The 115,684-nt window shown below is 53.9% G+C and overlaps 3 protein-coding genes across 10 annotated transcripts; all 3 read right to left on the reverse strand.

Annotated features, from left to right (window-relative positions):
• Positions 1–10,368: 10,368 nt before the first annotated feature.
• On the reverse strand, positions 10,369–39,207 carry MYO1C (myosin IC). Of its 5 annotated transcripts, none has more exons than XM_039475743.2 (32): positions 38,936–39,207; positions 31,168–31,323; positions 30,944–31,059; positions 30,204–30,402; positions 29,822–29,902; positions 28,053–28,232; positions 27,875–27,973; positions 27,267–27,380; positions 27,050–27,121; positions 26,076–26,195; positions 25,877–25,959; positions 25,551–25,656; positions 25,378–25,458; positions 25,006–25,097; positions 22,215–22,309; positions 22,091–22,137; positions 21,892–21,972; positions 19,401–19,506; positions 19,139–19,256; positions 18,177–18,290; positions 18,029–18,105; positions 17,206–17,274; positions 17,027–17,111; positions 16,776–16,935; positions 15,796–15,879; positions 14,912–15,005; positions 14,762–14,817; positions 14,501–14,636; positions 14,355–14,425; positions 14,177–14,274; positions 13,691–13,790; positions 10,369–11,875 (listed from the first exon to the last, which is right to left on the reverse strand). In XM_039475743.2, the coding sequence occupies exons 1-32, from the start codon at positions 39,008–39,010 to the stop codon at positions 11,849–11,851; spliced, it is 3,192 nt and encodes a 1,063-aa protein (XP_039331677.1). In that variant the 5' UTR covers positions 39,011–39,207; the 3' UTR covers positions 10,369–11,848. The 5 variants fall into 5 exon arrangements, with proteins under 5 accessions (XP_039331677.1, XP_039331676.2, XP_039331679.1 ...); XM_039475742.2 differs by lacking the exon at positions 38,936–39,207 and adding an exon at positions 38,158–38,238; XM_039475745.2 differs by lacking the exon at positions 38,936–39,207 and adding an exon at positions 33,072–33,090.
• A 1,125-nt stretch (positions 39,208–40,332) lies between these two features.
• Positions 40,333–65,111, reverse strand: INPP5K (inositol polyphosphate-5-phosphatase K). 4 transcript variants are annotated; one of them, XM_074388341.1, is made up of 12 exons: positions 64,269–64,403; positions 61,309–61,416; positions 60,892–61,000; positions 56,419–56,535; positions 55,930–56,105; positions 55,287–55,398; positions 54,202–54,311; positions 44,142–44,328; positions 42,903–43,040; positions 42,603–42,686; positions 42,365–42,469; positions 40,805–41,206 (listed from the first exon to the last, which is right to left on the reverse strand). In XM_074388341.1, exons 1-12 carry the CDS (start codon positions 64,310–64,312, stop codon positions 40,820–40,822), a joined length of 1,677 nt encoding a protein of 558 aa, XP_074244442.1. In that variant the 5' UTR covers positions 64,313–64,403; the 3' UTR covers positions 40,805–40,819. The 4 variants fall into 4 exon arrangements, with proteins under 4 accessions (XP_074244441.1, XP_074244442.1, XP_039331681.1 ...); XM_039475747.2 differs by having other exon boundaries at positions 41,009–42,187; XM_074388340.1 differs by lacking the exons at positions 60,892–61,000; positions 61,309–61,416 and having other exon boundaries at positions 40,333–41,206; positions 64,269–65,111.
• A 1,578-nt stretch (positions 65,112–66,689) lies between these two features.
• Positions 66,690–109,493, reverse strand: PITPNA (phosphatidylinositol transfer protein alpha). Its single transcript, XM_039475748.2, has 12 exons — positions 109,402–109,493; positions 105,759–105,789; positions 99,483–99,628; positions 96,805–96,896; positions 90,502–90,509; positions 88,120–88,194; positions 84,993–85,076; positions 82,435–82,512; positions 82,175–82,285; positions 81,254–81,376; positions 70,312–70,379; positions 66,690–69,259 (listed from the first exon to the last, which is right to left on the reverse strand). The coding sequence occupies exons 1-11, from the start codon at positions 109,419–109,421 to the stop codon at positions 70,335–70,337; spliced, it is 813 nt and encodes a 270-aa protein (XP_039331682.1). The 5' UTR covers positions 109,422–109,493; the 3' UTR covers positions 66,690–69,259; positions 70,312–70,334.
• Between the last annotated feature and the right edge of the window lie 6,191 nt (positions 109,494–115,684).

The raw sequence follows: 115,684 nt of genomic DNA on the forward strand, positions 1-115,684 counted from the left end.
ACCCAGGCTGGAGTGTCGTGGCCCAGTCTCTGCTCACTGCTACCTCTGCCTCCTGGGTTCAAGCGATTCTCCTGCCTCAGCCTTCCAAGGAGCTAGGACTACAGGCGCCCGCCACTACGCCCGGCTAATTTTTGAATTTTTAGCAGATATGGGTTTTCACTTTGTTGGCCAGGCTGTTCTCAAACTCCTAACCTCAGGTGATCCACCCGCCTCGGCCTCCCAGAGTGCTGAGATTACAGACGACAGCCATTGCGCCCGGCCACATCGGTCTGTTCCTGCGCATTCCCCTCGCTTCTCCGCAGGCCGCTGACGTTCTCGTTTTCATTGATTCATTCGGCACATTGTTACTGATACTCTGCCTGCACTGCGAGTGCAAAGGTGATGGAGGCCGGGCCCTGCCCTCCTCCAACTCACAGACCAGTGAGAGGAACCAGGAAACTGGATGACAACAGGATGACAAATGCTGACGAGCGCTAACATGGGAGACGGATATGGGCATAGAGCAGAGCCCCCAGTCCAGTCTATGGAGTAATCCAGGAAAGCTTCCCAGAGGAGGTGGCATGTGTTAACTGTTGAATGGCAAATGGGGAAGGACATTCAAAGCAAAGGGAGCCGAGTGTGCCAAGCCATGTGGAGTACAGAGTTCTCTCTTTTGAGGCCTTGGGATCACCTGCCCAGATAATTCCAAACACTAAATTGTGGCCAGGGGCATCTCCTACTCTCACTGCCATCATGGTCACCTCTGGACTGTGTTCCTGTGAGCAGCTTGCTCGTGGGTGCTTTTTTTTTTTTTTTTTTTTGAGACGGAGTTTCACTCTTGTTACCCAGGCTAGAGTGCAATGGCACGAGAGCTCACCGCAACCTCCACCTCCTGGGTTCAGGCAATTCTCCTGCCTCAGCCTCCTGAGTAGCTGGGACTACAGGCATGCGCCACCATGCGCAGCTAATTTTTGTATTTTTAGTAGACACGGGGTTTCACCATGTTGACCAGGATGGTCTAGATCTCTTGACCCTGTGATCCACCCGCCTCGGCCTCCCAAAGTGCTGGGATTATAGGTGTGAGCCACCGCGCCCAGCCTGGTGCTCTTTTTTTAGACAGAGTCTCACTCTGTTGCTCAGCCTGGAGGGCAGTGGCGTGATCTCGGCTCACTGTAACCTCTGCCTCCCGGGTTCAAGCGATTATTTTGCTTCAGCCTCCCCAGTAGCTGGGATTACAGGCACCCATCAACACGCCCGGCTAATTTTTGGATTTTTAGTAGGGATGGGGTTTCACCATCCTGGACAGGCTGGTATGGAACTCCTGACCTTGTGATCTGCCCTCCTTGGCCTCCCGAAGTGCTGGGATGACAGGCATGAGGCACCGCCCCGGCCAGCATTGCTGGTGCTCTTTTGTATGGCTGCCCCAGTTGCACGGCAAACAGCTCCCCCTGCGTTTTCTAAAATACAGATCTGCCTAGCGCCGTGGCTCACACCTGCAATCCCAGCACTTTGGAAGGTTGAATCGGCCGGATCACCTGAAGCCAGGAAGCAGAGGTTACAGTGAGCCAAGATCGCACCATTGCTCTCCAGCCTGTGTGACAGAGGGAGATAAGGTCTCAAAAAAAAAAAAAAGAAAAAAAGAAAAAGAAAAAAAAGACTGGGCGCGGTGGCTCACAACAGTAATCCCAGCTTTTTGGGAGGCTGAGGCGGGCGGATCACAAGCTCAGGAGTTTGAGACCATCCTGACCAACATGGGAAAACCCCATCTTCTCTACTAAAAATACAAAAATTATCCCGGTATGGTGGCAGGCACCTGTAATCCCAGCTACTTGGGAGGTTGAGGCAGGAGAAACAGTTGAACCAGGGAAGTGGAGGTTGTGGTGAGCCAAGATCACGTCACTGCACTCCAGCCTGGGCGACAGAGCGAGACTCTGTCTCAAAAGAGAGAGAGAGAGATGAGGTCTTACTATGGTGCCCAGATTGGACTCTGATTCCTGGGCTCCAGGGATCCTCTTTCCTCGGCCTTCTCAGTAGCTGGGATTACCGATGTGCTGCCTGCTGGTCCACAGTCTCACTTAACTGCTCCTGTGTGACTGCTGTGTTTCTTTTTCCCGGGATGCTCTTCTTCCCACTCTGGAGTCTCGAATTCAAATGTCATCCCTTTCTTCGCCAGCCCATCACACACGCCGGCTCCGAATCAGCAGCTGTATGTCCAAATTCTTCCCGTGACAGCTCTTACCTGTTCTGCTGTAATTTTTCATTGACAGTTCCATCTGTGTCCCATGCCACGGTTCCTTAAAGGCCAAGCAGCTAGTGTACGAGGTGAGCTGCCATTGACCCAGAGATGACTATCTAGCAGGCGTGGTGCTGACGGCCTGTGTATGGATCATCTCATTTAATCCTCTCAGCAACCTTATTTGACAAGTCTCCCCATCTTACAGAAGAGGAAACTGAAGTTCAGAGAGTTTAAGTAAATTGTCTGGAGATACACAGTGGCAGAGAGAGGAGCAAGGATTCCAGTCCTGGGAGGAGACACAACTATGGTCACTGTGCTACAGCCTCAAATTTCTGAGATAGGAATTGGGAGGAGGAGATGGCAGAAATCTGTCAGCTGTGGATTATGGTCTAATGAATAATGCAGCCCTTCTGCACTCACCTTACACACCCTCCAGCCTGCTCTGGGGAAGCGGGTGGGGGCTGGGAGGGACAAGGGCACCTTTCCTGGTGTAGGTGACTCATCATGACCCTGGCTTAGTCACAGCCTGGCAGCATGAGCCGGCAGCAGCAGTCATCCCACTGTGAATTCTGGCTGGCCTGTGAGCTCTGGACCTTACCCAGAGACGGCCTGTTCCAAAGCAGTACCTTTAAGATCCCTCCCTAGGGCACATGGAAATTATTTTTTCGAGAAGGACTCTTGCTGTGTTGCCCGGGCTGGAGTGCAGTGGCTTGATCTAGGCTCACCGCAACCTCTGCCTCCTGGGTTCAGGCGATTCTTCTGCCTTAGCCGCCCAAGTAGCTGGGCCTAGAGGAAAGCACCACCACGCCCGGCTAATTTTTTTAATTTATTTTTATTTTTTATTTTTATTTTATTTATTTTTTTAAGATGGGGTTTCACCATGTTGATCAGGCGGGTCTTGAACTCCCAACCTCAGGTGATCCGCCCGCCTTGGCCTACAAAATGCTTGGATTACAAGCATGAGCCACCACACCCGGCCTAATTTTTGTATTTTTAGTAAAGACGGGGTTTTACCATATTGGCTAGGCTGGTCTCGAACTCGTAACTTCCTGCTCTGCCCACCTGAGCCTCCCAAAGTGTTGGGATTATAGGCGTGAGCCACCGCACCCGGCCAGAAATTTTTTTTTTCTTTTTTTTGAGACGGAGTTTCGCTCTTGTTACCCAGGCTGGAGTGCAATGGCGCGATCTCGGCTCACCGCAACCTCCGCCTCCTGGGTTCAGGCAATTCTTCTGCCTCAGCCTCCCGAGTAGCTGGGATTACAGGCACACGCCACCATGCCCAGCTAATTTTTTGTATTTTTAGTAGAGACGGGGTTTCACCGTGTTGACCGGGATGGTCTCGATCTCTTGACCTCGTAATCCACCCACCTCGGCCTCCCAAAGTGCTGGGATTACAGGCTGAGCCACCGCGCCCGGCCTCTTTTTTTTTTTTTTTTAGACGGAGTTTCACTCTTGTTGCCCAGCCTGGAGTGCAATGGTACCATCCCGGCTCACCGCAACCTCCGCCTCCTGGGTTCAAGCAATTCTTCTGCCTCAGCCTCCTGAGTAGCTGGGATTACAGGCACGCGCCACCATGCCCAGCTAATTTTTTGTAGTTTTAGTAGAGACGGGGTTTTCACCATGTTGACCAGGATGGTCTAGATCTCTTGACCTCGTGATCCACCCGCCTCGGCCTCCCAAAGTGCTGGGATTACAGGCTTGAGCCACTGCGCCCGGCCCTGTATTTTTATTAGAGACGGGTTTCACCATGTTGGCCAGGTGGGTCTAGAACTCCTGACTTCAAATGGTCCACCCACCTCAGCCTCCCAAAGTGCTGGGATTACAGGCGTGAGTCACCATGCCTGGCCTAAAAAGACAATTATTTGTAGCAAGCAAAAATTGCTATTTAAAGAGACAACTGACAGTATCACCTTCCAAAATGCGTGTAAGAGAGAAAGAGAGAAGCTGGGTATGTGCAGGTACCATTTACGGTGGTGGGAAAATACATTTCAGCCCTGTTCTCATCCAGATATGGAAACAGGAAAGGTACAAAGTAGAGAGGGAAATGTCTAAGTGATTGACTATGAGAAAGGGGCATGCCAGTCACCTCAATGGGTAGCCTGTAGTTTTGCGGAGACAGGGACCAGTCGTCTTGAAATGTGCAAAGGAGGCCAGGCACGGTAGCTCACACCTGTAATCCCAGCACTTTGGGAGTCCGAGGTGAGAGGATCACCTGAGCTCAAGAGTTCGAGACCAGCCTGGCCAACATGGTGAAACCCATCTCTAGTAAAAATACAAAAATTAGCCGGGCATGGTGGCACACACCTGTAGTCCCAGCTACTTGGAAGGCTGAGGTTGGAGAATCACTTGAACCCGGAAGGCAGAGGTTGCAGCGAGTTGAGATCACACCACTGCACTCCAGCCTGGGCAACAGAGAGAGTCATAAGAAAAGAAAAAGGCAGAGCTCTCATATGCATTCCACTTTGCTAGAGAAAGGAATGTGTCCCAGTTATGAAGGGTGTAATTGCCCTTACCTCAATACCTATCTCATCTATCAGCTTCTTGGAGCCACTGTTACTACTGGTAGAGTGGACAAATTATTGTGGTGCTTTCATTTCTCCTTGGGAAAATTAGTCGCGGGGAGAGGCATCAACATTTAGGTGTGCAGACAGGAGCATGTGGAGCCCAGGGCGTCATACATTGCGTGGTCTCTCACATGTCACCTCACTGTTTGAGATCCTCTGCCGCAGGTTAGAAATCTAAGCTCCTCAGGCAGCTGTCCTGACACCGGGCTAAACCTTTCCTTGCCTCTAAGCCCCACATGCACTGTTCCCTCCACCCACAGCACGCCGCTCTCTGGAAAAGCAGCCATCTACTGGCACCATGGTTGCAGCCTGAAGCCTTCATTCTCTCTTTTTTTTTTTTTTTTTTTTTTGAGATGGAGTCTCGCTCTGTCGCCTAGGCTGGAGTGCAATGACACAATCTCGGCTCACTGCAGTCTCCACCTCCCAGGTTCAAGTGTCTCCTGCCTCTCAGCCTCACAAGTATCTGGGATTACAGATGCACGCCACCATGCCCCACTTTTTGTATTTTTATTCACCCCTCATCCCCCGCTTTTTTTTCTTTTTTCTTTTTTTCTTTTTTTTTTTGAGACGGAGTTTTCGCTCTTGTTACCCAGGCTGGAGTGCAATGGCACGATCTCGGCTCACCGCAACCTCCGCCTCCTGGGTTCAGGCAATTCTCCTGCCTCAGCCTCCCGAGTAGCTGGGATTACAGGCACGTGCCACCATGCCCAGCTAATTTTTTGTATTTTTAGTAGAGACGGGGTTTCACCATGTTGACCGGGATGGTCTTGATCTCTTGACCTCGTGATCCACCCGCCTCGGCCTCCCAAAGTGCTGGGATTACAGGCTTGAGCCACCGCGTCCGGCTTTTTTTTTTTTTTTTTTTTTTGAGACAGAGTCTCGCTCCGTTGCCAGGTGCCAGGCTGGAGTGCAGTGGCGCAATCTCAGCTCACTGCAACCTGTCTCCCGGGTTTAAGTGATTCTCCTGCCTCAGCCTCCCCAGTAGCTGGGGCTACAGGCGCACACCACCACACCCAGGTAGGTTTTGTATTTTTAGTAGTGACAGGTTTCTCCATGTTGGCCACGACGGTCTCGATCTCCTGACCTCATGATCCGCCCGCCTTGGCCTCCCAAAGTGCTCAGATTACAGGTGTGAGCCACCGTGCCCGGCCTCACTTTTGGATTTTTAAGTAGAGAGGGTGTTTCACCATGTTGGTCAGGCTGGTCTCGAAACCCTGACCTTGTGATCTGCCTACCTCAGCCTCCCAAAGTGCTGGGATTACAGGAGTGAGCCACTATGCCTGGCTATTTTTTCTTTTTTTTAAATTTTATTATTATTATTATTTTATTTTTATTTTTATTTTTTGAGACGGAGTTTCGCTCTTGTTACTCAGGCTGGAGTGCAATGGCGCGATCTCGGCTCACCGCAACCTCCGCCTCCTGGGTTCAGGCAATTTTCCTGCCTCAGCCTCCTAAGTATCTGGGATTACAGGCACGCGCCACCACGCCCAGCTAGTTTTTTGTATTTTTAGTAGAGACGGGGTTTCACCATGTTGACCAGGATGGTCTCGATCTCTCGACCTCGTGATCCACCCGCCTCGGCCTCCCAAAGTGCTGGGATTACAGGCTTGAGCCACCGCGCCCGGCCCTTATTATTAGTTTTTAAGACGGGGTTTCACCATATTGGTCAGGCTGGTCTTGAACTCCTGACCTCAGGTGATCTGCCCACATTGGCCTCCAAAGTGCTTGGATTATAGGCGTGAGCCACTGCGACTGGCCATAATTTTTTTTTCTTTTTTGAGACAGAGTCTTGCTCTTGTCGCCCAGGCTGGAGTGCAATGGTGTGATCTTGGCTCACTCCAACCTCTGTCTCCCGGGTTTAAGCGATTCTCCTGCCTCAGCCTCCTGAGTAGCTGGGATTACAGGTGCACACAATCACAACGAACTAATTTTTGTATTTTTAGTAGAGAGGGGGTTTTACTATGTTGGCCAGGCTGGTCTTGAACTCTTGGTCTCAGGTGATCCACCCGCCTCAGCCTTCCAAAGTGCTGGGATTACATGCATGAGTCATGGCGCCCGGGCTGCTCATTCTCTTTCTCGTGGAGGCGACACTGATTTCATTTTGGGGAGCCTGCTTCTCCCACTCTTGGTCCTGCTGGCTTCCAGTGAGGTTCACAGGGCTCTCTTGGGGGGCTGGCACTCCATCCAGGCCTGACCAATCAGAACCGGCCCTTCTCCCTCACTGTGGTGATTGGCTCAGGGCGGAGTACCTCCTTCAACTTGGTGCACTGAGAATCTGCTCTGAGACTTTCAAATTTTGGGAAAGAGACACTTCCTCTTTCTGCCTCCAATGCTGAACTGATGGAATAAAAGCCTGAAGCTGTGGGTGGCTGCTGCTGCCACCTCACCTCGTGGTGAGAATCTGCTTGGGAAAGGAGCCGCCCTAGAGGAGGCTGAGCCAAGCGACGGTTCCAGACACATTCTTTTTTTTTTTTTTTGAGACAGAGTTTCACTCTTGTTACCCAGGCTGGAGTGCAATGGCACAATCTCGGCTCACCGCAACCTCCGCCTCCTGGGTTCAGGTAATTCTCCTGCCTCAGCCTCCTGAGTAGCTGGGATTACAGGCACGTGCCACCATGCCCAGCTAATTTTTAGTATTTTTAGTAGAGACGGGGTTTCACCATGTTGACCAGGATGGTCTCGATCTCTTGACCTCGTGATCCACCCGCCTCGGCCTCCCAAAGTGCTGGGATTACAGGCTTGAGCCACCGTGCCCGGCCCAGACACATTCTTGACAACGTGTGAGCACCAGCAGCAGCCCTGCCCTGGGACTAAGGTGCCACTGCTAATAAATGCCTTTTTTTTTTCCCAAGCCACCGTTGTCACTAGCAACAGAATCTGACCAAGGAGTGGCCAGGCGCAGTGGCTCATGCCTGTAATCCCAGCACTTTGGGAGTCCGAGGCAGGAGGATCACCTCAGGTCAGGAGTAAGAGACCAGCCTGGCTAGCATGGTGAAACCCCATCTCTACTGAAAACACAAAAAATTAGCCAGGTGTGGTGGTGGGCGCCTGTAATCCCAGCTACTCAAAAGGCTGAGGCAGGAGAATTGCTTGAACCTGGGAGGCGGAGGTTGTAGTGAACTGAGATCTTGCGCCATTGCATTCTAGCCTAGGCAACAGACCAAGATTCCATCTAAAAAAAAAAAAAAAAAAAAAAATTTGAATGAGAGAACAATCCCCCGTTTTTGTTTTTGTTTTTTTTTGATGCGGAGTTGTGCTCCTGTTGCCCAGGCTGGAGTGCAATGGTGTGATCTCAGCTCACCGCAACCTCCGCCTCCTGAGTTAAAATGATTCTCCTGCTTCAGCCTCCCGAGTAGCTGGGATTACAAGCATGCACCACCACGCCTGTCTAATTTTTATATTTTTAGTAGAGGCGGGGTTTCGTCATGTTGACCAGGCTGATCTTGAACTCCCGACCTCAGGTGATCCGTCCACCTTGGCCTCCCAAAGTGCTGGGATTACAGGTGTGAGCCACTACGCTGGCCAGAACAAGTGAACAATCCTTTGGGACCCAGCTCCTATGTCTTCTCTAGGACATGTGTACAACCCCCACCTTCCCTGCCGTCTGCGCCCGTGTCATTAGCGTGCCCTTGCTACTGCACCACCTGCATGGGGGCCTTGTGCTGTCCACAGCTCTGCCCACCTGGCTGAGGACCATAGGGCCAGGTCTGCGTGTGATGCTGGTTTCTCCTCAGCCACACAGTCGATGGAGGCCTAAGTCTGGGTCCACAGTGCCCCTGCTGGCCACTCCCCTTCCCCAGGGTAGGGGCCCTGCCTCACTTCTTCTGAGGACAAGGCCAAAACAGCCACGCAGGCCGGGTGCAGCGGCTCACACCTGTAGCCCGAGCACTTTAGGAGGCCGAGGCACGAGGATCACCTGAGCCTAGGAATTCAAAACCAGCCTGGGCAACGTAGAAAGAAAAAAAAATTAGCCAGGCATGCTGGTGTGTGCCTGTAGTCCGAGCTACTTGGGAAGCTGAGGTGGGAAGATCACTTGAGCCCAGAAGATCAAGACTGCAGTGAGCACTCCAGCCCAAGTGACAGAGCAAGACCCTGTCTAAAAATAAACAAAAAATTTAGCTGTGGCCGGGCTCGGTGGCTCAAGCCTGTAATCCCAGCACTTTGGGAGGCTGAGGCGGGTGGATCACGAGGTCAAGAGATCGAGACCATCCTGGTCAACATGGTGAAACCCCGTCTCTACTAAAAATACAAAAAAATTAGCTGGGCATGGTGGCGTGTGCCTGTAATCCCAGCTACTCAGGAGGCTGAGGCAGGAGAATTGCCTGAACCCAGGAGGCGGAGGTTGCGGTGAGCCGAGATCGCGCCATTGCACTCCAGCCTGGGTAACAAGAGCGAAACTCCGTCTCAAAAAAAAAAAAAAAAAAAAAAAAATTTAGCTGTGGCTGGGCACCATGGCTCACAACTGTAACCTCAGCACTTTGGGAGGCCAAGGCAAGTGGATCACTTGAGGTCAGAAGTTCAAGACCAGCTTGATGGATATGGTGCAACCCCACCTCTACTAAAAATACAAAAATGGCTGGGCTTAGTGGCTCACACCTGTAATCCCAGCACTTTGGGAGGCCAAGGTGGGTAGATCACAAGGTCAGTTCAAGACCTGCCTGACCAACATGGTGAAACCCCATCTCTACTAAAGATACAAAAATTAGCTGGATGTGGTGGTGCATACCTGTAATCCTGGCTACTTGGGAGGCTGGGGCAGGAGAATCGCTTGAACCCGGGAGGCGGAGGTTGCGGTGAGCCAAAATCACACCACTGCACTCCAGCCTGGGCGACTTAGCAAGACTCCATCTCAAAAAGAAAAAAAAAAAATAAATTGGCCGGGCGCGGTGGCTCAAGCCTGTAGTCCCAGCACTTTGGGAGGCCGAGGCGGGTGGATCACGAGGTCAAGAGATCGAGACCATCCTGGTCAATATGGTGAAACCCCGTCTCTACTAAAAATACAAAAAAGTAGCTGGGCATGGTGGCACATGCCTGTAATCTGAGCTACTCAGGAGGCTGAGGCAGGAGAACTGCCTGAACCCAGGAGGCGGAGGTTGCAGTGAGCCGAGATTGCGCCATTGCACTGGCTGGCCTGGGTAACAAGAGCGAAACTCCGTCTCAAAAAAAAAAAAAAAAAAAAAATTAGCTGGGAGTGGTGGTAGAGGCCTGTAATCCCGGCTACTCATGAGGGTGAAACAGCAGAATTGTTTGAACCTGGAGGTGGAGGTTGCAGTGAGCTGAGATCACACCCTTGCACTTCAGCCTGGGCGACAGAGCGAAAACTCCCTCTCAAAAAAACAAATCAGTAAAATTAGCTGGGTGTGGTAGCGGGTGCTGTTAATCCCAGCTATCGGGAGGCTGAGGCAGGAGAACCACTTGAACCTGGGAGACGGAGGTTGCAGTGAGCCGAGATTGCGACACCGCACTCCAGCCTGGGTGACGAGACTGTCTCAAAAACAAAACAAAACAGAACATAACTCCCTGCAACCCAAGGCCCTCGGCCACCTCCCACAGGCCCTCTCTTTTCCTGATATTCACAGGGAGACCAGGTTGGCAAACACATATTGCTTTATTTAGTGTTTCTCTGGATTGCAGAAGTGTCAGCAGTGCGCTGAGACCCCCAAAGGGCAAAGAGGCAGCTGGGCAGCCCCCAGGCCTGAGGGCAGGGGTGGGGAGAAGCAGCAGAAAGAGGTGATGCCCCTGCCGCTCCTCCCACGGCCAGCCCCTTCCCTAGGCTCCCGTGCCAGGGAGGCGCCAGGAAAAGCCCTACATCCTTGAGTGGGGCCCAAGTGTGTGGGCAAGGTGTCTGCCATGCCAAGGCATGGACCCAGGCAGAAGCGCTCTTCCCACCTGGCAGCCCCCAGGGCTGAGGGCTGGTGAGGGAGCCAGATCCACTCTTAAGAGGAGACCTGTGTTTTACAGGCCCCCGTCCCTGGGAGAGGCAGAGGAGGCTGGCAGTCCTGGTTTTGCAGCGCCTGCTGTGTGACATGGGCAAGCCCTTCCCCTCTCCGCCTTCTGCTCTGAAACATCAGGGCTGGGCTTGATGATCTCAAGGGTCTTCGGACCTCTACGGTCTGAGACGTCTTTCCCCACTCCAGCACATCCTCAGAGCCCAATGATCATGACAGTGAAAGGGCATTCTTTTTTGTTTTTGAGACGGAGTCTCGCTCTGTCGTCCAGGCTGGAATGCAGTTGTGTGATCTCAGCTCACTGCATCCTCCACCTCCCGGGTTCAGGCAACTCTCCTGCCTCAGCCTCCTGAAAAGCTAGGATTACAGGTGCCCGCCACCATGCCTGGCTAGTTTTTGTATTTTTAGTAGAGATGTGGTTTCGCCACCTTGGCCAGGCTGGTCTCAAACTCCTGACCTCAGGTGATCCACCCACCTCGGCCTCCCAAAGCACTGGGGTTACAGGCAGGAGCCACCATGCCTAGCCTAAAAGGGCATTCTTTAGGCAGGAAGAAGGAGGCGGTCAAGGGTGGTCTCAGCCCCCAGGTGGAAGTCACAGTGGGCCGCACGAGGTACAGTGGGCAGGTAGGGGGATGGGCGGACAGATAGGCAAGGTGCCAAGGGAATGAGGAGGAGGGTGGCCTGGCCGGGGAAGAGGGCACCAGAGCCCAGCCCATCCCACTTCTCAGCCACATTCCCTGCCCTGCTGGAGTTAGGGAAAACACATCCAGCGTGTCCTGGGGTGGGAAATGGCTTTTTAAAAAATAGTTTCCTATAAAGCATCAAAACATCTTAGAGAAAACCTCAGCAAAAGTTCCCTTCTCTCAAATATTTGGCATCGGCAGTAGGGCTGGCACGGGTCGCTCTGACCCCGGCTTTGCCATTGCTGTTACCCGGCCTGGCCCACCCCCAGGGAGCTCCCGGCCCCTCTGCTCCCTCGGGAGAGGGCTGGGCAGAAGGCGGGAGTCTGCAGGGGGGCTTCGGGGTATCCCTGGGTCCCTGTCTGAAGTTCGAGTCTTTGGCAGCTGTGAGGGGAGGTAAGCGAAGCATTGGGGGTTGGGAGGGTCCGGCGGGTGCCTTTATCACCGGGAATTGAACCGTGGAGCGACCTGTGGGGGCAGAGAGAGACACTCAAGTGGTGAGGGGAGCACACGGTGGCGGGCCACGACTTTTTTTTTGAGATGGAAATCTCACTCTGGAGCCACCGTGCCTGGTGTGACTCTGTGTGTGTGTGTGTGTGTGTGTGTGTGTGTGTGTGTGTGTGTATGTGTGTAGTGGGGCCTCGCTATATTGCCCAGGCTGTGCGTGTGTGTGTGCGTAGTGGGGCCTTGCTATATTGCCCAGGTTGTGCGTGCGTGTGTGTGTGTGTGTGTGTGTAGTGGGGCCTCGCTATACTGTGTGTGCTGTGTGTGTGTGTGTGTGTGTGTGTGTGTGTGTAGTGGGGCCTCGCTATACTGTGTGTGCTCTGTGTGTGTGTGTGTAGTGGGGCCTCGCTATACTGTGTGTGCGTGTGTGTGTGTGTGCGTGTGTGTGTGTAGTGGGGCCTCGCTATATTGCCCAGGCTGCTGTGTGTGTGTGTGTGTGTGTGTGTGTAGTGGGGCCTCGCTATATTGCCCAGGCTGTGTGCTCTGTGTGTGTGTGTGTGTGTGTGTGTGTGTGTGTAGTGGGGCCCCGCTATACTGTGTGTGCTCTGTGTGTGTGCGCGTGTGTGTGTGTAGTGGGGCCTCGCTATATTGCCCAGGCTGCTGTGTGTGTGTGTGTGTGTGTGTGTGTGTGTGTGTGTGTAGTGGGGCCTCGCTATATTGCCCAGGCTGTGTGCTCTGTGTGCGTGTGTGTGTGTGTGTGTGTGTGTAGTGGGGCCTCGCTATACTGTGTGTGCTGTGTGTGTGTGTGTGTGTGTGTGTAGTAGGGCCTCGCTATACTGTGTGTGCTCTGTGTGTGTGTGCGTGTGTGTGTGTGTGTAGTGGGGCCTCGCTATATTGCCCAGGCTGGTCTTGAACTCCTGGGCTCAAGCTATTCTCCTGCTTTTGCCTCCCTAAGAGCTGGGATTACAGGCAGGAGCCACTGTGCCTGGCCCTGGCACTTAGGTGCATGGGTTCAGTGCAGTCAGGAGCGGGGGCGCCTAGTGGCCTCCAACCTGGAGACTCGAACCTGACTCCCAGAGGAATGCCCGCTGCCCTGATCACAGTGGGTTCTCCTCCCTCCTGGCACCCCCCAGTCATCCTGTATCTTCCCTGCATTGTTGCGCTGCCTTTTCTTTTTTTTTTTTTTTTTTGACAGGGTCTCGCTTTGTCACCCAGTCTGGAGTGCAGTGGTGAGATCTTGGCTCACTGCAGCCTCAACCTCCCAGGCTCAAATGATCCTCCCACCTCAGCCTCCTGAGCAACTAGGACTACAGGCACCCACCACCATGCCAGGCTTTTTTTTTTTTTTGAGATGGAGTCTCACCCTGTGGTCCAGGCTGGAGTGCAGTGGTGCCATCCTGGATCACTGTAATCTCCCCCTTCCAGGTTCAAGCAATTCTCCTGCCTCAGCCCCCACTAGCAGCTGGGATTATAGGCACCTGCCACCACACCCGGCTAATTTTTGTATTATTAGTAGAAATGGAGTTTCCCCATGTTGGTCAGGTTGGTCTCAAACTCCTGACCGCAGGTGATCTGCCCGCCTGGGCCTCCCTCGGTGCTGGGGTTACAGGCGGGAGCCACTGTGCTGCCCTGTCTGCCATCTTTGCAACTTTCCGCATCGAGGGGCTGGAACAGCCTCTCTCTCTGGCCCTCACGGGTGGGCTAGGGGATCGGGGAGGAGGTATGGTGCCCACTGGATTCAGGCCCATGGGTGAGACGCCCGGGTCTGCCAAGCCCAGAGCCGAGGAAGGCTTGGCCATTGCCGCCCGGGCCGAGAGCAGGAAAGCAGGCCCCACTCACCACAGCCAGGTGCCCGTTCTTGGCCTTGGTGATGGCCAGCTCGGAGCCCGGGGTGAAGTCGATGGTGCCATCCCTGCCGGGACCCCCTGCAAATGTGATACTGAGGGAAAAGGGTGGGTGAGGGTTTCTCACAGAGACGGACCCCAACCCCAAGGTGGACCTCATCCTGCCCCTGTGCGCCTGCATGGCCCCCTGCTGCCTCTGCCCTCCCATGTGCCCCCACATGGCCCTCTCCCTACCCCTGCCCTGACCCGTGTGCCCCCACAGCCCTCTCCTCGCCCCCGCCCTGTCCCCATGTGCCCCCACAGCCCTCTCCCTGCCCCCACCCTGTCCCGGCGTGCCCCCATAGCCCTGCCCCAGCCCTGCCCTGTCCCGGTGTGCCCCCACAGCCCTCTCCCTGCCCCCGCCCTGCCCCCGTGTGCCCACCTGGCCCCCTTGCCACCCCCGCCCTGCCCCAGGCGCCTACCTGGCCTCCTCACACCTCACCTGCCCTGGTTGATGTTGATGTTGTTCACTCGGTCAGCACTGAGGGCCGTCTTGGTCAGTGTCTCAATCACGTGGTCACTCTGCAGCACCACATCTCCCTGGGGGACCAGGTAGGAGGGGTCAGGCCCTGCCCAGAACTCGAGGACCCCCCACTTCTCCCTCATCCACAAAAGGGCACCTTTTGCTTATTGTCCTCACGATGTACGTGAAGCACAAACAGGTTGTCGCTCAGGCTGCTGACAGAGATTCCTGAGGGGGAAGGCAGAGGTCAGAGGTGGGGTGTCAGAGCAGAGCCCTCCCCCGCCGCCCTGGACTCTGGCTGACCGGTCAGGTTGGCGTAATCGATCCTCTGCTTGACTTTGGCATCCTCCACGATGACCACGGCGTTGGGTGTGAGTAAGAGCTGCCGTGCACGGGGCTTGTAACCCTTGCGGTCGTATTTCACGACAGGCACAGCGTACTGGGGACAGAGGCCAGGCTGAAGGGCTGGGCAGAAGCTTCCGCTGTTGCCCGTGCCCGGACCTGCCTCCAGCTCCCGGCGGCAGAATTGTGCTGCTGGACTGCGCACTGTGGGCCAGCTCTTACCTGAATGGGCTCAGAGCCCAGGGCCTGCAGCACTCTGGGGCTGATCTCGTCCGCACCTGCAACCCAGATGGCAGGGAGGGAAGTCAGAGGAGGTGATGGGGGACCAGGATGGCGAGGAAAGGCCGGAGTGCTGGGAAGCCAGGGGCTCACCAAGCCGAGTGCTGATGAAGAGCCTGGGCACGCTCTGAGGGTAATTATCCTTCTTGCCCTTGAAGATCTCACTAGCCACGGCCTTCTGCTGCAGCTGAGGAGGAGGCAGGGGAAGAGTGTCATAGTGGAGGGGGGTACCATCTTCGGGGGCAGGGCCAGCCTCAGGACCTGAGACAGGCTCCCTTACCCGCTCTCTGGTCCCAGCACCAGGAGGCTGAGCCCTGGTCCCCACACTCCCATCAACCCCCAACTTCTTACCCTCTGCTTCCACCAAGCACTCCCAGCAGCTGTCAGGCTGCGAAACTGGCTTTGGAAATGATTCCCCACCCCATCAGGCCCGGGTGCCCCTGAGATTCAGCTCCAGCCTGGGGTCTTGTAGGTTAACGTATCACTAATATTCAGGGTTATTGTAGGTTATCTAAGCTGGGTGGGTCCCTGAGCATCATCCAGTACTGAGTTGGCTAATTCAAGGCACATCCACCAATGGCTGTAACCAGGGCAGACATCATCAATCAATCCCAGTGAAGACACTGACTTTTCAACACAGGGTTCTGAGCTGTCTCTACCAATCAAGGGCAGTTGGCCCATGAGACAAAAACACCTCAAAGGTACTCCAGCCTCCACTTCCTACATGAGACCCAGCAGGGCCTGGCATCCAACTGAGGTTGCCAGCAGACTACGATAAATACAGCAGACCAGGGTAAATATGATAGACTGGGGTAAATACAGTAAACTGGGGTAAATACGGTAGACTGGGGTAAACACGGTAGACCGGGGTAAATATGGTAGACTGGGGAAAGTGCCCCTCCAGGCTGACACCCTTTGAGCGATGCCTGTGGCTCCCAACTCCACTTCGGTGTCCTCACCTAGCCCTGCTCTCCTACCTGCTGCTTCCACTCAGGGCTGATGCTCCGGCAGTATTTCCACACCATGTTCTTCACGCACAACTCCCGCAGAAGCTCTGAGGCCTGGGGGAAGAGTGGGGTCAGAGTTCCTGGACAGCACGGGCCTTTCTCTCTGAAGACATCAAAGTCATGCTACCCTGTCCTTCGGATAAGCAATGCCCCCTCCATCTGGATGATGCTTCCCTTCCTGAGTCCTCTCAAAAGACCTTACTCTTGCCCGCGTGCGGTGGCTCAGGCCTGTAATCCTAGCAATTTTGGAGGCCAAGGCGGGTGGCTCACAGGGTCAGGAGTTCAATGCCAGCCTGGCCAACATGGTGAAACCCCATCTCTACTAAAAATACAAAAAAAAAAAAAAAAATTAGCTGGGCGTGGTGGCAGGTGCCTGTAATCCCAGCTATGCAGGAAGCTGAGGCAGGAGAATCGCTTGAACCAGGGAGGCGGAGGTGGCAGCAAGCTGATGGGGCACTTGCAATCCAGCCTGGGCGACTAAGCGAGACTCCATCTCAACAAAAACAAACAAAAAAAGAGACCTTGGGTGGGGCGTAGTGGCTGACGCCTGTAATCCCAGCACTTTGGGAGGCCGAGGCGGGTGGATCACGAGGTCAAGAGATCGAGACCATCCTGGTCAACATACTGAAACCCCGTCTCTACTAAAAATACAAAAATTAGCTGGGCATGGTGGCACGTGCCTGTAATCCCAGCTACTCAGGAGGCTGAGGCGAATTGCCTGAACCCAGGAGGCGGAGGTTGCGGTGAGCCGAGATCGCGCCATTGCACTCCAGCCTGGGTAACAAGAGCGAAACTCCGTCTCAAACAAAAACAAAAACAAAAAAAGAGACCTTACTCTTCACTGCCCAGCTCGTCCGTGAGCCTCCCCGACCGATCCTTTGGCCCCAAGAAACCAGATCCTTCTGCTGTGTACTCTGAGGGCCCCTCACTTGGTGGGGGCATCCACAAACCTCTCGCAGGGCAGGTGGAGGCGTGGGCCAGGACGTGTCCAGGACATTCCGGGGCAGCTGCCGTCGCAGGCTTAGCAGAAAAGAGGTGCGCACGTGGTCCAGGAAGAAGGAGTTCTCGGGGCAGCGCGGAGCGTGGCGCAGGATGAAGCCTCGGATGAGCCTGGGTGGGGCCAGATGGGGCGGTGGTGAGGGGCCTGGTGCAACCCCCTCAGGCCCTGCTCTGCAGCCCCCACGTGCACCCTGGCGCTCACCGTCGGATGGTCTGCGCGGCCCACTTCCTCTTGGCTGCCTTCCTCCGGCCCAGCGTTCCACGCCACCATGACTGGATGCAGATGGCTGTGGAGAGGCACCAGATGGCTGACCTCCATCTTCTCACCACCGGATCCCACCCCAGACCCCGCCCCTCTCGAACACCCACGGGGCCACGAACCCGATCGCTTAGCCCTGAGGAATTTCTGCCGCCAGTGAAAGCCCCTCCAGGCAGCCTGGATCTTGGTGGCTGTGTTGGAAAAGAAAGGCAATTGGCCAGAGCACAGGGAGCCAGCAGGGAGCTGGGCGGAGTCTGCGCTCCAAGTGTGGCAAGACTGTGAGAAGGGAGGAAGCTGGAAGAGACGTGAAGGAGAATGAATGTGACTTCCCTATTCCCCAGAACAGACCCCAGTGTGTGTAGGGGGGTGTTCCTCTTTTTTTGTTTTTTGAGACAGAGTTCTCTCTGCAACCTCCGTCTCCTGGGTTCAAGCGATTCTCCTGCCTCAGTGTCTCAAGTAGCTGGGATTACAGGCATGCACCACCTTGCCTGGCCAACTTTTCTATTTTTAGTAGAGACGGGGTTTTGCCATGTTGGCCAGGCCAGTCTTGAACTCCTGACCTCAGGTGATCTGCCTGCCTCAGCCTCCCAAGGCGCTGGGATTACATGCATGAAGCACTGTGCCTCTGGCTTTTTCTTCTTCTTTTTTTTTTTTTTTTGAGATAGAGTCTTGCTCTGTTGCCCAGGCTATAGTACAGTGGTGCGATCTTGGGTCACTGCAACCTCTGCCTCCCGGATTCAAGCAATTCTCCTGCCTCAGCATCTCAAGTAGCTGAGATTACAGGTGTGAACCACCACAGCCAGCTAATTTTGTATTTTTAGTAGAGACAGGGTTTCTCCACGTTGGTCAGGCTGGTCTCAAACTCCTGATGATCCGCCTGCCTTGGCCTCTCAAAGTTCTGGGATTACAGGCATGAGCCACCACACCTGGCCGCCTCTCTCTTACCCAGGCTCTGCCGCCGGAGCTCCAGGGCATCCTCTGTGGCAAACAGGGTCTTGGGGAAGCGGATGAAGATCTTGGTCCTGGGAGAGCAGCAGTGATGAGCCCTGGGTTGCCACCCCTCCCCCGTCCACCAGGCACAGGCACCACTCACCTGCCCATCTTATACTCTTCTGGCTTGTAGCCCAGGTGCCGCACCAGCACAGCCACTCCATCCTGCGGCCGTCCTGCCCACGAGGGCCACGTCTCTGGGCACAGTGACTTGTATCTGGGGACAGGAAGAGGGGGAATGCACACAGCCCCACCCCAGGCAACAACCTGCTCTGGGGACCTGCTAGGTGCTCCCACAGACTCGTTCACAGATCGCAGGGGGCTCACTGGGTCACTGCCCCCATTTTCTTTTTTTTTCTTTTTTGAGATGGAGTCTCATTCTGCTGCCCAGGCTGGAGTGCAGTGGCGCTATCTCAGCTCACTGCAACCTCTGCCTCCTGGGTTCAAGCGATTCTCCTGCCTCATCCTCCTGAGCAGCTGGGATTATGAGCATGTGCCACCATGCCTATGTGTTTTTTTTTTTTTTTTCCTTTGTTCCCTGTGAAAAATTTTGTGTTTTTAGTAAAGACGGGGTTTCTCCATGCTGGTCAAGCTGGTCTCCAACTCTCGACCTCAGGTGATCTGCCTGCCTCAGCCTCCTAAAGTGCTGGGATGACAGGTGTGAGCCACCTCACCCTGCCATTCCCTGTTTTAAAGATGAGAAAACCATTGCCTACCCAAGGCCAGGAGACTAAAAGTGGCAGAGATGGAATTCACACCGATTGAAGCCCGGGCCCCAGCTCAGAACCACAAAGCTGCTCCACCCTTTTTGAGCTCCTTGGAAGCTGCCTACAAGGCTTGCTACCGTCGCTTCTGGTGCCGGCGCGTGGGTCAGACCTCAGGTACCCCAACCAGGTGCTCCTGCAGGGCACGGCCTAGGGGACCGGCCAGGTGTTCTTTCCACCAAAGGCTCCCGGTGCGAGTCCCACAGCGGCCCAGGGCCCCTCATCCACATTCTAAAATGGGGCCCAGGGGTTCCTTCCCTCCTGCGCCCCGCCCCCGGCGCCCAGCGGGACCCGTCCCGACCTTTGCAGGAAAGCTTCGTATTTGCGGCGATAGGCGAAGCCGGCTCTGCGCACGCGCAGGTTCTCCATCAGCCCCAGGTACTTCACCTGGTGCCGGATCAGCACCTCGTCAAAGCGGCCTGGGACGGGGTGGGGGGGCGGTCAGCGGGCTGGCGGAGGGGGAGGGGGTCAGCGGACTGGGGAGGGGGTGATCAGTGGCCGGCGCTGACTGCCTGTCGCCTGTAGGGGACGCTGGGCTAAAGTCCCCAGCGGGAGAGGCCTACCGGGCTGCTTGGCGTCGTTGGGCTTGATGCAGCGGACATAGGCCGGCTCCTTAGACTGCAGGATCTCCACCAGCTGCAGGAGGCTCATCTTGAACTGGGTGGCGACCTGGGAGGCCAGGAGGCAAGGAAGCTTGGCCAGAGCTGGGCTAAAGCTCATGACCCCAGCAGCGAGTACCCCACTCCCCCAGCTGCGGACCCAAGCGGCAGCCCCTAACTCCGCCTGGCCTTATTCCTCCCACCACACCTTCCATGCAGCAAAGGAAGGGGCCAGACTCCACCCGAGATCCCTCTGGCTGAGCAAGGGACCTCGGCTTACAGCCGCGCTCCAGCCTCACACTCCTGCTCAGGTCTCCCAGCAACCCCAGTGAGATGGCTCCCTTCTTTTTTTTCTAGAAATCCAGGGCTGCATTCCCAAACAGCGTGTCCCATGCTAGGCATTCGGCTGTGATCAGGGTAAACTGCTCTGCGGACCCGGAAGATCTCAGGCCAGGGGGAGAAACACTTAGCAAAGACCCACAACCCCGGGCGGCCGGTGAATAAACAGGTGTATCCCTGGGGGTTCTGAGAGCGCCAGAAAGGGACAACGCATCCAGTCCAAGGAGCAGGGAGCATCAGGAGAGTCTTCTGGACGTTACGGGATGAGGGGGAGGGCCGGCGCGGTGGCTCACGCCTGTAATCCCACCAGGAAGGAGCCAGAGCTGAGGGAAGTTGCTGAGAAGGACTCAAGCAAGATCCAGTGGCTGGATGAAGGAGGCAGGAGAGTAGAGAACCAGGGAGCCGGTCGCGGTGGCTCACGCCTGTCATCCCAGCACTGTGGGAGGCCAAGGTGGGCGAATCACCTGAGGTCAGGAGTTTGAGACCAGCCTGGCCAACATGGCAAAACTGTGTCTCTACAAAAATAGAAAAATTAGCCAGGCATGATGGCAGGTGCCTATAATCCCAGCTACTCGGGAGGCTGAGGCAGAAGAATCTCTTGAACCTGGGAGGTGGAGGTTGCAGTCAGCTGAGATCGCACCACTGCACTCCAGCCTGGGCAACAGAGCAAGACTCTGTCTCAAAAAAAAAAAAAAAAAAAAGGACCAGGATGACACCCAGGTTTCTGGCTTGGGCTACTGGTTGGAGAGTAATCCCTGTCCTGAGTTAAGGACAGAGAAGGAGGAAGTCTGGAGAAGAGACCAAGGGCCTGTCTGTTATAGAACAGTGGGGTCCAGGGTGCCTGAGGCCATGTGGGGAGAGAAGAGATACAGGATTCGCAGCTTGCTGGAAAGGCCTGGGCCGGAGGGGTGTGCAGGCATCCTCAGCAGGTAGACGCTAGCGCAAGGTGGATGTGGGCACTTTGGGAGATGGTGGGGTGGACAGCAGTGGCGGGCAGGGCCCCGGGAGCCAGACCGCGGGTGGCATGGCGCCTACATGCCCTCCCTGGTGAGCAGTCTGGCCCCCACCTCCCAGCCGACCAACAGACCCCACTCTGGCCTCCACCTCCCTGCAGACTGACCGACCCCGCTCTTCCTGGGGCTGCCCTGATCCTCTCCTTGCCAAGCCCAAACACAGCCCTCCGCCCCCAGCTCGCTGGAGCTCTCCCTGCCTCTGGCACCTTGGCCATGCCTGCCCTTCCCAGTCCCTCTCCTTGACGCCATCACTTTCCGGCGCAGCTCCTGACCTTTTCAAACTCTCTGATTGTCTGGGTTGGGCCCTCACTATAGGTTCATCTGACATGCTCAAGTGATAGCCAATGCTCCCTCCTCCAAGGAGCCTCCCAGCCCTCACCCCTTCCGCCCCCGAGGCCATCTGCTGTTCCTCTTCTAAGTTTGCAGAGCACCCTGTGCACGTGGCTGCAGGTGCACCCCCCTGTGCCTGGCAGCGTCTGCTATAAATGTCGGCTGAGTGGGTGGACATGAGAGTGCCCACACAGAGGCAGGTGTCAACATACGGACACCCACACGGAGACAGGAACACACACAGATTCCCCTCCAGGCACAGCCCCCCTGACTTAAGAGACAGAGCCCCACTACAGACACAGCACACGCAGAAGCAGACAGACAGGGTCGGGCGCCGAGGCTCACGCCTGTAATCCCAGCACTTTGGGAGGCCAAGGTGGGCGGATCACCTGAGGTCAGGAGATCAAGACCAGCCTGGCCAACATGGGGAAACCTTGTCTCTATTAAAAATATAAAAACTTAGCCAGGCGTGGTGGTGCGAGGCTGTAATCTCAGCTACTTGGGAGGCTGAGGCAGGAGAATCGCTTGAACCCAGGAGGCAGAGGTTGCAGTGAGCTGAGATTGTGCCATTGCACTCCAGCCTGGGTGACAGAGCGAGACTCAGCCTCAAAAAAAAAGAAAAAAAAAAGGGACAGGCAAAGAGGAACCTAGAAGCAGCCCCCTAGACACTCCCAGACGTGCACACAGGCACAGACACGGGCTCGCTCGCACGCATGCTGCCAGCTCCCAAGCTCGCTCAGCCCTCACCCACGCCCGGCCCCACCCCTCCTCACGGTCTCTGGCCGCTTCTTGTCACTGAGCTCGCTCCGGTCGAAGCACTGGCTCATAATGGGATTCTTCGAGCTGCACATGGTCTGTGTGGCAGAGCCGGGGTTCTTAGCAGGCTGGGGCACAGGGACAGGCCCCTGGACACAGGTGCAGAGCTGTGGGCGACCTCCCTCCTGCTCGGCCACCACCGCAGGTCCCCCTCACCTCCTTCAGGTTCCGGAAGAGAAGGTCATTGTTTTTGTCCAGAAACCCTGGGAGGGGAGAGCACGTGTAAGGTGAGACAGAGCCTCCCTGCGGCCCCCGTGGGGACCCAGCCCAGGATCCTCACCGGTCACGCTGTAGGTCACCTCCCCAGCGTAGTGCAGAAGGCGGAATTCCCCTCGGCCCAGAGATTTCCTGGTCCGCTGGTCAGCCAGCTTGTGCCTGGGGTGATGGGGAGGAAGCTGCAGGTGGCCGAGCTGCAGGAGGGACCTCGGGAGTGGGAGCCAGCCACCCAGCAAAGATAGGTGCACCCAGGGCTGGGTCGCAACCCCTGTGCCGTGTGGGAGGCCAGGCAGGGCCAGCAGCCTCCCCCAGCAGAGCTGACCACAGTGGGTCAGAGAGGGAGACGGCCTTGCCCAGGGCCAAAGAGCACCAGGACCAGGGCCTGGGCCTCCCGACCACCAGGGCTGCTGCCGGGAGGGAGATTCTTGCTGCTTCGGGCTCTGCTCGAAAGGGGGTGGGGAGCTGCCTGCTGCTTTTCAGAATGGAATCTGCCACCTGGAGAGAGTACTTAAGTCTGAGGCGTGTTTATACCCTTTGGTCCATTTACTACTTTTAAGAACTATTCCAAGGCCGGGCGCGGTGGCTCACGCCTGTAATCCCAGCACTTTGGAAGGCCAAGGTGGGTGGATCACGAGGTCAAGAGATCGAGACCATCCTGGTCAACATGGTGAAACCCCGTCTCTACTAAAAATACAAAAAAAAAGAAAATTAGCTGGGCATGGTGGCGCGTGCCCGTAATCCCAGCTACTCGGGAGGCTGAGGCAGGAGAACTGCCTGAACCCAGGAGGCGGAGGTTGCGGTGAGCTGAGATTGCATCCTTGCACTCCAGCCTGGGTAACAAGAGCGAAACTCCGTCTCAAAAAACAAAAACAAAAAGAACTATTCCAGGCAATTATCATAGAATTGTGGAGATGGGTGGTAGCCTTGAGATTCCAGCAGAAACCTGGGGTTGGCCGGGCCCCGAAAGGCCGGGGGGAAAGGGGAGTGTGTGGGTCAGAGCCGAGGCAGGAAGGGTTTTGAGGAAACTTTATGTTTGATGCTGCAGGAAAACACTCAGGATACAGCATCGCCCTGAGCCTTATACACAATAAGTTCCCGACTACAGAAAAAAACGTATAGAAAAAGGCCGGAGGGAAATGCCTGGCGCTGTTGACAGCCATGGACCACGGCCGACAGGCTCACGGGGCTTTTGCGAACATTCTAATGCTTCTCCAACGAGCAGGATCATTTTTATAACCAGAAACAAGTTTTCTATTATTTAATGAATCACACGGCCCCCAAACCAGCATAGATTGAGATACTCCCAGAAACAAGCTTTTCCCATTTTGAGACAGAGTCTCACTCTGCCACCCAGGCTGGTGTGCAGTGGTGCTATCTCAGCTCACTGCAACCTCTACCTCCTGGGTTCAAGTGATCCTCCTGCCTCAGTCTCCCAAGTACCTCGGATGACAGGTGCGCGCCACCACACCTGACCAGTTTTTGTACTTTTAGTAGAGATGGGGTTTCACTTATGTTGCCCAGTGAACTGATCTGAGGTGATCCGCCCGCCTTGGCCTCCCAAACTGCTGGGATTACAGGCGTGAGCCATCACACCTGGCCAGAAACAAGTCTAATATATTATTATGCAAAAAAAATAGTATGGCTTTGGCATTCAACAGCCTTGGGCCTGAGCCCAGCTCAGCAACCCAGATGAGAGATGACCTGGGGAAAGGACTTCCCCATGGAGTCTTGGTGAGATGCAGGAACAGCAGGACAGCTCCCCACAGAGCGGCTCAGGTGCGGCAATGAGGCACGCACGGAACGCCCGGCCGCGCTAGCCCCAGCCGCTGGTTCCTGTTTCTACCTCTCCCCACTTTAGGGGATTCCTTCAATAAAAAGCAATTTCCAAATAAGGAAGCTAAAAAAATCTCATCAAGTTTCATTCTCAAAAAAGAATAGGGAGGAAAGCAAGCTACCAGCGTCGTTTTTTTTGTTTGTTTGTTTGTTTTTTTGAGACGGCGTTTCACTCGTTACCCAGGCTGGAGTGCAATGGCGCGATCTTGGCTCACTGCAACCTCCGCCTCCTGGGTTCAAGCAATTCTCCTGCCTCAGCCTCCTGAGTAGCTGGGATTACAGGCACGCGCCACCATGCCCAGCTAATTTTTTGTATTTTTAGTAGAGACGGGGTTTCACCATGTTGACCAGGATGGTCTCAATCTCTTGACCTCGTGATCCACCCTTCTCAGCCTCCCAAAGTGCTGGGATTAAAGGCGTGAGCCACCACGCCAGTCCTTTTTTTTTTTGGAGACAGAGTTTTGTTCTCCTTGCCCAGGCTGGAGTGCCGTGGTGCGACCTTGACTCACTGCAACCTCTACCTCCTGGTTTCAGGTGATTCTCCTGCCTTAGCCTCTTGAGTAGCTGGGACTACAGGTGTGAGCTACCACACCCAGCTAATTTTTGTATTTTTAGTAGAGACAGGGTTTACGTTAGCCAGGCTGGTCTTCAACTCCTGACCTCAAAAAGATCCACCCTTTCGGCTTCCCAAAGTGCTGTGATGACAGGTGTGACCACGCGTCCAGCTGTCTTTTGCAGTTTTTGAGATGGGATCTCGCTCTGTGGCTGAGGCTGGAGGTGGATCGATCCTCGCTCTGCAGCCTCAAACTCAGGGCTCAAGGGAAGCTGTGGCCCCAGCCTCCTGTGCAGGTGAGACTCCAGGCGTTCAGTGTGCCTGGCTAAGCTTCCGTTTCTGGGTGCCTGTGAGGGGTCCTTAGCTCGGCACCTTCCCTGGACACCCCCCTGCGGCCCTGAGGGACGCCTGCGCTCCATAGGCTCTGCCCCATGGGAGCCTTGCTCCAGCCACCCACAGCCCCACTCACGTCAGGAAGTGCGGGTGGTGCTTAACGGTGTCCTCCAGCTTCTCCAGGAACGTCAGGTCTGTGGCCTCGCCAGGGCGCAGACACTCCTCATCCTGGGGGGTGTGGCACAGGGAAGGGATGTGTGGGGGTGGGGCTGGAGAGCAGAGAAGATGGGGGCACCGTGCTGGGAGGCACAGACACAGGGAGGGGTGGATCTGCAGGGGGCCTCGGCAGGGAGCTTCCAACCCTGGCAGCGACTCCCTCCGTCCTCCCTTCACAGCCCGGCCAGGCCCTGACCCCGGCCCTCTGTGGGCCAGCCCGGAGAGGAAGGAGAAAAGGGGCTTGGAGGACTCCCCCCACCCAGCCCCCAGCCTGGAGGAGTGGAGGGCTCACCAGAATGGAGATGATGCCCTTGAACTTCTCCTCCACCAGATCGCAGATGACCTTGTTGTTGAAATACAGGACAGGCTCCCACTGAGGGGGACAGGGAAGGAGGCGTCACTGTGGGGGCCCAGCACCCTCCCGGCAGGCTGTGCCCACGGAGAGCGCCCTCAGGTTGCACGCACCGCAATGCCCTCGGCCTCATACTCCTCCTGCTCCGACTTCAGCGTGAGCTCGATGAACAGCTGCTGTAGCTTCTCGTTGCAGTAATTGATGCAGAACTGCTCAAAGCTGTGAGGACAGAAAAGAGCCCAGCGAGGCTCAGAGGGCACAGAGGACCAGGAGGGGCGGAAGGCAGGACGGGCCCCTGAGCACAGATGGTACAAAACACAGAGCCGGCCTCTGGCTGGCTGGGCAATCCCAGAGCAAGAATCAGAGGCTGGGGGACAGAAGAGAGGGGCCAGGCCAGGAGACCCGGGAGGAGGGCAGGCCAGGGGAAGGTGGCACCGACCTGTTGTGCTGAAACACTTCGAAGCCGTAAATATCCAGCAGCCCGAGGACGGTGGTGCTCCGCCAGCTGGGGCTGTCCGTGTCCTAGGGCAGTCATCCAACCAAAGACGTGGCCCCAGCGGTGTCTGCCAGCGCACCCACAGCCCTGGCCCCGCCTCCACCTCCCTCCCACCTCGGAGCAGGCCGGACCCAGCCCTCACCTTGGAGGCCAGTGACCTGTTGATCTTCTCGACCAGCCAGCTGAAGGTGCGGCTGTACACTGCCTTGGCAAGGGCGTCCCGCGCGTAGGCGGCCTGCTCCAGGTTCAGCGGGCTCAGGAGCTGGGGGCGAGGCATGAGGCGGGGAGAGGAACACCACCGAGCCGGTGCACCCCGCCTCCCGCAGGCTCAGGCAGAAGACCAGGGAGCCTGCGGGGCGGGGAGGGGTGCTGGCAGCAGGACCCCAGTGGGAAGGTGTGGAGGGACAAGAGGACTCATTCCCAAGGCGAAAGTCTGCTGCTGTCTTCCTGTGTGACTCTGGCCAGCTCACTGTGATTCATTTTCGTTTGAGAGTCTGGCTCTGTCGCCCAGGCTGGAGTGCAGTGGTGCAATCTCAGCTCACTGCAACCTCCACCTGCCAGGTTCAAGCGATTCTCCTGCCTCAGCCTCCCAAGTAGCTGGGATTACAGGCATGCACCACCACGACCAGCTAATTTTTGTATTTTTAGTAGAGACAGGGTTTCTTTTTTTTTTCTATTTATTTTTTTAAAGATGGGGTTTCACCATGATGGCCAGGCTGGTCTTGGACACCTGACCTCAGGTGATCCACCCACCTCGACCTCCCAAAGTACTAGGATTACAGGCATGAGCCACCGCGCCCGGCTGAGACAGGGTTTCACTATGTTGGCCAGGCTGGTCTCGAACTCCTAACCTCAGGTGATCCACCCGCCTCGGTCTCCCAAAGTGCTGGGATGACAGGTGTGAGCCACTGTGCCCGGCTCTCACTCTGCTTCTCTGGGCTGCCTTCCTTATGTCCCTCCAGCACCGCTGAGGGGATCCGGGGAGCAGACCGGGAAGGGGAGTGATGGGAGTGGGGGGTGCCCTGGAGCACCTGCACCTCCACACCCGAAGCAAAGGCCTGGCCTCACTTCTTCCCCCTCGCCCCCTCCCCGCCTCTTCCCCCTCTCCCCCCTCACCTCCTCCCCCTTGGCGATGATCTTCCTGTGTGTCAGGGCTTCTCGCAGCGTTGAGCCGTCCACACTGAGGAGCTGCGGAGGGCAGAGGGTGAGGGTGAGTGAGGGTGCACCCCCGCCCCCACCATCCCCCCTGCCCCCACCATCCTCGCCCCGCCCCCACCATTCCCCCCCCGCCCCCACCATCCTCCCCTCCCTGCCCTCTGCCCGCCCCACTCACCCTGGTCAAATACTTGAGCTGGTTCTCGGTGGTGACCTGGGCATTGCTCTCCTCGTCGGCAGCAAAGTGGATGTTGCCTAAATGCAGGACGCTGGCCACGATACTCAGCAGGTCCTGGGGGAGCAGGCCGGGGGCGGGTGGGGTGAGCGGGGCCAGAAAGCCTCAGGAGGGCAACCAGCGACGGTCACGCAGGGGTGAGGGGAGGGTCTGAGAGGAGAAGGGGCTGAAGTGGGAAAGGGTGTTAAAGGTAGAAGGTAACTCTGGGGGTCTGGGCGCGGGGCCTCAGACCTGACATCCCAGCACTTTCGCAGGTCGAGGCGGGCAGGTCATCTGAGGTCAGGAGTTCGAGACCAGCCTGGCCAACATGGTGAAAGCCCGCTTTTACTAAAAGTACAAAAATCAGCTGGGCGAGGTGGCGGGTGCCTGCAGTCCCAGCTACTTGGGAGGCTGAGGCCGGAGAATCCCCCGAACCTGGAGGCGGAAGCTGCAGTGAGCCGAGACTGCGCCACTGCACTCCAGCCCGGCTGACAGAGTGGGACTCCATCTCAAGAGAAGAAAGGTGACGTGGGGTGCGGCAGGAGGAAAGGGGGTCCCGGAAGAGGCCTCACCTCCACCTCGTCCTCCGTGAAGTCGATGACCGTCAGGGCCTTGTGCACGACCTTCCAGTCGCTCTTGTCATTGATGGAGGACACTTTGGCACACTGGCCCTGGAGGAAGGCACAGCTGGGTGGCCAGCCCTGGTGCCAGACCCCTGGATGGCACCTGCCCTGCCTGCCAGCCACTCACCTTCACCAGGTACAGGTAGCTCTGCGGGTTCCGCTCCAAGCCCAGCCTGCGAAGCGTCTCCTCCTCGCCGCCCTCCAGCAGCTGGTAGAAGATGTGGAAGTTCCGCTCCCCGTGGTTCTGGTGCACCACTCGGGACTTTTCCAGGAGGTAACTGAGGATGTGGCCGCCCACGGGGGCACCCTGTGGGCAGGGCAGGGCATGGGGCCTGGTCAGGGGGACCAAGGAAAAGGCCCTCTTCCCTCCTGCACTCCTGGCCCTTGCTGTCAGCCAGACCTGGGCTCCAGTTCTAGCCCTGTCACAAGCTGTGTGGTTCAGGCATGCCACCCATGCTGGACTCAGCTACTTCATCTAGGAAAAGGGGACACGCCAGTCCGTCCACCTGGCAGCTCCGCCCGGATGCCTGACGGGCACCCCAAATTCAACAGGCCTGAAACGGAACACCTCACCCTCCCGTCAGCGCCTGCCCGTTGTGGCCAGTGGTGGCCACATCCTTCTCACTGCTCAAGCCAAGCCCTTGGCCGTCCTCCTGGAAGCCTGTTTTCCTTTCGGACTCTACGTCCCCATCAGGCAGCTGATCCTGCTGCCTTAACCTTTAAAACATCCAGAATCACCGCTTCACTGCACCACACTGGCCTGAGCCACCGTCACCTCCACGATAACATCAGCCTCCTAACCGGTTTCCCCGCTTAGTCTGCTTCCCCCCCACCCCCGTCCATTCATCTGCTGCTCCCAATCTCCCAAAGAAGCAGCCACGGTGATTTTTGGAGACAAGGTCTTGCTCCGTCGCCCAGGCTGGAGCGCAGTGGTGCAATCACAGCTCACAGCAGCCTACACTGCCTGGGCTCAAGCCATCCTCCCACCTCAGCCTCCCGAGTCGCTGGGATCACAGGTGCACAATGGCACGCCCAGCTAATTTTTTTTTAGATAGAATGTAGCATTGTCACCTGGGCTGGAGTGCAATGGCGCCATCTTGGCTCACTGCAACCTCCGCCTCCTGGGTTCAAGCAATTCTCCTGCCTCAGCCTACTGAGTAGCTGAGATTACAGGCGTCCACCATGCTCCACTAATTTTTTTTTTTTTTTTTTTTGAGACGGAGTTTCGCTCTTGTTACCCAGGCTGGAGTGCAATGGTGCGATCTCGGCTCACCGCAACCTCCGCCTCCTGGGTTCAGGCAATTCTCCTGCCTCAGCCTCCTGAGTAGCTGGGATTACAGGCACGCGCCACCATGCCCAGCTAATTTTTTGTATTTTTAGTAGAGACGGGGTTTCACCATGTTGACCAGGATGGTCTCGATCTCTCGACCTCGTGATCCACCCGCCTTGGTCTCCCAAAGTGCTGGGATTACAGGCTTGAGCCACCGCGCCCGGCCTATTTTTAATTTTTTTAGAGACAGTCTCACTCTGTCGCCCACGCTGGAGTACAGTGACGTGATCACAGTTTAGGGTAACCTCAGACTCCTGGCCTCATGCGACCCTCCCGCCTCAGCCTCCAGAGTAGCTGGGACAACAGACAGGTGCCACCCCGCCCAGCTGTCAGGCCTTCATTAAAACGCCACTTTCTCAGTGAGGCTCACCCTATCCCAACCGGAAAGGAAACTGCCCCTACTGTGTCCTGCGGTTCATTTTCTGCCAAGCTCTACATTTCTCTGTTTACTGTCTATCACCCTGGGAGGCAGGATTCTTGGAATTCCAGCACCTGGAATGGTCCCTGGTACACAGTAGGCACTTCACACCTAATGGGAGCCTCTCACAGCAGACGCATCGCTGTACCTTGAAGTCAAACTGCACATCCATGTACTTCCCGAACCTGCTGGAGTTATCGTTCCGGAGGGTCTTGGCGTTTCCAAAGGCCTAGGAGTGGACGGGGTATGAGGGATGCCTGCATTCTCTCCCGGCCATCGCCAACGTGCCCTGCAGCCACTGCTGCCCTCACCTCCTGCACTGGGATTCCCTCTGCTCCTCCCGCCCTCACCTCCGGCACCGGCCTCCCTCCTCCCGCCCTCACCTCCGACACTGGCCTCCCTCCTCTCCTCCCGCCCTTACCTCCAGCACTGGCTTCCCTCCTCCCGCCCTCACCTCCGGCACCGGCCTCCCTCCTCTCCTCCCGCCCTCACCTCCGGCACCGGCCTCCCTCCTCTCCTCCTGCCCTCACCTCCAGGACGGGGTTGCTCTGCAGCAGCCGGTCCCGCACTGCACCTCCACGCTCTGGCGCTGGGCAGGTCTCCGCGTAGAACTGCAGCAGCCTCTTGGTGGCCTCCGTCTTGCCTGCCCCGCTCTCCCCCGAGATCATCACCGCCTGGTCCCGCCGCTCTGTGCGCAGTGCTCGGTACACGGTGTCGGCCACGGCAAACCTGGGGCACAGGCTCGTCAGGCAGATCCGGGACGGGGGCATGCGGAGGGCCGCAGGGAGGCCCACTCCCACCCCTGGTGGCGTCCTCAAGGGTGGGGTCAAGCACATCTTTGAGGACGGGGACTGGGCTGTGTGGGTCAGAGATGCCTCACGGTTGAGGGCGGGCATCGCTTTCAAAGGGAGGACGGGACCCTGCGCAGGCGGAGTCTGCGGTGCTTAAGTGGAGGCGAGAGTCACTTGCAGGGACACCTGGGAGGGCTTTGTAGGTGGGGTTCAGAAGTCGCTGAGATTGGGGGCCACTCCCGGTTGTGGGAGAAGTCACAGGTGTGAGCGGGGATAGGACTGGGTCCCACCCAGAGAGAGTTGAGCCGTCACATTCATCTCTGGTCACTCGGGTGGGAAATCCCAGGATTCCTCACAGATGCCAAGTCACCTCGGATGGCATGGGGTCACTCACAGGTGAGGGGGACTTCGGGGTCACTCACAGGTGAGGGGGACTTAGGGGTCACTCACAGGTGAGGGGGGACTTCGGGGTCACTCACAGGTGAGGGGGGACTTCATAGAAGCTGACGCCGCGGTACCGTTCCATGTGCTGCCGGCTGTAGATCTGCAGGTCCCGGTAGGGGTTGACGGAGACCAGGACGGGGCCGATGTAGGTCTGGGGTCAGGCGAAGAGGGCCAGACGCTGATCCGCTGACCCGGGTGCCTCCCTCCCACCACCCCGTCTGTGCCCCCAGCCCCCCGCCGGCCTCCCCAGCAGCCTCACATAGATGAGGTTCTCCCGGAATCGCCGCCGCAGGTTCTCGATGAAGGCGGCCTCGCTGGTGAAGTTCTCCAGCAGCACGAAGTCCTGCACCCCCACCCGGTCCCGGGCGGTCAGCCCGCTCTCCATGGTCACCCGAACCCCGTCACTGCCCAGGGCCTGCAGAGAATGGGCCACGGTAGAGGGTCAGAGCCATCAGGGTGGGGCAAGGCCACGTCTCCACTGCACCTGCGGGACTGGGAGGGAACTCGGGGGCTTGTGGACTCAGGGCTGGACATGGGGTGTGAGGATGCCGGGTTCGGAGGGCCTGGGTGTGGGGGTGCGGGGGTGCAGGTGCAGAAGGAGTGGGTGAGGAAGGAGTGGGTGTGGGGGGGCGTGGGTGCACAGGGTCTGGGTGTGGGGGGCATGGGTGTGAAGGGTCTGGGTTCCAGGTCATGGATGCAGAGAGTCTGGGTGCGGGGGGCCTGGGTTCCAGTGTGGAAGCAAAGGGATCGCCAAGGATGTGAGCATCCAGAGCAGAGACCACACAGGCCACGACACACACGGGACCAGAGGACTCCGGGGCAAGGCCGAAGAACCTGGGAGGCGCTGGTTTTGGGTGGAGAAAGCGGGGTCGCAAGAAGGAACTGCTTAAAGAATGCTCTGTTGACTTTGGGCTAATCCCCTCCTCTCTCTGGGTGGTTTCCTCCTCAAGGAGGAGTTGAGTTAGACCAGGTGACCTCAGGTCCCTTAGCTCTGAGCCACATGTGACAGGTGCTTTGGAGGACAAATGGCTCAGGGTGAATTCTGCAGGCAGGGTGGGGCCTCTTCTCCGCCGGAACCCACCCACATGTCCACAGCAGAGCAACAAGCGACTCCCAGATCACAGCACGGGGCTTCCCCGAGGGCCTCCCGCCTCCGCGGGGCTCAGCTGCCCACTCCAGAAGGCAGCCAGAGTGGGCCGGGTGGGCCCCTCCCTTCCCTCCAGCTGCTGGGCTCCCCAGGCGCCTCCTTCACGGAGTCCTGAGAAGCCTCAGGGGTGGGGGTTTTCCCAGGCGAAGCCAGCGGCCTCTGGGTCCTACTGGAGGGTGAGCGGGCTACAGGCCCCGCATCCAGGGCTGAGATCCCCCTTCAAAGAGGGTCTGACGGCTCCAGGAAACGGACACCCAGAGTGTCCAGGCTCAGAGAAGCGCAGGGTGGAGGCTCCTCGAGGTGGGGGAACCCCGCAGAGGCCTCGGGTCTCCTCTGACCGCGAAGGGCCCAGATCCTGGCCTGGGGCGTCGCTCGGGCCCGGCTCCAATCCCGCCCCAAATCCGGCCGCAGTCCCGCCCCTCGCCCTCGGGTCGGGGGTCTCCGCGTCCTCAGAAGCCCCCGCAGCGCCGCATCCCGTCCCAGGTCCGAGCGTCCCGCGCACCCTCCCGCCGCGGCCTCCTCCCCCGGCAACTTCCCGGGACGTTTTTCCACCCGGAATTCCCAGGCCGCGCCCGCTTCCTGGCAAGGCCGAGGCGGCGCCGCGGGGCGGAAAGGGGCGCCCGGGACCCCCGTTCGCCGCCCCCCTGCTCACCGACGCCCGGTAGCGCATCCTGCCCCGCCGGCCTGGCGCCCGCTCCGCTGCCCGCGCTCTGGGTCCCGGGCTCGGCGGCGGCAGCGGAGGCGTCAGCGAGGGAGGGGCCGGACCGCCCCCCGCACCGCCCCCCCCACTCCCGCCCACGCCTCCCGCCTCCCGCCCACGCCTCCCGCGCGGCCCGGCCAGGTCTCCTCCAGGTGGGGGCGGGCTCGGTGGGGGGCCGGGGGGGGTTCTCGGGCCGGGGCGGGGCGGGGCAGGGCGGGGTCGGCCTGAGTCAGGTTTTCCAGGAGGGACGGTGTCGGTGCATGGGAGGAGCCCGGAACCCGCGCGGCCGCCGCGTCTACACCGACCCGGAACTCACTTTCCGGGCCTGGGACGAAGCTTCGCGGCGGGGCCGGGCCCCGAGGCCTGCGGGTCCCAGAGGAAGCAGATCTCCCTCCCCCAACCCCGAACTCCAGTCCCGGGAAAGTTAAAAATAGAACCAATGTCCAAATACGGCCGCGCGCCGGCGGGCGGAGCGTTTTCCGCGTGGGACCCCTTCCAACTCCCACGCGCGCCGGGCCGGGCGCGAGTCTTGAACCCAGGGAGATCGCCTCCTCAGCGCGGAGTGCGCGCCCCGGGGAGAGGGACGGCCACCGGGAGCCCCGGCAGAGCGCGCTGAGTCCCGGCCCTTCTGGAAACCGCAGTTCGCATCTGGGAGAGATTCGCGCTCCACTCCCACCAAAGGCATTTGGGGCCCACAGCCTCCACAGCCGGTACACCCCACTGGCCTCCGCCCTCCCTCCCGCTCTCCTCTGGAGGGACCTTCCCTGTTCCTCTGTACCCCTCGCGGCCCAGCCCAGGACGCCCCCGACCCAGCCTCGGCAGCCCCGCCCTCCTCCGCGGGGGGCGAACCCTGGCTCGGATCCCAGCGCGGGCGGGGCGGGGCGTCCACAGCAGGCCGGAGGCTCAGCGGGTTCTTCTCCGCTGGGGAACTGTGCCAGAGTCCCCAAAGTCACTTCACTTTTCCGCTCCAGGCCGAGGAGGGCCGCGGGGTGGGTGGCCTGAGCCCGAGCGAAGGGACCTCCCAGGCCCCCTGTAGACCCCGCCGCCCTCCCTCGGCCGGACACTCGGTCCTCACTTGCGGGCAGAGACCAACTAAGAGCCAAGCCCGGGGACACGCTTCCGATCTGGCGGGGAAACCTCGGGCGCGCACCTGCCCGGCGCCTGAACACAACGGCGGACACGGACTTGCCCTGGGGGGAGAAGCAGAGCCGGGACCCAAAGCCCCAGCGCGCCCCGCCCCGCCCCTGTCCGCAAAGCCGGCTCTCTGGGGAGAGCGCGAGGCCGCGGCAGGTGCGGGCTGTATCCCCACTGGGAAGGGGAGGCTCGTTACTGCAAGAGCAGCAGCCGGGCCGGAGCGGCGGCCCCGGGGACCCCCGAGCAGAGGCGTCAGCTGTGGGGCCGGGAACGAGGGGGATGGGGGCGCCTCGGACAATGTCGGGGGCGGGAGGCGCCCGCTGCGGTGTCCCTAGGTTTAAAATCCAGAGGGGGGGCCGGGCGCGGTGGCTCACGCCTGTCATCTCAGCACTTTGGGAGGCCGAGGCGGGCGGATCACCTGAGGTCAGGAGTTCAAGACTAGCCTGGGTAAAGTGACGAAAACCCCGTCTCAACTAAAAATACACAAATCAGCCGGGCGTTGTGGGGCGCCTGTAGTCCCAGCTACTTAGGAGACTGAGGCAGGAGAATGGCTTGAACCCGGGATGCAGAGGCTGCGGTGAGCCGAGATCGCGCCACTGCACTCCAGCCTGGGCGACAGAGCGAGACTCTCACAAAACAAAACAAAACAAAACAAAAATCCAGAGCGAGCAAGGAGAGGATCTAGGGGTGAGGAGCGCCTTAGCAGACTGGGTGGGGGCACAGGGTCGAGAGCCCCCGGCGGACGCTCCCTCCCCTCCCGGCGAGGCGTGGGGCGGGACCGTGGGGGCGGAGCCTCGCGGCCGCAGTCCCGCCCCCCCACGTCACGCGGCTGGAATGAGGGGAATCCGCGCGCGGAGGGGCCGCGCTGCCGCATTCCCGGGATGCCCGCTGGCGCCCCCGCAGCCACCGCCCAGCGGCGGAAGGAGGGAGCGTCTCCACGGCGGCTCCAGCCCCAGCAGCCCCCGCCGGCCTGGCCTCACTGGACAGAAGCGCGAGTCGCGGCAGGGGAGGGAAGCGGGGAACCCGGGAGTGAAAGACGCCGCGACCTAGGCTGCAGCGCCAGGCGCTTCCCGCGTTCCCCGCGCTTTCTTAGGTTACTCCCTTCAGTGCCCCCAGCCAAGCCATGTGAGGTCTGTATTATCGCTCCAGTAGAGAAGAGGACACTGAGGCAGGTGACTTGTGCGATCCCAGTCTCAGGAGTGGGATTGGAACCCGGGAACTCGGACACCTTCCTGCAGGGCTGCCCGGAGCCTCTCTGTACAGTTGCCAGGGCTACCGGGGCGGTGACCTTCAGTAACAGCACAGGCCCCTGTTGGTGTACTGTGGTTCTGTTATGTCACCTGTAGGCCTTAAAGGTAGCAGCTGGGGAGTGGGCCCGGGCCTTTGGCTCCCTGCAGGCGAGGGCGCAGCCACGGCCCCGGTGACCTAGGAAGGAGCCTTTTCCCCCAAGGTTGCCTCAGTGTCGGTCTCCTCCCACCTGGGGATGTGTTTACTGGAACCGCAGGGGATGGGCTATCCAGTGACCTTCAGCTTATATAGGCCGGCGGGGGCCCACAAGCCTGACTGCTGGGAACAGCAGGAACCTCAAATGTTCCCCCAGCCTAGGGGCCACCCACACAGATCTTGCCGTGGGGTGGGGTATCATCTGAGCACCCAGAACTGCTGCTATAATCCCATGTCCAGAGCCCCCAGGTGGTACAAAGACAGCCATAGCCTGTCTCACGCTGGCACAGCATGGGCACAGAGCAAGGACTCAACGTGTATTTATCAAACGAATCTTAGATATGGGCCTTCCTGCCCACCAAGGACCGTTCCAGGCCTCAGGGAACTGTTGTGAAGGGAAATGGGGAGAAAGTGGCAACTCAGGGTCTCTACCCCGATGGCTCAGAGGGCCTCAGTCAGCGCTGTGCACTCTAGCTACACAACTACAGGGGCCTTTGGCTGCCAGACACCTCTGCCTGGGGCCGGGTGGGGGGATCCAGCAAACATGAACAGAGGCAAGGTGCAATGAGTGGCTCATGCCTGTAACCCCAGAACTTTTGAGAGGCCGAGGCAGGAGGGTTGTTTGAGGCCAGGAGTTCAAGACCAGCCTGGGCTGTCGTGAGACTCCTGCCTCTACCAAAAAGCTTTTTTAAAATTAGCCAGGCGTGGTACAGTGTGCCTGTGGTCCCAGCTACTCAGGAGGCTAAGGTGGGAGGATCCCTTGAGCCCAGGAGGTTGAGGCTGCAGTGAGCCCTGATGGTGCTATTGCACTCCAACCTGGGTGCCCCAGAAGACCCTGTCCAAAAAAAAAAAAAAAAAAAAAAAAAAAGTAGCCAGGCGCAGTGGCTCATGCCTGTAATTCCAGCACTTTGGGAGGCTGAGGCAGGAGGATCATGAGGTCAGGAGTTGCAGACCAGCCTGGCTGACATAGGGAAACCCCATCTCTACTAAAAATACAAAAAGTAGCCAGCCGTGGCAGCAGGCGCCTGTAATCCCAGCTGCTAGGGAGGCTGAGGCAGGAGAATCACTTGAACCTGGGAGGTGAAGGTTGCAGTGAGCCAAGATCACACCACTGCACTCCAGCCTGCGCAACAGAGTGAGACTGTTAAAAACAAAAACAAAAAACGGCTGGGCGTGGTGGCTCACGCCTGTAATCCAAGCACTTTGGAGGCCAAGGCAGGTGGATCACCTGAGGTCGGGAGTTCAAGACCAGCGTGACCAACATGGTGAAACCCCAAAGAGCAATAAACCCGTAACACCTTAACATAAAGTTGTAGGGGGAAAAAAACGACCCAGGCGAGGTGGCTCATGCCTGTCATCCCAGCACTTTGGGAGGCTGAGGTGGAAGGATCGCTTGAGGTCAGGAGTTCAAGACTCGCCTGGCTAACACAGTGAAACCCCATCTCAACTAAAAATACAAAAATTTGTGGGCTGTGGTGGTGAATGCTTGTAATCCCAGCTGCTTAGGAGGCTGACATAGGAGAATTGCTTGAACCTAGGAGGCAGAAGTTGCAGCGAGACGAGATCGTGCCACTGCACTCCCGCCTGGGCAGCAGAGCCAGACCCTGTAAAAAAAAAAAAAAAACAAAAAAGGAAACAGAGCTCCTGACCCCTAACTTTTACTCCTGTTCAATGTCCTTGCAGAGAGAAGGGCAGCACTTTCAGCTGGTCATCACCGCCTGGGTTAACAGGCATGCTCTCCACTCCCTACACCAAGTGGCCACGCCCCGCGAACGCCTCAGCTCCATCACTGCCCGTTTCCTGGCGGAGACGGCAGCCTCCTAACTGACCTCCTTGCCTTCCTACTACCAATCCATTTCCCCTCGGGCAATACAAATCACATCAACATCCCCTGTTCATAGAGTAAAGGTTTACAGGGCGCCCTCCATGTCCCAGGCCCACGATTCACAGCCGCTGCTTGTGGTCAGGACGCTGCCCATGAACTCCCGAGGCCCCTCCCCCCACCACGCAGTCCTCGGTTTACCCTACTGCTCCTGCATTCCGGTGTGACAGGCGGCCCTCTCAGTCCCTTTTCTCCCCACCCGCCCCTCCCACCCACCACTTGCAGCCTGCCCGAGCGTCAGGGCCTGGGCCTGCACCTGCGCCGCCCTCAGCCCCGGGCACTCCCCTCCCCACGCGCTGAGACTCGGCCCAGGTATCGCCTCCTCCAGAGTCCCTTCCTGATTCTCCCCGACGCGCGGCGCCTCCTTATCGCACCCAGCAGGAATTGACTGTTTCCTGGTGGGTCCCTCCCAGGAGGCTGCTGCCACCCCCTCCGCGCAGCCAGGCACCGGGCGGGGCTGGGTGACCCCTTCCTGGCCGCCTGGATGAATGAATGAATCTCAGGGCCCCGAGTGTGCGCGGGAGGCCGGGACGAGAGGAGCCGCGGGCGCCGTGGCCAGTCCCCTCCCGCCACTCTAGGGGCGCGCGGGGCCCCAGGGGCGGAGGAAGGGAAGGGGCGGGGTTCAGGCGGCTCCTCCGGAACCAGAGGCAGGGCCGGGCTGCAGGCGGGGCCCGAAGGGCTCCGGGTCTCGGGTCCCGGGTCCTGCATCCCGCCGCCCCGGCCGCTCTTCCCGGCTTCCCGCTCCCACGGGCGCTAAGTCTTCACCCGGCTGCGCCGGCGCTTCCGGGTCCCGGGACCCCTCCCGGGTCCATGCGGCCGCCGTTCCGCCCCAGCGATCGCGGCAGTGACCTCCGCTTCGCTCCCGGCCTGGGACCCCAGGCCCGCCTGCCGGCGGAGGCCTCCCGGGTCCTGCGCGCGCCGTCCCCACGCCCCGAGTACCCACCGGCTCGGCTCTTCCGGCGCGGGCGGGGCCGGGCTGGGCGGCGTGGCGGGCTCGGAATCCGCGGCCCGAGCGCGCTCTCCCCGCCCAGGGCTCGCCGGGGGCCGGGCCGCGGCCTGTCGTCATCCCGGGCAGGGCCTCGCGCCCTCTGGCCCCACCCCCCCCCGGCCGGGCCGCGACCGCGAAGCCTCGGTGCGAGCGGCCCCCGCCTTGGGCAGCTCCGGGCAGGCGCGTCCGGTCACTGCGAACACGCGCGCCCCACCCCCGCCGCGCTGCTGGGGCCGTGGGGGCGCCTGGCGTTCTCTGTCCTCCCGGCCCTTTGCCTCTCCAGCCCCTTCCCTGCGGGCCGGGGCAGGGCCGCTGCCCCTGTTTCCACCCGACCACCTCCCACACCGTCCCCCTGCGCTGAGTCCTGCGCGGCCCCAGCTCCGTGGACCAGAGCGGAGCGGGGCATGCACCGAGCCAGTCCCGCGTGCCTGGAGCTTTCCACGCCCTCCTCCTGCGACCTCACAGCAGCCCTCACTTGCGTTTGTGCCCAGCATTCACAGTTGTGCCCACCGAGGTTCAGGGAGCTGGAGAAGAGTCAAGTCCAGACCTCCTCTTCCAAAAATCCTGGTGCCCGTGGTCCTTCCATCCTGACTCTTCCACTCACCCTGTCTGTTCAGTCTGTTTGGCCCCTCCCCGGTGCTCACCTCTTGCGGGAGGGCTTTGCTTGAGAGGGGCTGCCGGGCCCTGGGGATACGCTACCACCCTCCGCCCAGCCCAGAGCACCCCAGCTTACAAGCTTGCAGGGCCTGTGGGGATGAACCACGCGGATGATCTCCCCGGTGGGTATCAGCTCCACTTGCAGCGCCATTCTGCCCTCGGAGAGCCCGCGCTGGGCACTGGGGCCTGTGAGCAAAAGCCGCCTGCCCCCTTGCTGGCTCTGCCCGCTCCAGGAGCCAGGAATCTGTGTCTTATGCCGGAATGGCCACTTGGTTCTGCTTCGACTGCAGCCCCAGGGGATGTGGCTGGTCCAGCGCCTCAGTACACAGCTGGAGCTGTCCAGGTCTGATTGGAGGCCTCTTGGCCCGGATGGTTGGAGCAGGAAGAGGAGGGGCTGGGATGGAGGAAATGCCTCTATCTGGTTGTCCCAGGTAACCAGAGGAGCCCATGCAGCCACCCATGGGGGACCCTAGGCTCCAGGTCAAAGGATAGGATGCCTTTCCCCTTCCCGCATCCCGCAGCAGCTCTCTGGCTACCCCTCCTCCTGACCACTCTCCAGTACCAGCTAGAGAGCAGAGGGGCCACTCCCCAAAGCAGGCCTTTCCTCCCCTAAGCCTTCAAGACCCCTCGGTGGGCACTGCCTTTCCTCACATCCCGCAGTGGGGCCGCCTCCCACAGCCGACGAGCCCCACCATGAGTGTGACGGGCTGGGGGCTGGTCATGCTGGGCAGAGGGGCTGTTCTAATGTGAGGAAGTCCTGTGCCTCAGGTGCTTGTGAGATTCGTTCTTGGGTGTGGGTAACCTCTAGCCCTGGGCATCCCCTGCATTTCAGCAGCACCCACAGGAGCCCCCCACCCCTGATGTTCCTGCTCTTCTATTTTTATTGTTGCTAAATCACAACTGACACTTTCCTGGCCTGAGACTGAGCCCTTGTCTCCAGCCATTCCTTATAGGAAGTAGGAACGGGGAAGTGGAGAGGGGAAATGGGCCTTTCCAGAGAGAGAGGCTGGCATGGGCAGGGCTGGGTCCCTTGGGCCTGTGCTGGCCCCAACAGCCCCAGAGGCAGGGGCCTCCCCCAGCACCCTTCTCTCCCACAGCTTCTCCCGCCCCGGAAAGGCGAGCAAGCCCTCCTTCCTTCCTTCCTTCCTTCCTCCCTCCGGGAAGCACATCCATCCCGGGCAGGCTCATCCCCAGCGGCCACACAATGGCCCTTATCAGCCTCGGAGCCAGGCGCAGACCCAGCGCACACGGAGTCTCACATATTTCCTGTTTCCACCCAGCAGGTCGGGTGGACCCAGAGCGGCCATATCCTGACCAGGCCCAGAGGATGGAGAGCACTCCCCTTCCCCCTTCTGCCTCTCAACCACTGCTGGGCTCACCTCTCCCACACCAGGAGGGGCCCAAACAGGAGGCAGGGCGTGGGGACTCCGGTTCACAACCGGGGAGGGAAGCAGGTGGAGGTCCCTGGGGTCAAGGCTGGGGTGGCACTGACCGAATGGGGAGGCGGGTATAGTATGATATGCTTTCCGCAGCTGCTCTCCTGAAGTAACCTTGCCAACAGGTGCATCACCTGTACTTCACAGATACTGAGGCCCCTCTGTGGTGGGCTCAGGCCCATACCTGTGTTTCTGGTCCTGCAGGAAACCACAGGAGCTTGTAACTGTGAGGAGATCCACCCCCGTCAGCTCTGGCTTTCCCATCTGCCAGATGAAGGGTGCTATGTGGCGACACTCACGACAGCTGTATGTGCAAGAGTAACAGGTGGGCCAGTGACGGCTCTGGAGGTCCCTGAGTGTGTGTGGGTGGCAGGGACAGGTCACTGTGGGGGAAGACTCAGCAAGGGTCTGGGGAGAAGTGGGGCAGAAAGAGATGGTTAACAGTTTGGACTGGAAACCAGGAAGAAGGCTCATGACTGGGGCATGAGCAGCAGCGGGTCAGGGGTGATGAACCAGGAGTTCCTCTACTTGGCAGGGGCGGCAAGCCCCACCAGGGCCAGGACCCCAGTGCTCCCCATGCTAGAGCCCCATCCTAGCCACATCGTAGTGGCCTCTGCAAATCTTAGACACAAGCCTAGCTTGGGTCCACAGGGCCCTGTCCCTGGAGTCCAGCCATGAGCCCCAACCCCCCAATCATGAGTCACACACAAGTGTAAAAGCCACGCTTCTAATTCCCCCTGCACAGTGTAACAGTCACAAAACAGCCAGCCATGGCCTGCGAGAAGCCAGGGGATAGTTCTGGATACACACGGCTTGTAGCACAGAGCAAGTGCAGTGGGCCCCAGCCTCGGGATACGGGACGGCAGGACGGGCACTCGCAGGCTCCCAGAGGCATCTTCTCCGTAAGAGGGCTGCCGAGAGACCACGGCAGGAGGCAAGTGGTGGAGGTGGGAACAAAGCCCCTCGAGAATGCTCTCTGCAGACCCCCAGGGCCAGACCCTCCCACACGTCTTGAGCTGGCCCTCCCTTCTGCCTGCCCCCACTTCGAGGTCCTGGGGGGTCCAGGGGAGGACTGTCGTCAGTGACTCTTGACAAGGGTGAGGCAGATGCACTTGACCTGACAAGCACGACCCAGGAAAAATCTGTGGCCACAGCTCCTGGTCACCCCTTCCTTCCTCAGAGGGTAGGCTGGAAGCACGGGACTCAAGCTACCAGCAGAATTGAACCTGGATCCTTCCCAGTTCTCTCTGTTCGGGCTCTGGAAGTCCCTAGGTGAGACTCCATGTGGTGGGTAGGGAGGAACACTGCTGGCCGAAGGGCCCTCATCAGCCCCCTTTTGCTGAAAGCAGGAATCCCAGACCCTCTGTTCACTCCTCCTGGGGACAGGACTCATGGAATCCAGCACTGCTGTCGCCAGTCTATGCAGCCTGTACAAATGTGAGCATCCCCCTCCCAGATAGCCCGAGGCCCAGGATAACATGACAAGAATGCAGACCTGTGCCAAATGGGGCATGTGCCTGGCAGGACTACTTAGGCCGGACTAGCAAAGGGAGTAGGAATCCAGAAATGAGATCAGAACTGTTCCCAGGTCTACACTGTGGTCAACTAGCTGGTCTCACTCACATCTCAGCAATAAAAACCTGTATTTAAGTGGCTAATTCTAGAGATCAGTAGTGGAGAGAGCAAAGGAGCCTGGCCAGAGCTCACTGGGAGGAGGAGGTGGGCGACACTTGGCTGTCTCTTTGGGGGCCAGGCTGGGCCCCCAGCCCTCCTGCAGTGGCAAGGCAGAGCTAGCTACCAGCTCTGGCCTCCACCTGGGATCCACTCCCACCTGGTCAGATCTGTGGCTGTGCTTCACCCAGTGGGTCCTCCCTCAGGGAGAAAAGCGGGATCTGTGAGATAAAGCAGGTGGCAGAAGTGGGAGAGTGGGTCTTCCTTCTGCTTCCCATCAGCCCATTCTCCCACTGAAGTGGCTCCTCAGGTGCAGTCTGGGTCCCAGGCCTGGGCCTCAGGGAACCAACGATGGGCTCAAGCCCCTCCCCTCCCCTGCCCTTCCCAACATCCCTTACCTGGAAGGGTCTGCTTATCCCTGCCACAGAACGCAGGTTGTTGCTATAGTAACAGAGGAGAAACTCTTCTTCCGTTGCAGGGATATTGCTGATGTCAATGTAAACCTGGAGGGAGGATGGATGGGACTGTGGTCAGCTCCAGGCTCTGGGCGCCACCCAGCTCTGAGTGACAAACTATCCAGCTCTGTTCCTCCCATGACACAGGAGTGCTGAGGCCAGCCCGCCTGCGGTGACATACCTGGTTCAGGTTGTCGCTGAAGGAGACCTCGTTGTCCCCGACCCAGATGTAGGACACGTAGTCATGAATGTCACGCAGCCCCACCTGTGGGGGGAGTCATGTGATCAGTGGTCAGGGAGTACATGGGACCTAAGGCAAGTCCTAAGGAGGGACTGTCTCACTGCTGGGGCCGGCAGTTGTACCAGATGCTTCCCCGCAGCCCTTCACTGCCCTTCCATGCAGAAGAACCCCTGGGATGGACAAGGGTGGGTTTCTCAGTCTACCCAGCTCCCAGGAGCCTTCGGGAGGGATGAACCTCACCTTGTACAGTCCGATCCAGTCCCACGGGCTCCTGGGGAAGTCTGAGGTTGAGGAGTAGCTGACCATCAGGTCGTTCTCCAGGGTCCACAGGTCCTCTGGCATCAGAACGATCGGTGGAGCAGACAGCAACGGCTTCAGCTAGACATAGGGGTGGAAGGGCTCAGTTCGCAGCAGCATTCCCTCCTCAGAGGCCAAGTGTTCTTCCCTGCCCTTCCAACACAGCGGGGAGGGTGGGGCACCCAGAGGGGTGGGCACAGAACTCCGATGGGCTGCTCCAACTGACCTTGGCTGGCCAAACACCAGTCACCAGGGTGGCTGGGCCTATCAGGGAGTCACAGAGCCCAGCGCTGAGGGGTAGGAACTGGGGAGAGCAGAGGCGCGGTTGAGAGGCTTAAGGAAGTGGCAGGCAGCTGCTCTCAGGCCGCTAGAGTATCTGACCCAAAGCCCCACCTGGGGGATGCTCTGGTGAAAACAGCTGTGAACGAGCAGGAACACAAGACAGAAACTAACACAGGCTGGGCACGGTGGCTCACACCCATAATCCCAACATTTTGGGAGGCCAAGGTAGGAGGATCACTTGAGCCCAGGAGTTCAAGACTAGCCTGGGCAACATGGCGAAACCCTGCGTCTGTAAGAAATACAAAACTTAGGTATGGTGGCATGCACCTGTAGTCCTTGCTCCTAGGGAGGCTGAGGTGGAAGGATCAGTGACTTGAGCCCAGGAGGTCCAGGCTGCAGTGAGCTGTGATGGCACCACTGCACTCCAACCTGGGTGACAGAACGAGACCCTGTTTTGTGTGTGTGTGTGTGTGTGTGTGTAAAGCCAGTAAGCCAGTATGAAAATGTGAAGGCAGGGCGACAGCAGCAGCCTGAAGGAGGCCAGCACTGACGCAGGGATGGAGGGAGCACCCTTTGCAACTTGATCCAGATAGATTCAGGACAAATAAAAGAAGGCCTACTTCCCACAGTGGGTAATAAGCCTAATGGAACTCATTAGCCCCAAGGGAGAATACCCAAAGGAAACGGAAACCTTTTCACAAAGGGTTTGAACACGTTTTTGACAGAGCCATCAACGGCTCCTAAGAAGAGCTGGGATATCTGACCTGGAGGAAAGGCAATCATGGCCTCCACAGGCCTCCCTGGGGGACTGGCTGACATTAGAATGCAGGGATGGAGGGCTGGGGATGGGGCCCAGCACAGCGATTCCTCTGGCAAGTATCAGGCAGCCCCGAAGTTCACCTCCAAGTCGAAAGTGCCTGCGACAGGCTTATGGTCACTGATGGTGTACATCATGTAGCTGCCATAGCTCCTCTGAGACAGGGAGAAGTCTGGGGCTGGCAGTCCGGGGGTGTGGGGGCCAGCCTGGGGCTGCCGCTTCAGCCGCCACAGGATGCGGTCTGTCCATGCGGGCTTGCGTTTCTTCTCACTGCGGGGGTGGGGGGATGAAGAGGAAGAATGGGAGGGCGTAAGAGCAGAAATGATGCAACAATCTTGCATGTTCTTCACATGTACCCCAAAACCTAAAATGCAACTAAAAAAAAAAAAAAGCAGTAATGAGCCCACAGGAGCTTGCTGGAGTCCCTAACTCCGGCATCTAGTAGCAGCCACAGAGCCCTGGGCCAAAGCTGGAGGGAGCGTGGCAGCAGGCAGGGAGGTGCCCAACGGAACCAAAGGGGTGCTGGCCCTCATCAGGCTTCGCCAGAACCCTCTGTCTAGCTCATATTTTTATGGATCAAATTGTGACTCAGAAATACTCAATTTCAAAGCTTTGCTTCTTTCTTGAGCAAAAGCGACAGTGGATCAAAGCAGCTGAGGTTTGGGATTCTGAAGCTGACCGACCTGAGCTTGACTGGCTGCCCTGCTTACTAGCAGTCTACCTCAGGAAAGGCAAAGAAGCATTTAGAAAATGCTTAGAGATGTAGCTGGGACTACAGGTGCATGACACCATGCCTGTCTTGAACTGCGGGCCTCAAATGATCTTCCCATCTCAGCCTCCCAAAGTGTGGGGATTATAAGGCCTGGGCCACTGTGCCTAGCTATAGCATGCTCTCGTTACAGGTGGGGAAACTGAGGCTTAGCTTTGAAGAGAAGCACCTTTCCCAAAGTCGCAAGCTACAAAGTGGTGGCGCCGGGATTCAGAGCCAGCCAGCATGACTGCAGGGCATGTACTCCTCCCACTGATGAACACCTCAGGCCTCAGCTTCCTTGCCTGCAAGTGGAGGGAAGAGTAGGAGCTGCCCGCACAGGGGTGGTATGACGCCATGAGATCAAATACATAAAATGCAAAGTGAGCTCCCTGTGCACGCCGGCCATCATGATTTGCTCTCAGTTCATGAGACCTCCCACCTGCTCTTCACCAGCCAGCTTCCCTAAGGGGTGTGAAAGAGGTCTTACAGCCCTTGGAGACAAAATGCTTTCCTCCTTCAGGTAACTGAAGTTGACCAAAGACTAGTCTCTGACCTGTAACCCAGCCTTCCCAAGCAACTATTGGAGCAGTTTCTTTTTTTTTGAGGCAGAGTTTCACTCTTGTTACCCAGGCTGGAGTGCAATGGCGCTATCTCGGCTCACTGCAACCTCCGCCTCCTGGGTTCAGGCAATTCTCCTGCCTCAGCCTCCTGAGTAGCTGGGATTACAGGCATGCGCCACCATGCCCAGCTAATTTTTTGTATTTTTAGTAGAGACGGGGTTTCACCATGTTGACCAGGACGGTCTTGATCTCTTGACCTCATGATCCACCCGCCTCGGCCTCCTGAAGTGCTGGGATTACAGGCTTGAGCCACCGCGCCCGGCTATTGGAGCAGTTTCTAAGGCCAGCTTGGTCCTCAGGCCCTGCCCTCCTGGACTACCAGCTAAGTCCTGCCTTGGAGTTGGGGTGCATGTGTGATCGGGGAAGCAGGACAGCTGCTATTTCTGGGTTTCCTTCCCTTGGTGGACAATTCCCTTTCTTGAATGAACCCAGAGTAATAAAGCCTGATGGGATCAATCAATCAATCTAGACAGGATGTCACACACTATCTTGTCTATCATTTGACAGGGCCTGGAATATCTAGCTAGCTAGCTATCAACCAGCAGGGTCTCGCTCTGTTGAATCCTATCTATTAATTGACGGATTGACAGGGTCTTGCTCTGTTGGCCAGGCTGAGTGCAGTAGCACAGTCGTAACTCACTGTAGCTTCAAATGCCTCGGCTTCAAGCAATTCTCCCACCTCGGCCTCCTGACCAGCCGGGACCACAGGCATGTGCCAGAGTGCTGTTTAAAAACCTTTAAGGAGTCTTCATTGCCTCCAGAATTAAGTTTAAGTCCCCAAATAGGGCTTTCAAGGGGCTCAGGAGTCTGACCACCCCCACCCTTCATCTCACACCACTTCCCCAGACCCACTCCACCTTGGTGCCTCTCTCAAGCCTCTGGACCTTTGCTCTTGCAGTTTTTGCTGCCTGGAACACCCTCCTTCACCAGGGAGAGGCCTCTGTCAAAGCCAGCCTGGACCTTATTTGCTTCCAAAGCATTTTATATAGTATTACCCGATTATATTGCAGTTTCCTGCTTCCTACTCAGCACATCACCTGGTGCGGGAACTCTGAAGGCAAGGACTTGGCTCTCGGGGTCTCCTGTGTGTCCTTAGCATTACGGCAGATCCTGGAACACAGGTGCTCCATGACCAGGCACTTTCTAAAATTCCACACTCAAGCTCTCTCTCAAAAATGCCCATCTCATCTTCATGTTTACAGCTGAATATACTCATCAATTGGAAACTTTCTGTCTCCTTTATTCAACTGTTATTAATATATATATATTTTTGAGATGAAGTCTCACTCTGTTGCCCAGGCTGGAGTACAGTGGGGCAATCTCAGCTCACTGCAACCCCCGCCTCCCAAGTTCAAGTGAATTCTCCTGCCTCAGCCTCCCAGTTACCTGGGACTACAGGCATGCACCACCATGCCAGGCTAATTTTTGTATTTTTAGTAGAGACGGGGTTTCACCATTCTGGCCAGGCTCAAACTCCTGAACTTGTGATCTGCCCACCTCAGCCTCCCAAAGTGCTGAGGATCACAAGCATAAACCACCGCACCCAACCTATTCAACTTTTTTTTTTTGCAATGGAGTTTTGTTCTTGTTGCCCAGGCTGGAGTGTAATGGCGCCATCTCAGCTTACCACAATCTCCACCTTCTGGGTTCAAGCGATTCTCCTACATCAGCCTCTCAAGTAGCTGGGATTACAGGCATGTGCCACCATACCCAGCTAATTTTATTTTTGTATTTCTAGTAGAGACGGGGTTTCTCCATGTTGGTCAGGCTGGTCTTGAACTCCCGACCTCAGGTGATCTGCCTGCCTCGGCCTCCTGAAGTGCTGGGATTACAGGTGTGAGCCACTGTACCAGGCCTTCAAATAAATGCTTTTTTTTTTTTTTTTGAGGCAGTCTCACTCTCTTGCCCAGGCTGGAATGCAGTGGCAAAAACTTGGCTCACTGCAACCTCTACCTCCTGGGTTCAAGCGACTCTCCTGCCTCAGCCTCCTGAGTAGCTGGGATTACAAGCACCTGATAGCATGCCCAGCTATTCTTTGTATCTTTAATAGAGAGGGGGTTTCACCATGTTGCCCAGGCTGGTCTCAAACTCTTGACTTTGTGAGCCACCCGCCTCAGCCTCCCAAAGTACTGGGATTACAGGCGTGAGCACCCAGCCTGCTCAACGGCTATCTTACTGGTTTTTTTGGTTTTTGAGACAGTCTCGTTCTGTAGCCAGGCTGGAGGGCAACGGTGCAATCTTGGCTCACTGCATCCTCTGCCTCAAGTGATCCTTCTGCCTCAGCCTCCCAAGAAGCTGGGACTGCAGGAACGCGCCACCATGCCGAGTTATTTTTGGTATTTTTAGTAGAGACAAGAGTTTCAACCTGTTGGCCAGGATGGTCTCCATCTCTTGACCTCGTAATCTGCCCGCCTGGGCCTCCCAAAGTACTAGGATTACAGGCATGAGCCACTGCGCCTGGCCTCAACTGCTATATATATTTTTTTTTTTTTTTTTGAGACGGAGTTTCGCTCTTGTTACCCAGGCTGGAGTGCGATGGCGCGATCTCGGCTCACCACAACCTCCGCCTCCTGGGTTCAGGCAATTCTCCTGCCTCAGCCTCCTGAGTAGCTGGGATTACAGGCACGTGCCACCATGCCCAGCTAATTTTTTGTATTTTTAGTAGAGACGGCGTTTCATCATGTTGACCAAGGATGGTCTCGATCTCTTGACCTCGTGATCCACCCGCCTCAGCCTCCCAAAGTGCTGGGATTACAGGCTTGAGCCACCGCGCCCGGCTCAACTGCTATTTTAAGTAACTTTCCCAGTGTACTGTTGTCCCTTTAACAGCAATAGAGTAAGTATTCCAGAAATGGTGGAGAATGGCCACGGTGGTGAACTCAGACTTTAGAACTGGAGGCCAGCTGGGGAAGGCTCTGTCCTGTTCATTAAGAGCTGTATGGCCCTGGGCAAATGACTTCATCTCTCTAAGTCTCAGTTTCTTCAACTGTTAAGATGGGGTGATAACAGTACTTACTTCAAAGAGCAATAAGGAAATTAAAGAGCGTCAGGGAGTGGTCGGGAAGTGGTAACTGACCCAACCGTGGACTGCTTGCTGGCTCCTTGGTTTGTTCCCAACGTTCCACTCTTCTAAGGAGTGCTCCGAGGGCACTGGAATGTGCTGTTCCCATCCCAGAGACTACAGATGCCGCACCCCTGAATCTGCCGTGGACACCGATGCCTAGAATGCTTAAAACCCAGTGATGAACTACATTACTGCACCTTCCCTCCAAAGCACTCTCCCTCCCCAGCTTCCCTGTGATGGACTGGAGCCCATACCTGCTGTCACTGAAGGATTCTCCCAGGTCCTGACCACAGTCTGTCTCTTCTTCCTCCTCAGGACCTCTCCGCCTGCCCCCACCCCCACCACCTTTTCCTTTTCCTTGCCACAGCCAGGCTGATCACTGGGCACCTGTATTACTCATTCTTTCAACCAAGATTGATTTAGCGATTCCACACGCCCCACAGCTGGGAATGTGAGAAATAGGACGGACACGGTCCTTGTTATTTGGCTTGTTGAACAAAACCCAAGAAACAATCAAAGCGAGTGTGCACACATTCACCAAGTTCCCTCCGCTCTACCTTGTCCTTTAGAGACAGGGTCTCGCTGCCACCCAGGCTGGAGTGCAGTGTTGTGATCATAGGTCACTGCAGTACTCTTCAACTCCTGGGCTCAAATGACCCTCCTGCCTCAAGCCTCCCGAGCAGCTGGGACGTCAGGGGTACACAGCACGCCTGGCTATTATTTTTAGACAGGGTCTCACTGTTGCCCAGGCTGGAGTGCAGTGGTGTGATTACAGCTCACTATAGCCTCAATTTCCTGGACTCAAGCGATACTCCCACCTCAGTCTCCTGAGTAGCTGGGATTGTGGGCGTGCCCTACCATGCCGAGCTAACTTTTGTATTTTTTATAGAGATGGGATTTTGCCATGTTGCCTAGGCTGATCCTGAACTCCTGGGCTCAAGTTATCATCCTGCCTCTGCCTCTCAGAGTGCTGGGGTTTAGAGGTGTGAGCCACCACACCTGGCCTCTAAAAAAATATTTGTAGGGGGAAGGGTCTATGTTTCATGGGCACCCATTTCTAATAAAAGTAGTAACTAAAAATTGGGTAGTTCTGGCCAGGCACAGGGACTTACACCTGTAATTCCAGCACTTTGGGAGGCCGAGGGAGGCAGATCATGAGGTCAGGTTCTAGACCAGCCTGACCAATACGGTGAAACTCCAACTATACTAAAAATACAAAAACTAGCTGGGTGTGGTGGCACACACCTGTAGTCCGAGCTACTCAGGAGGCTGACGCAGGAGAATCACTTAAAGCCAGTAGGCAGAGGTTGCAGTGAGCCGAGATCGCATCCCTGCACTGCAGCCTGGGCAACAGATGGAGACTCCATCTCAAAAAAAAAAAAAGTTTGTCTAAGGCTGGGCATGGTGGCTCACGCCTGTAATCCCAGCACTTCGGAAGGCCAAGGCAGGTGGATCACCTGAGGTCAGGAGTTCAAGACCAGCCTGGCGAACGTGGTGAAGCCCCGTCTCTACTAAAAATAGAAAAAATTAGCCAGGTATGGTGGCACATGCCTGTAATTGCAGCTACTTGGGAAGCTGAGGCAGAGAATCGCTTGAGAATCGCTTGAACCCGGGATGCAGACGTTGACGTGAGCAAAGATCATGCCACCGCATTCCAGCTTGGTGACAAGCGCGAAACTGTCTCAAAAAAAAAAAAAAGAAAAAAAAGAAAAAAAAGTTTCTCTGGGCTCATAGAGGCAACTGTAACAAAACTCCAGTGTAATCCCGGACTTGGGCAGGATTTCCGCCCTGCCCTATGAGGAGCTGCCTCATTTCTCATTACATGTTGGCTCGGGGATTCTGGAATGGCTGGCCCAGCACACTGACACCCAGTCCCTTCATCAAGCCAGGACCCGCCAGGTTCTGTGGTCAGGCCCTCCAGGTGCCTCTCGTCAGTGCACTGACTGATGGGAAAGCCTGCCCTTCTGCTTTCTGCCAAGCTCTGCTGCCTCATTCAAGGTACTCTCCTTGACAGGAAGTCTGACAGGCTTCTCCAGCTTTACTGTCTACCACCTAAGGAACGTTTGCTCCAACCTTCTGCATGGAGTCCTGGAAACCCACTAACTCCCAGGCTTGGTACACATGCCAGGCACTGTGCTGCTGCCAGGGATGGCCCTAAATCAGATGGTCTCTGCTCTCTGGGCAATCACAGGACAGGAAGAACGCACACTGTGTCTTAAAAGCAACACTGGAAGCATGGCGTGTGCACGGCTGGGGCAGCGCAGGCAGGAGACGAACCCTCAGTGAGATGGGGTCAGAGAGGCGTCTTAGGAAAGGTGATGTCTCAACCTGGTTTGCAAGGATTAAGTCAGTTTCATTAGAAAGGACTATCTCTGTTCCCCAGGTGGGCTCAGGCCCTGCTCACTGCAGGAACTCCCAGCTGCTTCTGGCCCCTGGCCCCTGCCAGGAATAGTTCAGTTATGATGCCCCCTGGTCCTGCCCAAACCTTTCATTTCCTGGGCTCTGCCAAAGGGAAGAAATATTGAAGGCTCATGAGACTAAAGTCACAGGAAGGGAAGGAGACTGAGGCTCAGAAGTCTAGAGACACAGGAAGGGAAGGAGGCTGAAGGCTCAGGAGTCTAGAGACACAGGAAGGGAAGGAGACTAAAGGCTCAGGAGTCTAGAGACACAGGAAGGGAAGGAGACTGAAGGCTCAGGAGTCTAGAGACACAGGAAGGGAAGGAGGCTGAAGGCTCAGGAGTCTAGAGACACAGGAAGGGAAGGAGGCTGAGGCTCAGGAGTCTAGAGACACAGGAAGGGAAGGAGACTGAAGGCTTAGGAGTCTAGAGACACAGGAAGGGAAGGAGGCTGAGGCTCAGGAGCCTAGAGACACAGGAAGGGAAGGAGACTGAAGGCTCAGGAGTCTAGAGACACAGGAAGGGAAGGAGACTGAGGCTCAGGAGTCTAGAGACACAGGAAGGGAAGGAGGCTGAAGGCTCAGGAGTTGAGACAGGAAGGGAAGGAGACTGAGGCTCAGGAGTCTAGAGACACAGAAAGGGAAGGAGACTGAAGGCTTAGGAGTCTAGAGACACAGGAAGGGAAGGAGGCTGAAGGCTCAGGAGTTGAGACAGGAAGGGAAGGAGACTGAGGCTCAGGAGTCTAGAGACACAGAAAGGGAAGGAGGCTGAGGCTCAGGAGTCCAGAGACACAGGAAGGGAAGGAGTGAGGGTCAGGAGTAAGAGACACATGTGAGTTCCAATCCGTGTTCGATTATGAAGTCCATCATTCCTTACTATCTATTCTTTGGACTCAGTGGCCTTATTTGTTAACAGTCAATAATAACACTGTCTGCCTCCTAAGAGCATGGTGAGAAATGACAAGGTGGAGCCTCTGCATACACCTGTGCGCCAGTCACAGTGAGCTGTTATTTAGAAATAGGTGCGTGCCTCCCCTAGCAGAGGCTGGCTTCCTCACTGTGCCATCTTCTTGCTGTTGCTGGCAAGGCTGGCCATGAATCCTGAAGTACGACAGGCTTGAGGAAGGCACTGTGGGCCACAGAGCCAGAGAATCAGGGCTGAGCCGCAGCTTGCCACGCACTGGCTGAGCCACCTGGGGTGGGGGTCCTCTCACTTCTAAGCTCTCCATTCTGCCAGACCCTGCCAACTCCAGCCCAGACCCAGCTTTTGCAACAAGCTCCAGTGTCCTGGAGGTCTCTCTGTCACAGGGTTGTGAGGAAGGGACCCCTGGCTACAGGGCCTGCCAACAGCTCTCTTCATGCTGGCAAGTTTTTTTTTTTTTTTTTTTGAGACGGAGTTTCGCCCTTGTTACCCAGGCTGGAGTGCAATGGCGCGATCTCGGCTCACCGCAACCTCCGCCTCCTGGGCTCAGGCAATTGTCCTGCCTCAGCCTCCTGAGTAGCTGGGATTACAGGCACGTGCCACCATGCCCAGCTAATTTTTTGCACTTTTAGTAGAGACGGGGTTTCACCATGTTGACCAGGATGGTCTCGATCTCTCGACCTCGTGATCCACCCGCCTCGGCCTCCCAAAGTGCTGGGATTACAGGCTTAAGCCACCGCGCCCGGCCCATGCTGGCAAGTTTTTAAAGAGTTTTTTTTTTTTTTTTTTTCCCAGACAGGGTGCCCAGGCTAGAGTGCAGTGGGTCAATCCCAGCTCATCGCAGCATTTAACTCCTGGGTCCTCCTGCCTCAGCTTTCCTGAGTAGCTGTGACTACAGGCACACCGCACTACACACAGCTAATTTTCAAATATTTTGTAGAGATAATGTCTAACTATGTTGCCCAGGCGGGTCTTGAACTCTTGGCTTCAAGGAACACCTCCACACCCACAGCCTCACAAGTCCTTACTGCTGCCATCACGACTCTCATTGCTAATGGATGGCTGCAGCTGTGGATCAGGGCCAGCCAGCCTGCCATGGCCTGCCCTCCTACCTCCTTTCCTGCCCGCCCTGCGGCCCGGGGCGGGTCCTGCTGCCCGTGACCCTGCCTCCTCTTCTGGGGACTGCCCTCGTTGTGACCCCACCGTCTTGATGCACGCAGCTGGATCGGCTCACTCTTGCCCCCTTTCCTTGGCAAGGCTATTTTGGCTTTGTGGTGCCGCTTCCAGAACCAAGCTTGAGTTCTACCTCCTGCCCTGGCCTGGCGGTGGAGATGTTTCTGCACTGACTAAATCCCAAAGGCCTGGGCTGTCCTGCCAGCACCCCCCGCCTCCCTTGCTGAGACGCTCGGGCTAGGAGGAAGGAAGGAGCTGCTCCACTGAAATGAAGACCCTCATGACATGCAAGGCCTCTTTTCTCCAAAGAGAGTAGGGTCCTTGCCCCGAACTGGGTCAGGGACATGTTGCCAGAGCTTCTTTCTCAGGTTTTGGTGGTTGCTTGGCCCCTTCTCAGCTGCTTAGAAAGGTTTTTAGTAAAACTATGGCGGGAAGACATGGATCTAAGAGTAACAGCAGCAGTTACCGCCGGTGTTTACTGGGTGCCAGGTACCGGGCTAGGCGGACACAAGTCCTCCTTCAATCCTCAGCCTCATCCACATCTCAAAGATGACAAAATCGAGGCCTAAACACATTGAAGTCATAAAGAGCTGTGTTTCCAATTACCAGACTCGCGATCTCTGCATTGACCCTGATGAAATTCTCTATGACTGCTTCATCTTCTCACATAGTATCCGACCCACTCGCAGGCTGGGGCAGGGGTACTGAACACCAGAAACTGGCTGGGCCAAGCTTTCTACCCCACCTGGGGACCAGAAGGTCCTGGGAAGTGGGGCCTGGGGTTCCAGAAGGTCCTGGGAAGTGGGGGCTGGGGCTTCAGAAGGTCCTGGGAAGTGGAGGGCTGGGGTTCCAGAAGGTCCTGGAAAGTGGGGTCTGGGGTTTTAGAAGGTCCTGGGAAGTGGAAACTAGGGTTCCGGAAGCTGAAGTGCAGTCCCTCCTAGGTCAGGAGGCAGCTGCTGCACCCTCCACTCTGGCTCCATCTGTAACCACCCCCCACATCTCTCCGGCCTTTGCTGGCACTGGCTTTCCTCCCATGCTCTCTGAGGACATCTGAGACGGTTCCCACAGTCAGTGCCTCATGAAGTGGACAGGAGGCGGCACTCTGAAAAGGGGATGGCTAGACCTCTTTCTGCCCCCCAATGCTTCTATTCCATCCTGCGACAGCTCCCATCCAGTAAGCCGACTTCCTAGAGCTTCTGGCCCCCACTTTCTCCTCACCTGGTGTCATAGTTGCTGGAGTTCCTATCAAACTTGTAGGTGGGCGGGAAGAACAGGCGGCCCTCCTGGAACTCCCGGAGCAGTGGGTCATGTTTCTTGGCAATGCTGAGCTGCAGACAAAATCACAGGCCCCGTCTCCCAGCAGTCTCGGGCCCATGGCCCAGCACCACACTCCATTCAAGGAATGAGCACATCCCATCACAGATGGGGCAAGAGTCAAGCACTGCCCCTCCACCTCCTCACTCCTGGGGGCTACTCAGCAGCCCACCCCCACCAGACCCCACCAGAAAGAAGGTGGGTCCTTTCAGAAATGTTACCAAGGCCCAGGGGAGGAAGCTGCCTCCATTTCCCCAGTCCTTAGGCTGAGGGACCAGACTCTGAACTCCATCTCTAGAGGAGGGCACTAGCAGACATGCACCAGAGAGGAGCCGGGGTAACCAGGGTCCTCCAAAGGGGTAACTCATCCTCCAAGAGGGCAACATGGCTGGGGATGGGAAAGACAACAGGACTACGATGGGATGATGCATGTGCCGAACCAAGGCACGAAAAGCCTGGTGCAAAGCCCTTCTGCTTCCCTATTCTTTTTTTTTTTTTTTTTTTTTTTTAGAGACGGAGTTTTCGCTCTTGTTACCCAGGCTGGAGTGCAATGGCACGATCTCGGCTCACCGCAACCTCCGCCTCCTGGGTTCAGGCAATTCGCCTGCCTCAGCCTCCTGAGTAGCTGGGATTACAGGCACGCGCCACCATGCCCAGCTAATTTTTTGTATTTCTAGTAGAGACGGGGTTTCACCATGTTGACCAGGATGGTCTCGATCTCTTGACCTCGTGATCCACCCGTTCCCTATTCTTTTTTAAAGAATTCATTTCATGCCTGCATCTGGCTCCCTATTCTAGAGCATACCCGGAGCTGTTACCCTGGCTCTTTCACGTGAAGATCAGGCACTGGCAGCCATGGCTGCCTCACCCCCAGATGTGAGGTCCTGCTAGACACCCTCCCCCAGCAGACCTGGGTGTAGAAGAGCGGCAAGGGTATCTAGCAACACCGCGCGCTCAGACTACCCCTGGGGCCCTCCCTCACTCGATACCTGATCCTTCTCCCAAAGGTCACTGTAGCGCCGATTTTTAATGGATTCCCGGACAAAGTGCAACCCAAAGTCCTCGATGCGAAAGTTCATGTCTCCAAACCAGATAATGAGGCTTCAGAAAAAAGGAAGGCAGCCTGAGGATTTGTGATGAGGTCAGAGAAGGGAAACCACCAGGTGGCTGGACCCGCTCCACCCGAGGGCTGCCAGGGCAGAGAAAGCCCGAGGGGTAGGGGAGACGCCAGACGCCAAGGCACACATGGGTCCGCTGGAACTGTGCTCATGGCTCCCAAACCACCATTCAAACCGAAGACACCCGCCAAAGAGCCTGCTCTGGCAAACACAGAGCAAGCTGTGGCCCTTCCTTTCTCAACTGGTCACAAGGAAAGGCTGAGGAGCCCTCCTGGAGACCTCAGGAACCACAAGGTCCTTGGTCTGTTCCCAAGTGTTCAGGGTTTCTAGGCAAGACAGAGGGGCTGGAGGAAGGGGACCCCAGGCAGGCAAAGCAAGGGCAGACAGCAGACGGGGCATGAGAGAAGGGGCAGGGAGAGGGTGGGAGCCAGACTACTGACTGCTGGGCAGAGGATGCTGGCTTGGGTCAGCACAGGGCAGAGGGCAGGGTAACAGTGTGCAGATCCAGGCTCACTCATGGTCCAGGATGTTGGGGATATCTTGTCCCTGAAAAGTCTGCATCTCCAGGATCCAGTCGAAGTGCTCCAGCCGCTGGTAATTGTTGGAAATGTGGGGAGGCAGGTGGCAGTTGATGATGCTGACATAGTAGCCATAAAGCTTCAGGCAGATGTTGACTCCTCCTTTGTTCCCCTGGAAGACAGGGACACAGAAGAGTGGCTGGACACGCCCCTCTTTTCACATCCTGGGCTTGAGGGGAGACAGTCTTACCTCCCACAGGGTCTCCCAGGGACAGAAACAAAGCTTCCCACGTGATCTCTCCATGCACAGAGCCCAGGTCACTTAGCCTGGGCCTCAAGAGGCCACTCTGAGGCACAAGAACAGATATGCAGGGCACTGGGCCGGACAGAGTACCGAGATTCCTTCCCCCTCCTTTTTCTTTTGCCCAGCTCCACAGTTCCCAGCGCTTCCCAGCTCACTACTTGGACAATAGCTCAGTCCTTACCCAGTACCCAAACAGGCCGGTGGGGGTGGATTTAGTAGAGAGAATCTGGAGATAGGGCAAATGCTGATACTTGGCAAAGACCAGTAAGAGAATCCCCTGCATACGCATGTGGGAGACCTGCAGGAGACAGAGGGCGAAGGTTACTCATTAAAACGAACAGGCCAAGGGCACCCCTTCCAAGCCCTGCGCTAGGGACTCTAGAGAACCCTCAGCTATAGGCAGCGTCCTGCCCAGGGTCTACGATATCCCAGTTTCAATTGCAGAGTTTCAAGCCTTTTTATTCTTCTCCTGAGCTGCCAAATGATACACCCTGGAAACTGAGGTTTTAGATGCTGCTCCTAGGTCTGGGGGTGGTGGGAAGAGAAGAGAAGGCTACCAGGGCACCCTGCCTTCAGAAGAGCGCCCTTGCCCCAGGGATGTCTAGGCCCCTCTCTGCAATGCTACCCTGAGATCCTCTGGGCACTCTGAGGCTGCAACCTCCTCAAAGAGGAACGTGAATGTAAGAGGATAGTGGCCAAGGGTACCAGCTTTGAAGTTAGATCTCGGTTCAAACCCTGGTGCCGATTCTTAGTATTTGACATTGAGGAAGTTTCTCAGTGTATTTTCTCATTCATAAAGCAGGAATCTCTCATAGATGCTGTGGGGATTATCTGACAGCTATTATTTTTGGTTTAAGCTTTTTTTTTTTTTTTTTTTCTGAGACGGAGTTTCGCTCTTGTTGCCCAGGCTGCTGGAGTGCAATGGCGTGACCTAGGCTCACTGCAACCTCTGCCTCCTGGGTTCAGGCAATTCTCCTGCCTCAGCCTCCTGAGTAGCTGAGTAGCTGGGATTACAGGCACGTGCCACCATGCCCAGCTAATTTTTTGTATTTTTAGTAGAGACGGGGTTTCACCATGTTGACCAGGATGGTCTTGATCTCTTGACCTCGTGATCCACCCGCCTCGGCCTCCCAAAGTGCTGGGATTACAGGCTTGAGCCACCGCGCCCGGCCAAGCATTTTTTTTTTTTTTTGAGATGGAGTCTTGCTCTGTCACCTAGGCTGGAGCACAATGGCACAATCTTGGCTCACTGCAATATCTGGGGTTCAGGTGATTCTCCTGTCTCAGCCTCCCAAGTAGCTTGAATTACAGGCGCCTGCTACTAGGTCCAGCTAATTTTTGTATTTTTAGTAGAGACAGGGTTTCACCATGTTGGCCAGGCTGGTCTTGAACTCCTGATCTCAGGTGATGCACCTACCTCGGCCTCCCAAAGTGCTGGGATTACAGGCGTGAGCCACTGCGCCTGGCCTGCATTCTTAAAAGTGAATGAATATGAGAGGTTTCCAGGGTTCCAGAAATGCTCTTTATTCCCTTCCCCCTGGAAATGTTCTTTATCCACCCTCTGCCCCTATCCCTCCCTTTTTATTTAGAGACAGGATTTCACCCTGTCTACCAGGCTGGAGTGCAGTGGTGCAATCATGGCTCACTGCAGCCTTGACATCCTGGGCTCAAACAATCCTCCCACCTCAGCCTCCGGAGTAGCTGGAACCACAGGTGTGCACCACCATGCCCTGATATGTTTGCTTTGTATAAACAGGGTCTTGCCATGTTGCCCAAGGTGGTCTTGAACTCCCAGGCTCAAACAATCTGCCTGCTTCCGTAATCCCAAAGTAAGTGTTGGGATTACAGGCGTGAGCCACCTCACACCACCTGCTCTTTATCTAGACGTGGCTGATGGTAACATGGGTACATATGTATATATAAAAATCCATCAACGTGTACACTGAATTTCTGCACACTTTTCTGTGTACATTACAGCTCAGTGAAAAACAATTAAGAAAATGTTCCCCCAAAACCCCATAACTATAGACTGTGTGCAGCTGGAGGTCCATACAGGCAATACCCAGGGAGTGCCGATGAGTAAGGACACATGCTCACAGGCTGTGGAGAGCAATTAGCTCAAGTGCCTCCTCTCTCATTACTCCTCATGCCACCCCATAAGGAGGCACCGCCCATTTTGCAGAGGAGGGACTAAGACTCTGGGAGGCTAAGGAACTGGTAGAGCTACCGTACTGTAGAACATCATGGACTAGGAGCCCTACTATCTGCCACTGCAAAAGGTGGGGTGGGAATGGGCCGCAGCCAGTAACCCCCTTTCAGGTTCAGGCTGTCTACACCCAGCATCCGAGTAGCTGCTTCCGGAGAATGAAGTGTGGAGGCCAAGGAGGAAATCCCCGGGTGGGGAGCGTGTACTGGGGCCTTCCAGGAATTATGAAACTTGATCCTGCAGGCCACGAGCCCTAGCACAGTGGAGGAGTCAAAACAGGGGCACCTCAAACCCAGCACCGGGCAAGAGAGGCATCAGAACTTCCGGATGGGCAGGCGTTGCTGCAGATGTGTCCTTAAGCCTCCCTCCACCTCAGTCTTCTCTCTCCCACCCCCAAGCAGGATGACAGCAGCAGTGGAGGATGGGCTGGACGGTGAGGGGCTGACTCCCAGGGTCAGGACTGAAGTAATGGGACTGTAAAGACTCAGGAAAAGTTTTAGGCTTAATCCCCACCCACAAGGCAGCTTTAGGCCACTGGGTTCCACCACAAAGACACTTGCTCACTTTGTGGAGGAGCAGCAGGAACATGGGGCGGGGAGGGTGCAGTGGGGCAGGACAGAGTCAGACTGGGAGAAAGGGTGGGGCTGCTGGAAAAGTAGCAGAGTTCCAGGGCAGGTTCTAGTTGGAGGAAATGGAGGAGGAGGAGCAGAGGACGGACTAGCAGGAGGTGGCTGGGGGCTGCAGAGCCATCCTAGGGGTCAGCCCTTCTCAGTGGATAAGGCTTAAGCAGAGCTCACCCCTCCACCCACATTCTTGGCTGGGGGAAAAAGGGCACCTGTTTTGGGTGCCAGGCCCTCAGGCTGGCCTCCCAATCTCAGTAGGCCACATGGGTAGAAAGGGCTATGTCCCTGCCACAAGCTGAACTAATTTCCTTGGCTCAATTCCATCCTACCAATCCCTTGCCAGTCAGCCGAGAAGCAAGGAGGCCTGCAGTCCTGGGAAGGGAGTGGCTGGTGAGAGAAGGAGTTCTGTCTTCTGGAAGGATCTAGCTCCGTGTCTACAGAAGGAGGCCTCTGGGTTTCATTTGGAGGGGACCAAGGACCCAGGCTGGCATTTTCTGTCCTCAGCAGAAGTTCTAAACCTTGGATTCTTTACTTCGCATTCTGTCCCCTCCAAAGGAGACACAGCTCTTGCGCTAGTACTCTAAGGCAAAGGAGGCTGACAGAGTTCATTCTGAAGAACAAGAGGCATCCAGGAAAGTGGGAGAGGGAATTCTGGCATTTCTAAGCAGCTGTACACCAGGTGCTATAAAGGGGAGTGTGTCTCCACTCTCAGGTGTGCGGGGCAGAACCCAGGGTAAGACCCAGCAGCCCAGAGCCTTCCTGTGGACTCTCCTGCGGGCTACAGATGCCCCAGAATATATCCACCACACCCGACTCCCCTCTCCTAACCTCTGGAGCCCCAGAATTTGAGATGCACGTTTCGTATGACCAGAGGATACTGTATGACACCAGCACGTTAGCCATGTTTAGACCTGTCAGCTTTTTTTTTTTTTTTTTTTTTTTGGAGAGAGTCTTGCACTTGTCACCCAGGCTGGAGCACAGCGGCGCGATCCCCGCTCACTGCAACCTCTGCCTCTTGGGTTCAAGCAATTCTCCTGTCTCAGCCTCTTTGAGCAGCTGAGATAACAAGTGCCCATCACCACACCTGGCTAAGTTTTGTATTTTTAGTAGAGGCGGGGTTTCATTATGTTGGCCAGGGTTGACTCAAACTCCCAACCTCAGGTGATCCACCCGCCTCAGCCTCCCAAAGTGCAGGGATTACTGGTGAGAGCCACTGCTCCTGGCCAAGACCTGTCAGTCTTGGAGTTCGCCAGCACAGCAACAAAGTATTAGCAGTGAAGAACTCGGGTCATGAAGTCTGAAAGACCTGGATCCAAATCCAAGATAGCCCACGTGACTTCTGAGCCATGGCTCTGTCTGTAAAGTACCTCTATTTCAACAGACTTGTTGAGGTTTTAGAGGAACATATATAAAGAGCTACTTATGATGTTTTACACCAAGTAAGCTTCTGATAAATGACAGCCATCATTATTACACTCAGAGGCTTCAGGACGAGCATTTGAGGAAAGACTGGTGGCTGGGGCAGGGGCCAGCACTGAGGTGTTGACAAGCCCTGCTGCACCTCTCCTCAGAATCTTTCCAAGCCGAAAAATATCCAGGTGTTAACCTAACCCCTGGAGACTCAGCTCAGCTCTAGCTACTTCAGAAAGGCACAAGGCAGGCAGGAGCCCCAGGGATGCAGGTGTAATCGAGGTTTAGCCCTTTAAACAAATGGGAAACAGCAGGAAAGGCTGAGTAGGAGTAAGAGGAACACATCAGACCAACAAATGGGGGTCAGTGGAAAGGGGAAAACACAGCTCTCAATTGCCCATGAACTGCCAGTTACCTTGACGAAGCCCAGAGGGGAAAGCGTATCCATGAGGAAACTGCTCCATGAGTCATTAAAGGCAGCATCAGAAAGGAGGCTTATGATCCCAGAGTTCAATTCCTGCAAACTGATCATGCCAACTCAGAGGCTTGTCCCCGGCCTCCAGGGTGCTTCCCCTGACACAGATATTTCATCCTGTCTTCACGGACTTCCAAGCCCTGAGTTGTGATGACCATGAGGTCCCCATCTCCTGCCTGATCACCCACCCCTTGTTGTTGCTGACCCAGGACAAGAGACATGGGATGGACCCAAAGCAGACTGAAGGCTCCCAGCCCTCAGCCTCCAGAGTGCAGGAGGGCAGGCTACAGTGCTTCATTCCCCATGGGGAAACTTGGGACTGGTCAGGGATGGGTGAAGGAGCCTGCAGATACCTACCCAATGATATACATGTCAAGATTCGCGTTCTGGTTGTTCAGCTGAAGCAGGTCACTGAGATCTAGAGGGGGTGCTGCTGAGGCCACATTCCAAGTCACCACATGGATGCTGTGGAAGGGATGCAGGGGGAAGTCATGCAGGAAGGAAGGTAAGACAGGTCACTGGGTGGGCCGGACGCAGTGGCTCAAGCCTGTCATCCCAGCACTTCAGGAGGCCGAGGCGGGCAGATCACAAGGTCAGGAGTTCAAGACCAACCTGGCCAACATGGTGACACCCTGTCTCTACTAAAAATACAAAAATTAGTTGGGTATGGTGGCAGGCTCCTGTAATCCCAGCTACTCGGTGGAGACTGAGGCAGGAGAATTGCTTGAACCTGGGAGGCAGAGGTTGCAGTGAGCTGAGATCATGCCACTGCACTCCAGCCTGGGCAACAGAGTGAGATTCTGTCTCAAAAAAACAAAACAAAACAACAAAGATAGTGCACAGATGGTGTCTAGACCTGCTCAGGTCACCACAATCCTCCGCACTTGTGATGGGAAATGCAGGTGTCTGTACTGATGGAGGGAATGAGGATACTGAACAATCGGCTATCCGTCCTCACCTTTGTCCACTGAAGCAGGAAACCACACCGTGGACTGGCTCCTCCAGGCAAGCGCACAGCTGTGAACAGCTGGCAGCCCTGGTGCTGCTGACATAGCAGAGGTGCCGAAGGGTGCCCAAGACTCCCAGGTCAGGCAAGGGAAGGTCAGGGGGCTGAATGGATTAACTCCATCATCTCCTCCAGCCACCCACACACAACTTTGATCATCTATGGCTCAGTCAGCAATTTCCCATCCTACTTCTCACCCCAGGTGTTCCTAAGACCACCAGGAAGATCCTGGGGACTCAGATTTTACCTTGTGCTAGGCCTCAGCACCACAAGGGCGGATGAATTTAAAACATAAAAGAGATAACAACACCATGTTGCCTTCCTCTCTCCTCCCTAGCAAATCCCTGGAGCAAACCAATTTTGCCAAGCACTTCACTGAGCCTAAGGAGAAGCTTCTTTTTTTGTTTAGATGAAGTCTCATTCTGTTGCCCAGGCTGGAGTTCAGTGGCATGATCTGGGTTCACTGCAGCTTCCACCTCCCGGGTTCCAGCGATTCTCCTGCCTCAGCCTCCCAAGGAGGTGAGATTACAGGCGTATGCCACCACACTTGGCTCATTTTGTATTTTTAGTAGAGATGGGGTTTCACCATGTTGGCCAGGTTGGTCTCAAACTCCTGACCTCAGGTGATCTGCCCACCTCAGCCTCTCAAAGTGTTGGGATTACAGGCCTGAGCCATCACGCCTGGCCAAGGAGAAGTTTCTAAGTAACAGGTTTCTCTGCATATGTCTTAAGAGTCTATACTCTAGGCTACGTCGTAGTATTGCATGAAGAAATAAAAAAAGAGTACTCTCTCTCGGGAAAAGTCATTACTTGGATAACATTTTAACCTCAGCATACAAGTCTTGGGGAGGCAAGAGACTTCCTAGGTGATCAGGGGCCTCAATGACACTGGACCCACTCAGAGGCTCAGAGGAAGGAGACCTGAAGAGGCCGGCAGATGTCTTTAGCGGAATACTGACAGCAGCCCTACAAGCAGTGCCAGACTGTGCGGAGCACAGAGCAGGTAGGAGCTGCAGCCCCTGCAGAGACCAGCAACAGCTGGCCTGAGTGCTAGGCCCACGGTGAGGAGGAGGACCTGCAGCAGCTGGAGATCCGAAGTGGGGGGAGGGGGGGTAACAGGGGACTGGGAGAAAAGGGCAAATGAGGCCAAAACATCTCTTCTCCAACAGATCCTGCTCTTAGAGGTCGACGTTCTCCAAAGCACTTCAAGAAATTCTTGGCCAGTTTAAAACAACTTCCTGTCCCTCTCCATTAGCATAAACAACACCATACAGAAACCACCTTCCCAGGCACTCGGCCTGAGATTAAGTGCTTCATTTGTCTACGATCTCCCCCTGCTGTCCGACAGAGGCTTAAGGAACAAAGACTTATTTTGCTCAAAGACTTATTTTCCCAGACTTGCTCTAAGTGGATGGAGAGCACAAGTCCAGATTTCTTGTTCCCACTCTCAGATCCGACGATTAGCAGCAAATCCATGCATCGTGACTTAGACTAAGCAGGCGATTAGCGCTGTTCCCTGTGAAAGAGCAGGCAAGAGACTAGGCTAAGTCACTTCACTAAAGGATCTTATCTCAATCTGATTGTGGATTTCCGGGGATCACCGTGGAATCAGGCAGAACTCATGATGTATGTGCTGATGAAAAGTAGGAACGCCGGGCGTGGTGGCTCATGCCTGTAATCCCAGCACTTTGGGAGGCTAGGGCGGGCGGATCACCTGAGGTCCGGAGTTCGAGACCAGCCTGACCAACGTGGAGAAACCCTGTCTCTACCAATAACACAAAATTAGGAGGGTGTGGTGGCGCGCGCCTGTAATCCAGCTACTAGGGAGGCTGAGGCGGGAGAATCGCTCGAACCCGGGAGGCGGAGGTTGCGGTGAGCCAAGATCGCGCCACTGCACTCCAGCCTGGGCGACAGAGCAAACCTCCATCTCAAAAAAAAGAAAAAAGGAAAGTAGGAACGAGATTCCTAACCTAGAGCTGAAGGGTGACGGCCTTGTTATGTCTCTAAGCTCACAAACCCAACACAGCTGACTTCTCCAGAAAGCAACCGCAACACCCGATCGCGCCCCAGTGGGAACGAGCTTGGCGGCCTCGGCTTAGGGAGCGCGCGAGGCTCGGGCCCAACACAGCCCACCCGGCACAGGCCTGGAAGAATGTGAGCGCGCCCCTGAACCCAAGGCGGTCATGGAGGTCTGCAGCCTTGCCTCCCAGGCTGCGCCCACCAGCAGCCCGCAGCCCGCAGCCCGCAGCCCGAGGGAGTCGGCGGCCGCCATCCGCCCCAGCAGGCTGCCCCGCCGCCAGCGCCTCCTCACCCGAGCCTCCTGCTTTTCGGCCCGGCCGGCTTCCGAGAGCTCATGGCAGCCGCCGTCCCGCGCGGTAGTCTGGCAGGCTCGCGTCTGGCGGCCAGAGCAGCCCTGCTGCCGGCCGGTCTCACGCGCCCAGCTGTCGCGGACTGTTTTTCTTCCGGACTCCGACCGCCCGCCCCGGCTTCCGTCAGAGACAGGCCATGGGCGAACCGCCGGCTCCGGGTGGTGCGGCTCGCGGGAGGAGGCGGGACTCTCCCACAAGCGCGAAGCTGCGAGAGGCTGAGCGAAGATGGCTTCGGGGACGTCAGGGAGGCGTGTCTGGCCCGTCATCAGCGTACAACGCCACACAACCGCAGCCGGCCCTGGTGCGCGCCCTCCACTGGACCCGGCCCAGCCCGCCGCCCGCCGCCCGCCGCCCGCCGCCCGCCGCCCGCCGCCCGACTCCCGCGACTCCCAGCGTGCCCCGCGCCGGGGGCCGTCTTCCGGCGGAAGTTGTCGCGCCGCCGTCGCGGCCTCTTCCCAGCTCGTGAGGGATCCGAGAGTACGGTCCTTGCGCTGTCTTCGCCCCGGCTCACCGCCGTCCAGAGACCCAGGGAGCAAATGAGGACCAGGGGTGGGGACACGCAGCCTAGCCACTGTCCTGCCTGGAACCCGGCCTCCCCGCCCCCTCAGCTGCGGGTAATCTCCCATTCCCTTGGCGCCCATGCCGCTCCTGGAGCGTTTCCCTTCTCCACCTCCACTTGCAGGCGGCTTTCGCCCTCCTAACTGATGGGGTTAACCATTGCATGTGGGACGTTTGGGGGATTCCTAGACTCCTAGAAAATTAGCCATCAATAAACGAGAAGGCCGGGCGCGGTGGCACGCGTCTGTAGTCCCAGCTACTCCGGAGGCTGAGGCCGGAGAATCGCTTGAACCCGGGAGGCGGAGGTTGCAGAGAGCCGAGATCGCGCCACTGCACTCCAGCCTGGGCGACAGAGCGCGACTGCGTCCCCTCGCCCCCTCAAAAGTAACTCACTGCTTCCATATGGTCCGTTTTCAAGACGAAACGGCTTCTATGTAGTCTGTATTCAACACCAAACGTGAAATGATTACTTTGCTAAAGATTCACTGTCAGTTTTTCTGGGGGGTGGGGTTATTTATGGGATTTGACAGTACTTTCCTCAAAAAAATGCACACACAATTTTACAAACAAGCTTCCAGAGGTTCATGCACCAGGGAGCCAGGTTAAGAACTTTTTTTTTTTTTTTTTTTTTTGAGATGGAGTCTTGCTCTGTTGGCCAGGCTGGAGTGCAGTGGTGCAATCTCAGCTCACTGCAACCTCCACCTCCTGGGTTCAAGCAATTATCCTGCCTCAGCATGGGAACCTGCCACCAGGCCCAGCTAATCTTTTTTTTTTTTTTTTTGAGACGGAGTTTCGCTCTTGTTACCCAGGCTGGAGTGCAATGGCGCGATCTCGGCTCACCGCCACCTCCGCCTCCTGGGTTCAGGCAATTCTCCTGCCTCAGCCTCCTGAGTAGCTGGGATTACAGGCACGCGCCACCATGCCCAGCTACTTTTTTGTATTTCTAGTAGAGACGGGGTTTCACCGTCTTGACCAGGATGGTCTCGATCTCTTGACCTCGTGATCCACCCGCCTCAGCCTCCCAAAGTGCTGGGATTACAAGCTTGAGCCACCGCGCCCAGCATCTTTTTGTATTTTTAGTAGAGACGGAGTTTCACCATGTTGGCCAGGCTGGTCTCATAACTCCTGACCTCAGGTGATCCAGCTTCTCAAAGTGCTGGGATTACAGGCATGAGCTATCAGGCTCGGCCAAGAACTACTTTATTTTTTTAAGACAGAGTCTCGCTGTCACCCAGGCTGGAGTGCAATGGCGCAATCTCGACTCACTGCAACCTCCACCTCCCGGGTTCAAGCAATTCCCCTGCGCCAGCCTCCAGAGTAGCTGGGACTACAGGAGCTCGCCACCACGCTCGGCTAATTTTTTGTATTTTAGTAGAGACAGGGTTTCACCATGTTGGTCAGGATGGTATTGATCTCCTGACCTCGTGATCCGCCTGCCTCAGCCTCCCAAAGTGCTGGGATTACAGGCGTGAGACACCACACCTGGCCAAGAACTACTTTAAATAAATGTTTTGCTTGCTTGGTATGGTGGATAGAGAGGAAGATGTGAAGAGGGGAGACAAAAGCAAAAGGAAATACTGTCAGTAGGAAACAGCCAAATTACAACTCAGATGTGCAATGTTTCCATTAAGTAAATTGGCAAGGGACTATTACAATTCGCAGAAATCCACGTGCAGAAATTTTCAGATACGTCTTTGTGCCTCTTCCTAATCCTCCCTGGAAAATGGGGGATATTAGTGCAAGTTTGAGGAGATTTACAGTTGGAAAATGGACATATAGACATCACCAAACTGGACTCCAGAAAGCTCTGTCTAGGATTTTATTAGACTGCTTTTTTCTCAATATACCTGTGTTGGAAGATTGAGACAAAAAGGCACAAACTCACATTAAATAAACAAGATAATCTAATCAATTCTACAAAGTGTAGTTTGTAAAAGTAGCACTAGGAACCAACCAAAATAAGTCAGGGAGTCCCAGCGGGGACTGTAAAAGGAGAACTCGGGAAGATACACATGCCCGCAGTACTGACCCTGTCCTGGACTCTCTCCAGAAGGCCAGAGCCCAGCACCCCTCCTCCCTGTCCCGGACCTCTCTCCAGGAGAAGGCCAGAGCCCAGCACTCCTCCTCCCAGTCCCGGCACTGCTGTTTTGCTGGGGCTGTGACCCTGGGATCCTCATGAAAGCAGCTGGTCTGAAGGGGCATGGCACATGCTCATGTGCTAACCCTGGAGCTGAGCCTTTATCGTAAGTCCTTTTGAGTGCTGGTCAGTTTGGGGTGGGTGAAGAGGAAACGGGGTACTTAAAAGCAGCCAACACTGTTGCCCAGCAGCAGCACCATCCATGGGGATGGAACAGACCAGGGACATCCCTCTATGTTTATGTGGGCTGGAGTTCCAGATCCAGGCTGATAGCTCATCATGGATGCTTTTAAACTGGGGCAACAGGTGGAGGTGGGAGGAGCCCTCAGTAGGGTTAAAGTGATATGTGTGGGTCTCAAAGAGCCAAAGGAAGGATATTAACAGCTGCTGACCCTCAAACCACGTGACAACTGTCTGCCTAGAATGCCACAGTTTCTTTCAAGATAATCACCATCTGGACTTCCCCTATTTGATGAATGAAGAAGGGAAATCTAAGCACAAATATAATTAAGAGCTAATACAGAGCTTATAGGAAAACATTTACATTTTTCTCCAGTAGAATTGCCTCTTCTCCAGCTTTCCAAGTAAGATAAATGCTACCAGCAGTTGAGATGCTACTCAGATGCCTTACTAAAGTCCCCTAAAGGTGAGGAGACTCACACAGAGGAAGGTGCCTGTAACAAGACATCTGGTTCCAAAGGGACCTCAATGAAGGTCAGAGCTAACCATGCTGGGGGGTCTGAGTCTGTCCACCCTTGCCCCCGGAGGGCCACAGGGAAGCATCCATCAGGACGTCATAGGTGCAGTCCTGTGAGACACTCCCTTATTGCACTTAGAAATGAGTAAGGCAAACAAACTGACAAAAACATAAGGGTACATTATCCCACCCCACTTCTTGCGTCCCGGACAAAGATTTGGTCTCTCATTAGCAGATGCACCCAGGCTAGTGTGGGCTTGGATCATGGCACAGTTAGGCCAACATGCTTCACAAGGTTTGGGGAACGTCAGGTGACACTACCGCTATCTCAGATTCTCCCAGTAAGAGGCATACTCAGGCCCTGCCAAGTTGTAGGGAACTGTGAACACACAGCAGCGTCTATGCCGCTTGAGCCCGGACTTCCTCACCTGCCTGCTTTGGTAGAGTTCTGTACTACGATCACTACGTGCTTTTGAATTTCCAGGACAGAACTCAGCATGGGAGTAGGACGAGCTAAGTTCCTGATCCCCAAATTCCTTTCTGGCAACTGGAGATGGGGAAGGATGTTCTGGAAAAAAGCTTTTTGCATGCTCATATTTTGCAACATGAAAGACCAGGACTCTTGTGTCCTGACCAGCCTCAAAGACAGAGGACAGGGGCCTAAGAAAGCACAGAGAAAAGAGGATTATTGCTGAGTGGCAGCACCAGCCCGAAAGGGAAGAGGAGGAGCATGGACTTACAGAGCTCCTCGGGGTCGGACAGTTGGCATTTAGAGGGCGACTCAATTCTAGGGGCCACACGAGACAGTTCCTTCCAGGTGGAGAGCTGACTGGGCGATTTTGTAGGCTCTGCAGAGAGATTCAGAGTGGGCAACAGGAGGGCCAAAAAGCCACAGGTGTTTCTAAGAGAGCAGTAAACTAAAGATTCAGTGACTGAGGCAGGTTATCTGCATTTGTTAAATTTTCTTAAACAGACCGGCTGAGCCTTGGGTACCTCCATTTGCTAGAGCGCACTAAGGAAGGGTTACTGGGAGCAGAAATCAGAAAAGCACACTGCTATTCTGCGGAAGTGGGGAAAACAATGGATCTCTAGCTCATCCCCTCTCCAACAGGAGCACTCAAAACTGCAAAGATCTGCCCAGGAAGCAAATACCTCACTTTATCCCAAGGCTGAGAACAAATGAACTTAAATCATTTAAATCAACATATCACAAAGCTATCTGAAAGACTGAAAATGTCACTTGGAAATAAAAGGTCGGGGACACACACCAAAATGGGTCAGAACACAATGGAGAGACAAAGGAGCTGTAAATACAGCAGCCTGCACGCCACGTATCTGGGAGGAGCAGGCTCCTGCACGCGCGGGCTCCGTAATATCAGACGGTCTATCTGTTCACAATGTTAAAGGGCATCTAGAATTAGCTACAGGAAGGGGCTGGAAGTTGCCTGGAGAACGGGCACAGAACAGCTGCTTCTGAGGATGGCCTGTCACGTGGGAGGGTAGAGCTGCTGGGCCTTCCTGTTGACCACTGTCTTGCAAAACTAGAAGAAAATAAAATGATTAAGGAAGCAACAGGCGCAAACGGACACAACTGTAAATCATCCTCAACGGGAGTTTCAAAAGGAGGAAGCAGCTGGTGGGCAGAGAAGGGAATGGGGGAGAGAGCACTAAGGCCCGAGCAGTGACTGGGAAGCTGCACCACACACTCCACCTTGTCCTACCCTCCTGCCCCCGATAAGATGCTTTAAGAACACGGGCCGGGAAGAGCGAGCCGAGCCTGGCATCACGGCTGGTGAGACCCTGGGCCTGCTTAACCGCTAGTATTAGAGGCCAGTTTTTATTTGTGAAAATAATTTTCTCTCAGAGCCTAACTGGGAGCAGAGCCAGATTTCAGTGATTAAGACTGCTTTGAGCTGCTGGAATCCCATGAGTGGGGAGATGTACAGGGCACTGGGGAACCAGCACCAAGAGCTAACTAAGGAAGGAAGGGGCTTGGGGAAGAGTGACAACATGGAACAAGGGGCCACCAATCTGGGCCCGTGACCTGGGCAGAAGCACCCTCCCAGCACCTTAAAGACACCACCTCTGATGAGGGCAGCTTAGTATGGGATCGGGAGAGGGGATATAGAGAGGAAGGAAATGCAGCACCTGATGCCACAGTGTATGCTAACAAAAGCTGTCTGGCCAGCAAGTTTTCCAAGGGGGAAGGGCAGGTCATGCCAGCATTATAACTGGCGGTGGCATGGGCCAGGGAGTGCCCAGCATGGCAGCTTCCACTTGAGATGGATCAAGTTGCCAGAGGGAAGAGTGATTAGCAGCAGATGAACCTGGCTTCTGTACCCTCCACCCCCACTTCCCACCACCCTCCCTGTCCATGTCTTTATCTGAGTGGTTCTTTGGAAACGTCCCTGAAATGTCCCAATAGCCATCATTTCTTTTAGTGGAAGCTGAGAGCTGTTTGGCGGGGCAGACATCACTAGAAGGGAGGAGGAGGAAAAGGTTTTCTGACTCCACAGTGAGCTGCTGAGGCCTTGAAAACCCTAACTGATTTTATGGGTCTGTGACACACAACAGTGAGAAATTTGGTACGTACAGTGCAGAGGGTGAAGGGTGGCTTTAGTCATCTGCTGTCATTCCTTTCACTGGGTCCTTTTGTCTCATCTGGAAGAGAAAAAGCAGGAAAAATGGAAGGCTCCTGCTGCTGATGAAATTCCACCAAAAATACATCCCGACTTCTCAATCCTACCAATAGGTAAGGTGGGGCATTTTTTGTATACAAAGCAAAACACTGGAAGGACAGAATTCTGCATATATACTTCAAGCCATCCATCTACAGCTCTGTGCCAATGGCCTCACCAGCCATGATTCCTATTTCTCTTCCTTGCGTCATGGTGTTTGGGTCAGTTCATAAGCACTTCTTTTTTTTTTTTGAGATGGAGTTTTGCTCGTTACCCAGGCTGGAGTGCAATGGCGCAATCTCGGCTCACTGCAACCTCCGCCTCCTGGGTTCAAGCAATTCTCCTGCCTCCGCCTCCTGAGTAGCTGGGATTACAGGCACGTGCCACCATGCCCAGCTAATTTTTGTATTTTTTTTTTTTAGTAGAGACGGGGTTTCACCATGTTGACCAGGATGGTCTCGATCTCTCGACCTTGTGATCCACCCGCCTCGGCCTCCCAAAGTGCTGGGATTACAGGCTTGAGCCACCGCGCCCGGCCAACTTCTCTTTTTTGGTAGAGAGGTGTGGGGTTGGGGTAGGTCTTCCTATGTTGACCAGGCTGGTCTGGACTCCTGGCCTCCCGAGATCCTCTGCCTAAACCTCCCAAAGTGCTGGGATTACAGCACAGGTGTCAGCCACCACACCTGGCCCCTCTGTTTCATTCATTTATTCATTCAGTAAGTATTTATGAAACATCTTTTTTTTTTGGAGACAGACTTTTGCTCTGCCGCCCAGGCTGGGGTACAGTGGTGTGATCTCTGCTTACTGCAACCTATGCCTCCCAGGTTCAAGCAATTCTCCTGCCTTAGCCTCCCAAGTAGCTGGGATTACAGGCGTGCACCACCACGGCCAGCTAATTTTTGTATTTTTAGTGGAGACAGAGTTTTGCTGCATTGCCCAGGCTGGTCTTTAACTCCTGACCTCAAGTTATCCACCTGCCTGGGCCTCCCAAAGTGCTTGGATTACAGGTGTGAGCCACCACATCTGGCCTCAATTAAGCATCTCTTTAGTTCTAAGAACTTCTACAGGGCTGGGGATATTTAGCTGTGAACTAAAACGGACTAATTCTCTCCTTAAGAAGCTTATATTCTGGGGCAGGGTGGGCAGAGAACAAACACATGAATATATGTCAGGTGGGACTAAGGGCTGCTCAGATAGAGAATGACTGTGAGTAAGTGCTATTTCAGGTAGTAATGGAAGCTTGTAGTGAGGTTTGAGAGGAAACCTGAAGAAATGAGGGAAAAAATCCTGTGGTGCTCTGGGTTAGGAGTGTTCCTGGCAGTGTCTCAGGCCTGCAATCCCAGCACTTTGGGAGGCTAAGGCAGGCAGATCACGAGATCAAGAGATCGAAACCATCCTGGCCAACATGGTGAAACCCTGTCTCTACTAAAAATACAAAAATTAGTGGGGCGTGGTGGCATGCACCTGTGGTCCCAGCTACTCAGGAGGCTGAAGCAGGAGAATCGCTTGAACCCGGGAGGCAGAGGTTGTGGTGAGCCAAAATTGTACCACTGCACTCTAGCCTGGCCACAGAGTGAGACTCCATCTCAAAAAAAAAAAAACAAAAAGTGGGCACAATGTTGTGGCATAAGGATGCAGAAGTGGAAAGTACAGGGGCAGGTCTGGGTCACAGAAGTGTGAGGCTGCTGGAAAACAGGATGGAGGCTTCTCTGGAAGCACCAAGTGGTCCCTGTCACTGGCACCTTCCAGGCAGAAGCAGACATCACTTACTGGAAATGCTGTAGATCTGATCTCTCTAAATCAGTTATGACTTGAAAACTTTATCCTATTTGAAGAATGTTAATAACATAAGTATTTCTTCACTATCCATTAGTTTTCTGCTTAACTTTTGTTCTTTATAATGCTCAACAAACTTTGAGCACCTAAGAGCATAGCTCCTGGAATCAGACTCCCTGGACTGTATTCTGTTTTGAGACAGTGTCTCGCTCTGCTGCCCAGGCTGGGGTGCAGTGGCCCAATCATGGCTCACTATAGCCTTGACCCCCGCCCCACCCCACGAGCTTAAGTGATCCTCCTGCCTCAGCATCCCAAGTAGCTGGGACTACAGGCATGTGCCACCATGCCAGGCTGATAAAAAAAAAAAATCTTTTTGGCCGAGCGTGGTGGCTCACGCCTGTAATCCAGCACTCTGGGAGGCCAAGGTGCGCGGATCATGAGGTCAAGAGATTGAGACCATACTGGCCAACATGGTGAAACCCCATCTCTATTAAAAAAAAATAAAAAGAAAAGGCCGAGCATGGTGGCTCACGCCTGTAGTCCTAGCACTTTGGGAGGCCGAGGTGGGTGAATCACCTGAGGTCAGGAGTTCAAGACCAGCCTGGCCATGATGGTCAAACTCCATCTTTATATAAAATTTTGTGTGTGGGGACAGGGTCTCATTGTGTTGCCCAGGCTGGTCTTGAACTCCTGGGCTTAAGTAGTCCTCCTGCCATGGCCTCCCAAAGTGCTGGGACTACAGGCGTGAGCCACTGCACCTGGCTTGGATTGTATTCTGGCTCCATCACTAATTGTATGGCTTTCAGTAAGTTACTGCACTGCTCTCTAAGCCTAAATTTCTTTTTTTTTTTTCGAGACAGGCTCTCACTGTGTCACCCATGCTGGAGTGCAGTGGTGCAATCACCATGCCAGGCTAATTTTTGTATTTTTTGTAGAGACGGGGGTTTCATCATCTTGCCCAGACTCAAACTCCTGGACTGAAGCAATCTGCCCACCTCAGCCTTCTAACGTGCTGGGATTACAGGCATGAGCCAGTACGCCCCGACTTTTTAATTTTTTTTTTTTTTTTTTTTTTTTTTTTTTTTTTTTGAGACAGTTTCACTCTTGTTGCCCAGACTGGAGTGCAGTGATGTGATCTTGGCTCACTGCAACCTCCGCCTTCCCAGTGCAAACGATTCTCCTGCCTCTGCCTCCGCAGTAGCTGGGATTACAGGCACCTGCCACCACACCTGGCTAGTTTTGTATTTTTAGTAGAGATGGGGTTTCTCCATGTTAGTCAGGCTGGTCTTGAACTCCTGACCTCAGGTGATCTGCCTGCCTCAGCCTCCCAAAGTGCTGGGATTACAGGCATGAGTCAGAGCACGGGGCTCTATCCCATGAGAAGGCCTGGGAGCAGCAATAACGCAGTAGTAATAAGCACACCCAGCACCAGACCTCATTTCCAAACAGCATTCTCCTCTCTACGGAAGCAGGGCTCCTTGAAGGTAGCCAATTACAGGCTGGGTCATGGAAAAACAAGAGAAACCTGGAGCACTGTGTGCTTCAAGGGCACAGCAGGGACTTCACCAGTAACTGGACAGACAGACAGAAGAGGATAAAAAGAACACTGAGGTGGTGGCAGCTGGGCTTAAAATACACAAGTGGGGTCTAATCGTGCAGAAACATCAGACAAATCCACGTTCAAAGACATTCCACAAAACCACCAGCATGTAACCTTCACAAACGCCATGGTCGTGGAGGTGGGGACACTGAGGAGCCACACCAGACAGACGGAAATGAGAGCTGGATGCTGGGAGGCAGTGTGTCCTGGCTGCAGCCTTTGCTCTAAGGGAGTAGACGGGAGCTTTTGGTACTCAGGATGCTGGGAAGCAGTGTGTCTTGGCTGCAGCCTTTGCTCTAAGGGAGTAGATGGGAGCTTTTGGTACTCAGGATGCTGGGAGGCAGTGTCTTGGCTGCAGCCTTTGCTCTAAGGGAGTAGACGGGAGCTTTTGGTACTCAGGATGCTGGCAGGCAGTGTCTTGGCTGCAGCCTTTGCTCTAAGGGAGTAGACGGGAGCTTTTGGTACTCAGGATGCTGGGAGGCAGTGTGTCTTAGCTGCAGCCTTTGCTCTAAGGGAGTAGACGGGAGCTCTTGGTACTCCCGGATGCTGGGAGGCAGTGTGTCCTGGCTGCAGCCTTTGCTCGAAGGGAGTAGACAGGAGCACTTGGTACTCTTCTTGCCTGTTTTCTGTAAGTGTGAAAGTCTTTCAGAATAGAATTTTTAAAAGAGAGCGTGCTCATGAATGACCACTGACATAAATTTTCAGTCATCAGAGAATTTAATGTCATGGGAGCAGAGCTCCTTGGGCCTCAATCAGAGAGTTCACCACCTTGCTTCAGTTTGTGAATGCAGAGCCGGGTCTTGTTTTCCCACTGCTTGAAGTAAGATGGCACCTCCTACCAGGAACATGAGAGCTTCCCCTACTGTCAGAAACAAGCTCTCCACACCCACAGAGGCTACCACTGAAATAAAATTCATTACTTCAATCTTTTTTTTTTTTTTTGAGACGGAGTTTTGCTCTTGTTACCCAGGCTGGAGTGCAATGGTGCAATCTCGGCCCACCGCAACCTCCGCCTCCTGAGTTCAGGCAATTCTCCTGCCTCAGCCTCCTGAGTAGCTGGGATTACAGGCACGCGCCACCATGCCCAGCTAATGTTTTGTATTTTTAGTAGAGACAGGGTTTCACCATGTTGACCAGGATGGTCTCGATCTCTTGACCTTGTGATCCACCCGCCTTGGCCTCCCAAAGTGCTGGGATTACAGGCTTGAGCCACCGCGCCTGGCCTTTTTTTTTTTTTTTTTTTTTTTTTTTGAGACGGAATCTTGCTCTGTCACTCAGGCTGGAGTGCAGTGGCCCCATCTCGGCTCACTGCAAGCTTCCAACTCCTGGATTCAAGTGATTCTCCTGACTCGGCCTCCCAAGTAGCTGGGATTACAGGCACCTGCCACCATGTCCTGATAATTTTTGTATTTTTAGTAGAGATGGAGTTTTGCCATCTTGGCCAGGCTGGTCTCAAACTCCTGACCTCAGGTGATCCGCCTACCTCAGCCTCCCAAAGTGCTGGGATTACAGGCGTGAGCCACTGCACCCAGCCCATTACTTCAGTCTTATAATATAATGAACAATAAATAGGAACGCTTATTTCCTATTTTGTGGGGCCTATATGACATGCAAGATTTATCTGATGTTTGTGGTGTTCCAATGTAGGCTATATATACACATATAACATGGTTGAAGAAACTATGTATATGTGAAAATAGGAAAACAGCAACTTCTCAGGGGGTGGGGGGTTAGGGGAGAGATAACATTAGGAGAAATACCTAATGTAGATGACAGGTTGATGGGTGCAGCAAACCACCATGGCAGATGTATACCTATGTCACAATCCTGCACTTTCTGCACTTGTACCCCAGAACTTCAAGTACAATTAAAAAACAAAACAAAACAAAAACTTCAATCCTGGTTGCTTTTGTTTTTAACAGTGTTTTCCTCTAGGGAATGGGACCAGGAGCTGAAACAAAGAGACAAATTTTATTCATCCATTCATCTATTAGTTATTTGGACTTTTAATTTTAAATGTATTTTTCTATCTTTTGAAAATTATTTTGACCGTTAAGTATGAACTACTCCTTTGACCTAAAAAAAAATTAGTAAAAGTATCAGTGTTAATATCCTAGTTATTAATTACATTGTGCTATAGTTTTGCAAGATGTTACCATTGGCAAAAACTGGGTAAAGGGTACATAGATCTTTCTGCATTATTTTTTATAACTGCCGGTGAATCTTGCAATCATCTCAAAATAAAAATTTCAGTGGAGAAATGAAGCTCGCTGGGTGTGTTTGGGAGGCTAGGGTAGAAGGATCATATGTGGCCAGGAGTTTGAGACCAGCCTGGACAACATACCAAGATCTTGCCTCTACAAAAAAAAAAAAAAAATTAAATTAAAATTAGGTAAGCATGGTGGCCTGTGCCTATAGTCCCAGCTACTTGGGAGGCTCAGGTGGGTGGATCACCTGAGGTCAGAAGTTTGAGAACCAGCCTGGCCAACATGGCAAAACCCCGTCTCTACTAAAAATACAAAAATCACATGGTGGCGCAGGCCTGTAATCCCAGCTACTCAGGAAGCTGAGAAAGAAGAATTGCTTGAACCAGGGACTCGGAGGTTGCAAATGAGCTGAGACTGCTACTGCACTCCAGCTTAGGCAACAGAGTGAAACTCCTTCTCAAAAAACAAAACAAAGCAAAACAAAAAAGCCATTAAGACAGAGCTCAAGAGCAGGTGATGAGAAGATCAGGTACACTCACATCCAAGCAGACAGACAGGGAAACCAGCTGTGAAGAGGCTCAGAGAGGGCATCTGAGGTGGGCCAGCTGAGCAAGGGCATCACACAGACTCTCAGCTCCATCACAAAGGAGCAAGCCCAGAACAGACTCTGGAGGGACCAGAGGAATCATGGAGCCAACAGGGACTTCAAAAGAAGGCAAGAAAATTCTTACTCATGCAGTCTAACACGTAGGATCTTTGCTTTGCTATTTTTCAGCAAATGAGAGTCCAGTAAATAGGAAAACAACAACTGACTGGGTGCAGTGGCTCACAACTGTAATCCCAGCACCTTGGGAGGCTGACTCGGGTGAATCGCCTGAGTTCAGGAGTTTGAGACCAGCTTGGCCAACATGGCAAAACCCTGTCTCTACTAAAAATACAAATATTAGCCAGGCATGGTGGCACGCTCCTGTAATCCCAGCTACTCGCGAAGCTGTGGCATGAGAATTGCTTGAAATGGGGAGGTGGAGGTTGCAGTGAGCCGAGATCGTACCACTGCACTCCAGCCTGGGTGACAGAGTGAGACTCCGTCTCAAAAAAAAAAAACAAACAAAAAACAAAAAACACCAACAACCAATACCTCCTTCCATTTTTTAGATTATGGACCTCTTAAGAGAGCAAGAGCATGGGAAAGGGAGAAAAAAGGGAAGCTGGGGAGAAAGAGAGACAAAAAGAAACTGCTTTCCTACAGTCACGTCTTTCCATAAGTTTTTTCTTTTTAGGGCAAAGAAGTCATCTCTTGATAACGTGCTTCCCAGATATTTAAATCTCATTCAAGAACGGTGGGTCCACCCCCACAGGGATTAAAGTTTCAGCAGTGGTGACTATGGCCTTACAGTGACCCTCATAACTCACAAACAAAATCTGCCTACACTAGACAACTATGTATAGGTTTAGAGAATAAGTCATAATTCCTATTGCAAATTGCAGTTAATCCTGGCTCATGGAAGACATGCATTTACCTCTATTCCTCCCCCAAACCCTACTATATGACAGCAAAGGAATTTAAAAATATATAAAACTATGAAGACGAGAACAGAAGAAGCCGCTGCAAGTAAGAGCCAGGAACAAACTTCTGGAAGGTGGAAAAGGGACAGAAGAGTCAGTAACTAATGTGCAGAGCAGCAGCAGCTGAAACCTAAGTTCCTGGAGGATGGGGAAATGAGAAGGAGCCAGCCGGCTTGTGCTGCGGGTTTTCTGAAGGCTTGGAGCTGCAGGCAGCAGGTCCCGCTGCAGGGGGAGTACCAGGTGAGGCTGAAAACTGGAGACATGTTTGAAAATCCAAATGGAGAATGGTTAGGGCCTGGTGTTCCTTCTCTTGCTCTGGAAGTCAAGCAACCACCCTGCTTCCTACCACAGCAAAAGGCAGGAGGTTCACTCTCTGAAGTGCTGAAGGAATCCTGAACTCAGGACTGCAGGTGCAGCGAGGGGCAAGGTGGGCACGATGCAGATCTAAGGGGATTAAAGTCAACTGATGGCATGACCAGCCTACTGGGGCCCCTCCCCAGCTTGGCATACAGAATGCCGGCTGCTTGCCTGTCTCCCCTAGCAAGAGACGGGGAGCCCTCTCTAGCGAAAGTGAGAAGCCCCCACCAACCCCCGCAACACCCTGACAAAAAAAGACTCGAAGTCCTGAGGCAGAGTTTTCCCACTGTAACTACTGAGTACCCTGCAGTGAAGCCACCTACTAATCTGTGGAAGGCCCCTAACACGAAACAGAATCCAACCCAAACTGGACAGAGCAGCTCAGCAGAAACATTACTGAGGAAGCAGAGAGAGGTCTCACCAAGCAAAAACCAAAACTGTTGCTTCAGAAAAGGAGGTAAAAGGAGAAAAAGTGTATTAAGAAAGAACACAGAAGAAGAAATGCTCCAAAATAATTAATAGAAGAGAGAAATGTTAAAATTGGGAAAAAGTCTCCCAGAAAGGAGGCTGGGCATGGTGGCGTACGCCTGTAATCCCACTTTGCGAGGCCAAGGTGGATGGTTCACCTGAGGTGGGAAGTTCAAGACCAGCCTGGCCAACATAGCAAAACCGTGTCTCTACCAAAAAGACAAAAATCAGCTGGGCAAGGCAGCACACGCCTGTAGTCCCAGTTACTCAGGAGGCTGAGGCTGGAGAATCACTTGAACCTGGGATGCGGAGGTTGCAGTGAGTTGATATCATGCCACTGCATTCCAGCCTGGGTGACAGAGCCAGTCTCTGTCAAAAAGAAAAAAGCAACAAACAACTCCCAGAAAGCAGAGAAAACATAAAAAAATTAGAAAGTCAATTCACAGGGTTCAACATCTGGCTAATAAAAATTCTACAAAGAAAACAAAACAGGAATTAAAATTACAAAAACATTTTCCAGAACTAAAGAGATTTTTTTTTTGAGACGGGGTCTCACTCTGTCACCCAGGCTAGAACGCAATGGCACAATCTCGGCTCACTGCAACCTCGTCTTTCCGGGTTCCAGCGATTCTCCTGCCTCAGCCTCCTGAGTAGCTGGAACTACAGGTGCCTGCCACCACACCCAGCTACTTTTTATATTTTTTAGGAGAGATGGGGTTTCACCATATTGGCCAGGCTAGTCTCAAACTCCTGACCTTGTGATCTGCCTGCCCTGGCCTCCCAGAGTGCAGGGATTATAGGTATGAGCCACCTTGCCTGGCATGAAGGGATCTTTTGATTTAAAGAGTAAAACAAGGCTCTTGAAATGTGCCTTTAAATCTGCATTTGGTTGAAAATAATCCATTTGGATCTGACCTCGTGATTCGCCCACCTCGGCCTCCCAAATTACTGGGATTACAGGCGTGAACCACCGTGCCCAGCCGAGTAAGATTTTCAAAAGCGGGAAGAGATTAAAAAAGAATTCTCTAACATTGAGGGCTCTCAAATTTTGGATCTGAAGAAAGCAGATCCAGTAGATCCTCTGGAAAGTTCTAGCTCCAGGAATTTGAATTCTACCCAAAGAATGAAAGGTTGTCAGCAAACACTTCCACCAACCCCAATGTATGTTATACTGGCCTTTGTCAGGCAGTGGATGCTGAAGCTCCAGGCTAAACCCCAATGAAAGTCTCCATGTTTCTTCATTTGGTGGCATTTTCCCCTTCTTTCTGTCAGGACTAGGGTGACCAAAAGACCCAGGCACCTATTCCACAGTCAGAATCACCAGACCCCTGGACGCTGAGGTCTGCCCCTTCCTAAGGATCCTCAGCAAAAGCATCAGGGACTGTGCCCCAGTGAAGTCCTGCCACGTCACTGCTAAGTGTAGCTAAATGAATAACCACAACACATGCCTTCCACACAAAGCAACTCAGTGTACCGCTCAGCAGTTAGCCAGCCCGGAAGGAGTGTCATCCTGGATGGTAAAAACAGCTCCCCAAGGGGCTCCAGAGGAAGAACTTGTGGACCTAGTCTCTGCCCCAGCCTGCGTCGTGAAGCAGGGAGTGTTTGCAGCCAGGCAGCATTGGCATCCAAGCCTGGCTCTCACTAAGGCCCTGCAGGAGAGCTGGGTGGGCTGTTGCAAAGCCAAGCCTCTACTGGATACCCAAACTCCATGCCAACCTCACCTGGGGCAGGGAGGGAGAAATGATGGCAATTCTTATGAAACAGGGCTTCTGCCTTATTACAGTTTTAGCTCCAAGAGGGCAAGACGGCCCAAAATTACATTCAGAGGCAGGAGTACGGGAGAGTGATTCAGAGCTGTGTTTCTGGGGTCAGACAGTCCTGGGCTCCTCCCTGACCACACCGGCTGCAAGGCAGTGTGGCCCAGGGCACGGCAGCAGCCAGCTCTTTGGGCCTCCACTTCCTCACCTGAGGGTGGGGATGGCCACAGTGCCTGCTCACAGGGAACGGTTCAGACTGCAAGACGGTGTATGCAGAAGTCCTTGGAATGGTGCACAGCACACAGTAAGTGCCTGAATGTTACTGACTGACCATCTCCTCAGAGTGGGCCTCTCAGGGAAGCATCAGCATCCCCACAGGAGGCATGAGGAATGCTGGGTCTTTAGGCTCCTACGGAACAGAACCCTCTTTCTGCAATCCATGCCAAGGCCGAAAACAAAAGCAAATGCTCCAAACTCTGACAGCTCAAAACAACTGCAGGGAGGGCCAGCTGTCAGCGCCTGCATGTGCCCTTGCTGCCTTCTGTGGCAACGTGCATGATATGCACGGTCAGCCCAGCCTGCTTCCCCCAGGGTCACCTCCAGCTCCGCAGCCCTGCACGCTCCTCCCACCGGGCTCTGAAGAATCACTGTTGCAGCTGTATTACCCACTTGGCATTCGGCACAGACTATCTGTCTCTGTGGATATGGCAAGACTTCAACTAAACTGTCAATTCAAGAGCGCAGGCTGTTTTCTTCCTCAGAATGCCCACGTACCGCCTAGCCCTATACGTTACCCACAGCAGACACTGACGTGTTCCTAAAACTATAGGACATGGCTCAGTGAACTGCTCCAGCAAAACAGGCTCCCTCATCCTCGTGTGTTTATCTGATGGAGAGCCCCCAGTCTCCCTCATCCTGGTATGTTTATCTGAGAGCCCCGAGTCTCCCTCATCCTCCTGTTTATCTGACTGACAACCCTGAGTCTCCCTCAGCCTCATGTTTATCTGACTGACAGCCCCGAGTCTCCTTCAGCCTCGTGTGTTTATCTGACTGACAGTCCCGGGTCTCCCTCACCCTCACGTGTTTATCTGACGGAGAGCCCCGAGTCTCCTGTGGAGCCACTTACTTCATCCAACTGTCTCTTTGTCTCTTCTTCCATCCTTCGAATGTCGTCCATGGTCAGGTCCACCCACTTATCGAGCCAGCAGAACAGCTGCCTGTGGAAGTTTGTAAACAGACGCCTCTCTTGCTGTAAAGGACGGAACCAGCTGGAACTCAGAAGGGGAAGGCCACGGCCATAGCCCTCCTCCCATGCTCTCCACACTAAGACCCACACTTTGCTGGGGAAGGGAGGAGGAGTGACACTGGGCTGGCTTATCCGTATCAGCCAGAGGTCAATGACCTTTGCCTTCATCAGGTATAGCTTCATATAGGAGGGAGCCCCCAAGAGAGAATGGACACCTACCTCACGCTAGGCCTCTGCCCAAAGTACTACCAAGACAGGCAGCCCCTCAACTCCCAGGCAAGCCAAGGCCCCAGACCACAGCCACATTTCCTCCCGTCTCTGGCATCTAATGCCAGATTAAAACTGGCCACAGCTATGAAATGTGGTCCGAGAGGGAGACTCCAACACATGGGAGAATTAAAAGGCTATAAAGTCCTTAGGTCTGCCCAGCAGAGTAATTCAGGGCACTGGCGAATCTGGCTCACAGTACCTCTTGCCTTTTGGCTGCAAGAAAAGAAAGACCGAGTTTTATTTGTAGGTCAGCTTTTGCCTCGGTTTCCTTCCCTGTCACAGGTGGTGCCCCTGGAAGGACAGCATTAAACCGTAAGACACTGGAGTGCAAGGGGAGGCGGCACCTGGGAAGCCGGCCTGTGAAGTACTCTGATACTGGCAACCCTGCAATGCAGGCCCCAGGGGCTGGACCACCTTCTTGTGTTGGGCAAAACAGCCCCCACCACACACACGTGCGCATGCACGCACACACACACATGAACACACGCAGGCAAACACAGTCACTGGGAAGGCCTCACCCTAGTCACTTACCTTGTGTATAAAGTTTTCCACTTTGTTCTGCAGGCCCCACCACTTGAACTTGACAGTAACCAGTTTGTATGCACACATATACGGGCAGTCTTTCTGATTTACAAGTTCTTGCTGCATTAGAAACATACCCACAGGCAGGCAAGTAACTAAGGGCAGACCTCAGGCTGTCCCCTGGCTCACCCCAGCCATTCCCCTCCTCCGCAGGGAGCGGCCCACCCACACACTGCCCAGTCCCTTGGCAGTGAAGGTGTGAATGGTACCTTCCAGTTGGGGCCCAAAGGTCCTCGGCCTGTTTTGATAGATTTGAATTTTGCTGGGTCTTCTTCTGCCTTGTAATCCTGAGAGAAATTGTGGAATTGGGGTTGGAGGGAAGTGGGAGAGGGAGTGAGAGGTGGGGAGAGCAGATTTTTCATTAGCATTCACTTCATACCACTTCCTGATGCTGATGGCACAAAGCAAATATGGGAAAATGTTCTAAACAAGATGTTGAACTGTTTACATTAGCCTCAGAGGAGAGTTCTATGTGATTTTTTTCTGAGTGTTTGTTTTGAATTTTGCCAGTGTGAAAGTATCACCAGACGGTCTGGGCAAGCACACATTTACAGTGTTGAAGACAGAGACTTTCAGTCTGGACTGAACTTCCACATCACCAGGGAAGACTTTTTAAAAATACAGATTTCTGAGCCACTCCACCCAAAATCCAGTGACTGAGAATATCTGCAGGTGAGGGCAGCACAGATTTTTTTTTTAAATCTCTGCAAGTGACTCTAAAATACAATTAGCACTCAGAATAACTGGCTGTCGTTCTTTAAATGTTCTAGCGCAATCCCCCTCTGGCTTGTGTTAACAAAATAATTACTGGAAATGTTCAATGTTGAAAACCCATCCACTACTGGTGAATCTCACTTGACTGATTTCTAATGCAGTGAATTCCCTATGTTAATTAACCACAACACAAGTTTAATTTTCAGGTGTCCTTCTACAATGACTGACGTGGGCTCAGGAAATATAAACTCATAACAAAGATCATACATTTGTCTCTCTCTCTCATAAAGTATTTCCCAAAGCTCGTAATTTTTTTTTTCTTTTTTTTTTTTTTGAGATGGAGTTTTGCTCTTGTTACCTAGGCTGGAGTGCAGTGGCACGATCTCGGCTCACCGCAACCTCCCCCTCCTGGGTTCAAGCAATTCTCCTGCCTCAGCCTCCTGAGTAGCTGGGACTACAGGCACGCGCCACCATGCCCAGCTAATTTCTAATTTTTGTATTTTTAGTAGAGACGGGGTTTCACTTTGTTGACCAGGATGGTCTCCAGCTCTTGACCTTGTGATCCACCCTCCTCGGCCTCCCAAAGTGTTGGGATTACAGGCGTGAGCCACCGCGCCCGGCCTTTTTTTTTTTTTTTTTTTTTCTTAAGAGACGGAGTCTTGCTCTGTCTCCCAGGCTGGAGTGCAATGGCACAGTCTCGGCTCACTGCAACCTCCACCTCCTGGGTTCAAGCCATTCTCCTACCTCAGCCTCCTAAGTAGCTGGGATTATAGGCGCCCACCAACACGGCCAGCTAATTTTTTATTTTTAGTGAAACGGGGTTTCGCTGTGTTGGCCAGGCTGGTTTCGAACTCCTGACCTCAGGTGATCCGCCACCTTTGTCCACCTAAAGTGCAGGGACTATAGGCATGAGTCACCATGCCCAGCCCCAAAATATCTTAAGTGCAGTGTGACCACAGGAAAGAGGTATCACACCCCTGGGATGCAAAGAGCAAACACGCATTCCCTATCAATGAGCAGAGAGTTAAAATTCCTGTCTTTTAAACCCAACAAGGAGGCCGGGCGCGGTGGCTCAAGCCTGTAATCCCAGCACTTTGGGAGGCCGAGGCAGGTGGATCACGAGGTCAAGAGATCAAGACCATCCTGGTCAACATGGTGAAACCCCGTCTCTACTAAAAATACAAAAAATTAGCTGGGCATGGTGGCACGTGCCTGTAATCCCAGCTACTCAGGAGGCTGAGGCAGGAGAATTGCCTGAACCCAGGAGGCGGAGGTTACGGTCAGCCGAGATCACGCCATTGCACTCCAGCCTGGGTAATAACAGCGAAACTCCGTCTCAAAAAAAAACAAAAAAACCCAGAAAAACAAAAAAACCCCAACAAGGCCTCTGCCCAGTAAGAACAGTAATGAATGAGGAGGAATCTAACCCCCTCATTCCCTAAGCAAATACTTCCTGGGTGCAAAAGAGTGAGCAAGCAAGACCTGGTCCCTCTTCTGACCAAGCTTTTAGTCTAGCAGTGGACTGTACTCCAGGCGTCTACTGCAATGTGTGTTACTCTGAAAAGCCACCACCTACTTCTTGAGGGCAGGGGACCTGTCTTTTCATATATTCTGCATCCCTTACCTGGAACCCTGAGATCCTAACACTATCCCAAACACAGTAGGCAGGCAATACATGTTTTTTTTTTTTTTTTCAATACATGTTTTTTTAACCACTGAGTTGGGAAATAAATTTGGGAATTGGTGCTCTGACTTTTCAGGCTAAACATCATTTTAGCAGGGCAAAACACTCTACCTACAGCACCTACATAGTCCAGTAATCATTTTCAGAGGCCAAACAGGACACATAAATTTTGGGCCACTAATTTCCTGGTGGTATCCCCAGCTCAAGACAAGAAAACTCCTAATAGTCACTTTTAAAAGTAAAACAAGCCATACACACCAGAAAGAATTTCCTTTTGTACCAAGTTGGGTATGGATTCCTGGTTTCTCTTAACATTTAGAAGTCATTTCTGCATCTCAAAGGCCACCCACGTCTTGAAATAGTTCCTACCTTGCTAAGCACTTGGCTTCGGTCTGCGATGTCTATGTAAATGGCTTCCACATGTTTCCATGCCTCAGGCTCCAGCTTATGCACCTGCGGGAAGCAGTGGGAACCACTATGTCAGCTACAAAACACCCGCTAGCCAGAATGGACACCTAGGAACTGCCATTCCCAAGGCCACCGATATAAGAGTCCTACTGCTAGGTAATTATAGAATTACATACAATTAACCAAAGAAATGGGAGAATGCATTTTTTTAAATAAAGAGACGAGGTCTCGTCATGTTTCTCAGGCAGTGGCTATTCATAGGAATGATCACAGCACACTACAGCCATGAGCTCCTGGGCCCAAGTGGTCTTCCTGCCTCAGCCTCCTGAGGAGCTGGGACTATAGGCACACAACACTGTACCCAGCTGGAAGTTTTGTTTGTTTGAAATGGAGTCTAGCTGTGACGCCCAGACTGGAGTGCAGTGGCATGATCTCAGCTCACTGCAACCTCCGCCTCCCAGGTTCAAGTGATTCTTCTGCCTCAGCCTCCCGAGTAGCTGGGATTACAGGTGTTGCTAAGACACCCAGCATTTTTGCATTTTTAGTAGAAACGGGGTTTCACCATGTTGGCCAGGCTGGTCTCAAACACCTGACAAGTGATTCACTGCCTTAGCCTCCCAAAGTGTTGGGAGCCACCACGCCCAGGCTGCGCTGGATTTTAAGTAGACACGGCTGAGAACGAATGCGCTGATTTTTCAGAGCAAGCATCACTTCTGCAGGTCAGAACGCTTCCAGGAGATGACAGTGCCCATACCATTTCCGTATGCCCCCCACTGTCAAAACTTCGAGCACTCCTAGAGATGCTGCCTGTTTAGCAACACGGCTTACTGTGATCAGGCTATACACATGCGAATACAAAATTATGACCAGATTCGTAATGTACCGAAGGATACAATATAGAGCAACTAGAATAACCCTTCCTCCTGCTTGCCCCCTGGCCCCCACTCTAGTAGCCGCCACCTCTAAGAGATCCTGTATACATACAAACATCCATGTGCATGGAGTTTTCTTCTAATATGAAGAACAGCACATATACACACAGTTTCATAACTTCCTTTTTTTGGGGGGGGATGGAGTCTTGCTCTGTCACCAGGCTGGAGTGCAGTGGCGCAATCTTGGCTCACTGAAACCTCCACCTCTTGGGTTCAAGCGATTCTTCTGCCCTAGCCTCTCAAGTAGCTGGGACAACAGGCACGTGCCACCATGCCCGGCTAATTTTTTTTGTATTTTTGGTAGAGATGGGGTGTCACTGTGTTGGCCAGAATGGTCTCGATCTCTTGACCTCATGATCCACCCACTTCGACCTCCCAAAGTGCTGGGATTACAGCATAACTTCCATTTTTAATCACACAGTATGCTTGAAGACTGCTCCCTACTGGTTCTTTTTTTTTTTTTTTTTTTTTTTTTGAGAAGGAGTTTCGCTCTTGTTACCCAGGCTGGAGTGCAATGGCGCGATCTCGGCTCACCGCAACCTCCGCCTCCTGGGTTCAGGCAATTCTCCTGCCTCAGCCTCCCGAGTAGCTGGGATTACAGGCACGCGCCACCATGCCCAGCTAATTTTTTGTATTTTTAGTAGAGACGGGGTTTCACCATGTTGACCAGGATGGTCTCGATCTCTTGACCTCGTGATCCACCCGCCTTGGCCTCCCAAAGTGCTGGGATTACAGGCTTGAGCCACCGTGCCCGGCCTTTTTTTTTTTTTTTTTTTGAGATGGAGTTTCGCTCTTGTTACCCAGGCTGGAGTGCAATGGCGCGTTCTCGGCTCACCGCAACCTCCGCCTCCTGGGCTCAGGCAATTATCCTGCCTCAGCCTCCTGAGTAGCTGGGATTACAGGCACGCGCCACCACGCCCAGCTAATTTTTTGTATTTTTAGTAGAGACGGGGTTTCACCATGTTGACCAGGATGGTCTCGATCTCTCGAACTCGTGATCCACCCGCCTCAGCCTCCCAAAGTGCTGGGATTACAGGCTTGAGCCACCGCGCCCGGCCCTACTGGTTCTTTTTAATAGCCACAAGTATACCAGTATTTGGCAGGTCTACAGTTCATTTAATGTTGACCTACTAATGGACTCTTACGTTGTTTTTTGTTTTTCAGACAGGGTGTCACAAAAAACAAAGGTCGGGAGATCAAGACCAGCCACCCAGGCTGGAATGCAGTGCTGCAATCACAGCTCACTGAAGCCTTGACCTCCCAGGCTCAAGTGATCCTCGAGACTCAGCCTCCGGAGTAGCTGGGACCACAGGCACATACCACCATGGCCAGCTGTTTTTTTTTTTATTTTTAGTAGAGACAGAGTCTTGTTATGTTGCCCAGGATGATCTTATGTTGTTTATAATCTTTGGCCACACAAAGATGACTGCAACGAGTCTCCTTGTATACATGTTATTTCACACATGTGAAAATAACTGTCTAATACATTCTCGGGCATAAAAAAAGTTGAGGTAGGCCGGGCACAGTGGCTCATGCCTGTAATCCCAGCACTTTGGGAGGCTGAGGCGGGCGGATCACCTGAGGTTGGGAGTTCGAGAACAGCCTGACCAACATGGAGAAACCGGTTTCTATTAAAAATACAAAAAAAGGTGGGCATTGTGGTGTATGCCTCTGATCCTAGCTACTCTGGAGTCTGAGGCAGGAGAATCGCTTACACCCAGGAGGCAGAGATTGCAGTGAGCCGAGATCATGCCATTGCATTCCAGCCTAGGCAACAAAAGTGAAACTTCACCTCAAAAAAACAAACAAAAAAAAAACACCTGGGGTAAAGGATAGGTAGGTGTATTTTAAATTTGGGGAGTTACTGCAAATTGTGCTCTAGAAAAAACTGTAATTTTGGTTTTTAAATACAGCTCCTCTGTGCCAGGAATTGCACCAATTCAAGCAGTACTAGAAGGCCCCATAAAGTTCTGGAGATCACAGTCTGCAAATCACAGACACAGCAGTCCATTCTGGTAAGACAGGTCTAGGCAGAGGCCATCGGTTTTCTGGCCAGGCAACAGAGGGCTACAGAGAGGAACCCATGGTAGCGCCGGATAAGCTACAAGCAGAGACTCAGGACCTCATCCCTGGGGCTCTTGGGAAATACTACTCACATTCTCCTGCGTGCCAAGATCTGGTTTGTGCCAGGTTTCAATTTTAATCAGAAAGTCTTCTTTCATGTACTCATTCTGGAAGAGGAAAAAAATATATATTAAAGTCACAAGGTTCACGGTTGAGAGTAACCACCTCCCATTACTGGAGTTGGGCGTCACTGGGCCATGGGCAGTTGGGAGAGTCCAGCCTCTGCCTTTTAACAGCTAACTTGATCAGAAGCCCATGGCACACTAGGCACACATCGTCCCATTCAATCCACACCCCAGCCTGAGAGGTCTATGGAATCACCCTTATTTTACAGGTGACGAAAGTGAAGTTCAAAGAGGTTAGGTGACTTAACCAAAGTCACAGATCGGGCCAGGTGCGGTCGCTCACACCTGCAATCCCAGCACTTTGGGAGGCTGAGGCGGGCAGATCGCTCGAGGTCAGCAGATCGCTCGAGGTCAGCCTGGTCAACCTGGTGAAACGCTGTCTCTACTAAAAATACAAAAATTAGCCGGGCATGGTGGCACATGCCTGTAATTCCAGCTACTTGGGAGGCTGAGGCAGGAGAATCGCTTGAACCCAGGAGGCAGAGGTTGCAGTGAGCCGAGATCACACCACTGTACTCCATCCTCGTCCAGAGTGAGACTCCATTTCAAAAAAAAAAAAAAAGTCACAGAGATCATGACAGAGTTGGGCCTGAAAAACAGGTTTGTCTGTCTTCAAAATCCATGCATTAGCAGGCTACCATACTGTGACATGCAGAGTGCTATTGGGTAACAAGTAGTGTGGAAAGAGCACAGGGGACTTCCTAACCCATCGGAAATACTCACCATGGTCCCTTTTCCTCCAAAAGGCCTTTTGCTGAGGCCTTAAGTTCTCTCCTCAGTAACTCAACCCTTCAAGCTCTTAATGCCTCCCTCCCTTCCTGCTTCTTAAACACTGGAACTACTCAAAGGAGGAACGCATTCGCCATTCACTCCTCAGCAGGAACCAGTTTCCCAGACACAGCCTATGTTTTATCAGCAGGGACAAGGCACTGAGATGAGTGTGCTAAAGGTGGGGGGTGGGGGGGGATGAAAGAGGGAATGGTGGTGGGAGAGGTGAGAATGCTGAATGGTGGGGGAAATGAGAGAGGGGATGGTGGTGGGAGAGGTGAGGATGCTGAATGGTGTGGGGAATGAGAGAGGGGATGGTGGTGAGAGAGGTGAGGATGCTGAATGGTGGGGGGAATGAGAGGGGGGGATGGTGGTGGGAGAGGTGAGGATACTGATGGTGAGGGAATGAGAGGGGATGGCGGTGGGAGAGGTGAGGATACTGATGGTGGGGGAATGAGAGAGGATGGTGGTGGGAGAGGTGAGGATGCTGAATGGTGGGGGGAATGAGAGAGGGGGGATGGTGGTGGGAGAGGTGAGGATACTGATGGTGAGGGAATGAGAGGGGATGGTGGTGGGAGAGGTGAGGATGCTGAATGGTGGGGGGAATGAGAGGGGGGAATGGTGGTGGGAGAGGTGAGGATACTGATGGTGGGGGAATGAGAGGGGATGGTGGTGGGAGAGGTGAGGATGCTGAATGGTGGGGGGAATGAGGGAATGGTGGTGGGAGAGGTGAGGATGCTGAATGGTGGGGGGAATGAGGGGATGGTGGTGGGAGAGGTGAGGATGCTGAATGGTGGGGGGAATGAGGGAATGGTGGTGGGAGAGGTGAGGATGCTGAATGGTGGGGGGAATGAGGGGATGGTGGTGGGAGAGGTGAGGATGCTGAATAGTGGGGGGAATGAGAGTGGGTGGTGGTGGGAGAGGTGAGGATGCTGAATGGTGGGGGGATGAGAGAGGGGACATGGGGGGAGAGGTGAGGATGCTGAATGGTGGGGGGATGAGAGAGGGGACATGAGGGGAGAGGTGAGGATGCTGAATGGTGGGGGGATGAGAGAGGGGACGGCTGTGGGAAAGATGAGGATGCTGAATGGTGGTGGGGGAATGAAAGAGGGGATGGAAGTGGGAGAGAAACCCTGTGGACTTCACGCTTTTGCCGAGGGTCAATGTTCTGTGGGGTCAACAGATGCACAGATGGGGAAGGGATGTTGGTCAGGTCAGCTGAATGGAAGTTTCTGTACAGTCATGAAGAGGTGTGACCTGGAGCAGGGAGGGAAAGGGAAGGCTGGAGCCATTCTGTACATGTAAGACCTACAACCAGGATGCCCCGATGGAACTCCATGCCATTGCAGCGTAAAGCAGGGGGTCATCATGCAGTTCACAGATTCCTCGTCAGGACTGAGCCTCAGCCACTCCAAATGTCACCCAAGGGAAAGAACACCCAACACCACCAGTGCAGTTGTGTTTTTATTTCTCCTTTTCTTATAAATCACCTACAGTTCCAACCCCCTTGACAATACTTACTGTAATCACTGCTCCCAGACAAGGACATGGAAAGAAGAGAGAAAAAGATTAATGAGGATGAAGAAATATCCACCCCCCAATCCCAAGGACCACACATGGCAGAGTTCTTTACTCCTTGTGGCTTATCTACAGTCACCGCCAAGCCCCAGTGAGTCAGAAACACCTCAGTGCAACAACTCTCAAATTTCACTCAAACAGATGTCCCAAAAGACCAAATAGGGAATTTAATTAAAGCGACGCAACTATGGGCTTCTTGGGATTCTTTTGAGCAGGGCAAGGACAGGGACTGGCTCTGATCAGCCACGGCGCTGCCACCCGTCACTCCGCCCTCAGAGCATTCCAGGGTGCCTCCCATCCCACCCCAACCTCTACCTCCTGGGGCAGCAGAGCAGGGTGCTTTGGGCCAGGCACTGTATCTGCCTCCTGTACCTTTGCACCCTTCCTCCTGCTGTAACCAAACCTCCCACGCACTCCTCTGCACTCCTGCTCATTGTAACGGGAACCCTAAGACAGCACGGTTCAATTATTTATAAGGGAGAATGACTGCAGCTCTCGTGTCACTGGGGCTGGACTAGCTCTGCTCTCAGGCCACCTGGTTCATTCTGGACCCTCTGATTTAGGAGCTATGGCCATTTCTGCCAGACTAGCTCTGCTCTGAGGCCATGTGGTTCGTTCTGGACCCTCTCACTTTAGAAGCTACGGCCATTTCTGCCAGACTAGCTCTGCTCTGAGGCCTCCTGGTTCATTCTGGACCCTCTGAGTTTGGGAGCTATGGCCATTTCTGCCAGCTGCCCCACTGCCATGTTTGTAGAGGACACGGGGCTGACAAACCCGTAACTGAAATGGTTACCCGAGTACAAAATGAGAAGCTGAAATATAAGGGATCAGAGCCATCACGTACAGAAATAACCCAAAAGACTACCAGTAATTTCCCCAAACCCAAGGAAAGATACTTAGAAGGAAGCAACAGATTAAGATGACAACTGAAAGGCCTATGCTCAAGTAACTGCCCCGTTTCAGCCTCAAGGAAACCAGGTGACAGTAAGAAAAGGAAACGATGGGTATAAAATCTACCAAAGGGACGTCCACAGGCGTCGGCAGAAAATCCTGTGCCATGGTGGGTGTGGGAGCCCCAGCCCACACAGGTGGCACTTCTGGCAGCGCCATCCCTGGAGTGGGGGCAGCAGTGCCAGGCTGGCCTAGTCTGCTGACACCAGCCCTTCAGCTTCTCCAGCCACCCACCTTTTCTGAATCCATCTTCTCTAAGAAAGCCTCTCCTCGTTTGGCCTCTCTGAGAATGTGCTGATCAATGGACATAAAATCTGATCACTTAGCCAAGAGGACATTCTTCACTACACATTGATATTCTGATCATAATTCGGTTTCTCATGTAGAAGAATTCACAGGAAAAGAATGCCTTGATCAGCAAACAGGAATACCTGGTTTCGTAGTAATTCTGTGTTTTAGTATAACCTCATAGATCGGCGTTGAGGTTTTATACGTTAGTCTTTTGGAGACCCTGAGAGACAGCTACTCAGTTCTGACAAACTGGCTTTTATATATATATATATGTATCTTAAATATATACGTGTGTGTGTGTGTGTGTGTGTTTGTGTGTGTGTGTATATACATATACACACACACACAAACACACACACACACACACACACGTATATATTTAAGAAGACGGGGTTTCACCATGATGGCCAGGGTGGTCTTGAATTCCTGACCTCAGAGGGTGATCCACCCACCTCAGCTTCCCAAAGTGCTAGGATTACAGGCGGGAGCCACCGCGCCTGGCGACAAACTGGCTTTCTGAAACCATGAGAGTGCAACTTGAGTGACCAGACAATCTCCCCCAAACCTGCTCTAGCTCTCCCGGACCCTCACACAGCTCTGCTTCACAGCATTCCCTTTTGTTCAAAACATAACCCGAGGTGCTCAGAGAAGCCACGGGAAATCTTTTGCAGTGGGAGAGCAGAGCTTTCCAAATAAAATAAATAAGGCTTCTTTTGTTTCTGAGACAGTGTCTCATTCTGTACCCCAGGCTACTGTTCAGTGGCACAATCTCAGCTCACTACAACCTCCACCTCCCGGGTCCCAGTTCAAGCAGTTCTGTCTCAGCCTCCTGAGTAGCTGGGATTACAGGCATGCGCCACCATGCCCAGCTAATTTTTATATTTTTAGTAGAGATGGTGTTTCACCACGTTGGCCAGGCTGGTCTTGAATGCCTGACCTCATGATCAGCCCTCCTCGGCCTCTCAAAGTGCTGGGATTACAGGCATGAGCCACTATGCCGGCCTGCATTTTTTTTTTTTTTTTTTTTTTGAGATGGAGTTTCGCTCTTGTTGCTCAGGCTGGAATGCAAAGGTGCACACTCAGCTCACTGCAACCTCCTCCTCCCGGGTTCAATTCTCCTGCCTCAGCCTCCCGAGTGCCTGGGATTACAGGCATGCGCCACTATGCTGAGCTAATTTTTTGTATTTTTAGTAGAGATGGGGTTTCTCCATGTTGGTCAGGCTGGTCTCAAACTTGCAGCCTCAGGTGATCCACCCACCCCAGCCTCCCAAAGTGCTGGGATTACCACGCCTGGCACTAACAAGGCATTTAAAAAGTATGGCAGGACTGGGTATAGTGGCTCACGCCTGTAATCCCAGCACTTTCAGAGGTGGAGGTGGGTAGATCACCTGACATTAGTCAGGAGTTTGAGACCAGCTTGGCCAACATGGTGAAACCCCATCTCTACTAAATATACAAAAATTAGCTGGGCATGGTCGTGGGTGCCTGTAGTCCCAGCTACTCAGAAGGCTGAGGTAGGAGAACTGCTTGAACCCAGGAGGCGGAGGTTGCAGTAAGCTGAGATCACACCACTGCATTCCAGCCTGAGCAATAAAAGTGAGACTCCACCTCAAAAAATAAATAAATAAATAAATAAATAAAAGCATGGCTTAGCAATACTGTATGTATGGAGCTGAGGACTATGGCTCCAGGGAGAGATGGAAGGAAACAAACTTTCTTTTCCTTTTCCCACTTTCATTCATTCACAGACCAACTCTGATCTGACCCTCTGCTCACTTTCCAAGCCATCAGCTTCCAGGGAAAGAGTGAGGGAAACAAGCTAAGAGAACAGCAAGGCTGATAACTACTAGGGTATTCCCAATGTGTTTTCATTCCACTCAGAATAAGGAGAATAAACCTCCCAAAAGGCACAGGGTATTTTACTTCATGCTCCTTTATCTAGCTTACTTCAAACTTTGATCTACTGAGGCCAAGCTAAGACATCTCAGCTGATACCCTCTCCCCCATCAGCCCCCAGAGGGAAGTGGAAAGCAGCCTTCCTTGCCTGTCTGTCTCTCTTATTTTAAAAGAGCAAGTGTCTAACTGAACAGATCTAAGATTCAACATATCCATTCTGTGTGAAGTTGTATCCTGAATGCGAGGTCAGCCCCTACTGAAGAAATGGGGCATGCATACGTGCCTCATGCCTTCCCCCTACTCCCTGTCTTCACGAAATATTTAGAAATTACATTCTTCTAGTGGAGCTCCAGTGGTGCAATCAGTTAGCGCATGGAACTGATACAGAAACTGTGTTTTTCTTTTTCTTCTGGCTAAGGATCAACATGTGAGCTAACATTTAGCGTGCAGAAAGATGCCTGTGTCAGCTGCAGTCCTCTCCCCAGAATTACACAGAGAACAGTGGCATCTCTCAGTTGGCAAGAGGTGTGCACGCTATCTGCTGGCCTCCTTTATGCCAAGTTGCTATGGTTCTTGCAACGCATGCTCACTCTCACTGCAACTCTCTCAGACAAAAAAATCCACCTTTGGCCCCAGACCAGACACACCCAGCCACACTGCATACTGTCTTTTAAGAACACGTATGCATGCCTCATTTCCAATAACTTAACTTAGGGAGTAGGATGTCTGCATTTTCAGCTACAGCAATAAAGCTTTAAAGGTTACACACCCCAGATCCCACCAATGACTGTGCATCTCCTGATATAAGGTCCTTGAACCTGTGAAGGCCACTGAGGGTTGGAAAGAACAATGACCCTGCATTCCGGATTTCAGTCATTCCCAAAGTCCAGTCCACAGGATAAGGGTGATATGCGTCACAGAAGGATCACATCCTCATCAGATAAGACTCTAGGGAGGGCCAGGTCCAACAAATAAAGCAGGTGAAGGAGTCCAGGTAAGCAGAGGCTGCAGGGAGGACCCATCGCCCAACACTGTCCACACCCCCACATGGACGCTGGCAGGAGGAAAGCTCACCCACCTCAGCCAAGTTCCAGGGGACCTCTCGGGACCCCCCAGGGTTATGAATCAGAACCAGCTTAGACCCTCCCAAGAGGTCTATTCCTAGATGGCTCTGGAAACCTAGGAATCTTGGAAAGCTAAGAATCTGAATCACTGAAAAGAAATCCAAGAATGTCTGGACTAGAACAGAAAGTTCTCTGTGAAGGTTCAAATCTTTCCTCTCCTTTCCGGAAACTCTATGCAGGAACTGGCAGAGATTAATAATTCCACTCCTATCCTCAACTACAGAACATGCTGTTCCAGTATAAACCACATTTCATTCATATGATGGAATACTATGCACTACTACAAATTAAAAAAAAAATACTAGACACCCTAGTGACAGAGATAATGTTCTCCATTTGATGAAGAAAAATTAGAAATTTAGGCCAGGCACGGTGGTTCATACCTATAATCCCACCACTCTGTGAGGCCAAAGTGGGGAGCACTGCTTGAGCCCGGGAGTTTGAGACCAGCCTGTGCAACACGGTGAGACCCCATCACTCAAAACAAAAACAAAACAAAACAAAAAATACAAAAACTAGCCAGGCATGATGGTACACACCTATAGTCCCAGCTATTTGGGAAGCTGAGGTGGAAGGATCACTTGTGCCTGGGAGGTTAAGGCTGCAATAAGCTGTGACTGTGCCAGTACACACCAGCTTGAACAACAGGGTGAAACCCTGTCTCTTTCATACACACACACAAAAGCAATGAAAAAATTAGTAATCATATTAGTAATCTCAGGATTTTGGGAGGCAGAAGGGGGGTGGATCACTTGAAATCAGGAGTTCGAGACCAGCCTGGCCAACGTGGTAAAACTCCGTCTCTACTAAAAATACGAAAGGTAGCTGGGCGTAGTGACACGTAATTCCAGCTACTTGTGTGGCTGAGGCACAAGAATCACTTGAACCCAGGAGGCAGAGGTTGCAGTGAGCTGAGATGGCGCCACTGCACTCCAGCCTGGGCAACAAGAGCCAGGCTCCATCTCAAAACAAAATGAAACAAAACAAAACACAACCAACCAAACAAAAAAGGCTCGGCGCAGTGGCTCTATAATCCCAGTACTTTCGGAGGCCGAGGCAGGCAGATCACCTGAGACTGGGAGTTCAAGACCAGCCTGACCAACACAGAGAAACCCCGTCTCTACTAAAAATACAGAATTAGCCGGGTGTGGTGGTGCGCGCCTGTAATCCCAGCTACTCGGGAGACTGAGGCAGGAGAATCACTTGAACCCAGGAGGCAGAGGTTGCGGTGAGCCGAGATCACGCCATTGCTCTTCAGCCTGGGCAAAAGAGCAAGACTCCATCTCAAAAAAAAAAAAAAAAAAAAAAAAAAAAAAAAAAATTTGTCTGGAGATTGTGTGTGTGTGTGTGTTCTTTTAAAAACGACTAGAGGCCAGGCACGGTGGCTCACACCTGTAATCCCAACATTTTGGGAGCCTGAGGTAGGTAGACTGCCTGAGGTCAGGCGTTCGAGACCAGCCTGGGCAAGACAGTGAAACCCTGTCTCTACTAAAATACAAAAAGTTAGCCAGGTGTGGCGGTGTGTGCCTGCAGTCCCAGCTACTCGGGAGGCTAAGGCAGCAGAATAGCTTGACCCCAGGAGGCAGAGGCTGCAGTGAGCCAAGATCACGCCATCACACTCCAGCCCGGAAAACAGAGCAACTCTGTCTCCAAAAATAAATAAATAAATACAAATACTAATACAAACGACTAGGAAAATATACTAAAATTTATAATCAATCACAACAATCAGAATTATTATAGCATCCCCAAGCAAAAGAGTTGGTTCTGTGCTCTCAGGCCATGACTACCCTACTGTTCACCAAGTCGTGCTGGACAGCACTGATACTCACCATCAGCTTGGAGGGTTCCCCGCCTACTCCTTTACCTAACCTGGAGAATGCAGGTGGGACACAGAGCCCTGCCGCATCCCCAGCCCGGACGATCTGTCCACACCCTGTCCACCTGGGCCCCAGCTCCAGCCTTCAGCCAAGTCTGCACTCACCAGTTCTGCAGTAAGGATAGGCATTCCATGCTTTTTCATGTATATTCAGGGCTCCCTCTGGGGCCAGCATTCGGACAAACGTGGGTACTTTGCTACAGTGTGGGGGAAAAAAGGGTTATAAAGAGAAATGGAAGAGAGGAAGACACAACAGGCTTTTCAGATCCAGCTTCTTCATGGGGAGTTGACAAGCAAGTTTCCATGAGATAAGCAGGCTACTAGTGGGTGTGAGAAGTTACCTGTCAGAGCCTGAAGCCCCACCTTGGCTGGATCCTAGCACGCACCCACCTGTGCTCCATCAGCCACCAGAAACAGGACAGCACAGGGGATCCCAGGCTCCCTGCTGTGGCCTATCACCCCTCCCATCAGCATGGCACCTTTTTCCAGAGCTTGCTGGGCCCAGGGCGTTACACTACACGGTGCAAGGAAAACACACAGAGGGAATGCCTCCAAGCAAGTACCAGCCTAGGTTTACGGGCCAGGGTGATGGCTAACTTAGAATACAGGATCCAGGATTGTCTGATCTGCTGTATCAGTTCTGAGAGGCCAGGAGGGCCTCAAACCATTTGCCTCCCAGGACAAAAGATTTTCTTCTACTCAATTCTTATCTCAGGTTACAGAACAATATGTATAGGATAAGCGCCTCCCCCAGCCTTTCCCCCTCCCCCCCCAGGTAAGTGGTTTAAATTACCAGAGTAGGAAAACATTTAGAAAAATTTTTAAAAAGTAAAATGGTACATATGTTCCTTTTCCTTGCTTTTTTTTAGATGGAGTCTCGCTCTGTCCCCCAGGCTGGAGTGCAGTGGTGCGATCTCCGTTCACTGCAACCTCCGTTTCCTGGGTTCAAGTGATTCTCCTGCCTTAGCCTCCTGAGTAGCTGGGACTACAGGCAAGCACCACCACATCCAGCTAATTTTTGTATTTTTAGTAGAGATGGGGTTTTTCACATTGGCCAGGAGGCTCTTGAACTCCTGACATGATCTGCCTGCCTCTGCCTTCTGAAGTGTTGGGATTACAGGTGTGAGTCACTGCGCCTGGCCAGGCCCGTCTTTTCTATGTAGAGGCCTCGTCTCTGTCACTTTGGTTGGACCACCATAGTCTTAAGCAAACATTCAGTCCCTTCTACCTAAAATGCCAACTTCACCATCTCTTTTCAAAATTCTCTTTAGGAAATACAAATACCAGAGGAGGGGCAAAAGGAGACACAGAGGAAAAATGCATTGGTGAGGAGTCCGGGAGACGGTGGGATTCCTCCCCACACGGAGAAAAAATGTATTGGTGAGGAGTGCGGGTGATGGTGGGATTCCTCCCCATAGAGAGGAAGGGTGTACTGGTGAGGAGTCCGGGTGATGGTGGGATTCCTCCCCACATGGAGGAAGGGTGTACTGGTGAGGAGTCCAGGTGATGGTGGCATTCCTCCTCACTGCACAGTGCTGTTCTCCTCCCTCCCCAGCACTGAGGGTCCTGGACCCCTCTGGGATGAGCACTTTTATACCATCAAAGTGACAGACCACAATGAAGTAGGGCTTTTACCAAATGAAAGTAAACTGATTTTAGTTCAGTTTTGAGACTAGAACTTAAGATTCAGGTTTCAGTTTCACAGCAGTGTGGATGTACTTGTTACTGAACTGTATACTTCAAAATGGTTAAAATGGTGAATTTTATGTTATGTGTACTTTATCACAATTTTTAAAAAAGACTCAGGTTTACCTTCCCCAGCTCTGGATAGTTTCTAAAACTAGCTTGGTTTGACTTCCATTCAAGCTGATGTGTGATTAATATCATCAACGGCCTGTGGGTCCGCTCATAGTTTACTGAAATATTACTATTTTGGTTAGGGATGCAGCAAATTTGTGTAGTTTGATATGGATTTCAGTACACAAATCAGTTCAAGCTTTATTTAAAAATATGGATGCCTTTGATCCAAAGAGAGGTGCCAAAAATTTCTCTGGCAACTTATTTCACAGTATCAGAATTTAAAATACTACCAGCCCAGCAATTCTAGGAATTCAATTTTAGAAATATTTGCTAAAGATGTGCACATACAAGTACATGAGATGATTTATACAGGAGTTTTACTCGATTATGTCAGCATCTGGAAATAACTAAAAATATGCATAAAGAGTGGAGGGTTAGACCACTCAGCACATCTGTGCCACACGGTACTATACTACAAATACGCATCAAGAGAGGAGGGTTAGACCATGTACAGCACATCTGTGCCACAGGGTACTAAGAATACTATGTATACTACAAATACGCATCAAGAGAGGCGGGTTAGATCACTCACAGAACATCTGTGCCACACGGTACTCTGAATGATACTATGTATGATGATACTATGAATACTCCATGTACCCTAACCTAAAGACTGAGGCAGAGTAAGTTGAGAGGCACCATGATAAGTCATAAAAGAGAAAAAATAGTATATTCCCATCTACATAAATGTTAGTATAACATTTACATAGTTAGTATATAACTATTAACATTAATCGTTATGACAATTAGTATAATCCCATCTATATAAAACAATAAAGGAAGTAACATTCATTTACACACACACACACTCACTTACACAAAAGCAACCTGAGCAACCAGCTAGTAACTTGGAAACACTACAATTAGCCACTGTCGCCACCTCCACCCAAGGCCATCGTCTGGCCTGCTGCCGGGCCACGTACCTCTGCAGGTGGTAGATCTTGTGCGTGTACTGGCCTTTCTCACCATCCTTCTCGTAGGGTTCATTCACCAGGACCTCCACGCCTTCACCACCACCAGTTTCATTTTTACTGGCCTCAGCCACAGAATACAACTGCCCTACTTGATACTGAAGGAACAGAGACAGGTGTTATTCTCAACACGGAGTCTTCTCAGCAGTTCCACAGAATTCAGCGCTGTAACTGTGGAAAGAGATCACACTGGGGGCTCCTCACTCAGGGGCTCATTTTGGAATTTGACATTAGGCCTTGGCCAAATCCACTCAAAGCAACTGAGCGCCGCTTCATGGCCTATATACCCATCAGGTATCTTTAATTTCATCCTTCTCATTTCCACATCATCCATCAGGGTTTATTTATTTACTTATGTGGTTTGTTTTTTTTTTTTTTTTTTTTTGAGACGGAGTTTCGCTCTTGTTACCCAGGCTGGAGTGCAATGGCGCGATCTCGGCTCACCGCAACCTCCGCCTCCTGGGTTCAGGCAATTCTCCTGTCTCAGCCTCCTGAGTAGCTGGGATTACAGGCACGCGCCACCACGCCCAGCTAATTTTTTGTATTTTTAGTAGAGACAGGGTTTCACCATGTTGACCGGGATGGTCTCGATCTCTTGACCTCGTGATCCACCCGCCTCGGCCTCCCAAAGTGCTGGGATTACAGGCTTGAGCCACTGCGCCCGGCCTACTTATGTGTTTTTTAAGAGACAGGGTTTCACCATCTTGGCGAGGCTGGTCTTGAACTCCTGACCTTGTGATCCACCCACCTTGGTCTCCCACAGTGCTGGGATTACGAGCGTGAGCCCCCACATCCAGCCCATCAGGGTTTATTTTTATTTTCATTTATTTACTAATTTTTTTGGTAGAGACAGGATCTTGCTATATTGCCCAGGCTGGTCTCAAACTCCTGTTCTGAAGTGCACCTTGGCCTCCCAAAGTGCTGAGATTATAAGCATGAGCCACCGCTCCCAGCCAATACAACGGGATTTAAAGAGGCAGGTGAATCTACTTAACCTCATACCACCATGCAGAAAACAGATTAGAATCCAAAGGAGCTTTTGTGCTGAACCTGCTTCTGGTATTAAGACCCCGTAAGATCTGGGTTGGTTGCCAGAAATCACTTGTTCTCACTCATTTAAACAGACCCTAAGACATGATTTCTTGTCAAAGAAGGGTGCTCAGGGCTCTGTGAGCTCCACAACCTCTATTGCAAAGCTGGCTCATCTACTTGCTTCTTCTCTAGTGTCAGGCCTCTCCTCACCCCCAAAGCAGCTCTTTGAGGCAATTAAACTTCTTTGACACTTTCCAGGTTCCTGCTGGGGCCGAAGCAAGTATTCCTGCTTCCCGAATGAGATATTTCAGATTCCTAGCCCACAGCCTGTGCCAGCTGGGTACGCCCTCTGTGCTGGCACTTACTACATGGCAAAAGCCTGGTTTTCCTTTATTTGGGTCACATGCCACCCTATCAAGTCACCGTCAAGATTATTGGCCTCTTCTGACCCTGTCAGAATGGCTCCGTTAGGGCTGATGACCTGGGCAGTGCCCAGGCTTAGCCCTGCTGCCTTCTCTCTGAGAGAAGCTGTACAGAAGGGGAAACAAGGTGAAAAGAAAATGAACAGCAATGTTTAATGCAGGAAGTCATGTCTATACCAAGGAACTCATCATTCCTATCACTGCCAGATCCAATTAGGCATGACAGCTTAGGGGATGTGAGAAACAGGAAAAAAGGGCCTGGACCCCCATATGCTGAGAGGGCAGGGGAGATAAGGGGTTTCCTCACCCTCTGTGCCCTCTCCCCCAATGCCTGGTACTCCCAGGGGGAAAGGCAAGGGTGTTTCTTTTATGAGACAAAGTTTTGCTCTGTTGACCAGGCTGGAGTGCAGTGGCGCGATCTCAGCTCACCATAACCTCCGAGTTCAACTGATTCTCCTGCCTGAGCCTCCTGAGCAGCTGAGATTACAGGTGCCCGGTTTTTTTCTTTGAGAATAAAATGGACAGCCTGTATGTCTATGCAGCTGCCACATAAATCACTGCTTGTAACACCAAGGAACAGAGGCAGCTTCCAGAGCTGCTTCACCTCAAACTTAGAAACCTGCTCTTCCAGGCAGCTTTCTAAGCACTGCAGGGAAATTTCTGGGCAAAATCTGGAAAGTGAAGCAGAGGACCAGGAAAATTCACTGCTCACCACAAAGCTGAAAGAGCCCTAACTTTCAAAGCAAAAATCCAGAGCAAAATTCATGAAAAGGCCCAGGCAAGCAACCAAGGCTCAGTGAAATCCATAAAGAGGAGCATCTGGGTGGAAGCCAGGCACCTCGACCTTGCTAATCCTAAGCAAGGGCTGCCTCAATGCCTGCCTGGAGCCGCAAACTGTCCCTGTGCCTTTCCCAGTCCACCATCCAGCTAGGCACACATGAAAACCCATCAAGTGGGTCAAGGCTGGGCTGAGCCAGGGATGCCTATGGAGGAGCAGTAGCTTCGTTTCAGAGAAGAGTAGTAAGAACATCTAACCACTGACTTAGCAATCCTAAAAGGCAGCTGGGGAGAGGGTCTGGTGGAGGAGACAAGGTTGCTGGCTAGCAATGCCACTTGGGAAGGGGGCCCCCAGGCAGAGACTAATCGCCTTCATTTGGTTTCTCTTCAGCTGCAGGAATCAGAGGGCAGGTTCTAAGAGGATCAGCCTGCTGGCTGGCATCTTCCCCCTTTAATCTCTCTTGATATTCTGATCCTTTAATCCCAATGAGACAAGTGAAGGCAGTTTTGTTCATCTCAAGGGGTAAGCAAGACTGGCCTGCACAAGCTGCAAGTGAAGGGCGCTTTTCATGTTACAGAGCTCCTTTCGGCATAGCTGCTCTGCACCCTGGGAAAGCAGCCAGACTCAGATGGGGTGGAGACAGGAGTGGGGGGGTCAGAACATTAAATCAGATTTTTTAAAATCCCCAAGAAGACTGGGCCTCCAGCCTCCTCTGACCTACAAAGATGCTCCCTGCTCTTGAGATTTGTTTGCTTGTCCCAAAGAACTAAGCCATTCAACTCAGAAAAACAGAGACTCCATCACTTTGGCAATCTGAGAGAGGGAGCACAGTGGGTAGGCCTGAAATACTGACATGAAACACATCATTAAAAAACAGTATAGTTAGGGGCCAGGCGCAGTAGCTCACGTCTGTAATCCCAACACTTTCGGAAGCCGAGGCCGGCTGATCACCAGAGGTCAGGATTTATTTATTTTTATTTTTATTTTTATTTTTGGTTCTTAAACATGGATTTTATGCAGCACAAGAGGTCAGGATTTAAGACCAGCCTGACCAACATGGTGAAACCCCGTCTCTACCAAAAATACAAGAGTTAGCAGGGCATGATGGCTGTTGGCTGCCTGTACTGCCAGCTACTTGGGATGCTGAGGTAGGACAATCACCTGAATCTGGGAGGCAGAGGTTGCAGTGAGCCAAGATCTCACCACTGCACTCCAGCCTGGGCAACAGGGTGTGACTTCATCTCAAAAAAGAAAAAAAAGAAGTACAGTTTTGGTCCCAGCCAATGGCCCCATCAGGCTGGGTACCAGAGGGGGAACGGTGTCACGTATCTCTGGAAACAAGAAGTAAAACAGCCCTGCCCGAAGCAGAGGGCGGGCCGACCTGAGCCAGGAAGCACTGGAGGCACACCCATGCCAAACACCCAGGACTGTCTTGCTCTGCTGCAGAATGCATGGACACTCTGGCCAGCCAGAAGCTAATTCTGTTCCCAAAATATTGATGCAGGCCATCAGAATGATTACAGGGGCATGACCTTCTCTTTCTTCACTTTCCCTAAATCAGAACACTGCAAAGGCCTCAAGTAGTGGCCTCCAATTTAGGAAGTGAACCCGCCAGTCACATGATGCTGGGCTGTTCCCACAGGAACTGTGAGTCAGGATGGGGTGATTGATAAAGATTCTGAGAAGGCTGATGATTCCTCGTTTCTTCTTTGGCCTTCCCCTCCAGGATTTTTCGGATCCTCTGAAAGGACGCTCCCCTTCCACCCTGGCCAGGCCACGTACTACTCTCTTGCCAACGGTTTCTTGCTGAGAACGGGCTGCCCACCACGAGGCAGACAGCTGAATCCCGATTAGCACGTACTTCCCAAGCTTCTGCTTCAACTTCAGGCTCTGATTACCCATCTCTGCCCCACCACTTCCTCAATGCTGGAAAAAAACCATTGCGGGCGAAAACCCACCAAGGGTGGATGCCCTCAAGGTGGAAGTTCCCCTTCCTTCCAGTCTTGGCCTCACGATGAGTGGTCAGCGTGTTGGCCCCTTCAGCCTTACTGTGAGAGCAGCCACAGGGCACCCTGGGACAGGTCTGCAGCCTTCTCAGACACACTCCAGCCCTCATTCCATCAAGAAATCCCTGTAAAAGGATCCACTTCATCCCAGTCCCTATGCTGAGGAAATCCTGAGTTCCTGGGGCACATATTCCTAACAATGGGGGTGGGATTGTCCTGTACCACAGAGAGGAAATCACCGGATACCTCTCCAAGAGCTAAGTTTCAGAGCAAGGGACATGCTAGGCTCTCCTGCTTGGCCTTCTGGTTTGGAAAATCGTCACTTGCTATTTTTAATAAAGACAGCACAGGCTGGGTGCAGTGGTTGACGTCTGTAATCCCAGCACTCCGGGACGTTGAAGTAGGAGGATTGTTTGAGGCCAGGAGTTCAAGACCAGCCTGGACAACACAGTGAGACCCTATCTCCACTATTTAAAAGAAATATTATAAAGTTTAAAAAAAAAAAAGACAGCATGGCCAAAGCAGGTGGGTTAACAAGACCACTTCCAAGCCACACCTGTCAGCCGCGGCACCCGCCTCTCAGGTCCCAGGTACACTCCACACCTACAGGGACCAGTGCATCTACTAACCATTCCCTCTTTTTCCCAGGTTCCCCTGTCTCCTTTCTCTTTTCTGCCCTTCCCAGAACCCCTAAATCATGATCAGAGCCTACCTCTGGCCTCCTCCCCCAGGTACCCACAGCTCTTATCAGATTCATAGTCCACCCCTGGAGGCAACCCTTTAGTGGGCCAATGTCTGCCCACCCCTCTTGGGGGCCAACAAGCCTGGATGTCTGTCTCAGCTAAATGTGCTGCAGGTTGTGTTGGCCTAATTTCATTTTTCAAAGGTCCAGTTCATATTTGGAACAGAGTGGAAGTTATCACGGAGCTTCATGCTGACACTGCAGGAGACAGAGGAAGCCCAGTGACTGGAGGCACTATACTGCCTGATGAGCCTCACCAAACTCAAGTTTAACTGGAAGCTGGGGTGGGTAGGGCTGTGTGTTCAGAAAGGAGCAAAGAATGAGGCTGCCCCAGGAGAGGAGAGTAGAGGAAGTTCAGAGGAAGGGTGAGACAAGGGAGGCTCCGTGACAGCTTCTGTTGTCCAAGAGGCTGGCTCTGAGTCAGCATGGCCTATGAACGTTCTTACAGCAAATCCTGCTGCCAGATCCCCATATACAAGGATGTCAGACCCAGGAACCATAAAAGGACAGAGGCCAAGCCAAACTTATTTGTTATTCCCTGTCCTCCGTAAAAGAAGGGTTTTGTGTCTTGGTCTCTCCAGCAGTCACCAACCGTGGCTAGGGAGGGCTCAAGAGATTTCCTGCCCTGCTGGTTTGCTGCACAACCAGAGAGAGCCATGCGCACTTGCCAGCAGAGTCATGGAGGTCCCAGAAAGCACACACTTGATCCCATCAATAATGTGTCCCTGGCCAGGCACAGTGACTGACGTGTGTCATCCCAACACTTTGGGAAGCTGAGGCGGATGGATCGCTTGAGGTCGGGAGACCAGCCTGGCCAACACAGCGAAACCCCCATCTCTACTAAAAATACAAAACTTAGCCAGGTGTGGTGGCACACACATGTAATCTCAGCTACTTGGGAGGTTGAGGCAAGAGAATCTCTTGAACCCAGGAGGCAGAGGCTGCAGTGAGCCAAGATGACGCCACTGCACTCCAACCTGGGTGAGAGTGAGACTCTGTCTCTGAAAAAAAAAAAAAAAAAAAGTGTCCCCAAACATGCACAGTCCCAGCATATACAAGGGGCTGGTTTAGTCTCTACTCAGTCATCCAGCATGCCAACAGCGTGAGGCAGGTTGCACACAGCTGCCCAAACTTACGAAGTGAGTGCCATTTTGCAAATGGAAGTGGCACCAGGAAAATTCACGTTGAAATCTGTATGTTAGAACAAATAAGAAAACAATATATGGACCAGAAGGTAAAAGGACTTACCTCATCTACAGACACAGGCAGGATTACTCGACTATAAGAAAGGGAAAAGAGAGTATCAACTTTAGGCTGTGCAATCTGCCCCAGGCTCTTTAAACCATCATCCCTGAACAGTCAGCATTTTGCTGTGTAAGACACTAAACTCAGTGACGAACAGGCCGCAGAGAATGGCCCTCTGAGTGCTCCGAGGAGGGGTCCCTCCATGCCACAGAGGCACCCACTTAGAAGCCTGTGGTTCAGTCCAAACCTGTCCTCCCACCAGCTACTTCCCAGGCCTCGACCTCACGACTGGAATTGGACATCTGCATGATAAACTTCACCCAAACTCCCCAATGACTTGTCCCCAAAACAAGACTTGCCAATGAGTCTAGTAAGACAGGTGAACACAGGAGGGCCTATCATGGTGAGGATTCAGACCCAAAGAAGAGGCCCTAGTGACTTCCCTTTCTGTGGACCCAACCTCCCAACAGCAGCCCTCCAGGGGTAAGGCCAGGAAGGGAGCAAGCCGCTTGAAGCCGGAACCACACTAAGAAGCGCACCAACCACCTCTGCTCCGGAGCAGGATACTACAAGACAAGCTGCTACCAAGAGGCTACCAAGAGGGCCTTCGACAGACGTCCTGACCTCCGGGAGCTGTCCAGAGGAATCCCGATTACCATTTTCCGTTATTCTTTTCCACCTCAATAACCGCCAACTGCTGGCGACGTCAGCAATAACCTGATGGAGAAGCCGTAGCCATCGAAGTCTCCATGGGGTCCAAACCCCACAAAGGTGCCGTGGCTGGTGCCACTTCTCTGGGTGGCGTGTATTTGTAATGCAGACCAACAGCCAAGCCCCAGTTCAAAGCTGTGAGGCTGGGGAGCTAAGACAAAAACCCTTGGTTTCACTCATACAAGTAAGGCCAGTTCTCAAGCTTAGACTCTCAGTCCCCAGACCCTTGCCGGAACCCTCTGGGTCCTTTTGTGTCTCGCGTGCTTAGTGCAGCATGAGCTGCCATGCCTTCCTGATGCAGTGGGCTCGCCATGCAGGCTACTTGCTCCAGGCTGGAAAACAGCTGTTTTCTAGTTCCACAAAGGTCCCCCAGGAAGCAAGAAGGACACAGAAGGGTCTGGGGAAAAGATCGCATGAAAGGCAAGGCACCGAGCAGGAAAGCAGCAAGAAACAAAATGGGCTCCTGGTCTCAACTGCCTGCTACCAACTCCCTTCCTCCAGAGCGACTCAGGGAACAGAAAGCCTCCCGTTCAATGGGTGCTGCCACTGACGCTCCCCTCCCATTAGAGAAAGTCAACCGTGCAGAAAAACACTCCCAACTTGGAGCCCAGAATTTCTGCACCCTCAGAAGAAACTTCCTAGAAAACAATAAGCCTTTTATCTTCAAGAACAGCAGTAAAAATCATATCCAAGATTTTGCAGAAATCAAATTAGGTAGAATCCTGCTAGAGGACGTGTCGGAAACGTCAACAGGGGCAACCTGCAGACGCTGGGAGGGCACCAAGTCTCATCCCAAAAGAGAATGGCATCAGCCAGTTCCCGACGGGATGCCCGGAGGCTGCTTCCCTTCTGGCTGCACACTCAGGTATTCCGCCCTGCTCCTTAGGAGCAAAACCACTTCGACAGCAATAGGGTACAATTGCAAAGGACAGGGCCACAGAGGCGCTGCCGGGCTGACACTGGAGCAGCGCTCGCTCTATCATGACCTTCACTCACACCCTTTCCAGAGCTGCAGCGCTGCAGCCACGGCCAAGTGCCTCGGATGCCCCTGCTCCCGCTCAGTCCCCACCCAGGGATGCACACACAGGACACAAGTCAGGCAGGAAGGAAACACGGATGCCAGGCAGGCTCTGCATGTCCCGCACCTTGGACTTTTCCCTCGCAGGCTTCAAGTGGAGGAGAACAAAGAATGGGAAAGGAGGGCCTCTCTCCCAACCTCACTCATCTCTTCTAAGGGTCGTTCCCCTCCCCTGCTTGACCTTCACTTCAAAACCACACACTTCTACGGATTCTAGGATTCATCTGGGAGCAGGAAAAAGGATCAGAAGAATGGGAAAAGCCTGTCGGTCTGGACACTGGAGATTCAAATCCAGAGTGCACCACATTCTCCTGTGGGCATTCTAAAGTTCTTCCTCCTCACCAGGAACAGCTCTGAGCCCTGGCTGAATTAACATCAGACTGGATGTCTTAAGAAACAGAGGCGATGAGGCCTCAAAATAGTTCAGCTGGGATACGTGTGGGGCTCGGCTCCCTCTGTTACCCCAGTACTACTCTATGTCCTCAGTGTCCTAAACGCCTCCAAGGAGCAAGCCTGGTGGGGACGGTCAAAGTGCCTTCGCAGCCGAAGCGGAAAGAGCCCTCTCCAGGCCTGGCCTGGCTGCCAGAGCGCCCCATGAGCTGCTCTCTATTTGAACCTCTCCCGCTCCCGAGGTTCTGGCCCTACGCTGCCCACCTGCCCTCCCTCCATGAAAGCAGTTTCCCTGCAAATTCTATGCGTGCACACACACACACCCACACACACACCCAGCCTCTCCTCTTTTGGGGGGGGGGGAGAAATGACCCGCAATGTTTACTTGGAACCCTGAGCTTCCACAACGGGTCATCTTGTACTCGAAAGGTTTAGCACTCCAAATGCCTCCGCCTGTCACCCAGTCCCCGGATTTCAGGAGCAAACCCTTCATCCTGCAATTCCTGCCAGAAGTCACCCGTTTCCCACGCACCCCTTGCTTCACTACTCCACAGCTTCCACAGCCCCTTCACAACTCTCTCCTCAGTTCACCGTGTCGTGGACCCCTCCATTCCTCAAAGAGTTACCCATGTCTCTGCACCAGGTCTGAGAATCACTTTAACAAGCTGGCCCTGCCCTGGTCTCCCCGTCTCCACCAACAGGTACTGGTCCCCAGCCGCGCCCCGGGACAGCCTGCACCTGCCACCCCCGGCCTCTCCCTCGCCACGAAGCCCTCATACCACTCCCGACCCTGCGCAGCGCTTTCTGGGCTCCTCACCTGAGCGCCCCCAAGTCCCTCCTAAGCCTGTTCCCAAAGCGCCCTCTTCCGCACCTGCTGCGTGAGCGCCGCGGACACGCCGGCCCCATCTCAGCCCCCCTGCTCTCTCCTCAGACCCTCCCCTGTCACCCGAGTCCCCAGTTCCCAGCCCGCCCCTGTCCCCTTTCCAGCACCCCGGAGCCCTGGCCACGGCGGCCACTCCTCCCCACCCGGCCCCAGAGCCCCCGAGCCCCCCGCCAGGCTCTCGGCTAGGACCGTTCGGCCTCCGCCCGTCCCCGCCGCGGCTCCGCGGCCCCGACTCCTCCGCCCGCCGGGGCCTCTCAGCGCCGCCTGCAGTCCCGGCGGAGCCCGCGCCCTCGGCCCGCGCAGGCGACCCCGCAGCCGTCCCAGCGCTCGGCGTCCCCTCGGCCGCCCCCGACCCCGCCTCGGGCCCGGCCCGGCCTCGGTCTACTCGGGCCTTCGAGCGCCTCGGGTGCCCTCCGTCCGCGCCTCAGGGGCTGCCGCCCGGGTACCCTCCGGCCCCGCCTCAGGCGCCTAATGCCCGGCGCCCCCCGCCCCTCGAGGCCGCGCATCCGGGCCCCGCTCCGTCGCCGCGCCACCGCCGTCCCCACCCTCCTCCTCCCGCTCCCGCGCGGCCGCTGGACACTCACTACTCCTTGAGCAGCACCATGTCGCTTCGCGGCTCGGTGGCTGCCCGCGGCCCGCCCGGCCTCCCGCCCGCTGCCCGCCGGCCGCTCTCGCCGTGGCCCGGCCCGGCCCGGTAGCCTGCGCGCCTTCGTCGTGGTCTGTTCCGTCCCCGCCGCGCCCGCCGCGCCCGCCGCGCCGGCTCCTGCCGCCCGGGCCTCGTCGCCTCTCGCGCCGCTGCCGACGCCGCCCGGAGCTCCGGTTCCGCAGCGGCGCGCGGGGGCGGGGCGTCTCTGCGGCAACCAGAGCGTCACACGCCGCTGTGCGCGCTGACGTCACGGGGGCGGGGCTCGGCCAGGCCCGCCCCTCCGTCCTTAAATGGGCCGCGGCGCCGGCGTCTGTTTCTAGGTGGGGCCTTGCGGCGTGCGCCGGAGCCGGCAGGAAGCGGAGCAGACGCCGGGTGGCCGTCGGGGCTCTGGGTGTGAGCCGCAGCTGAGGCACGCGGGTGCTGGCTGAGGGCCTCCCTGGTTGAGGGAGTTGAGACCCAGGGAAAGATTGTGTCAAAAAAATACAAATAGCCGGGCGCGGTGGCTCACGCCTGTTATCCCAGCATCTTGGGAGGCCGAGGCGGGCTGATCACCTGAGATCAGGAGTTCGAAACCAGCCTGGCCAACATGCGAAACCCTATCTCTACTAAAAGTACAAAAATTAGCCGGGCGTGGTGGCACGTGCCTGTAGTCCCAGGTACTCTGGAGACTGAGGCAGAAGAACTGCTTGAACCCGGGAGGCAGAGGTTGCAGTGAACCAAGACCATGCCACTGCACTCCAGCCTGGGTGACAGAGCAAGACTCCGTCCAAAAAAAAAAAAAAAGAAAAAGAAAAAAAAAAAAAAAAAAAATATATATATATATATATATATATATATATATATATTAATAGCTGGGCACAGTGGCCCGCGCCTGTAATCCCAGCACTTTGGGAGGCCAAAGTGGGAGGATCACTTGAGGTCAGGAGTTGGAGACCAGCCTGGCTAACATGGCGAAACCCCATCTGTACTAAAAGTACAAAAATTAGCCGGGCATGGTGGCACGTGCCTGTAGTCCCAGCTACTTGGGAGGCTGAGGCAGGAGAATCGCTTGAACCCGGAAGGTGGAGGCTGTGAGCAGAGATCACACCACTGCACTTCAGCCTGGGTGACAGGGCGAGACTGTCTCAAAACAAATAGAAATAATAGCCAATGTGTGTACAAGCGCTTCTGTAAGTGCTTGGCTCCTCGCAGCAACTGTCAGAAGGGCACTTCACTATTCCCATTGTACAGGCCAGGAGGAGGAGGACTCAGGCAAGGCCTCGCTAGTGTGTGAGCTGAGGCTTTAACCCAACAGCCTCAGGGTAACCTCATTCACCCAGTAAGTAGTGTCAGAGTGTCTGCTGTGTACCAAAGCCTGTACTTGTATTGAGAGGGGGAACAAGGCAGATGCCATCTACCCCTTAGGGAGCTCGGGGTCGGGTGCAGGGTGGCTGGAGGAAACAAAACTATGAGATTAGAATGAAAAGGGCAGGGAGGCCGGGCACTGTGACTCATGCCTGTAAATCCCAGCACTTTGGGTGGGTGCATCACCTGAGGTCAGGAGTTCCAGACCAGCCTGGCCAACACGCTGAAACCCCATGTCTACTAAAAATACAGAAATTACCCTGGCATGGTGGCATGCACCTGTAATCCCAGCTACTTGGGAGGCTGAGGCGGGAGAATTGCTTGAACCTGGGAGGCGGAGGTTGCAGTGAGCCGAGATCGCACCACTGCACTCCGGCCTGGGTGACAGAGAGCGAGACTCGGTCTCAAAAAGAAAACAAAACCAAAAACCTGCTTCTGCATTTCTGGACGCCGCAGGCTTAACAGAGGAAAGAAACAAGCAGCCCTCCAGTGCCGTGGCTCGGTCTCTCTGTCTCTCAAGCCCCTTTCTCTTCCTGTCCTGCCTGTCCCTTTCGTGTCTGTCTCTTGCTGTGTGTCTCTGTCTCTCCCAGGCTATCTCTCTGGGCCTGTCTCCCTGTCTCATTCTCCCTGTTCTCTGAGTGCCCCTCCACATCTCTCTCTCCCTTTATGACTGTTGTCTCACTGCTCTGGGCTCTCTGTGTTTCTGCCTCACTTTACCTCTCTTCCTGTCTCTCCTCTTTGGGCCTCTCTGTCCCCCTCTCTCCCACTTCCTGTGGTCTCAGTCTTTGGTTTTTGCTTTTTGTTGTTGTTGTTTTATTTTGAGATGGAGTGTCACTCTGTCGCCCAGGCTGGAGTGCAGTGGCGTGATCTCAGCTCCCTGCAACCTCTGCCTCTCGGGTTCAAGCGATTCTCCTGCCTCAGCCTCCCGAGTAGCTGGGACTACAGGTGCCCACCACACCCGGCTAATTTTTTGTATTTTTAGTAGAAACGGGGTTTCACCGTGTTAGCCGGGATGGTCTTGATCTCTTGACCTCGTGATTCGCCCGCCTTGGCCTCCCAAAGAGTGAGCCACCGTGCCCGGCCTCAGTCTTTGTCTTTTTTTTTGTTTGTTTTATCTTTTTTGAGAAAGAGTCTCACTCTGTCGCCCAGGCTGGAGTGCAGTGGCACGATCTTGGCTCACTGCAACCTCCGTCTCCCGGGGTTCAAGTAATTCTCCTGGCTCACTTTTTCTAGTAGCTGGGATTACAGGTACCCGCCACCATGCCCAGCTAATTTTTGCGTTTTCCGTAGACACAGGGTTCACTATGTTGGTCAGGGTGTCAGTCTTTGTTATTCTATTCTGGGTAATGCACCTCAGCTTGTCTTTCCTCCCTCCCCCCATCCCTCCCTCTCTTTTTTTTTTTTTTTTTTTTTTGAGATAGGCTCTTGCTCTGTCGCCCAGGAGAGTGCAGTGGTGCAATCATGGCTCGCTGCAGCCTTGAACTCTTGGGCTCAAGAAATCCACCTGTCTGACCATCCGAGTGCAGTAGCCGGGACTACAGGCACAGGCCACCACGCTCAGCTAATTTTTTTTGTAGAGGCAAGGTCTCCCTATGTTGCCCAGGCTGGCTTCAAACTCCTGGGCTCAAAGAATACAATCCTCCTGTCTTGGCCTCTCAAATTTCTGGGATTACAGACAGATGAGAGTCAGCAGGGCCTGTGTTTCTTCATCTCTTTGCAGCCATCTCTTTCCCCTGAGTCTCCTGTCTGTGTTCTGTCTCACTCTGTCTCTTTCTCACTCCTTCATCTTTGTTTTGTTGTTCTTGTTGTTTTTTGTTTTATGTTTTTTTTGAGATGGCGTTTCACTCTTGTTGCCCAGGCTCGAGCGCAATGTCACGATCTCGGCCCATTACCAACTCTGCCTCCCAGGTTGGGGTGATTCTCCTGCCTCCGCCTCCGAGTAGCTGGGATTACAGGCGCCCGCTATCACACCCGGCTAATTTTTTTTATATTTTTAGTAGAAACAGGATTTTGCTTTGTTGGCCAGGATGGTCTCGTACTCCTGGGCTCAAGCGATCCGTCCGCCTTGGTCTCCCAAAGTGCTGTGGTTACAGGCGCAGGCTACGAGGTTGGCCGCTCCTTCTTCGTCTTCGTGTCTGTGGCTCTTACGATTCCAGCCCCCAGCATGGTTTCTCCCGGCCAGTTGACCTGCCGTGTTACTGCTTCGGTTATAGCCAGCCCTGTAACCCCACTCTGGGTATCCTGGGGAGACTGTATTTCACTGTTTCCATCTTCCGCGCTGCCCTTCTCCCAGCCTCTTAGTCTATTTTAGCTTCTTTTCTGTTTATTTCTGCCTCTCTCTCTTTTTAAACTTCATTCCCCAAATATTTATTGAGCAGCTAGTCCATGGCACGCATGACTCTAGGCACTGGAGGTGGAGTGGGGACCAGGGCGGAGCATTCCCCAGCCTTCGGAGAATGTTCCTTCCAGTGGAGAGACAGGCAGCAGGCAAAAGAACAGCAAGAATGTGACCTGACTGCCCAGCTTGTCACATGGGGCAGAGAAGTGTTGGCCAGGCCAGGCCAGGCTGTGGGCAGGGACTCAGGCCTGTGACAGGGGCTGGCTGTGCTCTGAGCTTCACCTGACAATTCCCAATCCCTAAATAGCAATGGTGGCTGGGCACGGTGACTCACACCTGTCATCCCAGCACTTTGGGAGGCCAAGGCGGGCGGATCACAAGGTCAAGAGATTGAGACCATCCTGGCCAACATGATGAAACCCTGACTCTATTAAGAATACAAAAATTAGCTCGGCGTGGCCACCTCTGCCCATAGTCCCAGGTATTCGGGAGGCTGAGGCAGGAGAATCGCTTGAACCTGGAAGGCAGAGTTTTCAGTGAGCCGAGATCACCCCACTGCACTCCAGCCTGGTCAACAGAGCAAGACTCTGTCAAAAAAAAACAAAAACAAGAAAAAAACCAACAGCAACTGTGAACCACTTGAGAAACTAGGCTGGAGTGTTTAACCCACGTGCTCACTCGACAGCATTCATGATGAGCTAGGCTAAGGGAGACAATAGCGAACCTGTGGCCAGTCATGTGGCTCACACCTGTTATCCCAGCCTTTGGGAGGCCGAGGAGGGAGGATCTCTCGAGCCCAGGAGTTGGAGACCAGCATGGGTGACATAGGGAGACCCCATCTCTACAAATAATTTTTTTTTTTTTTTTTTTTTTTGAGAAGGAGTTTTGCTCTTGTTACCCAGGCTGGAGTGCAATGGCGCGATCTCGGCTCACCGCAACCTCCGCCTCCTGGGTTCAGGCAATTCTCCTGCCTCAGCCTCCGGAGTAGTTGGGATTACAGGCACGCGCCACCATGCCCAGCTAATTTTTTGCACCTTTAGTAGAGACGGGGTTTCACCATGTTGACCAGGATGGTCTCGATCTCTTGACCTCGTGATCCACCCGCCTCAGCCTCCCAAAGTGCTGGGATTACAGGCTTGAGCCACCACGCCCGGCTTCTACAAATAAATTTTTAACAATTAGCCAGGCATGGTGTCATGCACCTGTAGCCCCAGCTATTTGGGAGGCTGAGGTGGGAGGGTCACCTGAGCCTGGAAGTTCGAGGTAGGGTGAGCTATGATGGCACCACTGCACCCCGACTGGGCAACAGGGTGACACCCTGATTCAAAAAAAAGAAAAAGAAAATGGGGATATTGTACATAAAATTCAGGCATTCCAGTTTCTTTTCTTTTTTTATTTTTATTTTATTTATTATTATTATTTTTTGAGGCGGAGTTTCACTCTTGTTACCCAGGCTGGAGTGCAATGGCGTGATTCTTCGCTCACTGCAACCTCTGCCGCCTGGGTTCAGGCAATTCTCCTGCCTCAGCCTCCCAAGTAGCTGGGACTACAGGCACGCGCCACCAAGCCCAGCTAATTTTTTGTATTTTTAGTAAAGACGGGGTTTCGCCGTGTTGACCAGGATGGTCTCGATCTCTTGACCTCGTGATCCACCCACCTCGGCCTCCCAAAGTGCTGGGATTACAGGCGTGAGCCACTGGGCCTGGCTCGTTTCTTTTCAAAGAAAAAAATCAGCTCTGGCAACATCTGGCTTATTCCACATGACAATAATTGGTTGACGCTTTGTCCAGGCTGTCCCTTTATGTGGGGGGTTGTAGCCTCCAGGACCCCCAGTCCCCAGCAGGTCCTTATGTTCCCGACACGGGTGTCCCGGTCTGCCTGCCCGTGTCACTGCAGGGCTTATGCTGTGGCTCTACTTTCTTCTTGTTTTTTTTTTTTTTCAGGCAGGGTCTCACTGTGTCACTCAGGCTGGAGTGCAGTGGCACAATGTCAGCTCACTGCAACCTCCGCCTCCTCGGTTCAAGCAATTCTCCTGCCTCAGCCTCCCAAGTAGCTGGGATTACAGGCACCCAGCACCACGCCCAGCTAATTTTTTGTATTTTTAGTAGAGATGGGGTTTCACTATATTGGCCAGGCTGGTCTGGAACTCCTGCTCTCAGGTGATCCACCTACCTTGGCCTCCCAAAGTGCTGGGATGACAGGCGTGAGTCACCGTCTCCGGCCTGTGGCTCTAGTTTCACTCTGACTTCCGATGATCTGAGGGGGCTCTCTTTATAAGCAGGATTCACCAGCAGAATTATCCATCCTGTCTCCATCAAAAGTGGAGAAATGGGGGCACAGTGGCTCACTCCTGTAATCCCAACACTTTGGGAGTTTGAGAACAGTCTGGGCAACATAGCAAGAACCTGTCTTCAAAAAAAAATTTTTTTAAGCGGAGTTTTGTTCTTGTTTCCCAGGCTGGAGTGCAGTGGCATGATCTCTGCTCATTGCATCCTTTGCCTCCCGGGTTCAAGTGATTCTACCGCCTCAGCCTCCCAAG

This window comes from Saimiri boliviensis, chromosome 17 (assembly GCF_048565385.1).
Source record: "Saimiri boliviensis isolate mSaiBol1 chromosome 17, mSaiBol1.pri, whole genome shotgun sequence".
NCBI classification, from domain to species: domain Eukaryota; kingdom Metazoa; phylum Chordata; class Mammalia; order Primates; family Cebidae; genus Saimiri; species Saimiri boliviensis.

Excerpts from the sequence above, each read along its gene's own strand:
- MYO1C (XM_039475743.2), bottom strand. The coding sequence starts at position 39,010 with ATGGCGCTGCAAGTGGAGCTGATACCCACCGGGGAGATCATCCGCGTG. Across the intron at positions 27,122-27,266 it reads AGCTCAAGTATTTGACCAGG|CTCCTCAGTGTGGACGGCTC; the intron begins GTGAGTGGGGCG and ends TGCCCTCCGCAG. Across the intron at positions 14,426-14,500 it reads CGATTACGCCAACCTGACCG|GAATCTCTGTCAGCAGCCTG; the intron begins GTCAGCCAGAGT and ends CTTCCCCCTCAG.
- INPP5K (XM_074388340.1), bottom strand. The coding sequence starts at position 64,967 with ATGGGCGCCAAGGGAATGGGAGATTACCCGCAGCTGAGGGGGCGGGGA. Across the intron at positions 56,536-64,268 it reads CCGAAAAGCAGGAGGCTCGG|GTCTCCCACATGCGTATGCA; the intron begins GTGAGGAGGCGC and ends TGTCTCCTGCAG. Across the intron at positions 42,470-42,602 it reads TCAGCGACAACCTGAACCAG|GTTTACATTGACATCAGCAA; the intron begins GTATGTCACCGC and ends TCCTCCCTCCAG.
- PITPNA (XM_039475748.2), bottom strand. The coding sequence starts at position 109,421 with ATGGTGCTGCTCAAGGAGTA. Across the intron at positions 105,790-109,401 it reads ATGGTGCTGCTCAAGGAGTA|TCGAGTAATCCTGCCTGTGT; the intron begins GTGAGTGTCCAG and ends CCTTTCTTATAG. Across the intron at positions 81,377-82,174 it reads TGGAAAACTTTATACACAAG|CAAGAGAGGCGTCTGTTTAC; the intron begins GTAAGTGACTAG and ends CGTCCTTTACAG.